General features: G+C 42.7%; 3 protein-coding genes across 5 annotated transcripts; 2 read left to right on the forward strand and 1 right to left on the reverse strand.

Annotated features, from left to right (window-relative positions):
- Positions 1 to 645: 645 nt before the first annotated feature.
- LNX2 (ligand of numb-protein X 2) lies at positions 646 to 60,141 on the reverse strand. 2 transcript variants are annotated; one of them, XM_066544865.1, is made up of 10 exons: positions 60,031 to 60,141; positions 27,157 to 27,681; positions 19,170 to 19,408; positions 17,625 to 17,824; positions 13,740 to 14,111; positions 12,085 to 12,231; positions 9,712 to 9,889; positions 7,785 to 8,016; positions 5,868 to 6,026; positions 646 to 3,043 (listed from the first exon to the last, which is right to left on the reverse strand). In XM_066544865.1, the coding sequence occupies exons 2-10, from the start codon at positions 27,555 to 27,557 to the stop codon at positions 2,908 to 2,910; spliced, it is 2,064 nt and encodes a 687-aa protein (XP_066400962.1). In that variant the 5' UTR covers positions 27,558 to 27,681; positions 60,031 to 60,141; the 3' UTR covers positions 646 to 2,907. The 2 variants fall into 2 exon arrangements, with proteins under 2 accessions (XP_066400962.1, XP_066400963.1); XM_066544866.1 differs by lacking the exon at positions 60,031 to 60,141 and adding an exon at positions 41,662 to 41,914.
- Positions 60,142 to 60,702: 561 nt separating this feature from the next.
- POLR1D (RNA polymerase I and III subunit D) lies at positions 60,703 to 76,121 on the forward strand. Of its 2 annotated transcripts, none has more exons than XM_066570962.1 (3): positions 60,703 to 60,832; positions 67,411 to 67,485; positions 75,394 to 76,121. In XM_066570962.1, exons 1-3 carry the CDS (start codon positions 60,807 to 60,809, stop codon positions 75,677 to 75,679), a joined length of 387 nt encoding a protein of 128 aa, XP_066427059.1. In that variant the 5' UTR covers positions 60,703 to 60,806; the 3' UTR covers positions 75,680 to 76,121. The 2 variants fall into 2 exon arrangements, with proteins under 2 accessions (XP_066427059.1, XP_066427067.1); XM_066570970.1 differs by having other exon boundaries at positions 60,712 to 60,832; positions 67,415 to 67,485.
- Positions 76,122 to 114,156: 38,035 nt separating this feature from the next.
- GSX1 (GS homeobox 1) lies at positions 114,157 to 115,618 on the forward strand. The gene is made up of 2 exons (XM_066570981.1): positions 114,157 to 114,544; positions 114,983 to 115,618. The coding sequence occupies exons 1-2, from the start codon at positions 114,157 to 114,159 to the stop codon at positions 115,336 to 115,338; spliced, it is 744 nt and encodes a 247-aa protein (XP_066427078.1). The 3' UTR covers positions 115,339 to 115,618.
- Positions 115,619 to 127,652: the final 12,034 nt, after the last annotated feature.

Raw genomic sequence — 127,652 nt, forward strand, 5'->3', positions numbered from 1 at the left:
TGATGGTATGGCTCCTACCTTACAAGAAACACCAGACCTCATAATCTACTGGCAGATGTGGCAGGTTTCTTCTGTATTTCTGTACACAGGCATGGTTCTCTTTTAAAGGAACTCAGCTCAAGTTCTTAACTACTGCAAGGAGCAGCAATACAGAGTCTGGGCATCTTTACTGCAAATCACTGAGAAATTGTTTTTAGACTCATTCTAGCATTGTAGACATCTAAGGATAGAGCATCCTTGCCTGCAGGAGATGGAGATGGGAACTGATAACCAGGAGGCTCAAGTTGCAGCTGTAGAACTGATGTTTCCAGCAAGACTGTCTCCTTGCATCAAGTCTCTGCTGTGAAAACATCCTCCAGCTGATCAGTACCAGCTGCCTTGGAGGGGGAAAGAGGAAACGCTACTTGTGGCAAAGTACCATAAAGCACAGATCTTACCTCCACTTTAGAAACACTTTTCAGTGCTGGGATTAATGGTTAAACAGCTGGTGTGTCACCCTGGCAGGATGAGCATACCCTCAGACCCTTATGGTACATTCACTAACTGTAATTTGTGATAAATCACAGGAGAGAAAAAATTATCTTTAAACCAAGTCTGCACCGAGCTCCCCATATCTTTTGCAAAGAGTGAGACGACACTTCTGAGTTATTACAATGTGTAGAATGAACTTTTATTTTCATTCATCCTTCATTAATACCATACAATTAGATAGCAATATTTGGAAAAAAATAATATTGAAATAATTTAAAACAGAAGGCACAGAAAACCAAACCCAACTATGCTGCTACAAGAGAAAAGGGAAAGATGATTCAGGAAGTGAATTTATTCTGAAGTTTTATCGCTTAGATATTCTGATCAAAAGCTACAGCACACAGAAACAAAACTGCACAGCTTAAGCTAACCCATGCTTTTGCTACATTTAACATATAAAAGGAAAAAAAAAATTCTAAAAATATTTTTTCAGTATTTTGAATGAAAAGTGTAAGTTTTAAAATAAAAACCACTAAATCTAGTACATATGTCAAAAACTTCCCTAAAGCCTACACACTAAGATGTACTTCACAAAAAAGTCTGCATAAGGGCAAAGCATACAGTTAAACACCATCTGGGAATGGGAGAAAACTGGTTCTTAATCAGAGTATCAAATAAATTTGGTGTTTGCTTCAGAAACAAGGATTCTCACTACAGTAATATACTGGAGAGGACATTCTTTTGTATTTTAATATTATGAAATTAAACCAATAGTATACATTACAGAGAGGAATAAAACCATATGAGATTTTAAACTTTTTTCTTTTTTTTTTCCTTTTTTTTTTTTTTTTTTTTGCAAAACAGTAACTTTATTTCTTTTGAAAACAAAGCTACTGGAATTGATGACATGCGATAATATGCCCTGATATTACACCAGCTAAGTTTGAAAATAAAGTTCATGCTTCACAATTGAAATATGCTGTGACTCTCAAATACATTCTCTGGTAATTAATAATACAATACAGAGGTCATTCATAAAATCAGTTCAGGTTGGGAACCTGGTTTATAAATGAAGCTCTTTTCAAATATTGAGAACACTGACAACACACAGGGTTAGCTCCAGGTCAGCACATTTCTTTCTGTGCTCCACCCCTCTTTTCTTAAACAAGTGGGTGCTTAGCCTGCAAAAATCATGGAAAGGCAAAGTCTAGAAGTTACAGGTTGGTTTGCAAAAATATTAAATACAATCCAAGTCAAACTGTATTACTGACAACTTAATAGCAGGTGCTCTCTAAAGGGAAAAAAAAATATCCTGAAATGCAAAAGAGCTCTTTTCAGCATTTGATATCAAGGCATTTGCACATTTGTCAAGAGGTGACAGTAAGAGTGAACTTTGCAGCTTACTTTGCAGTTGGACTTGAAATCAAAGAGCTTTCCTTCTAGCCTGCTCACCTGTAAACCATAACATATGGTTTCTTAATAGCTTGCTTTTTTCCCTGGAAATAATTCTCTCATTTAGAAAGTACTAGTCAAAGTATTGTTTCCACACTTGAATAAAGAGAGCTGACAACTACAATAGAAACGGTAAAAATGATTCCATAAAAATGTTCATCAAAATTCTCTGACATAGCAAAACATTCATTTGTAAAGTAAAGTCTAACATTGCAAGCCATTCACTCAAAGGAAACCTTGGGCACATGAATCCTTGCCAGCATTGCAACGGGAATTACTTCCGTATTTCTTGTGTAGGGTACAAACTCTGTAATATATTAAAGTTTCCTAACAAAGAGTCCAATTATTGCACTTTATAAAAATTCTAGTGATATCAGGCTTTTTTCCTACTTTTCTATGAACATTGATGCCTAGTAAGAAAAATTTGGGGGACCAAGTAATTTGTGATGAGTAAGATGGAATACTTGAATCAGTCCAAAATATGGGGGATCAAACCAGAAAGGTTTACAAAATGAAGAGATGTAACCTTTGGAAACAGGTTTTGGTTCACAGCAGCAGACAGATGTGTCATTCTGGTACTGACACATGTTCTCTTTGCCAGGAAGAGAGGGCACGTGAATGTTACATTTATATATCACAACACAACTTGAGGACTTTGCAGAGAAACCCAAGGAACAGCTAAGTTCTTCTGCAGACCCTACAAGCCTGATGGGAAAAGCTCAATGACAGCCAGAGTGGAGTGGGGGTTTCTCTGTGAGCTCGAATATATCTACATTTGTGTCAGCAATAGACATAGCAAACAGGAATAGCTATTTCAGGATGGCAGAACAGGTAGAGTAAGTCTGAGAGGCCTGTAAAAAAAGAATACAGCAGTTTTGGCCCAGCTTTAAACCAGCTGTATCAATAGGGGAAAAAAAGATAGAGGATATTTTTGTGCCAGCTATCTAGAAAAAGATGCTGCTTGAACCAAAGTGATTCACAACTCTATATGAGGCTTCCAGGCCAGCAAATCACAGTTAAAGTCACTTTGTTCCTCTGCTCCTTCAGCATGGGAACGAGTGCAGAATGACTCATTCCAACCGTGGATAGTCCGTTTACAGCAACAATCATATCACCACACCTAAAAAACACAAGAAGAAAGAAGAACACATTACGAGACCTGCTCTGCAGTAATTAGCACACACCAACAAACAGCACTTCACTGCTGGGGTGGTAGGAGGTACATACTTTCCCCCTTTGCATCAGGCTGGAAAATGTAACTGGAATTCCCAAAGCAGTTCAATTTGAAGTCTGTCCTACCACTGAAAGACGCCCTGGCTCATTGCAGGAGTGTTGGACAAGATAACTTTTAAAAGGTCCCTTTCAACTTCCAACTATTCTAGGATTAATCTGAAACTCATCTAGGAAATTCCCAAATCATTCTATTTCCATGCTAATACCAAGATAGTTCTGCATTAAGAGCTGACTTGTACAGAAGCATGAGAAGAGATATTTGGGAAGACCTAATGGAGTCAAGAGAAGATGAGATAGCATGTGCATGACAGAAGCATTTCTGTTTGTTTGTGTGGATTATAACACATTTACACCAAACATGCCTTTGCTGTAGGAGGTGTAAGTAAAGATATTATGGTTACCAACCAACCACATTCCAACTAAGAACCTTGTTTTCAGTGGCTTATGATTTTGTCAAATATAACCATTTGGCTTGAAATGTCCCTCAGCAGATGGTTCAATTGCAGCATCTCTGCGTTTTGGATTGGGTAACAGAACTTGTGAGGGTGCCATTTGCTGGCCCTGAGAAAAATTACCTCAAAGGGTTAAGTTCTGGTTTTTAGAACCTCAATAAAAACTTCAAAAATGCACCAAATTTATTTCTGTATTGAGCATGTTCCTTCTCTAGACACCTCTGCTTTGCAACTTGAGTGTGTGACATTCCCCAGACTAGTCAAATGTGACTTGGAGATCAAACAGGACTTGTCCTGAAACTGATCCTCTCAAGTATTGGAGGCACCAAAATGGGTTGCAAAAAGATGCTCTCCTGAGCTTTCCCTAGGTCAGAGCAGAGGAAGAGGGAGCAGAGTTACCAACACCAGTCAAATGTGCACTCAAAAGTCCTCTCCTGAACCAAGGAACCCCATCGCCCAAACCAAAGTGCTACAGTTCACTGAATGACATCTCACTCCCACAACCTTTCCAAGGAAGCCATTTTGCCTTCTATAAAATCACACCAGACAGATCATGTAAGCAGAAAACTGTCTAAACTATTCAACTGTGAAGTTATTTATTCCCTTCCTCTCCAGCCTAACATTTAGATAATTTAAACAGAACAGAACAGCTTTAGAAGAGACCTGTCCCACGGTAACTCCAGGTGCAGGTTCGAAGGGGCTCTCCCTTGTAGATGGCCCATTTTTAAGTCTGTATTTTCAGTAGAACAGACATTTGAAAAGAGAGCACTACGTCACATTATCACACAAGAGCATATTTTCCAGAGGTTACAAGGGGGTAAATGTGACCATGATGATTCTTCCACTCTTCTTAGGAATGATGCTTGAACTTCCATTTGTGTAAAGACTTCTAGTTATTAAGTCCCTAATCTGAAATTATTTGAGTTGAACTGAGATCTTTAATTTAATCCAAACTGTTCCACAGTTTAAAAAAAAAAAGTAATTTTATGTTCAGCCAAGTTATTTTTTCATTTATTTATTTAGTCACTGAACTGAAAAATCAATTACTGTCAAGGCTCTAGGCATAAGTACATTCTTTTCTTAAGTCGCTTTGTAAGAAAATCTGCATGTAAAAACCATGCCACGAAACTTCAAGTTGTATATTCTTGACTACCACCTTCACAAAAAATCAAGTTTATGAACAAGAGAACAATCCTTAATGGGAATTTTAACTCCTAGTTCTGAACTAATCCTACATGAGGCTAAGATATATATCTGGATACTAAACCTGGGAGCTGCATCCAAATGTAACGTGTAAGTAAAATCATACAATCTTTAAGGTCAGAAGGGACCTCAGGAGCTCTACAGCCCAACCTTCTACTGCAAGCAAGGTCAGCTGTAAGCTCTGACCAGGACTCTCAGGGCTTTACCCAGTAGTCACAGAAACCTCCAAGGGCAGAGACCATGCAACTTACACCATTGCCTGACCATACTCATGGGGAAATAGTTTCTCCTCATACCCAACCTCAAGCTTTTTAGTTCAAGTTGCTCCTGTTGTCACTCATCCTCTCACCCTGCACCACTGGGCCCTGTCTCCTTGACAATGTGCAGGTAAGTACTGGAAAGGGCTGCTGGCTGCCCCTGAAGCCTTCTCCTTGTGGGGCAAGCGCTCCAGCTCCACCATCTCAGGGGCTTCTGCTAAACTTGCTTCATTTATCAGTGAGTTTCCTGCCAACTAATGACAGGGTAATGCCATGGGGACTTGGGTCCTTAACAATCTTTTCAGAAGTCTTTATCATCTGCTTTCTTGCCCTTCTATTAAAGCAGCAGCACCCATCTTCAGTATCAGTTTCCAGTGGCTTCAGAAGGCTATGTGAAAGCAGAAAGCAGTTTTGCCCACTTTGCAGAAATGAAGCTCTAAATTTTAGCTGTTTTATAGGAAGACAAAAACTAGCTAGTTCTGCACATATATTACAGTGCACATTCTCTTGGCCTAAAGCGGAGTTCAACAGGGAGATGGCAGGTGACATCAGCAGCACAGCTAGGGAAGATCACAGGAGATGCCATCTCCTCTGAGATGCCCCTTCCCCAACAGAAACACCCTGTTACCTCCCTGCATCCCACTCATCAGGGAGGGAAATGCACTACTGGGCTGCATGGTCCAGCAGCCCAAGATGCATTTCTTTAAGCAATTAGTTGCACATAACTATTTAAAAGTGGTTCATTATTGTTGATTTTATTACTATTTTTATTATTTCTCCCATTGCTACTTTGGCTTACTTTAATCTCCCATCGAAGTAGGCAGGAGTTCCCAGAACAATGGTTTTAATGAAGAAAGGCTGGTTAGTGTGGTTCTCCTCGTAGCCCCCGACGATGCTGAAGCCCCAGCTCCCCAGATTGCTCCGCCGCAGCACCACGTCATGGCAGCTGTGCAGGCAGCTGCGGAATGGAAGCACAGGACAACAAGAGAAAAATCCATGTATGGTTCTACAGTAGGCACAACATCTGCTATCTCATCATTACCACTGAGCTGAGTGTGGCAGAGAAGGGGAGGGATGGTGATTAGACCTCTGTTCCCAAAGTAATTTTGCAATATTCAAACCAATTACCAAAAAAAACCCCACAATCTTGAGACAGAAAAGTGCTTTAAAAGAAGTAATGCAATGCTAGAATAATTACTTAAACACAGTCAACTCTTCAAACTGACAGTAACAGAACTGCATTTTATGGATTCCACAGGTGGCAACAATGTGGGTGGAAAATCAATATCTGATGTGTTCAGTCTGGAAGTCAAAAATGCAAAGCATTTGTCTTCCACCCCTAGCCAATTTAAGCTTTTACTACTTTAAGTAAAAATTAAAAACCCATGCACAATCTTCATTACCTCTGTACTGATTCATCATGAGCAATGAAAGTATAAATGACTAACCATTTTATTACACAGAATGTAAATAATTCAGATCACACTTCACTAACTATATGTTAGAATCAGCCCTAGTGAAAATTAATTCTCACCAGTGAAGATGGCAATGACTGTAACTTAAAAAATAAACAGACATAGAAATTAACTTTTCAGTAAGAAGATACCAAGTTCTTTACAGTTGTTTGTCACTGCTTTAAAGCACAATGCATAGCATAATGTTAGGAGCACACATGGCATCTGTTGCATGAAAGAAATAAACCACTACATAGGAAATAAACTGCTGCTAAAGCATGAAAAAGAAGTATATTTACCAAAACTGAGAGCCATTTATTGAGACTACTCATTAATACTTAATTAGAAGATAAATTAATTGACAGTTAAACTCAGAAAAAGTGAAACCTCTGGAGGGCCAATGCATGGCTGTGTTATCTTCAGCTGCATTCTGCTCCCAGTCTGTCTGGTTCGTGTTGTGATTTTACACTTGAAGTACAGATCTGGTAAATCCATCACAGGGAAAGGAATAAACCTGCATGCCCTGGCTAAAGTTAACAACTCTACTAGCTGCAGAAGGAACTCTTCTTGGTAACAAGTGATGCCAGAATGAGATTATAGCTGCAGCCTCAAGAGAGTGAGGAGTACAAATGAAGTGATGTCCAGCAGATTGCAGAGTAGTTAAGGGGAGGGAGCTTGCTGCAAATCTCTAAGAGTTTTTATGTTTGACAGAGATGGTAGTGGATTCTTGAAAAAAAAAAAACAAACCCCAATGTGAGCCTATAGTTACACAGCTACAATCTTGCAGTCTTGGCACAGGACATGTCAAGAGTCTGTCAGAATGGCCAAAATCTGATGCAATACTCTGAAGTTAAGTATTTGGCCTCATGAACTTAGGTAGCAGATTAGCAAAGAGACAGATGGATATATACTTGGTGGTTTTATTAGTAATTTCTCTGATTTTAGATACTCTACAGAAAGTCACAGTACAATAAAACAATAAAAAAAATATTAATTCTCTCTGAACAGAAGACTCCACCATTGGTAGTTACTATGGTTTGTGAAGGGATAAAACCAGTCTATTCATCTTTGAGTTTCCTAAGGAAACATTGCTCCTGTTCACAGCCCACTTTCTAAGCACACTGCCAACTGAATACAGTTGAGATGGCGAGGTAGAAATAAGAGCAGATGTGCTGCAACTATGCAGGTCTCTGCTTCTTTATGTCTCTTGCAGGACTTAGCTTGAAGCACCTAAATAAGTACTTAATCAATTAATTCTGTACCTTGGAAGTCCCAGCCACATGACCCAGGATGGTGACCAGCTGGCATCGTATTCATTTTCACTGATGGTACTCAATTGTTCCTCATCAGCCTGGGGCTGTTCCTCTACAATCTGGACTTCCAGGGCTTTCAGGGCAACTACTGAAGAGGCAGCACTAGCCTTCAGCATGGCCACGGCCTCGCTGTGACTCAGGTTGGTGAGATCAATCCCGTTAATGTTCAGCAGCACATCACCTGTACAAAGCCGCGAGAGAGAGCACATCAGTCTGACAGTCCTGCCCACCTACAGCACCTCCCAGGCCAGGGTCTCATTCCATAGTTTCAGTCCATCTTTGGACCTGAGACAGTCTGAACTAACAGACTGGGAGCTCTGAAGCCTTTATATTGTCAGTTTGAAACTTTATATCAAATTGGATCAGTGTAATTTATTTCCACATACACACCAAATACTGTGGCCTCTATGTATAATGCCCTGAAAATCTGAAATAGAAATTACTTAAGTACCTCATCAGCTTGGCTGCAACTGCTACTGCAGATGCCATGACACAACTGTTTCCAGATGAGGATTTTGAATTCACCCTAACTTTAAAAGTGAAGGAAGAATGATGGCAGGAACAATGCAGGCACCTCAAAGTTCCCAATTATTGTAGACTGGTGAGGTTCCACAGAGTGCTTTAATTCATCTGTTTTTAATAACTCGTTACTTGGGAGAAGAAAATGGAATTCAAAAACTACTGGAAAGTCTGGTACAAAACTCAGTTAATTCAAAGAAAGAAAAGAAGTACCTCTACAAAGCTAATCTGGAAAATATCAAAGCCAGAAAAAGATTTCCACAATTTTAGTTTTACGTTTTTTAAGAAGGCCCAGGATGTAAACAACAATGTTATTAACTATCCAGTGGCAGACTCCTTTTCCACACAATGTCTCGCCAATGAAAGCCAGAAAAAACAGATCAAAAGTGCAAACACCTGGGTCACATTTGGTATGAGACTCAGTTTTTGAAAGGTTTTTCCTCCCAGTAGTTCTGTGGCTACTTTAATGTTACACAATGAAAGAACAATAGTGATTGTTCTATCAAGTGTGTTTTTCATAGTAGTACAGAAAAAGAAAGCATACCTGCTGGTGTGTGGGTGTAAATCTCCCTTTCTCAGAAACATAGAAGGATGCTCCCACACTGTTCTTTTAAATGTACAATCTGTGAAGTTTTTTCCCTAAATTTCTTTCCTGAAACATTCTGTAATTCTGTGAACTGTGAATCACAGAGATCCCAAAGGCAGTCTCTGATTCACATATGACATAATACATTTTAATCATCAAATGCTTTGCTATCCATTATGCAGGACTGCCTTCATCTATGCTGAGCCTAACCTCTGCCTCCTCATTCTCTTTTATAAAGCCAGGGAACAAGGACAGGTGTTGCAGCGCCCCCAAAGACCAGCACACTCATGATGTCCCAGAGGATAAGAAAGCTTTTGGGAACCAGGATTAACACTGATGAAGCTTCTGGGCAAATTTCATGTGGGTCAGCTGTAGTCTGTCATCAGAGCTTCTCTGCTGTTCAGGTGTTATACCAGGGAGCAGAAATTCCTTGGACAGAGATGTAGTACAACCCACTAAATCACACATGAAAACAGGATGTGTCTGCATCAAGCAGACCCTCAGCTCAGGGGAATACCATCAGCTTTAAAGAATTTAACCATTCATTTCCTGCTATCAAGCTGTAAACATCCCCTGCTATCAAGCTGTAAACATCCCCTTCCCATGAAAGGTGAAAGTGCAACACTAAATACTGTATTCCATTATTAAATCATGAAGAAAAGCATCCATAAGCATTTTCCTACATCTGTGAGAAGATTTTTTGAAACCACCTGATTTCAGAGATCAAAAGCAACCAGAGGCAGCCCTGCCACCAGGGAAGGCCAACCCCACCTCGTTTAATCCTGCCGTCTCTCGCCAAGCACCCGTGAGGCTGCACACTTGTCACAAAGATGGGCAGTTCACCACTTTTGCTGCCTCTGCCTCCTGCCACTGTCATTCCCAGAGATTCATGTGGCTCTTTTTTCACAGTAATGTGCTTTTCTTGGCATGTAACACACTGGGAGAGATCCTGTTCAATAAGGATAAATAACATTGTTAAAACTAAGGAAGAAAAACCAAGCAAACCAAAACTGAAAACCAGAACAAATCAACTAAATAACAACACCCCAAAGCCACACTTTGGCACTTTAATGGAACAGTTTAAAATGACTAAGTAGCAGAAAGCAGCTTTGGCTGGATTTCTTCTGGGTCAAATCCCTGACTCCGCCAAAAAAGACCCCAATTCACCAACAAAAACCCCCTGGATGTAGATACTTGAACACAGATAGAAAGCTTATAAAGGCCTATCTTGAAATCCCACTCTAGTTTTTCTTTATATCCTACCCTGAAGAGGCTAAATTTTAGGACTGCACTACAAAACCATATGGTCAAAAGTCTGGAGACAAGCCAGATAAACATCTTTTAAAGTCTTGGTGAACATCAGCATTACTTCAGTTGTCAGTACAATATGCCACAGAACTACAAAGAAGCTCTTAAGAAATGAAAACATGTGTTTTCATGATGACAGTAAGAGACTCTTTAAAGCCCTTATACATCATGTTCTCTTTTGCAGCTGGTATGTAGAACCTCCCAGAGCACAAACTAAGGCCAATTGATGCTAATGGCTTGTAATGGGTACCTTGGGCAGCCTCCCTAATGATTATAATGAAGACTCAAGCTTGAAACAAGAAGAGATCCTATATTAAATTTTCCAACAACTGAATGATGAAGTTCAGCCTGTATTCAGTTCTGCTCAATAAAAAAAAGATCTAAATCTAAATCAAAGTAAATTTTATTTGCCAAAGCCTTTCCCTCAGGTTATTAAGTAAAAGATTCAAACCACTGCACATACACCTGTAGTAGCATCTTAAATTGACAGAATACTTGCAAGGAATCCAAAATAATGAAAGAAATAACCTGGGATATTCTTCAAAATGGATATATGTATATACTCTCCTGCCTTCTCTTGGAAAATGACAACATTGTCTTTGACCTCCAATGCCACGTGCTCCTGACTGGCTCTGCTCCTCACATACACATTAATGATGGAAGTAGCTATATGTAAACACACCACAGCTTATAAAGACAGTTCATTTCTCTGGCTTCAGGACTGGCTGCTGCCACACAATCATACAAACATATTTAAAGCCACAAGGCTTCAAAGCCAACTGCAGAGAGAAAGATAAATGATACAAAATACGAGAAACATTCACTTACTGTTACATGGGACTTCCAGTTTTAGAAGAGCCCACAAATGGCAGTGATCTGTGGGGGAAATCCACTCATCCAACTTTGGATCAACTGTGGTAAGAGCACAGCTCATGCTGGCACATGCAAACTTGCCTCAAGCTCTGACACCAACAAACTAATCACTGTGTGGGTATGGCCCAGTGCTGTAGCCATGGTATTCAGGAGCCTCACCTTTATCCCTCAGGAGGAAAACAACCTTCCTAGAGCCTCATTTGTTCTCTTCTGAAATGATCCCCACTTTTAAAAGAAAATCCTATCAACACATGTTAGTTATCTCAACAGAAGTATATGATGCTACATAGTAAAGCAAATAGAGTGGACAGGTGGAAAGGTGGATTTGTTGACATGGTCAATATCTATCACCATTATTTCACAAAGTCAACTTCTTAAGAGTGAGAAGTTGCATTTTTCTAATTACAAGGACATCTCGAGCACAGGCTCTATTTTAGCATTTCTTCCAAAGAGTACTAGCTTCATGAAAGTCTCTTCATTTTGCCTTTCTCTCCCTACTTGAGACTCAGCAGCCTTGCAGCCAGGACTGGTGACTCATGAAGGAGATGACACATCCCTGCAACATGCTCTTTATAAGCTGGATGGTGGGCACCTCACATCTTTCCTGGCTGCAGCCAGCACAGAGCAACAAAAAGTACAACAGTCTTGAATGACAGCCCTTCCCATGCAGGAGTACCAGCCACTGTCTTAGACAAGGTCTAACAACTACAGCTGTATGAACTCACGGAACTTGCTTCTTTCACTGTAGTCAGCAAATCCAAAAACATACTGAAAACCTGTTGTGTATCTTTTGTTCCTACACCACACATGATGCAGGACTTGAGAACTTGGAAGTTATCATCATTTTTTTATTAATTCGATAAAAAAAAAATAATATAACCCTTTTTTCTAGCTTTGCCTTGCTACCCACACCAGCACATGAGTAAACCAGTATTTTTTCCTTTTAGAAGGAGAAGCACCAACCTTATGTGAGTTAGGTCTGCTGTGAAACAGCTGCTGGGACTGGTGTTGGTGTGAGCTGCTGTTGTGAGTCCCGGTGTCTCGGATAATGCTGACTGTCTGTGACTTCAGGGGTCTAGAGATGATCAAGTTCACTCTCTCCCCGCTTGCCTGTTGAATACATTAGGTCATCAAATGTCATCAAGTTTGAGAGGATACTGATTATTAGAAAGGGAGAAAAACATATGACAGAATGTGAAACAAGACAACAGCAGACCTTGTTTTCCAGTTCCTTTTTAGACTGCACACTACTTTACTTGCTTCATATTGCAATTCCGCCCAAAATGGAGGGAAAATTAACATTCCTCCTTCACCTCAGATGTTGTCTTTACATCAGCTAAAAATCCTTTGTCAAAAGGACCATTTCTCACTCTGTGTTACAAAGCTCTGAACATTAAAATTCACCCCATTCCAGTTGCAGCCTCCGTGAACTCCAGCAACACACAGCAATAAATGGATTAAATGCCTATGTGATAGCTCCAAGATGTGCAGCTTTTGATCAAAAGCTCTGAACGTCCATGGTACTTCCCAAAGATAACTGCAAGAAAGATGTTATCCATGAGCATAACCATAGTATTCTGGATTTTGGGGAATACTGGGAGACCCATTTATTAGATGTTAATAAAACATCAGCTCTTTTTATTGCTGCAAAGCCACACCTCAAAAGGTAAAAGTTACCTAGTGCTAAATTCCAATCACTGTATACAAAAGTTGGGGAACTGAAAATACAATTCCCAAGATCATTGTTATTTTAATTTCACTGCAAGGAAAACACTTGAAATGATTCCTGAAACAAGTATTTACTACTCCTTTGTATCAGAGTTGTCTGTGTGGTGCTTTAAGCAAAGGTGACTGCACTAGACTGCAGGAACATACTACTGGTATATTCCAACTTTCCTAAAAACAAAGCTATTTTCACCAACCTCCCATCAGCAGGAAATAGCAAAGTGCTGCATCTGTTTCCTTACAGACTGGGAGAAAGGCATGGAGTAAAGGTTTTCCTGTGGCAAGACAGATGGGTCATATGTCACACTGCAACAAGCTTTGGGTAGTATTTGTGTCCAGGACATAACCAGACATTGGAAATAGCCCTTTTCTGAACACTCAGAAAATTATTTATACCATGTAGAACTCATGAAAAACCTCTATTTGACTTTCCAGCTGCTACCTGTTGACTCTAACGTCTGACAAATTACTTTCTTGTTTTAACTCAATTCCATGCACAGGCAAATCAATAAAAAAACAAAGCCCACTTCTATAGAGCTTACTGAGAGATTAAAATACAATACATACATAAATAGAATAATAATAATCCTCTTTTTTTTTCTTCTTCCCTGCTAAGCAGTATGCTACAATAGGCTATTCTCCTTGCTACACAAGCTGTCTTCTAACCTTCAGGCTGCATTCCAGGGAAGACTAATGCATTTTTCACTTCTGAGGAGGTGAAGTTCATCTGGTAGGTGCCAAAGCAGGTGCTGTTCTTCACTCTTATTTTCAAAACATAAATCACTGTAAATTACATTGACACAGGCTTTTAGGCCTCACACAAGCTGTTCTGCCTGGGAACAGACTCTAGAAATACAGCCAAGCTAAGGGCTCAGGCAGGGAAAGTGAGTTACCTGTATGACCTGAGCAGCGAGCTCCGGCGTGCCGTGCTTCAGGTCGTGCCCGTTAATGGCCAGCACGCGGTCATTGCTGCAGAGCCTGCCGTCCTGAGCAGCCAAGCCCCCTTCCAGGAGGTCGAGGATGAACACCCCCGGCTCGTCGGTCCTGCGCACCAGCTTGATGCCGAGCTGCTCGCTGGAGTCGCGCTTGTGCAGGGTCACCTGGAAGCTGTCCTCGCGCGCGGAGCCCGGCCCGTCGGCGTGGCCGTGCGCGCGGCTGCCGAACCGCCGCTCCCGCAGCACCGTCAGCTGCAGCACCGAGCACGGCTGCGACAGCACGGCCCGCGCGTGGTTGTGGGACACGTTGCTTATGTCAAAGCTGTTCACCTGCCAACGACAGCAAAAGAAGTCACAATGATGTTTTTGCACGTTTAGTTAAGTCCTTTCCAAAGTAAATTCACTCACTGCAAAACCAGCCTTGGAGCAACATACATGTCTGACTTCACTAGGCTTCCTCTCTTATCTTCCAGTCTTTCCTGCAAACTCACATTGGATGTTCAATCTACAAACTTCTTTTTAGGTTGGGAAAGATCCTCAACATCATCAAGCCCAAGTGTTAACCCAGCACTGCCAACTCCACCACTAAACCGTGTCTCCAAGTTCCACATCTACATGCCTTTTAAACATCTCCAGGGATGGTGACTCCACCACTTCCCTGGGCAGCCTGCTCCAGTGCTTAACAACCCTTTTGTGAAGAGATCTTTCCTAATACCCTATCTAAGCTTCCCCTAGCAGTATTTTAGGCCTTCTCCCAAAAAGGTGACAACATGTCCCCAGTAGTGAATGCCCTCTGCCATCACAGGCCATGGTTTTTGCTCTCCTCGTCTCCTACACTTGTCTTCTTTACATTGTTTGTTTTCCCGGACAAGAACATGGTATGTGCTTTCAATGTCAATCCCAGCATCACTTAAAACTGCAAAATAATAGCTATAAAAAGAATGGATCCAAATCTCTGAATGAAGCTTGTGTCTTACAATATGCAGTACTTTCATAATGTGAAAAAACATTTTAAAAAAACTGAAGTCAAGAATAATGAATTTGGTTCATTAACACAGTAAAAAAAATGTAGTTGTACTAATTCTCAAGTCTTAGCATGAACTTAGATTTTCCACAGATTTCAAGTAGGCCAGAGCTTCAGACTTATAACCTGTATCACCCAAAATTCAGTTGTAAATGAAAAACAGATTAAACTTTCTCTACCTAAAACTAAGAATTGTGTTTGTTATACAGCCCACTCATACAGAGATCAGTAAGCTTCAGTCATTTCTTGCACTGTAAAAATAAGAACTGACAGTACAATGAGATTTGGTAGATAAGAGGAGTATGACAAAAATTCAGCATGAAAGCTGTGTTTGTCTTCTTTTGTAAGAAAGAATTCCAAGTTAACAATAGAATTTCATCCTTAGCCTTGGTGGAGGAACCCCTGCCCCAGACAGAAGCTACCACCAAATGGTCTATACTGATTGATGTGCCTTACCTAAGCCTTTTAATAGTCCCCACTGCAACCTAAGGAAGTAAAACCAAACATGCAGCTTCTCACCATCTAATAGTAATATTAAAATTACAAAAATATACAAAGCAATCTATGTACAGCAGCTGCCACATTTACATCACACATCTGAGCTGAGGGGCTCCCAGAAGCCTGTGCTGAACCACTTGGCTGTGGTAGTTTCTGATGGTGAAGGAGGACTGCACCCTCCCTGAGACACCTCCAGCCCAAAATCCAGCACAAAGCCACTGCTGCTGGCAGCACCATGAGCTCAGAACCACGGTGGTGTCCTGCTCTGCTACTGCCCTGAGACAGGCTGTAACCTTGGGCAGAGGGAAAAGAATCATAACTAGGAGAAATAACACTTAGAGCTGCCTCCCACAAAAACCACTAGGGCCCATCCATCAGAGCCCTTAAATTAAATCCATTTTTATTTTTAACTGTAGCTAGCTAAAGTAAATACATAAAATATGTGAGCACTCAAAGGGCACAGAAGAATATATGCAATAAAATGTAATTCTTCTTTCTATAAGGCAGTTTAAAATTTCAGAACAAAACAGCCTTGGCACTTCTTGGGGAAAGAGATTCTCATTAGGACATGCATCACATGAATTACAGTCACAGTCCAGCACAAAAAAGACACAATTTGTAGAGCACTTTGAAATTGTTAGGCACCTATCTGCACCTTGCAGACAACACAAGCTTTTATGTAGCTGTTACTAAATGCTGCTCCCACAGCTCTTAAAAGGGTAATACTTCTTGTTTGACTGGGCAAGAAAATGCTGAGTTTCATCTCACAGTCCTTTCTGGCTCTTTCTTTTAGACCTTTACAGCTCATAAAAGCCCTGGAAGACATTTTCAGAAATATCCCACCGAAGTGTACATGCTGAGCTGCACCTAAGTGCACCTAATTACAGATGGCAGAGATTGGACCTGATCATTTTAATACAACAACTCAGCACCTGCACAGGCAAATTCAAATAAATAAAGATATTCTATCTCCCCTCAAAATTTAGGTTTTACTCTCTGTATCTCTCCCTTGGCATGAGAGAAGGACTCTCATGGACACCCACTTAGCATCTGACAGCCCCACTGCCAGGCTGTTGATAGGGGAAGACTCACTGCAGCTAGTAAATTCCTATTTACAGTCAATTCACTGCCATTTATGGCTTTGGAAACTGTAACTGACACCTGCCCAAACAGCAGGAATTTCCAAAGCTTCATTGGAACTCAAGTTCCCTATTCTGTCAAACAAGTAGAGCCCTTAGTATAAAAATAAATGAGGCAGCATTCAATCAGTGTCTGCAATTACTTGTTGAAAAGGAAACATCTTGGAAAGCTCTTAGGTTGTTTTCTTGGCCAGCCACTATGCTTACACTCCAAGAGCGGAAAAAGGCACATTTCTCAAAAGGGACTTTATTTTCTGAAGTGCAAACTAATTTTATTCCAAGGGTAACTACTGTATTTAAGCTACTTCTATCAGCTTGATTTCAAAACAGTGAAATGAAGGCTTACAATTACATTTGGGCTGATCTTAGGCTGCCAGATCAAAAGCAAACATTTCTACTGAAGTAACTTTGAATTGATGATAATATATTTATTTCAGGTGGAAGGATTAAAAATAGAAGCTGGGTGACTGTTCTGTTTATGTAGCACTCAGTTACTTTAGTGTCGTATAAACAACCCCTTCCCCTAATATAAAAACTAAAACTTCAAAATTAATAGAACTTGATTTTTTTCTGTTGTCTGTGGTTAATTACTTAAAACCAAAACAAAAATACACAATCAAAACAAACTTACATTTTGTTCATTTTTTTCTTTAAATGCTTAGAGCATCTTGCTTAAATCCTTCCATTAAAGCCGAACACTGAGTCTTTTATACATACTGAAAGATGCTGGTCAACTGCCTCAGCTTTTGGAAGGCAATGTTAAAATAACAGTTTAGATGAAATCCACAAATTGCTTCTTACATAGGACAAGTTATGCCAACTTGCTAGCCAGAAATAACCTTGAGCTCCTTTGGAATGCATGAGTAAAGTTGAAATAAAGACCAAGTCCCACAACATTTAAAAACAGAAAAATAAACTTGTATTTTAAATGTTGACAACAGATGCCAGAGAAGAAAGATAATTCCAAGGACTGGTCCGACAAACAACATAAAGCATGACAGCCAAAAGTGCTAGAACAACAGGCTCTGCTCTGAATATTAATTTTCTTTCCAACTGATAATTGCAAAGCTAACATTGACACAACATAGTCTGACAAGGAAAATCTTCCATCTCATTTTAACAACAATTCTGCAAGGAGTGAACAGAAAGCAAGCAGACAGAATATGTAATTAGGTTCCATACTTGAAGTATTTGGTCTCCAGCAAGAAGTCTTCCATCTCTGGCAATGATCCCATCTCGATAAACCTCTTGAATGACAATGTTGATCAAAGGTGTTTCATTGCCACCCACTATGCTAATTCCTAATTCAATATAAGGATTGGACCGATGAATTTCAATAGTAGTGATCTCTCCTTCAGGCAAGGTAGGTGGCTGTTGATTTGCTGCCAATTATTTTTAAAAAGAAAGACAATTAATATCTTTTCTACTTCATTCACTTCCAATAAAACAAATCATCAAAATATAATGTAGACAGGCCGCAAAGCAGCAGTTTAACAAAAAAAAACTAAACCAGTGCAAATGGATCAGTTCCACTACTTGTTGAAACCCCTAGCTTGTTAAAAAGCAGCTGGTGACTTAGTAGCATCCATGCTTCCTGAAATGGGGTCATTTGGATTGGAATAGGATACTCTCAACCCTTTGGGTCCCATCCTTTATAATCAACTTCATGTCCTTCACTGGGTCACCTGGGGATTTGCATTTGGTGATGATGATAAAAATGTGTCACTATAGGGCACAAAAGAACACAAGCACACACTGCTGCTCTCCAGGTGAAGAAAAAAGGGAAGTTTATTTTCTGACTCCAACATTTATAGTTTTCCAAAAGTGACAGTGGATTGGAGGGTGACAGTGCCACCTCTCCAATGACACTGGACAAACCAACAGCCCATCAAATTTCTCCTCCTCCATAAAAGAATGCAAAACAGTGAGTTATTTACAGAAAGTGTGTGAGAAAGTTTGTTACAAGAATGTCAACATCAGAAGGCTTAGAAAATCTTAAAAAATCAGGGTGACAATAAAAACGTATTTTACGGGTTAGTCCATAATAACCTCCTTGTCTTGCAATTGCATGAGGAGCTACTATTGAGTCACTGGGTCAACTGAAGGAGCCCATTTCTGAAGCAAACATGGAGACAACTAAAGAGGAAAAAGGAGAATGCTAAAGGATGGCAAATATGGAGGAGAAGAAAGGGGACAGGACCACCTTTCTCTGTGGTAAGGCTCAGCACTTCCTCTATAAAATCCCAGATGCTAAAGGTGTTACTGCTCATTCAGTGCAGACAAATGCAGGAGTAACTCAGCTGCCTTTTTGCTTGAGCATGACAGCACTCTGTGTGGGAGAAGGCTGCTGATCCAGTTGGGGGGAAAAACAAATCTCATCTTAGAAAATAACTTTTATAATTTTACAGAAACTACACTCCTTCGATCTCACTTGTGAGGCCAGACCCAATAGCAGATTAACACAAACTACTGCACCCTGACACAATAAATGATGATACAGCACCATGGTAGCTGGCACACAATCGGAGATATTTCTTTCCTTCCTGTGACTTTATCCCAGTTGTAAACTTGCACATAATCAAAATACACTAATATTTCTCCAGAAATTGCAAAAGAAAAGAGCCAAAAATGAAGATGCACATGCACAGTTGGTAAGAGACAAGCTCTGACACCACAAATGTTTCCACATCTGATAAAAGAGACTTGAGAAGATAAGTGACAACATACTGTCTGCTGCTGTGTTCTCCTCAAAAGGCGGATTGTCGATGCCGGGCTCGTCTGTCCAGGCGGGCAGGGCGGGCGAGGTAAAGCTTGGCTCAGCTGGCACTATTCCCTGATCAGCGTCTGGAGATAAACTGCTGGGCTGCTCCGGCCCACCCACACCACTCTCACCCTCTGCTTCTGCTTGCACCTTGCTCGATTTCCTTCTCTCCAGAGCAAGTCTCCGATGAGAAGCCCCAGGACACCTGTAAAGACAACACTGATATCATGCTTCAAGCCTGCAGCCCTGTTTGTAGCACAAAATGCCCAAGTATTTCATTGGGTTAAATCAGTCATCTTCAAAGCCATAGCTTTAAATGCAGCATTAAAAAAAGATTAAACACGCTGAATTTTAAGGCCAAAATACGTTTTAGTAGACAAAACCCCAATACCGCTTTCTTCACAAAACTTCTACTAGGTAGTTTTTTGGCCATGAACTCAATGTGCAGTAACACCTTCTGGATGTGGCCTTATTTTGTTATCACAGAATGGTTTGTGTTGGAAAGGGCCTTAAAGATCATCTAGTTCCAAGCCCTCTGCCATGGACAAGGACAACTTCCACTAAAAGGTGGATTCTGTACATTTTAGTTTCTGGAAAATAACTTGCTGGAAAGATGGTCAAAAAAATCTACATAAGAGAGGCCCTGTTCCAAGACATAACTGGAGACCTACTGAAACCATCTTCTTTCCCCTTAGTAAGCCAAAAGAAGTAAGCATCATATTTTCCTGGGCTTATTCAAAGGAGGAAAGAGATGAAAATTTTCCCTAAATTGCAATCTAAGTGCTATAATACCGAAATAATATTCTGCTTCTCTAGGAGTCTGTATGAGAGGTTTAGCAAAAGTAACAGCTCTGTTCATCACTTGTCTCTTGGGCCAATAGAAGGTGTTCTCATCTCCATCCTGTCTCCTGTTTTTTCTTTCTGACTTCTGACATAGGAGGTGCAATTTTTGTTCCCCTTATGCAACAGTATTTGATGCTTTTCACTACACACTCAGTTTTTTAAGTTTCCATTACTGTTAATGCAGTATTTTTTTTGCTTATGTTTAAAAGCCTACAATAGTTCATTGCAAAAAAAAGGGCTGCAATGTTGCAAAATTATGGAAAGCCTTCATTTATTGAATCATCTTGCATTTATGTGCACATAATTAGACGTGGACACCAATCTTACATCTGCCCCTGTGACAGTTTTGCCAGTGTCTGATAAATCACGTCTTATAGTATTTGATGTCCTTAAAGTTCCTGCTTCTGAAGATGCTGATCACCCAAAAATGCTCATACTGTAGCAGTGTCAGAAAAAAATGAACCTTCTTAGAAGGATTCAGCATTTGGGAACTTTGCAGGTTGTTATAACAAAAGAAGAAATTATTCATTCTTGCAAGAGAAGAAATAACAGAGTAAAAGACAGCAGAAGCCTAATGACATCCTAACTTATTAAAGAAGAATGTTTTGAGAATCACAATTCCGTTCTGACATTCTGTAAAAGTAATTTGGTAATTATATGGTTAGACTGCTTCAGCATGGATTTTTAAGTTTTCAGATCCAAAGAACATTGATAAAGCTTTTGTGACCCCCAGCCATGTTATACATACATAACATTAGATATATATATATGAAAAAAAACATATTTTTTAAAGTGATATACATAGAATGATAGAGTGGCAGTGGTTGGAAGGGATCTTAGAGATCATCTAGTTTAAACCCCATGCCATGGGCAGGGAACACCTTCTACTAGACCAGGTTGCTCAGGGCCCCATCCTGCCTGGCCTTGAACACTTTTAGTGATGGGGCATCCACAGCTTTTTCAGGAAACTTCTTCCAGTGCCTCACCACCTTTATGGTACAGAATTTTATCCTATTATTTAACCTAAATCTACCCTTTTTCTGTTTAAAGCTATTTCCCTTAACCTATCACTACATGCCCTTACAAAAAAAAAAAAAATCCCTCTCCAGCTCTCATATCCCTTTTAGATACTGAAAGGTATCTAAAGGCTATAAGGCCTCCCCCAGAGGAGTTCTCCATGTGTCCTCCCTTGTCTCATGTCCCCCTTTGTGTTCTCCATGTTTAGAAGAGTAGAAAAAGGTAACCCAAATATGCTCTGAAATATGCACAAAAACATACATTAGAGACAGTTCATATTATGACATGATGCATTTCAGAAATAATTCCTTGGAGCTTTTCCCAAAGCAACTGCTGGCCATTTTCTTCTTCAAAGTTAAGAAAGTGTAAGCACGAAAGATGAAAATTTTTTTAAAGGTTTCGCTTTGTGAAAACATTTCTCTTATTTTAATGATGGAACACAACCCTATTTCTTGGCTTTGCCCAGACAGTATTTACTACAGAAAACCACTGGTATAGTGGGACAGATCAGCCAATATATCTGTTTGGTGGCCAGAGACACACAATTACATGTGAAAATCGGCAGGAAATTTCTATCATTTATCATTTCGCAATGCAAACCTCAAAACAACGGCCCCAAGAGATCAAGAAAAGGAAAGATGCTATCACTTCCCTCAGTATTTCTAATATGCTTTAACTTGATGGGTTAGCCTCATGGTCCCTCAAATCTTAACGCTGGCAATAGGGGAAAAAAAGGAACAATCTCCAACATCACTCACTTCTGCAGCAACACAGTAAAGGGTAAATGCTCTTGCAGAGAAAACCTTTTGTCTGCTGGGAGCTCTAAAAGACATGCTCTCCCACAGTGATTCTCCAGAATTTAGGACACAACCACCCCAAGCTGTGTGTCCTTGCTGTCCCTGAACTGCTGTGCTATAAAAGTGGTGATTTCTCAGCAAAGAGGTAAATGAACAGCTGAAAACCAGCACTGTCACAGAACCATGCTCCAATCCCTCTGAGCCTGACAGCAGAGTCCAGCCTTACTGGACTACTTCTGTGAGCCAGACACTTCCTTAGGTATCTCCTACAAACCACTGCACTGTTGCTGACTCTGACTCAGCCATCTCACGAGGCCTGAGAAGCCCAAAGGACCTGCATGAGGTGGCAAAGCACACCTTAAGAGTTTGGGGCTTTTTTAAGCTGTGTCAAACCAGGACAGCACAAAACTCATCCCTGGAAGTGTCCTATTTCTGTCAAAGCCTCCTAAACCACAGCCAGGTCCTCCTCCACCCTCCCTCACAAAGCACATTCTCCCATCATTACCTGGCAGCTGATGAAAGTCATCACACAAAATACAAATAGATTTGAGGTTTATTTTGGCCAATGATGTTTAATTATCATTTCAAAAGCTAGTACCAAGAAATCTAAACAGCACACCTACTCAATTCAGTGGAATCCCTTTTGTGCAGCAATGTATGAAGCGAAAAAAGGCAAAACCCCACAGATTTCCACCAAATTAACCAGTAATTGTTAATTACTGAACTCTGAATTTCAGTCTAGTACAGTGCAACTGCATTGCCAGGAAAGTAGCAGTCTAGTGGAGACATAAATTCATGGGATGCCAGCTCCTAGGTCATGCCACCTACCAAACAGCATAGCCTTGTATTGGTACTCAAGCACATCTATACGGAGATTTTTTCTTTCCACTTGCAACATAAGATTTTTGTTGGCAGTAAGAATGTATTACTCCCAAACAGCAAAACCATACAGCAGTTGTAACAGTTAAGTGCCAGTAAATCTCCAGAGGTGCACAATTTCACTAACACCAAATATGTGGTATAAAGAGCATTTTGGATTAAACCTTGTAACACCTTATGGACAAAGATGAGCATCTCGTGATCGAAACTAACTTTAAAGATAGGATTCCTTTACTCATAAAAACAATCTCATAAAACAAATTGCATAAATAAGAGCTGAACAAATTGCATAAATAAAGCCAGAACATCTTGTCTAGGAGCAAAAACAAAGGGAGGATTGTTTTAAGAATTTTTAGAAATTCTTTAATTTCTTTCATGAATCAAGATGCTCAAGAGTAAGATTCAAACTCAAACAACTCTGTGATAGTACAACTACCCAGCTGAAGCAACACAGTGATATTACTTAATGGGAAGACTGAAGGGCAGTTATTCTAGCGATGTGAAATCAGCTTCTGCTTATATTCAGCTTCTTCCTCTACCCTCTTCAGTACCAGCTTCTGCTCAGTTCTGGACGGTGACAAAGCATAGCTTTTACCTTCAATTTTTCTTAATTCATATCAGAGAGAGAAGAAAAATGGATCTTTCTGTTTGGTGGGTTTTTGTTGTGTTTTTTTTACAGCCAAGTCTGCTGGATTTCTCATTTAAAAGCTGACTTCTTGGAGCACTAGCAGCAATCCCTCTCTGCTGATAAAAAGAGCTTTCATACAAAATTAAGATGTAGTTTACAGGGTATTTCTGCAAAATAACAGTAGGAGCTTGAAAAACACATTTGCTCACTGACTACTGAAAAGAAAGAATTCATTGTAACCTACGCAATCAGCTTCTGCCCAGTCTAATGGTTTGATAAAAGCAAACACACTAAATAACCTCAAACCAGCTGCACTAAATCATTTCCCAAGCAGGAGCTGTATTTAAGCAAAGAAGCAATCCAAGTGCCTTTGCTATTGCTCATAAAACTTTGCCAGCAAAGTGACCTTAAGCAGTAATTCTGGTAAGATTTACAGCTGCAATTCGAAGTAAAACCCGGTGTGGCTTTGGAAAGTCAGGTGTCTGGGTCTTAGTTTCTCTTTTGACAGGAAAAAAAAAAGAAAGGAAAAAAAATAAAGTGGGGAAAGTGAGGCACCAGGAGTTATCTAGGTTTGGGAATCAGAGAAGACTAAGCCAAAGTAAGAGTGGTTTTGTTGCATAATTCTCTCTCCCGCCCAACAATGTGAGAAGCTTACAAGGAGTCAAGCGGCTTCAGAGCACAGAACAGCCAGAGAGAGATTGTTTACCTTTCCAGCAACGGCTAGAGTCCATATGGCATGTAAAGACTATGAATTTGTTGCCTATTCACTTATTCAAAAGAGGGTTAAATCCCATAGATTCTCTTCACTTCTGGTGCTCTGAAGTGCCAGGCAGGGACAGTGCCTGCAGCTAACATGGGAGAGGGTGGGAAGAACAGGGCTCACCAGCACTGTCATAAACACCAAAATAACTGGGATTGCCACGATTTTGAATGATGAAGCTCTGTATATTTACAACTTGTCTTCCCATGGATTTTGTTACTCTAAATCCATATATTAAGCATGCTGAGCGACACCCAGTGAATAGCTCAATTGTTTCTTCAATTCCAAAAAAATGCAATCCTATATAAAAGGTCAAAATTAATTTGACATAAAATTATCTGCAATGTTACCCAGTTGGAAAAATGTCTTCATCCAAATTGGTAACTTAAGCTACCATAGGGAAATACTGGAGGCAACAGATAAAGCCCAACTAAAAAGCAATAAATACAATACTCAACCCTCTCATTATAATACAATAGACTTCTTTCACCTCTGAATAACCCAAAAGAATTAACTCAATTAAAATCATAATTAACTCAATTAAAATCATACACAGAAAATCTCATTAACTTTTTGTCAGATTTTCTTCTCATAAATGTACCTTTGATATTTAGAAATCACAGAAACACAGCATTAACTAGGTTGGAAGAAACTTTTGAGACCATAGAGTCTAAACCATGACAAAACATCACCATGTCAACTAGACCATGGCATTGAGTGCCACATGCCATTTCCTTAAACAACTCCAGGGAATGAAACTGACACTTACTCTACCAAACATTAGCAAATTTTCTATACCAAGTGACTGAAAAACATGACTCATGGTTCTTCCCTTTAAATCATATTACATGCACTGTGCTTAACTTTAAAAACCAAGTTTGCAAGGGAATGTAATGAAACTCAAGAGTTTGAGAAATCAAGAATATTTTCTTTGTGCAATGAGGTATCCTGGAGTGCAATTAGTGACTGTGAAGTAATCAGGTTTGTGTCTGATGCCTCTCATCTCCTTGTGGGAGCATCTTACAGTAATTCTCCTTACACTCTGAGGCACCTGGTGGATACAACGACATTTTCTTCCAGCTTTTATGCTCAAATGAAGCTAATAAAAAACCACTGGAAAACCCAAGTGTGAAGGTTTTTAGACAGTGAAAATTAACCAACCATACTGCTTTCTTCAGAAACACAAACCATCTCATGTAAAGGCTTTTTGAGACTAGTTTATATTAATCAAAGCCAACAATTAAAACAATACTGAATTTTGTATTTCTTTCCTAAATGTAATGATCAGTAGTAGAAGTTTACTGGATTCACTGATCCATATAGAATTAAATTCAAACTATGCAGTTGCTGCCATCATTTATGCCAGCAATGGTAATTTATAGGTGGTTCAGATGTTTGCAAATAAACTTAATTGAAAACTGTAAATCACCATATATTCAAAATGTGTATCAGCCAAGATAACCAAGACAACAGAAGGAATTGAAAATGAGCAGCCTTCTGCAACTGAAAGCTTTTTCCAGCCGACAAACAGAAAAAGCTTGTGACTCAGCTCACTTGAATTCCATAATAACCTTGTGCATGAAGTAAATGGATATTTTTTGTATACTTTGAAAGTACATACATAGTGTTCTATGTACAAATAAATTGCATAACCCCATTCTAAACAGCTCTAATATCATTCAAAACTATGTCAGCTAAGGAAAAAGGACTGAAGAGGTGAGGGATATGACAGTGGGAAAGCAGAAGATGAATCAGATACTTAGCAGTAGTCTTGACAGCATTTTGCCTTTTATTAAAATTGAATCAGTTAAACTTTGCCTTTTATTAAAACAATCATAAAACATTTAGGCCTCCTCAACACCCTCAAGTCATCGTATAGATCAGAAACTACTTGCCACAAGCAAACAAGCAAGTGCTTAAACTAACATGGAAGCTATGTGGAGAATTAAAAAAAAAAAAAAAAGAAGATAAAAACCTAGAGAGAAAGGCTCCTAATTAGCCCCTGTACCTCCCTGACATGGACACCATACTACCACAACCAAACACAGCCAGGAAGCTCCATGCTCACCACAGTCCACAGGGCTGCGGCACGTTCTGCATGTCCTCCCAGCCTCTGAATCCCCAGAAGCCTTCAGGATGTGTGGAAAAAGGAAGAGGGCACACTGGAAATATGAGTGTGAACAAATAGTTGCCAAGGCAGGTGGTCTCTGTCCTTTTCCCCTTCTTGGCAGAGCACTTGCCGGCAGGCACATCTGCACCACACACACGCTCCCAATCTCCTCTGCAACACCACTCTCCCTGCAAAGATGGTCTGCAAGAGTCTCCAAAGGTACAAAGACCAAGACTTGGAAACAAGCCCATGGAGCAGGTCCATGCACCTCTCAAATGAACCTGTCTGGGTGGTCACCAGTGTCCCTGGACTGGACTGAGGGCAGGCAGAGAAGGTCTGTAAGTCCTGAGAGATACCATGTCCATCTGCCTACCTCAAAGCAGAATCAATTCTGATGTAACTATTCCTGATGAAAGTTTGTTTAACGTGTTCATAAACACTTCTAAAAATGGGGACTGGACAACTGCTCCCTAACCAAGCCATGCCAGTGCCTGACCATTATAAAGCTTTTTCCCCTAAAATCTGAACTCGATCTTCTTTGTTCCTACTGCAGACAGTTTGCACATTTCTAATTTTCCCACTCCCTCAGCCTTTTTCCCCCTACTGTAATCAACCGCCACAGTATTTTATTTTTTTGATAAATAATTTTCTTCAGACCTCTAATGATCCACATCATTGTCCCCATGGCTGCCACCAAACAGTCTTCACTATTTTCTGGTGTGATGCACAAAAAAGGGGTAATCCAGTGCATTGCCTGTGCACAGCTACAGACTGACCATTTTCTAGGGTCTTCTGCTGTGAATTTAAAAGCCACCACCAACTCTCTCCCCCTCTTCCTGCCCACAATTTCTACTGCTACACAAACTGACCACAAACAAGCATGCAGGGAAAATGCAGCACAAGCACCTGCAGCGCTCACCTGTTTTTAAGATGTGCCGCCAGGTCACATCGCTGCATCACTTCCTGACACACAGAAGAGAAGGGGCACAAAACAGAAAGCTTGTCTAACAGTTTATGAACAAGGATGCTGGACTTCTTGCAGAGTTTAAAATGGAGTCTTTTTCGATCCAGTGGGCAGAAATCCTTCTCCTGCAGAAAGTTCCTTAGGCACTTGTAGCAGAAAGTGTGTCCACAGGGAGTGTCCAACGGCTGCAACAAGGGCTGAAGGCAAATGTGGCAGACCAAGTCATCATCCACTTCGTTCTGGTAGTTGTAGAGATGGTTCTCCCTTGTCCAGTGCTGCTGGCCACACTCAAAGCACAGAGGGTTCAAAGAGGCATTCTGCTCCACTGCAGCCATGTCGTCACCTGCAGTCCCCATTTTACAGCTAAGAAGGCTGACGGATCCTTCTCCTATTCCTTCTCATAGGATGGGGATGCTCATGTAAAGCTCACAGAGCAGCAACTTCTTCCAGGGTTACTTATATATGCTCTTCAGTCATTTTCTGCAACAAATAAAGAAATAGAAATTATTCATTTTGCAGGAAATATGGAAGTTCTCTTCAAAACATTTGACTTCTGGATTTACCAAAATACAACATCAAGATAGATCAGGGGAATATTCCTGTTTTCTGTAAGTTTGTCAAAGAAAAGAACAACGAAAAATCTACAAATATGAATCCTTTTATAACACAAACATTTTATAGCTTCATAAGAGCTGGTGCAGTGCAGTGTCTTCACCTGCAAGATGACCATTTTGTGACAGCAAGGACACCACATAATGCATTGTTACACTAGAAGCGTGCAATTAGCATTTGGCACAAAAATACCCTATTGTGAAATGATGGTTATATGATCAAATAATCGTGTTCTTTAGTATGAGATAACATTTTTAATCTGGTCCTACTCTGTTTTCTGGATTTTGACTATACAGATTATTAGGTTATTAGTAATGTTCTAAATACACAGCACTGAAAATAACAGCAAACAGCTTAGCCCAGTTCATTCCATTAGTAGTATTGCAAATATTGCAAACCTTATTTCAAGGTTTCCTCTGTGGATTGCTACACAGTAAGAAGGACAGATTCTATCCAGTATGCCCCATCTGATTTAGTACAGAGGCCAGTAATAAAAATATGGAATAAACTAATCATATGAAACTACTGGTTTCAAACAACTTACTTGTTTTGCTTTTTACTTAACAAAGTTATAGCACACTCAGTGTAGCAAGAAAAGACTCTAGGTCTGTCACCACGGGATTTATTTTCTAAACTTTTTATGTTATTAAACTTTGCCCCTCTTAAAATAGCTGCTTGGGCAGGAAGTTGTGCAGCCATCAGTCTGCAATTTCAAACACTAAATCCTTATCCCTCCCAACCTTATTTACCCTTCTCTCCCTTACAGAATCACACTGCTTGACGCACATAGCATGATGATTTAGAAAATAAAACAGATTTTCTCACAGTCTTAGGGCACCTCCATATTTGTTAGTTTTGCTAAATGTTCTTACTTGTGGGAGGATAAAAAAAATCAAATTAGAACAATGCTTACTTTGTACCTAAATTCTTTACTGCAATTCAGCAAGCAACGCTCACGACAGAGACTGTTTTGTAGCAAAGTAGTAGAAAAGATAGAGAAAAATGAAAACCAGCAGTCTAGGTATCAGCCCATCATCTTTATTTCTGACTGCTGAAATGTACTTCTAACCACATTCTGAAATTCATGTCGAACACACACATTTCCTCATGTCTTACTTTTTACGAGATTCCCTATTTTGATTTTTGCTCCTTAACCTCACACAGTCAAGCACAAGACTTAGAGCACATTTTACAAGGATTATTATATCCTTTGACGTAAAAAGGATTAAATAGTAATTTGTAATCCAGGCTTCTATTCTGCCATGGAAATTGATGCTCATCGTTGCCCTGTCTTGTAGTAGATAATGTGCACCTTCTGGAAAGGATTTCACGAGGGAAGAGCATAGCAGCTCTTTGTTGCTGGAGACTAAGAATGCAAAATGAGACCCCAAAAGAGATTAGTCAAAAAACAGTTGTAAATATATTATGTAAGAGCTCAAAGATTGGAGAGCAGATAAGGAGAGCAGCGCACGGGGCCCTCGTGCTCAAACCAGAGCGCTCTCTCACTGCATTCGTGCTGCTGGATTAACACAGAAGGGATGAGACCCATCTAATGGCTGGTCTTTATGTAATGCAAAATAAACCAGATAAATGTTCTAGAAAAACACAGCACTGAATTGTGACTTTACCAAATTATTTTGTCAGTCAAGGCAGGGGAGGAATACATAGCACGAGTTGTATTGAACTTGGGGGTACCTGCAACACCAACAGGTCCTGCAGAGCAAAGTGACACGCAGAACAGGCAGCAAAAACCACTGTACGTGTGCTGCCCAAACTGTAGACCTGTACCTACTACTGACTACAACCAGGACTCTTCCTCCTTCTCCAACCAACCAAAAACCCAAGAAAGAACCAAGTCCTGATATGCAGAATCACAAAATATTCTGAGTTGGAAGGGATCCATCAGGATCATCAAGTTCAACTCCTGGCCCTGCACAGGACACCCCAAGAGTCACACCATGTGCCTGAGAGCATTTGCCCAAAGCCTTCTTGAACTCTGTAAGCCTTGGTGCTGTGATCATTTCCCTGAGGATACCATTGTAGTGCTCAACCATCCTCTGGGTGAGAAACCTTTTCCTGATATCCAACCTAAACATCCCCTGTCTCCGCTTCATGCTGTTTCCTTGAGTCCTGTCACTGGTCATGAGGACTGTGGATATTGGTACTTGCCCCTCCACTTCCCACCATGAGCATGTTGAAGACCATCATTGAGGCTATGGAAAAACCCAGCATCATTCTGTGCACTACTGTAATTGAGATCCAGTCAGGAATCCTGAGTGTGACCATCCCAAATTGACCTCCTTGAAGGCTTCTAGAATTTCTATCCCTTGAAGTCCATGTAACTCACATGGCAGTCTGTGACAGAGCATGAGTCAGTGCCATACAGTAAATATACCCATGAGATAGTTTGACATCTATAACTGGCTATGGTCAAAGAAGTCTGCACCTCTCTTTCAGGAGGTTGTAATTAATCCTTTTTTGTGTTAAAAATTTTAACAAGTTCCTTTAGATTTTGAATAAAATGTAAAACCGAGAAGAGTAACCAGGCATTCACTGCCATGTAAAAAATTACAATCACAAGCCTTCTCTCTTAGGAAAGGTATACCCAGAGACAGGCTCTGTTTACTGTAATCACAAGAGCTTGACACAGGCAGTCACTCTATTGCCACCACTGCAGGAGGTGAGCAGACACACCTGTTCCTATGGCTCACCCAGCCCAGGGTCTGAATGCTGCTGGTGCAGAGACAAACCCGGGGCTGGGCTTTGCTTTGCAGAGGGCCAGAGACAGGCTCTTCCTGGTGGCAGCTGACATTGCCTCAGTGCTGCCACTGCCCTGGTAACTCATCAATAAATGCCATATAAACTATGCCCACCACCTCTTCTGCAGCTAATGTGACCACCCTTCCACACCTCTCTGCCAGCAGAGCTGTGGAAGAAAGAGATAGTGCATTACAGAATGAAGATTCAGAAGAAATCATGCCACCACAATGAAAACCCTAAACCAACAAAAATAAATACTTAAATCCACCTGAAAAAAAAAAAAGAAATTTAAAAAAATCAAGATTTCTTTACTTTCACACTGCTGTGCTGTACTTGGGGCAAGCCCATTCCATGACTGAGGAAACAATCATCACAATTTTTATTGATCATAATTATGATCTCAAGACATTTTACCATCTGTTCCCAGTGCAAAATGTCAGTTTATTTACAAAGTTCACAAACACAGAGTTTGTGGTCTGAGCAACAGCTGGGATGACAGGTCAGGTCTAAATTTCCCTGATGTAAGGTACTATATCCCTGAAATCCACAATACCAGAGCACTGCCTTTTATAATACCCTACTTCAGCCCTCTTTCTGCATCCCTTATATTATTTTCTTTGTCTCCTATCACAGCAGATCACCAGCTCCACAGGATGATAACAGCCCAGGAAAGCTGCAAACAGGAAAAATAACCAGAATTATAAAAACTATGAAGTGGGTAAAAGAGTCAGCCAGGCCTGTTATTCAAGTCATATAATTCACTAGAAAATAATTTTCCCAGGACTTCATTAAAACAGTCAAATAGTGCAGGTGGTGCCCTGCTTTCAGTTTTAAATTACAATCCACTTGGGAACTGGGCAAGACTGGACACCAAACTGCAAATTTTATGTGCAAATTTTTATTTTAGTTTTTTTAGTGGAGTCGGCACAAAAGTGATTTTAGACTGAAAAAGACGGCCTTATCCTTAGGTCTCCTCTAGTTCTGATTTATTGATGAAATGAACATTCTCTGGAGAAGCTCAACACATTTTTACAAAAGCATTAGATGTCAGGCTTTATACCTACATCAGATTTCATAATATTTATTCCTTCTGTCTGAATGGGTGCTATTAAAAAAAAAAGAAAACCACAAGCAAACTGGAACTGTAGCAGTAAGTTAACCTTTTAACTGTACTTGTCTTTACGTGAGTCACAAATAGTTAACACTAGTTCCAGTTTGAAGTTAATGGTAACATGTATTTTGCAATTAATGCTCTCAGATTTAAGCAATCTATTTCTAAATTATCTTATTAAAATCCTAGAGATTTACAGCCCATTAACTGACTCTTCAAAATTTTACCAAAAACCCAAGTATACCCCAGAAGTAAGCAACTATGCAAAATATCCATCTTAACAATTAATATCTTTTAAAATCAACTTTAATACATCCCATTTTTTTATTTTGTTTACTACTGTCTATGCAATTTTCTCAAGCAAAAGCAAATGTCAAAAGAACACCCCTGAGATGAATGACACCCCTGTTCCTTTGGAGGACTCTATTGTCTCTGTATCCCAAAATGGCTGGGATGCAAATCTCAGTTCTGCACCTAAGAACTCTCTAACCAGGGGGATGCATTTGCACTGAGATCTATCTAACCACTGAATCAATGATTAATTTCTTCTGTGTAATTTAAACCAGCTGCAAGTGAAAAACTGTCCACCTGTATTTTCCCTTTGATTAAAGGCCACTGGGCATTAGTTGCTTCTTCTCTTCATCTCAGAGGAGATGAGATCCCAAAATTTTGCTGCCAGCTGGCATCACAGGAACACCTCAGTATATAACCCTTCATTATTCCTCTCCAGTGTGGCAAGGGAGCATATGGAAAAAATTGTAACAGCTATTCAGAAGATTTGATGAGGCCCTAAATTTAGGCAGTCCTGGCCCGGCCTGGCCGATTTGACCTTGAGGGATAATATGTAACACACACTAATCAATAACTCTGAACAACAGCACAGTCATCCATCTTGGATTTCAGGAAAGGTTGGCTTAATTTTAAAATGTCACAGGATTTCCACAATCTGTTCTCCATGGACAATAGTCCCTGATTGCCTAAGCTAGCTAAGAAGGGTCTCATAATTTTCAAATTCCCCTGCTTTATTCAAATGCCATGGCTGTGAACAGGATCTCTGAGCAGTTAGGAGTGTTTGACATAAGCCCCAGGAAAGAAAAACTAGACAGTGGTTAAACCCATTGCTTAAAACCACATAATAACATTAATTAAACATTAGTTCTTAGTTCCCAGTGCAGTATTCTTCACAGGAATTACAGCATCAGGCTGATGACTTGTAACTGTTCTCAAAGCAGACCCTAGCTTAAGTGAAAGTATAAGAGACAGAAGAAATTAATAAAAAAACATAATGAGAATAAATAGCTAGCAAACATCACCATAGGGGAAATTGTTATTTCCCATCTCCCAATAAGCATGACCTAGCTCATTAGATACAATCTCTGCTTTAATATAAAAGCCATATAATAAACAAGTGCAGCAGTACTAGCAACATGTATTGACTTTACAATATCTACGTAAATTATACTGATATCCAAAGGCTGCACTGCCTTCAAACACCAAACCCCGATTCAATCCCTGTCCAAGTTTATGAGGCAATAATCCTGTTAGACTCCTCCTCTTTTGGAAATGCAAACAAATTAAAGTTTTGACAAAACATAGTACCTGGCAGCTCCGAGTCAAAAATCTACAAGAGATGGACAGGGCACAGCAATTTCCGCTATCACTGCAGCCCCACATGCCAATTACCCAACACACCTATTTTTTGTGCTGATGAGCAACCTCTTCCATGTTTTCAAGTTGTTCAGCAGAATGACTGGAATTTTTATAGTCAAACTAAATAATATTGCACCTGAATGGTGACTTTGTTCCACTAAACCACAACCAGGCAACGCTGGGCTTGCAATAAAACCATCTCTCCAGAGATTATTTTTTGCCTCTGTGTTAGTCTTTTTGTTCCATCAAAGGAATGCCCTCCCAGACAAGGAGTCATCCTTACACCAGGTCTGATGTGGCACCATCGCTGCAAAGGCAACAGGTCACAGGTGATGATTGTCCTTCCTTGCCCCAAGGGTGAGGGTTTTTATATGCAATTCCTCAAAAAAAAAGTGCACACGCACTCCCTTGCTGGGTATTTTCACAGTCCAGCATTTTTCAAGGACGTGACATGAAACCCTGCTTAAATCTGACAAATAAGGAGCATTTAGGAAAATTAACAGGACCGCAAGTTGTGTTTTGTATTTGTGGAGTGCTGCGTTTCCGTGGCAACTGGGGGCTACAGGCTTTAATTACCATCACAGCGTTAAGGGTCCCTGCTGCACAGGGGGGTGAGACGCTGCCAGGCAGGGGCACCACAGAAGCACCGCCCGCCCTCCCCTCTCTGCCCCACAGCCGCCTGCAGAGGTCCAGGGGATCTGAGCTACCAAAGGGATGTCTGGAATGGGGAAACCGAGGGGCAGCACAAGACTGACCATCCTTAGGAGAGATGATGGATGTCACCCATCTCCCAAAACCACCACCAAAAAGCCAGGGCTGCTCGACATCAGGGGATGACAGGATGAAAGAAGGACTCGGTGCCCAGAGATAAAACAAGTGGGCAAAAGGTTTTGCTCGAACAGGCAAAAATCCTGCTGCAGCCATCTTCTATGGCACAAATGGAACGGCTTCTATTTTGGGACCAGGAGATTAAAATAGCTTTACTTTCGTCAAATTGGTCTCAAATGAGACAGGAAAGATAAAGACTGTGACTCTACGGAGGTTCCTACAATGAAATACCCATTCTTTACAGAAAATACAGAGCTATATCCAATAAATCATCTCAGCATAAAAGAAAAGGAGACAAGTATGAATCTCTAACAAAGATACAGCTACACATCTACAGACTAAATTTTGCATAGTCCTACTGAACAAGAGCAACGCAGAAAAAGGAGGAAATATGACACACAAGCCAAGCTAGATCAGAGCCACCCAGGTTTGGATGGCTAGTCAGATGTCCTGGTCGGCAGGGAGCACAAACCCCATCAAAGAACTTGAACTTGCACTGTCTCTTCAGCAGGCACTGCTACCCACCCTATAAAAGTGTTGCTCAAGTACTTGCCTTTCCCTGCCATCATGTTTCGTAAGACAAAAGGCAGGAGCTCCCTTTACAATTTGCAAGATCTATTTTCTGTACATACACTAAATGTTCTGTTAAGTGGAAAGTGAAGTGCCTGTTTTTGGGGGCTAACCCCACTTTGTGTCAGAAATCGCCCCATGCTAGGAACAACACAGGACAAGCACTTGGGGAGTTTAAGATGCTCCCAGGACTCTCAACAACAGAGCAGGTTTTAGGCCTAAGTGTATTAAAAAAACCTAGAAGAAACTTACAAGTACCTAAACTTGTTTCTGGATTTTTTCAGCAGTGAAAAAGTAAATAGAAAGAAACATAATTAAATAGAAGTGAAAAAACACAGACTTACCTGCCAGGAGACCCGAAGACAAATTTCCTTCCTAGCACAAAAAGAATAAGGAAAGCAGTATTTAATTACTGCTGCTGTAACAGGTGGGCTTTTATATTCAGTGGAAGTGAAAAAAGTACCCCAACGGTCAAAAAGACAAGGGGACAATTAGTGAGGCTTTCTTCTCACTGATGGAGCAGAGGAGAAGAGCAAGAAAGAGTAAAACATTTGCTTATCCGCCATGGATATTTTCTGCCGCGCAATCTGTCCACCAGCCCTTGCCATATGTGCCACCCTTTCTGCTGGGAGAGATGAAGGCAGCAGAAAGCTGTCCATCAAGATGCTAAACCTTCTGGAAAGCCCTCCCCTATGCACTTTGCCCTGAAACAGGGACTTTTGTGGATGAACAGAATACACTTAACTAGATTAAACGTAGCTCATTCCTGGATATGTACAGAGAGAATTTGATTTGATTAATTCAAATTTTAAGGAGCAGTAGTGATTCAAAGGAAATAAAGGAATCCAAGAGCTATGTTCCATTTTCCCGCACTTCTTTATAACCAGCCCCCATCCCTACGGGTGTGCATGGAGGAAATTCAGGGAGACAGCACTGGGATTAATCGTGAAATGGCTTTGATGACAGAGAGAAGCTGGAGGTGGAGGGGTGGAAAGGATAACAGAACTTTCTGAATAGTTAAATTGTAGGACTTAACTATTTTCAGAGAGAAACACCATCCCATCTCTTCCTTCAGGCATATGCCACCTTGCGTAACTGGTTACAGCTGGTTTCCCCCATCAATCACAACTTGAGTGATGGGGAAAGCTATTTTCAAAGGTAAACTATGCTGTTACTAAGCAGTTTTTTAGCTTAGACATAGGGTGAAAAAAATGAAGCTACCTCCTAAGCTAACAAAAACCTCCGATCTCTTTGAAACCAAGCATTTCTAAGATCTGTGCTAGAAAGAGCCAAGAGGACATGGTTTAGAGACAGCTCAGATAAATGATAAGCTACACAATGTCCTCCTCCTGGAGAAAAGGAGGCAGAGTCCTCTGCAGGAGTGAGTGACCATGGCCTGCAAGGAACCCATGACAACCCATGGCCAGAGAAAGAAACTTAAAAGTACAGCAGAAAGAGCACAGATAATGGTCTAGGACTTGGTCTGGAGCTTTCAGCTTCAATTTTCAGCCTCAACCTGCCAAACCCCAGCAGCTAAGGAACATCACTTGGTGAGCTAAGGCAACCCCTTAAACCGGTCTGCCCTGCCTAGAGACTGCTTATTTTCTCCCTAATGAAATAAAGCAAGTATCATCACATCAGAACTCTCAAAGGAAAGAGGAAAATAAGAGCCTTCTTGAGCCCATAGTCAGAGTATTTAACTCAGGCTACCTACACACAGGCCTAATTACAACTTGCCCATGAGCAGGGGTATTGCCTGCAGAGCGACTGACTCACCACCACAACTGCCCCACTTGGTCTGCAGCCCAGCACAACCAGGATCAGGGAAAGCTGGACTGGCACTGGCCACCCCTTAGCAAGCAGGTGACTCATTCACTGCCCTGGCGGAGCAGTCTCTACTGGTGCCTGGGAATTATGTTAGGATGCCATGCACTAGCCGACACTTGAATTAACTGCACAATAAAGACAATTTGATTCTTAACACTTCAGGATGATGGCTGTGCCTCTCCCTATTAAGTCTGCTGAAGACATTTCACTTTGCTGCTGTACATAACTTGATTTCCAGTTAATTTCCAGGAGAAACTTTCTTTCTGATACGCGTAAAAAGATTTTTTTCAGAGCCAGCTGCCTGACCCAGCTTTGGGGACATAAAAAGGGCAAAACATGACTTGTGCAAAATACCCTCATATTATTTTTAGGATGCTTTTCATAAATTAAAACCTTTACACTGAGACCTTCCAATTAGGCTACCTGTCATACTGCAACAGATGTACTCTGTACAGATACTGAAAATAAATGGCTCCACACATCAGCAAAATTTACATAATGAGAACATGTTAGATCTAGAAGTTGAAGCCTTAATATATACAAATATTATCTTAAATAAAGCCCATTTAAATACTTTGTATGTAAACAGGTCTTTACATACAGAGTAGACTACTGCTTGATCTGAGGCCTCCAGACAGGATTCAGAAAAGGAAGTGGACATTGAGTTGACTATGTAAAATCCAGTCTGGTTATACATATTTGACAGATACAAGTAATACAGAAGCAAAGACTGCATTTGTTTTTAGTCCTGCTGTAGGAATCATATATTCTCCACTTCAGCCCTTGTAATTACACAGCCACCAAGAAAGAGTAGAGACAACAGTTATTGAATGAAAAAAACAGACATTTTTTCTAAAAACACTTCTCTACTCCTTAACCATGTTTGCCAGCTTTTTGTTTCACATTCCCTATTAGCTTGCCTGATTGCATGTTATATATATATATACACACATGTAAAAAAATAGAATTTCACTAGCTATTACATAGGAAAGCTTCTATGGTGCATCTCTTTACCTGCCTGAGATGCAAAGTTTGGCTGCTTTAGCACATTCTCTGACTGCTGTTAGTGCCCTCAGAAAGAAACTACCTCAGTGGTAACACTATTGAAAAACCGTTCTTTAAGATTCAAATGAGAAATCTTAGCAAAGCTGCATAGCAGTGCACACACAGCAGGCCAGCAGGCCCTGCCATGTACTCATACAAGTGACAGGGGCTAACTGTTAAACAGCAATCTCCTAACTCCCCTCTGCAGAATGAATAATGTGGAAGAGGGAAAGCTGAGTTGCTGTAACAGCATTTCTGTCTGTTTTCCTCAGTAGTCTTGTTCTCTTTAAGAAAAGGTAATATTCCTAAAGAAAGGCAAAAACTTGTAATCATTATCTTCTAAATGAGTAGCAAAAATTAAAACTAAAGAAAAAAAAAATGACACTAAAACCAGGTAATTGGCAGCATCTATGTAAAACATCAAACTGATAACTATATGCAGAGATTAGACAGAAGAGATACATTAATAGAAGTATAAATCAAGAAATAAACTAGAATAAAATTGCTCAATAAAAGAGAGTTAAGTCCTCACAGAAGGCTACAAGCAAAAAGGGGCAAAGCTCAGAAGTCTGCTAGGGTGGGGAGGCATCAGGATTCCAACTGCTATGCTCATCTGGCAAACAAACCCCAAGCTGTTAAAAAAAACAAAGACATGAAATTATGAAAGAAAAATGCATTTCACTTCTTAAGATAGTTAACAATGAATTTGTACAATACGTACAGGACATTTACTCACATCAGCAAGGAATTCCAAGTCACGCGTTTTGGGAAGACAGTGGTAAAGGAGCGGTGTGCTGAAGAGTTCCGATTCCTAACTTCAGGCACCACTTTTCTGTACCCACAGTCAAAATGGATGCAGCAACAGAGACTGACAAAAACATGCTACATCGGGAAGGAGCCAACCTTCTCCTCCTCCTCCCTGTCCAATCTCTTCTCAGCAGGCTGAAATTTTGCATCTGTGGGGGATGATACAATTTTTGCTTCCTCATTTATTCTATGTATTCAACCCTTAAGAGCTAGCTTTTAAAATACCAGTCTTGCTTTGAAGGATATTACTTCATTAGCAGTGCTTTTGGAAAAAGGTCTTTAAAAGGCAGACGACTCACCCTCTGGAGTATCCATCTTCTTTGCACTCCCTAACCACAATGCTCATTTTCCCAAACCAAGCACTTCTCAACAAGTTAGGCTAGGTTCACAGACATAAAAAATTCAAACCACCTTTTATTTCCATACTTTTTTTAAACTCCCAACTCATACTAAACACTTTCACATGTTTTATGCCAGATACTTACATGAAACATTTTTTTAAACTTTTAACTTTTTTTTTCATTGCTACATTGTCCAAAAGCTAGAAACCACCCCAGATAACACTCCTACTCCACTGGGAGCTGTGCAATTGATCCCAAAGTATTACGGTGTCTCCAAGATAAGGATGCACATTCCCATGGGACATATTTCGTTTCCTCAAAAAGGGAGAAGTGCTTGCACAAAGACTGTAGGATGCCAGAAATGCAACACAAGGACCAGAGGGGCTGTAGACACCTGCCTACCCTTCGTACAGAGGCAGGAGCAGTAGCTGCTGTGTTCATAAGGCCACGCTATCTTCACACAACAGACCTAGCATGCAACTGGTTATTTGGAAATAGCAGACTTCCAAGCTTTTTTGCTCCTATCAGCAGCAACAAAGATTCAATGAGTTACTCAGAAGTTCACCTGCAAACTTCCTGTTTGTAAAATCCAGAGCTTTTAACAAGTAACTCAAACTTACCATCAAGCTCAGACTGGTGCAGTGACTCAGAGGAACAGGGTCTAGTGTAAAGCAAACAATAGCTTGCTCCACAGTTACCAGTTTCCACCATTTCTGTGTGGAAATGTCTGTTTTCCACACAGACATTTGGGTCAGAAACCCAACTTTTCACACATCAGTGAAGAACTGTTTAACACTGCAGTAAGAGAACAGCCTTGATTTCCACTGATTTTCAGAGTGAAAAAGCTAGTAATTTCAATTTAATGAACAAAGAGGAGGCCAAACACAGTAATTAAAAGCCTTTACCCTGTCCTTTCTGTGTGCAATGTGAAAAGCAGAAGTCCAGGCAAGAACATGATGAGAGTTTCATTCAAATGAGACAACTTGCTTTAAGAGCAGGAGACTCAACTATAAGCAGCACTGCCTTTTAATATCAGTCATATGGGATAAGAACACAGAAACAATAGATAATATCCCAGGCAACATGACACTGTAAATAAAAGATATAGGGATGACAGAGTTGTGAAAAGGCCATGCTAGCTGAAGAATTTTAAGATGGAAAAGATAAAACTGCTCATGGAACCAAGAAGTTACACTGGAAAGCTACTACAATAATATACCATACTTTGGCTGAAGGGAGTAATTTGCATACATTCTCCTTCGTAAACTTCAGGACTAGAAATGTATGAACTCAGATTTAGTGCTTGTCCACACAGACCAGTTTAACTGAATATTAAGTTTCAATAAAGTTAAATTGTGAACTGATACTTTGCTGTTAAAGCATGTTCTGTTGCTTTAGCTTTAGCCAAACCTTATTACTAAATGGAATCTAAACCATAAAGGGTTTACAAAGACTCTCTTGTTTCCACTGAGTACATGAAAATAAATCACTGCAGCTTTCCTATATATAATAAAAGGTGTGGTTTTTTTCTAGATGAGAGATTTGGAGAACAGCACATCTGCTGAGGGTCTGGCTGGCTGGTGACCCCTGTTTTCCACTGGCCTCCTGACTCCCTTCAAACTTTCAAATGCAACCAAGGGGGTGCTTTGGCTTAGAGATTCCTAGTTAGTGGAAAACTGGGGGCCAAAGTGTGCAATGAAGTTGCTATAAAATCTTATCCCAAATAATTAGGTTTAACATTGATACACAGTATGCTTGGGGTAAGAAAAATCACCAACAAAATGACTGAACCTCTCCAACAATTTCCCATCTTCAATTAAAAAAAACAATGCTTGACAGCCAGACCTGACACCCTAATTGCTCCCCCCTTTTTCTCTTCCCTTCCTTCCCCTCCTCAAATCCTAGAAAAACAGCAAAATGGGAGTTATTCTTTCAGACAAACATTTCCACTTGAAAACATTAAGTGAAGTTTTTTCAAAATTCGTATACATCAACAAACCCTGAAGGCAAACAGATTTAGTGAAAATAGAAGGAGCAAATGCCTGAATGATCTTTACTTTCTCATCCTGTTTTTCAGAAGCATGTCATCACTTCCTAATTTTTAAAAAAGTCTTAATCAAAGGACTTGTGTTACTTAAAGTTTGCATGTTCTGCACGGTGCCTAGCAAAATGAGCAACCTTTTTTTTGCAAGGTGGTTAATAAAGGCTACCTGGAAGTTTAGAGGGTTTCTAGGATGCCCAATGGAAAACCTTATGGATAACTGTACAACTATTACTACATAGGTATCCTAGGAGACCAAAGAGCTTTTACATTTAAGAGCTTATTTCCCAGCCACCCTCTCAATACACATCTCATGCAATTATAAATAATACAAATAGCCATGAGAAAGGAGGACATTGGTTTAATTTCAGGCAGAAGGTACACAGACCTCTGCTTGTATTTGCATAAATGTTTCATTTTATTTCACTTCTTCTCACATTCTGACTACAAAGATACTCTTTATCTTTGTATTATCTCACATAATGCATGAAATGTGTTTTTAAAATTGAATTTTACTGCGCATAGCTAAAATTTTTTTAATCTTTACAAATTCACATACATACAAATCACCAGAAAGAGCCTTTGTATTTAGTCAAGTGAAATCTAGATTCCTGACCACAGCATTTTGCAAAGCACCAGCCTGTTAAAAAAAAAACAAAAAACAAAAAAACAAAAAACAGAGAACCACATAATTTAGGAAAAAGCCAAGGAAAAAGAAATTAAAAAAAAATAAACAAAAAGCACAAACCAGCTAATTTAAAAGAGACTCACTTTCCACTTCATGTATGAATAGCCTATGCACTTGAAACAAGCCGAATCAAAAGCATCCCCCTCATTTCTTGTTTGTAATTCCCATCACAGGGTCTAACCTGCAGTTAAGGACTTGGCACCCAGCCTCTGAAGAGGAGCATCCTTAAAATGCCGAGCAGAGCCCTGGAAACACCCCGGTACAATTCCTTGGCAGCCGGAACCCAGGATCTGTTACAAAACCTGCAACACAGAGCACAACAGCCCCTTCCCTTCAGAATCACCTTTTTAGTCTACATTTCTTAGCCTTCCATGCCAGCGGAGGCAACACAGAACACCTGCCAACAGGAAAAGAAGAATATACTGTTCATCTCTTGGAGGAGGGGATATCACATGGTAACAGGGAACTCCAAGGAAAAAGGCTGTCGGCATGCTGGTATACACAAATTAATTCACCAATGGGTAATTAAAACAGGACCAGTTCCTCCTAAAGCCACTAAGCAGCTCTCAGGGTTTGATTTCCTTAAAGCAGTAAATTAATCACCTAACCTCACACGAATATGAGTGAAGCCCTAACAGCCGTGGCTCAGCAAATACTAACCGGAGCAGGAGCCAGTGTAGAAGATCTGCAGAAACTCTCTTACACCGTGTCCTTTTCAAAACCTAAACTTAACATTAAAATTAACTGCAGGCTAAAATGTCGCCAGCCATTTCTTGTGCATGCATAATGAAACCTTGCTACTCCCCGTAGCACCTCACAACTCACAGTTTTGTAAGCACACCCCACAGAACACAGGGATGACCTGTGCAGGAATCCTTACAGTAACTCTGCGTGTACAGTGGCTTTACAACACAGATGGGACATTTCGAGTCCCTGTCGTTCTCTATGCTATAAATATTATGTAAAGCAACAAAATGTTTGCAAGAAAAACAACCAAGTGGATTATGTAACATCCTTCTTCTTTCTTCCACTCTTCTATTTCAGAAAATTTTGCTTTTTTAAAGAAAAAATTTAAAGTGGAATACTGAGACTGTTTTCAAAACTGCACATACTTTCTGACAAAGTCTCAATTTCCATATATAATTCAGTATCTCAATACTAGAGGTGTACTCAACACAGAAAGTCCATTTTACACCCTGAAATCACTTTACTTTTGTTGATTAAAAAAAGAGGGAAAATATTATTATGGTTTTCTTTCAAATTAACTTTCTGGCTTTTAGAATACTATAAAATCATGCTTATTTGCAGAGTCACAAACTACAACTATCTTCCACAGAAGCTTTTATAAAGTCTAGTAACCCCACTTACAAATTGAATACTTTAGTATTATTTTTCCCTTATACCAGACAAACTACACACAGGAGAGTCAACGACCGGCTAAATGTGATAACCACCATTATCCCTCAAGACTGTCCTCTTCCTTCACTTAGTTCCATGAAGTGGATGAAAAAAACCTCCAAATCTACAAACACCATGATAAATGAGCAGTAGAAGAGCATTCTCCAGCAGCACAGGGTTCAGTTCGAGGTCTCAGGGAATACTTCAGAAGACTTCAGGGTGGCCTTTATAATATCCTCCACTTGAGAAAATATCACTGCAAAGTAAATCATCCCTATGAAAAAGCAACAAATCTGTTTTTCCTGCCTCTTCTTGGCTTGGTGTGGCTTTAAACAAACAGGCTTAGATAAACAGCATAATGAAGAGGACTGATGTCCTGTTCTGCTTCATAGAAGAGCTGCATGGCCTAGATGAGACATCACCCCTGGTGAGACCATCAGACCAGTTAAATAAATTGTCCAGTCAGAAGTGAGGCCCACTCTGCTCCTTCCCATGAGATAAAACCTGTGATGGTATTTCAAAGACATAGCACTAAGAAAACTTTTGACCTCTGCTAGAGACATTTCCAACAGCCTTAAAATGACAATGTCAATGATAGTTATGCTAGGCTAGCGGCATTTTCTTTGGGTTTTTACACCTACTTGTAATGCTCCATTTCAGCTGAAGAACCAACACAAACACAAACACAAACACAGTAGAACCCAGCTACTGTGTTCCTCTGTGAGCACACCAGCACTACACCTACATGGGCTTCCTTCAGCACATGTGTCATTGATTAAAGTCATAGCTGGAAATGGCATTTGCTAAGACAGCACGATTTTCCTCACGAAGATCTCAGCTGTATGGAACAGCATGGTGAAACACCACACAGCAAAGGAAGGGGGTGTAAGCACAGCCTTTACCCTGCCACACAACAGCTGCTCCCCAACCCAGCACTGCCACCACAAGCCTCCCTCTGAACTCACAAGCATCAGTGCTGCTCCTTCTACGGAGGAAAGGAGGAGGACAGCCGAAATCTGCCTGCTCAGCCAACAGGCTGAACAAGAATTCTGGGTGTGAGCCCCAGAACTGCTTTCAAAAGACCTGAGTGGCTGAAGGGAGCCTGCTCTCCTGAGTGTTGAACCTGTTCCCTCCAACAACGTGGAGTTCAACACGCAGACTCCGCAGCTTTAGCAGTACTTTGCAACATGAAATTTAACATTTTAAGATTTCATTTAAACTAAGGCATGCCACATGATTGCAAAGAGCAGCTGAATAATGAGATTTATGGGAAAGAAAGAAAAACCTATCACAAAACCCCATATTATACCTACCTAAAAAAAAAAAAGCATTCACAAAGGAAGAGGTAAACAACTTTTGCCCTCATTAAAAAGTTGAGAAATGTGCACACCACCACTAAAATATAATTAATACACAGCCTTCAGGAGAGTCCAAAGGAGCAATTTAATTAACCACCCACTGATTTCATAAATGACAAGAACACACAAAGGTAATGGCACCTTATAATTGAAAATGTCCTGTTTGTTTAGCTGAGCAATTGTGCTGGTCTATGTTGTGCATAAATATGAGGAAACACATTTTTAACTCATGACATTTTAACTTTGTAAGGTGCAACAGAACAACATAATGCCCCCAAAACAGTCACTGTATACCTCACTTATTTAATGCCTTTACCCAATAATCTCTAAGTCGCTGACAATCATAGGTTTTAACCTTTATGAACTTTTCTGATGGGCTTTTTCTACGCCCTATTCAGAAATGTGGAAGAGGTGAGACGAAAAAAAAAAAAGAATTTTACTGGTATGCCATTTCAAAGAAACTATTGCCTCATTCAGGGACTTAGTTTGTATCTGTAGTTCTCCCATTTTTGTACAAAGAGACCCTCTGTGAACCCCATGAAATATTTCTGCTGACAATCTTCTAGACTCATTTTCTCATTTTCTTTCTTTTCTTTCACATGAAGAAAGTTTCTTTTCAGCTACTACATTCTTTGTAAATGAAAAAGAGAAGCAGCTCTTACCAAGGTAGGAAAAGAACACAGTGAAACATGTGAAAGGCTCTTCCCTGGTTTTTTCATTGAACTTTTCAGAGATAAAGCTGGAATTAATATTCCTTTTCGCATTCACAAAACTCAAAATGCCTTTGTGCTGCTACATTAAAACCATCAAAGTCTATTTGACTGAACATGAAATAGAGCAACATCTGAATTTATGAGCTGTTCATCTCCCTATCTAATGGACACACTTAGAAGCGCTTGAAAGAGATATGGAGAAACTGGAGAAGGCCCAGAGAGGGGAAAGATGATCAAAGGACTGGAAAGTCTGCCATATGAGGAGAGGCTGAGAGAACTGGGTTTGTTCAGCCTTGAGGAAAGGCTTAGGGGAGACTTTATCAACATGTTCCAGTGTTTAGAGGGTGGCTACAAAGAAGCTGGAGACTCCTATTCTACAAGGAGACATGGAAAATATGAGGGCTTATGGGTACAAGTTATCTCTGTGAAGACTCTGATTGGACAAAAAAGGAATGTTTTTCACAATGAGAACAATCAGCTCTTGGAATAATGTCCCCAGGGAAATGATGGATTCCCAAATGCTGGACACTTTCAAAATGCATCTGGAGAAGGTGCTGCACCACCTTGTCTAGCCTGTGCTTCTGTCAGGAAAGGTTGGACAAGATGATCCTTGAGGTGCCTTCCACCCTGGTATTTTCTGATTTTAAGACTTACACTTGCTTTGGGGCATGCATAACTTAAAATAACAGACTGAAAAGATTCTTCAGGCATAGAAGTGTCCGTGGCAAAGCTGACTTGCCAGATTTTTAAAAGGCTATCCCTAAAGCATTTAATAACACACCTACAATGATCCTGAGCAGTCCAACACCACCCCAGCAGCAGGGTGTACAAGGATGGATATCTTGCACATCAGTCTCAGATTTCTCATCCCACCTGTCCGCTTTATCAGCCACCATGCAATGACATCAATGACTTTACATAACATTGTCTCCCTGCCTACCTAATACAGAAAAAGCATTCCTCAACAGAGATTGCAGCATTAAATGTTGATCCCAACAGCATCACTGCACAGTGGAACTACCTGAAGTGATTAGGTCACGTGTACACATTAAATACACACTTCTGCAATTCTGGATCCAAGAGTGAAATCTTTACTTAGTGGTATTAGCTGGTCATGTTGACAGTTCTTGAGTTTCCCATCATTAGGTATTTATGGTATTTACTCAGTCTGTAGCAAACTGTCACCAGCCACACCTAACTGGATTAGCTGCCCATCAGTGATGCCACCAGATATATAAACATCTTTTTTAAATTATGAAAGCTTCCATTACATTTATGCACTGTGGTTTACTTACCAATCAGATGAGGAAAGAAGAGTTCTTAAATAAAGCATCCTCTAATATTTTTTTCTAAACTTTTTTCTTTTCCAAGTCCTTCCAGCTTTCACATGTTACCTGAAAGCATTCACATCAGAAACTGGCAAGTCCCAGGTACTGCCTGTGGCCCATGCCCCAGCAACAGCACCTTTGGGTTCCTTGTTACTACTCTTTTTGGTTCTCAAAGGACCTTTGGTCACATTACTACAAGATTGAGCACAACAGTGTTTTCCAATGGTTAATCATGGTAACTGCTGCATGTTTCCAGGATGCATTCACCCTCTGAAAGTGGTTTAGATTTTCTGCTTCTAAATGTTACAAAAATATACTGCTTGAATTCTAATACATCATTCAACTGCCTACAGCTTCCAAAACAATCTGGACTGCTCAAACTGAGTTGTTTCTAATATTTACTACTGAAATGAACTTTATCAGAAATAATGACTTTATTCCATGCCACCAGCATATTTTGAAAGAAAATCATGCTCCACAAGTCTCTGAAAGAACTCCATTTACCTATCATATTTCTCCCTAACAACTGCACTCAAAGTTTCTCCAGTGGTCTTACCTACACTAAGAGCTCACCCATAGCACACAGATTCCGTGTGCTAAGTTAACAAAGTAAGAAGCATTAGGAAAGGGACTGAGCACAGCCAGAAAAAACCTTAATCAGACAACACTTGTTACAAGTGTTCCACTGGGGAAAGCTCTCAAAGATAAGCAGTGTTTTATTAACTCATGAAAAGTCACCTGGGATGTTAGGACTCCCTGTTACTTTCCACCTGGCAAGTAACAGGGAGTCCTAACACAAAAGAGCTCTTAATTTTTCACAAAATAGCAGAACTTCCCATTGCAGCAAGCAGAAATACCAGATCTTGAAGGCTACCTTCCTCAAAACCTTCCTGTAGGAATTCCTGTACTGCCTGTTTCTTTTTAAGTGGGTTAAATGCTGCCGATTTCCCCCCTACTGTTAGGAAGATTATTTTTTCCTTTATAACAGCATTCTCCCAAGTTCTCTCCTACACAAGTTTGAAGAGAGAGCCAAGGTTGTTGGCAGCTTGTTTATGAAACTGGCCCTAACTATTTCCCCAGTCAGCCCAAAAGGACAGACAGTAGCTGTCCATGCTCCCTCCTGGGGTGATCCCTCGGCCTACTTCTATGGGACATGGGATGGATGCAAGGAAATAACTTATTAAGTGATCAAAACACACACAGAAAAATAATTAAGTTTAAGTATTACATGAGAGATGTATGTAGTGTATTAATTGTATCTTCTAGATTAATTTCTAATTCCATCAGGTCATGGCACAGTGAAGTAATTTAAATCAAGGGATTTAACAACGTTTTGAATTAGTTTAATAATGCTAAACCTTACTGTATATATTCAAGTATTTAGCTCACAAGTGCTGCTTTTTTTTTACCATTCTGTAGTATTAGTTTAAAAATCAAATTGATTTCATTACCATTCCTGGTAGAGAACCTTATTTAAATTTTACAAGAATAATGAAAATAAAAATACCATTTCACATTTAAACACAACTTAACCCTTTAAACTTAGAAGAGCTCAATTAAACAAATCACACTGTTTATAATTACAAAATTAATTATTTTGGGGCAGTAATATTGCTTTTTTCCCCATCTGTCCCCACTTCCACCAAAGGCTTGTAGGCTTGTTCAATTTCTACCACTGAACAGCCCTTCTATTTGCTGGTATTCCATCACAGCACACAATTGTGAAAGCAGATGAGTCTTGCCTTGAGCTTGGATCATTGCTCCCAAAAATCTCATCCTTGCAAAATTTCTTTTGCGTTCTCAAAGTAAGAATAAATAGAAAATAAAGTATTGTCCAGCGTGGTTTTTCAGTTTCTCTGCACACCAGCAGTTTGACTACCTCAACATCAACAGGCCTGCTCAGCAGAGCGCTGGCTCGCGCACAACCCACGCAGATTCCTCAAACCAGCAGCTCAGACAGCACTTGCTATGTTTTAGCAAGTACCTGCTGCTGACTGCTTCCATTTGCACAGGCTTTCCCATGGCTTCTGGCTGTACAAGCAACCCTCAGGGTGCCTTTCACTAGCTCTATCTCATTTCACATTTCAAGAGAACAGAAGAACACAGGGCTCAGCTCAGATAACTCGTAGCTTACAAATCCAGATCTTATGCCATCTCTCTATGCCTCTACCAGCATCACAGCTGAAGGGTTATTTTTAAAATGTCTTATGTATGTACATTACCTGGTTTAGTGAAATAGAAAATAGTCTGTGTATTTTTCTTTGAGTAGAATTTTCTATCTGCTGTAAAACTGTCTGGGCAAACAACTTTAAAATTCCTTAAGGACATCAAATGTCCTTAAACTCAATTTTCAGAACTGAGAGGAGGAATCCACTCTACTGCTACATTTCCTAAGTAGTTTCTTACAGAAGAATTACATTAAGAGTTGGGGAAAAAAATTAGTTATTTCCATGCCAAGGCCTGTATTCCCTTTTTATAAAGTCAGTGATTTCTAAATACACATAAACATCTTAAATAAATAAATAAAACACAGGAAAATCTTTCTTCCAGAATCACTTTGCAGTGTAAGGAGAACAGTACTTTTCCTTTACTGCATTGTTATGTTCTGGTACTAACCCAAAAGTTCACACCGTTTTCATTTCTTTATTGCCAATAGCCATCTAGGAAATGCTGCCATCAATAGTAAATCTACATGAAGTCACACTCCTCTGGTGCATTTTGTGAATAGCAATCAGTTCATAACACAATCCTGTTCGGTTTAAATTCAGTTTATTCTTCAATTACTCTGCTAGCCCAACTCTAATTTATTATATTTTCTGGTACATTTGATTTTGAATATTATGACATCCTGGCTCATGCCATTAGAGAGGAAACATAAAATGGTGAGGCTGTCTAGGGACTGCTTAGAGTAAGATAGCAACAGCCTGGAAAATTAACAAGACTGCTGTCTGTGCTCAGCTAGACCGCTCCTGCATTAGCACTAAAAAAATATTTCTCTAATACAGATTTGTCATCCAGAAATAGCCTCAGTGGCACCATAAAACCCCAGCCAGCACAACAGGCAGCTGGAATGGATGGGTGGGCAGACAGCAACCTCTGAGCCCACTGGGGCAGCTCAGCTGCAGAAGAAAGGAAACGCTGGCCCTGCTGCTGCTTGGAGCTCACCAAAGAAAGAAATGAACACTGTTCTAAATGCCATCAATACTATATACATTGATTTTTGGGTGGGCTTTTTTTAGCCTTGCACTGTCTCGGTCCTAACTACCATTTCTTTCTCCCAGCACTCAAGGGGAAGAAATGGGAGGCAGCAGCAGAAGCCTGCTCAGAGGACCTTTCTTGAGAAGCTGGGCAGAAGTGAGGGCTTCACCTTCCCCTCCAGCTTGGTGACTGACTGCATTAACCTCCAGGGCACGCTGCCAGCCCCACCTGCTTACTCAGGCTTTTGCCAACAAGGGAAGCTCTCTCACTGCACTGCTTTGTCCTTCGAAGATGCATCCTTTTTCGCTTACTTCTGATTCCTGCCGAACATTTGGAGTTGGAACTCCTGAATCCAAAAATGGAGGTGTAGTCCTGATGGGGAAATATCAGACTCTTGTATTGATATCTGACCTTTTTTCCTACAACAGATTCTGACAACCTCAAATATGGAAAATGCTTATGTTTCTGCACAGCTTGCTCTGTCCCAAGAAATTCCGTGCTGGGTTTTGAAAACAATGTGTATTTCCCTTCTTTTGTCTCTTGTTCTGAAAGCCTGAAAACAGCTTACCACAACAACATGCAAGAGTGAATGATTTACAGGGGAACCCAGGCAGGCCCATTGGAAAGAAGTTGCAATGGGGGAAATCTGGCTGGACCCAAATCCTCACTCATTACTTTGTCCTCCAGGAAACAAATCAATCAGACTTATTTTCCCCTAAAGCATAATACAGTTTTCAGCTGTCTCTAAGCTGTCTTGTAGCTCAGGCAGTATTTCCAGCTCCTTCTAAACCTCACAAGCAATAAGGATTTTACTAATGATGTAATTGCTGCAAATGTTCCATTAAAAAGATGCCTACAATTACACGGAGGTAATTTATAAAACTAAGAAATGCCATGCTTTAGCTTATCCACTGCCTTTCAATTTTCCCTCACTTCTCCTGAACCTATGCTGTAACTCAGCTGCTGGTTTCTATTCTGAAGCTTTTTTCCCCCTGCAACTTAATCCCATACAAAGGACAGACACAAAAGGAGTGGCATAAAGGATGCTTAAGTATACTTTCATTGTTAAGTTACTTGATTTCACACATAGGAAACCCCACTGAAAGACAGTTATTGGTGCATGAGAAATAGGGAGTACAGTTACAGCTTTTGAAGCCTGATGGAGTCAGAGCAAATCCAATCAGGCCATATTTAGGTGGGATGAAGAGGGACAGAGGGGCTCTCCCCTCCTGTTAAGTGCTATCGCATGCTCCAGTGTAATGCAACATGACCACCATGATGAGAAAGAAAAGCTCCTCTCATTCTGGTGTGTTGGTACTAGGAAAACACACCACCCAAGTTCTTCAGAAGCAATGACAACTCTGGCTGTAACCATTTCCCCTTCCCAATCCCATGTACTCATAAGTCACCTGCCTATGCTTACACTGCAAATCAATGCACACGCTCCAGTGTCTCCCGGCACCTGCTCTCATTGCCCTGTGTTTGAAACAAATCCTGAATTGAGACTTGATTTCACTTCCCAGCAGGCAGAGTAATCAATCATCATCAATAATTGATGTCAGTTGGTTTCATTTGGGGCATTGCCTTGGGCATGCAACAGAGAGTTACACTATGCACCAAGGAAAGGAGGATTTGTATATAAAATGATTTGATAATCTGAAAAAATCCCTCAGTAAACAATGGAAATTTACAGATAATCGTATTAAAGATTAGAGTTGTTTTAAAACAATGCAGAATGTATTTGAGAACATCTGGGGAAAAAGATGGTAGTACTAAAAGCAGAATCTTTGGGGAACTTATATTCCCCCTCAAACAGGAAACAGTAATTAATTCATTATTAAATCCTAATCCTTGTCAATTCGTGTTAAATCAGAGCACTTTTTCTAATAAAGACTGTTATCACTATACTTAAATGCAATTTTATAAATAAATATGTAAATATATTTACACACAGTTTTAACTCTGATTAAATGACTGCTTGATTATTTCACTTATTAATTGCTTCCAATTTATGTCAAATTTGAGAAGCAGGATAATTTTATGTCAAAAAACTAAGTTTAATATTAAAAAAGGACAGAACAACCTGTGCACTAAGAAAAATATATCATGAGAGCAAAAGCAATTTGGTGCCTTTCCTTTCATGTTTACTCATCAGCTGGAAAATTAAGAAAATAACTCCTTTTATCTTACAAAGGTTACTCTTTTTCCATCACTCATTTACTGTGTTCTGAAGTTTTGGTGTGGCAATTTATATGAAAATCCCCACAATGAAACCCATAAACTGTTCCTGACATTTTCTACAATCAGTGCTGACAATTAACAGTACTGCTCTCCTATTTAAACAGTACATGACTGAAGTTCCTCACTGCTGTAACTGCTGACAGCATCAGAAGACTATATACTTCACAACTAAAGAGTAAAAACTACAGAACTGAACAATAATTAAATTGGTAAAAACATCCTAGATCATATTCCTATAATGTCTTTCGCTAATGTCATGGCTTTGCATGCATCAATAATTTGTATTTCTTTTCCATTCTTCCATAAAAATAATTAATGTTATAGCTAAATCTGGCAGGATTTCTAAGATCTGAAAAGAAAGAAAAAAGAGAAAGCACAGTTCTTTCCCTTGTTTTTTCCCTTTTTGTGCTGTTTTACTTCTTCACATACAGAAATTTTATATATACACATGCACGTGAAGTTCAATGACAAGCAAAATGTTAACCAGATCTGCACAAGCAGCTATTAGATTGAGCCTTAGCAAAGAAAGCCCATCAGAGATGCTCTGTTGTAACATCATCATAACTGTGCTGAATTCAGTGACTTCCTTGGGAGCAGAAGCAGGCAAAAGGACTCTCATGCCCATAAAGAGCCCTATGGAGTCACTGCTGTGGATTCAATTGTACGGTCAAGCTACAGGGATGGCAAAATAGGACTCTACATGTGATACATCACCTGAAAAATTATATATGCAGGATAGCAATTGCTCCTAACACATATGGGTGCATTGTAGTGAAGTCCCTTCTCTCCTGCCTATCAACTTAAACTGCTTTGCAGGTTTTCGGGTATAGGCAGACTCGCCTATAAGAACACTTTAGAACAAACCATGCTCTTTATCCTCAAAGTCAGTATCAGCTAAAACATAACTCTCTCCTCTTTGACAATCTGAGGCAAAAATAAAAATCTCAGCACAATGGTGACATCACTGTGTGAAATAAGTTGCCTTCACTGAACTTGAAGCTTACTTAAAGGCTTCACCTGTTGTGAAGCTCACATGTGATTGTTTGTAGAAGGCAAAGAAGCAAGTCAAGCTGTACTCAAAATTTCCTAGTCAAGTATCTTCAACTTCGTAACAGCACAACACTTCAGAACATTTCCTGGCTTCACAGCTTTCCAAACTTTTCAAAATATGAGTTAACAAAGCATTACACTTCTACAGCATTTCTCTGGTCAATGGCACACATCCCTTACTGCAGAAGAAAGGACTGTTAACAGTTTTCATTTCACACTCCAGTAACCCAAAATCTTGTGTTACCACTCACTTTAGTGTTAATTTTCCCACAGATTCTCTTTTTCTGCTTACACGGCAAGACAGCTCAGGTCAAGTGCTCAGACAAGCTGTGCTGCTGATTCTCCTTTTTACCACCACTGAATCACCTTCACTTTTGCCTCACCGCAAAGTTATTTTCCCTGCAAAAAAGCAGTAGAGCCACATTCAATAGAAAGTCAGCAGCTACAGTCAAAATGGATTTCAAAGTGGGGAAAAAAGCCCTCCTCACAACTAAATCCTTATAGATTTTTTATGCAGGATCATTCCAACACTGTATAAATACACTACGATAGATGTATTTGCTGCTGTGCATGTGGTCAAGTCCAATTCAGTTAATGTCCCTTCCAGCTACAGAATATAAAAGTATCAGTGCTGAACAGACATGCTGAGCAAACCCCCTGATAGCAGGAATGAAGAGTAGTTACTTTGCCAGACAAAGTAGAAAGATACCTTTTTTATTGGTGATTTCAAAAAAAAGAAATATTTGGGAGCTGTCACTGAATTCTTATGAAGCTTTCTTATGTGTATGTACAGACCTAACTTATACACAGTTTTAAGACATTTGCAAGAAATGCATGGCAGATCCACAAGTATTTTTAGCCTAATCCAATCTGAATGAGTCTAGCCTTACCTTTAATGTCTAAAAGGGATTAAAATAGTTAGGAAGCAAACCCAAAATCTGAAGGCATTCAATGCTGGTTTAATACTAGGCAGGAAACCCTGTGAATTTTAAACCTTCAAGCTTCATTTGAAGCAGTAATGACAGTTTAGCGACGGACTAATTGTAAAAATAGACCAGGAATTGACTGGTACTAATTTTTAATTAACATAAAGGCAGGAACTGGGTGAGCCTTCATTAGCTTCTGTCAATAACAATAAAAGGCTGAGAAAACTGCTCTAGAACAAACAAGACATAAAAACAGGAAAAAAAGGCCAGACAGAAGGAAACCCTCATCAACCTGCTCCGGAAAAAGCTTGACTGAAAATGTTTTTCGAGAAGTTTAAAAAACAAGTTACTTCAGTTCAGAGTTGGGGCAGCCCCTGGGGTGCACATGCACTGTGCCAAGGGTACTCAGAGCTGTTCGATCAGGACAGGGTTCATGGCAAACTCTCCAACATGATCAGAATGCTTACACAACACATCAGAATCTATATGGTCTTGTGATGCATTGACCAGCTTTCACTCACAGTTAATTCATTCTGGTTATAAACAAGTGTTAAACAACACGATTTAAAAAAAAGCAACGCAAGAGAAAATGACATGGGCCAGGGCAATAGATCAAGTAAGAAGAGGGAAGAAGACAAAGAAGGGTGGGCCATTGGTAAATAAATGCATGAACTTGGAATTAACAATAAAGAATCCTCCTCTGCATGAAACGGCAATAGTGGTAACTGGTTTGGGTATTTTCTGTAACTTTTAATCTCCAAACATGCAGAGGCAACTTAATAAGATGCATACTTAAGTATTTAATCTATCACAGATATTCAGTGCACTCTCCATGAGGCACATCCAGACATTAAGGTCTCCAGCTTGCTCCCTGATATGTGACTTGCTCTAGATGGAGGCTACTTGGCCCTAAGATGGACTTTGAACGTGCTGTTCTATGCAGGCTGTTACTGATGGCAGTGGAAGAACCAGCTGTGTTGAAGTCAGAACGTGGTCAGTTTAAGAGCCTTGTAGGAGTTATTGGCTTTCTTCTTGGCGTTTTGGTTTTGCTGGTCAATTAGAGGAATTATTTGGATGACAAGGCCACAGCCACAGAAACCCCCACCACAGGCTCAATTCTACTGCCACTATGACACAGCTCATTTCATCTAGGGACTATGAGGTATGTAGACAAAAGTGCTTTCACTTCATGACAAAGTAAAATCCACCAACAAAGGTGGCTCACTGATACCAGCCAAGCTTTTTTTTTAAATTAAGATCTCGTTTGGGAATTCCAACCAAAACTCAATGTCCAGAAAAATCACAACACCTGGATTCTGAAACATTGCTTTGTATCATAATAAAAGCCTCCTGGGTTGGTCCTTTCAAAGCCTTTCAGAGCAAACATAACATTTCTGAGGCAGAACACAACAGTTTGTCCTAGCACAAGAGAGCAATCACAGAAAATCACTTTCCACAAACTGATTTTGGAAGTACAGCACACAAGTCAGCCTCCATCAGCTTTGGTTGAATTTCAATTTTCTTCTGTTGTGCCAAAAAACCCCTGCTGTATCAGCTTTCTTCTTCCTATCTATGAACTCTGAAACAAGGATTAGCACCAATTTGAAGAACAAAGAAGGCCACAGGAAGGTAAGAGCTTAAAATCCTCCATCACAGGTATTCTTTCGTCTTTTGAGGTCACAGTTTTTGACAATGATACTGCAGTAAGAGAGGGTTGTCTGCGGCAGAGAGCTCAGATTCAAGCAAAAATTGCATGTGAAGAACGTAACAAAAATCTACACAAGAGTACAACTGCAAGAGTCAATAAAAACGTCAGCATTTAAGAACACTGACTTGAACCCAATAATAAACTGTGCCTTCTCTCAAATGTCTTCTAAAGAGCCAGCCCCTGGGAACATACAACACAGGCATCCTGACATGTTCCACTGGGCTTGTGCAACCTCTTTGGAGAAGGTCATGGGAACACGCAGCGGTAGTGTGATCTTGGGGGCTGGGGAACACAGCCTGTATCGCACTTCAAAATCACTCCCACTGCAAGGAATGTACAAAGCCAAAGCAGGAAGCATGTAGCTCATTTTTCCCCACTGTGCAGAATAATATCTGACAGCACTACACCACTCCAGGCAACACAACCCAAAGGTCCTGGTTTGCCGTTCTGCAACTACTGGGTGCCTCCCTTTGCCCAGACACTTATGGGTTCTCCTTTAACATGGATCACTTTTCATTGTGCTCTATTACTAGAAAAAGGCTGAATAAGTCATAGTTCCTTCTGTTTCATTATCTAGAACTACTTATTACTACCATTTAAATAATTTTAAAACTGGATTAGTTCATATATTGGATATACTACTTAAGCAAATTGCACTTTGTTCTACAAACAAGGGTTCTTCTGAAAAACTTTGTATAGTCCATCAAAAGTGGTTAAATGTGTCAAATCTCTCCAATTAAATACAAAAACACTTCCTCTTCCAAATGACAGAAGAGCCAACAAGAAGAGGTGTTATGCTGAACCTTGTTCTCACCAACAAAGAGGGTCTGGTACAGAATGTGAAACTAGTGGGAAGCCTCGGCTGCAGTGACACTGGAATGGTGGCATTTGAGGACCTTAAGGCAGTGAGCACAGCAGGCTCAGCACCCTGGGCTCCAGAAAAGCAGACTGGCCTCTCCAGGGATCTGTTTGGTTGAGAATCATGGGATAATGTCCTCAAGGGAAGAGGAGCCCAAAAAAGCTGGTTAATATTCAAAGATCAAAACGAGGCTTTGAGGAACCTGGTCTAGTGGCAGGTGTTCCTTCCTAGGGAGATTGAAACTACATGATCTGTAAGGTCCTTTCCTACTCAAACCATTCTGTGATGACTCAATGATTCCTCTCTGTGGAACAAAAGAAAAACAGCCAGGTAAAATAGAACATCTATCACTCCAGCCCAAAGTGAACCAACTCCTCCTTGGCAAAATTACCTTCCATATAACATTGATCTGACTCATTTATAATCTAATAATTACTTTCCTACCCTATTTAATCTGGTTTATTGTTATGACAATAAGAAAATTCTAGACATTCTTAACAACATGCCACAACTCCAGAGCAATATCAACTTGCTTACTTGAAGCAAAAATGAGACTGCAAATAATGAGCTATGTTACCCCATGTTTCCATGTCAAAAATAGTTCCCACTATTTGAATGGAAAAAACGCAAAACGATTTGAAATCTTTATGCTCACAAGTTATCTGACTTTATATGAAACAGCTGCACACTTTGGCTTTTGTGTTCACCACCTAACACAGAGCTCAGCAGGAGAGACTCTGCAAGAGATTCCACTCCTGTTCTAGCCCGCAAATTACTTGCTAAACTGACATCCGCTGAAATAACTCTCTATGGGAACATAAAGGACTGACATCTCTGGTACCACCAAAGTGCTTCAGAAATAAAAGATACGTCTGTAGTACTGCAGAGCACATTGCAAGGATGAAGCCAGCTCGGGTACAGCACTGATATGCCCTGTAACACAACAGCAGGGCTGGGGGCATCTCCACACATGCCAAGGTGCAGAGCAGTCCCCTCAGGCACCTACACTATCTCATGCAGGATACAGAGCAGGCAGTATGAAAACACACGACAGCATCAGCCCATGAATTTTGCAAACATAAATCTCAACCTCAAAAACATTTACATGTAGGCTTATCATTAGGCCTAAGAGCAGACCCTGTCATTCCAAAAGAAATACCTGGAAGTTTAAAATTAAGCATATGCAAGCACAAATATCTACAGAATTAGAACAAAAAAAACCACTCCACAATATTATTAATTTTTATTGCTCCATAGAAACCTAGACCTATCAATTATACAACTTAATACTAACATTTAAAAGCATTTTCTTCTTCAAAAGGCACTACAATTTCTAAAGGACAAACTCTACTGACCTAATAAAGCAATTAAATAGCATGTAATTCAATGGTGTCACATTAAAAATGCTTTTGCCAACGAAATCAACAAAGAATTTTCAAATATCAGAGACAAGCCACTGGCATGTCAAATAGGCAACCAGTTTCCCCTGTTGCCTTTTACACCAGGGAGCATTTTAACACCAAATGAATGATGTTTTCTTATTAGTTACAGCTGTTCGTGTCTAGTAGCTCTTTAAACAAGCAACATTTTGCTGATGCAAGGCAATAATTTATATTAATTATCTAGTACACATTACGTCTTTATACATTTCACTTCGATATTGTTGGTATAACTTCTTCCCAGTTGCTTTCAAATATGTTAACGTTTTTTAGAAGTACAGAAAAAGGAGGTGAAAGAAGAGGAGGATATTTTGGCATATTTGCAGATATACAGTTTTAACTAGTAGCTAACAAACTTCTGCTCTTTTTTAGTAATGTAGGCCCATAAATATATACAAAGATTGAGACCACTCAGTATGGGTAAAGGCTTACAAAAAAAAAACTTTCACTGAGGTAATCAGTGCTTCCGTGGGAGCGCACAACAAACAAATGCCAAATGTTGCAATGTCAAAGCCGCCGTTTATGGCAGGACAGGTTTTAGTAAACTTATTTTTTAACCCATCTCAAGAGAACAGTATTTTTCCACCCAATCACCGGCTTACATTCCTCTTGCAAAGTTTTGTCCCTAAACTGTCACATTTTTTGTTGTTTTGGTAACAGAAAATTCAGGTGCAGTGTTAGGAAAAGATACTACCTTTGCAAATCTCAGACCCGAGTCCAAGGCCCTGGGCTCCCTCTTGCTGAAGTCACCAAGGAAAGTAAAGGGTGAGTACAGTCAGAAATTCATTACTGAAAACTCATGGCAAAATTATGAGTTTGAATATCCATACATTTTAGAATTGTAATAGTACAAGCACTTTAAAACATAATATTACAAACTTTTTTATTTAAAAAAATCTACTTGGGCACAATAGTGTTCTTCGCAGCCTGCTGACTCTGGAGTTAGTAATTTTATATTGTACTGTGTTCAGGGGAGAGGATTTCTTACTCAGTGATCTGATAATTAGAAAAAAAAAAGAGTAATTATAAAGGACTCCTATTAGGTCTTACAGTTCTAGCAAGTACACTGGTACAACTTGTTTCCATTTTGAGGAAATTTGTTTTAATAAAGTCGGGGCAGCATATGGTACTAACATGTTTATTTTCCAAGTGGTAGGGACACTAACCAAAACCATCTGATGTTTCTTCCTAAGCCTCCTTGATCTGCTGCTGGATTGCAGCTTAGAATAAAGCATTACAAAGCCAGAAGAAGTGGGTAGAGGAATAAAAAAATAAAATCAGGAATTCAAAGCGTTTATTTAATGTGAGTGCAGCTCAGACCAGTTCCTATTTTGAACAGATGTCCAAAAGTATTTATGATTGGAAATTTATTTCCAGAGACTATCAAATGTAGTCCAAAACTAATCCTTCACAGACATTTTTTACTCTGCACACAAACAAAACCCAAACCCCTAAATCATGTAATTAAAAGAGGAATTAAAGGAAGCTCAGAAGTACTTAATAGATTTCTAGAGAAGTAAGCAATCAGCACTATGCATTATGAACACGGTAAGAAAAGTCACCAGAGACTGTCAGATTGAGCCCTACCAGAGCCCCAGGAACGGTTTTCTCCGTTAGCTGACCAAGTACGATTCCGTCAAGTGCAATGATAATTTGAAAGTACGCCTTGTTAGGAGTATAAAAGGCTAAAAGTTTTCTAACCACATTTCAGTGCTAAGAGCGAACAATTGATGGGAGAAACCAGAGAGCGTGGCTCAGAGCTCCGAGGGCTAGACTGAACGTTTGGAAATAGCTGCGAACCACACGGGCTCCAGCGGCATTTCGCAGCCAGCCCCGAGTTCCTCTGGCGCAGCTGTAAAACACACAACCTGAAACCCGCTCCTGCAGCAGGGGTTCGCTCGCAGCTGTTCCTCTGCCTCCCCCGCACGCAGTAATCTGACTCCTTTCCAGAAAAGAGCGTCTTTAATGAAGCCACACGAGAGCAGCATAGGTGCATCGGGGGACCCAGAACCAGGCGCTTTCCGAGTGGGTCTCCGGCAGCCGAGCCCACAGCTCAGCCTCGCAGAGCCGCGCTGCAGGGGCAGGCGCCGCCGAGCTCAGCCCCGCCGCCGAGCCGGGGGCTCCAGGGCGGGGACGCTGCTCCCAGGCTCCCACCTCAGCCCCGCACGGCGGCTCCGGGGCCCGGCCCCGCTCCCGTACTTGTTGCCCGCGCAGAGCGGCTCAGCCCGGCGCCGGCGCCGCCGCCCCCGCGGGGACCCCCGCGCCGCTGCCACCGAGGGAGGCTGAGCGGGGCTGAGCCGCCCGCACCGCGCGGGGCAGGGAAGTTACTCACCGCGCCGGCTCCGCGCAGCGCTCTCCTCCTCAGCCGCGCCGGCTGCGCCCGCCCCACCTTAAGGGAAGCAAACTCCGGGCAGCAGCACTTGCAGAACGTGTCTCGCCGGGCCGGGCCGGGCCGGTGCTCCCGCCTCCGCCCTGGGCAGCGGCGCGGCCCAAGTGACAGCGGCGCTCCGCCACTCCGGCGGCGGCCCCAGGCGCGGGGCCGGGCGAACCGCAGCCTATGGCAGAGGGGCCGGGGCGGGACGCAGCGGAGCCCCGGGCCGGGGTGTCCCCGCCGCTCGCCTGATCGGCTGTGCGGAGCCCGGAGCGGTGGGGAGCGCGGGCGGGGCTGGCGCGGAGGAGGGGCCGGGTGGGCCCGGGGCTGCTCGCCCGGGACTGCCCGCGAACGTGTCCCCGCCTGCCCGAGCCCTGCGGCCGTGCCCGAGGAACAAACCCCAGGCGGTTCCGTGACTAAGAGCCCCAGCGGCGCTCCCGCCCTCCCGACACTCAGTCACCGCCCCGCGCCTGCTTCCCCCGCCCCGTTTAGGTACACGGGGACCCTGCCCGCTAGGGAGCCCCCCGCCCCCCTCTCCTTTTGGCGGGGGCGCGACCACCGGTGCCGCAGGTGCCCCGCGGGGTGTGGCGAGGCCCGGCTCGCACCGCCCCGGCTCCTCCCGCCGGGGTCCTCGCCGGCCCCTACGCCCGCCCCGCTGCCCCGCCCCGCCCGGCCGACAGCGGATGATGGCGCCGGCCTGCCCCTGAGGAGCCGCAGTGGGGAACGGTGGGGCAGCCATGGAGGAGGACCCGGAGCTGGAGAGGTGAGGGATGAGCGACAGCGGGGGGAGCGGTCCCGAGAGCGTGCGGCCTCTGCGGGGCTGCTGCGCTGCTCAGGCCCGGGCAGCGCCCCCCGCGCCGCGAGGCCCGGGCAGCGCTGGGCTGGGGCTCCTCCGGCCTGACCGCGCCGCAGAGCGGGCCCCGAGCTCCGCCGGCCTCTCCCCGCTGTCCCCAGCCAGCCCCTGCTGTGCGTGTGCGGTCACGGTGCGCGGCCTGGAGCTGCTTCTGCCGTGTCTTCCGCACTGAACTTCGGCTGCGTGCTGATGTCGCTTAGAATCAAGATTGGAAGGTCTTGGGTGTATCACTCCTTATTACAATTTGATCTTGTTGTGTACTTGGTAAAATAAATTATAAAAATCTCAGAACACCTTATGTTGTTAGGAATTTCATTTTTCAGTGCTGCATATGTGCCCGTTGACCAGTTGTTAGAATTGTATTTTTGTATCAGAAAATACAAAATGCTTGGCAGTTATTTTGTCAAAAAATAAAATTGTTTTCTGCTTGGCATTTTGCTGGGACCAGTGGATTCGTCTTGCTGCATGTTTTGAGTTGCCGTGCTCCCAAGCAAACACTGAGGGATAAAACATTGATTTCTATATTTGGATACTCAAAGTAGGCCTCTCTTGCTTTTGTTTTAGGAATAGACTTTTGGTGTTTATGTCACAAATGTTTTGCAAAATAGTCCTATTTGTGTGATGGGTTGTTTTTGTTTTTGGGGTTTTTTTTGCAAGCTTATTTCTGGGTTGTTCACTTTCCTTATGTCTGTTTAAAACAACTGTTAGAGTGAAGTGATGACCAGAGGCTTACTGAACTGTTCTCCTCATGGTTCTCTCCTTTAACTTTTAGGAAACCATATCTGGGAATGCTTACTGAAAATAACTTTTTTCTGTTTAAATCTAGCAGGTATTTGAAATGTGCCAAAAGCAATAGTACTGAGACAGTGGAAGGGCTAGAGAGCTTAATGCTTTCTAAGAGGCTTTTAATTCTTGCTGAGCTACTTCTGCTCTCAGATCATCAGTTTAATAATTAAAGCTTCTTTCTGTATATGCATGAATGTTATTTGTACTGGTGCCATTCCAAACTTAAACCTTTTTCATTCATGGTGAGTTGAAACTATGCCACTGTTCTTCCATGCTGACTTCTGGTTGCTGTTGCCATGCTGGGGACCTGGCGTTCTCTGGGCAGTTCAGGGCATAGCTGACCTCACCAGCTGTAGCTGACTCCTCCACAGTCACCTCCTGACTGATGCTCTTTTTCCCGGGAGCTACATTCCAAGTTTTACCCTTCTTTGAAGGCTCAGTCCAAGTTGGGATTTGCTACTCCTGTTCTGTGGCCCCGTGGTAGATAATGAGGATGAAGCTCAGTGTCACTTAACAAAGTGACACAGTAGGGTTTAGCTGTTTGGTGTCACCAGTCCGTGTCACTGTGCACCTCAGAGGGTGTTTAGTTGGCCCCAAACACATTACAACTACAATGTAGTGCACTTGACAATTAGCTCTTCCTGTCCTGGATCCACCTATCATTAGTTACTTTTTCATACATTAAATTTTCATACCAGCTCAATTTGGTAGTAGCACCCTGAATTGAGCTTGTGCTCTGTGCATTTAGAGGGTGTGCTTTGGCATTACTCACTCCAAGCAGTGCTTCCCTGTGCAGTCTTCAGTACAGAGCCCTTCCAGTCTAACACAGACCTTTCTTTGTCCTTTGGGTTGCAGACATTATGCCTTAGATTCATATTCAATAACTTACTGATCATATTCTCCTGTGAGTAGTGTAGCAATGGTAGTTTAGGCTTATAAATTTTAAGGGTTTTATAATATGAGTTTATAATATGAGTTAACATACAAATAATAGCGTTTCTGTTCTGTAGCCACAGTGTTAACTACTTTAGGTGGATTTTTAGCATTTAAAAATGGGTTTATGTGGAATATTTTTAGTAGTCTGTCTCTGAATTCAGGCTTGTCTTGCAATGCACAGGTCTTAAATAAAAACTTAAGGTTTTTATACATGTGGTTTTTAGTTACTTTACCATGAGGGAAAAAGAAGTGTAGTATTTTTGTGCACTTTTCAGGTCAGAAATGAATTTTGTGTCCCAGTATTCCAAAAAGTGATCCGTTAAGTCAGTCGCCCTATATTTTTGTTACTATCTAGGGAGAAGTCTCTTCATCTAGCTTCTTTTATTTTATCCTTACTGCCACGTTGCCTGATATTATTTTTCAATTTTACTGCGTCTGACTCTCACTTGATCTTGCTTTTGATGTTTTCCTCACTTTAATATGAAGTGAGGTTTTCCTAGGAGCTGAATGCTAACTTTTAAGTTCCCGTGTGACTGTTGCATTCTGTGGATTTTAAAACTCTAAAAGCTGTAAATACCACAGATGTGTAAAACAGTAATATTTGCTACATTCTACTGAACTACTTCTTCTGCTCCATCTTACCCCATAACCTTTGATGGAAGTATGAACTGAGATTTTCGCCTGTGAACTTGCTGGTACATCAGTGAAGACCCTGAGCCTTAAGGTTCCATGTGATTCTTAAGAAAATTCTAAATTATGTTAACATATGATTAATGGTATTTGAAGTTATCAGCCAAGAAGGAGGTGGGAAAAGTTGTGAATAAGCTAATAGGAGCTGTTCAGTTTGTTTCCTCTGCAAGCACCTGTAAGTGACTTTCCTAGTGTATTTCAACTAAATATATACTCAGATATTATGGAGATCACCATTTTCATTCCTATCTAAAAAATGAAATATTTCTTCCCCCTCTGCTTCCTAAAATATTGTCATTGTGGTTCGGTGTGTTTGAAGCACAGAAGATGCATCATTTCTCTTCAAATACAGAGGAAGTGGCTTTGTTATACTCTGTGTCCATATCCTTCCATAATCCATTCTGTCTTTCAATAGCTAAAAATATTTCACAGCCTTGGATATCATACTTTATTAGAAGTACCTGCCAAGCTTATTTAGAGCATCATTTACTTGGGATTGTTTCCTAAGGAGATGCTGCTCTGAATCACAAAGAATGCTATAATTCTGTAATAAGAGGCCTGTAGTTGAGTTGAGAATCAATAATCTAATATTTTGCTGCATGGGCAGCCCAGCTACACTTTTTAACAAGCAAGCTTTGTGCCTTGGAGAAAATTAATGGTTCTTACTATTGATTTTTACAGTTAAAGTCAAGTGTCAGGATTCAGTATTCCTTACCCCCGGTGAAAAAAAAAAAAAAAGTGGTCTGCAAGCTAAGATTGATGTTTGAAATGGAGTGCTACGTTCACTACTCAGGCTGGTGAGAATATCAGCACAGAAATGTGCTGCAAATAGCACTCACAAGACTTGGCAAGTAGAATACTTAAATAGGTACAAAACCTGATCAGCAAAGAATGAGAGCATTCACATCCCCAATGTGGGATGTCTTTGACTTTGAGCAAATGTCAGGAAGCTTGTGGCATATTGTGCTTCTTTTCATTCTTCCTCTTGTAGTTGTGCCCTAGGTTTTATTCCTGACTTTCATTTTCATCAGTTTTCTTAGTAAGGGTGAGCAGATAGGACCAGCTCCTGAGATTTAATTTTAAATAATACTGTCAGTGTCTTCAGTCACTTGTTTGTGATGTGGGATGTGTAGGGGAGAAACCAAAGACAGGGAAAGCAGGAAGTTCTAGTGATGTGGGGAGAAGTGAGAGTGGGAAAATAAAGGAACAAGGGAATAAAAAGTTCTGGTCATGTGTGTATAGGCTGCTGGTTGGTACTCTTGTCTGGCCATGCCCTGTGCCTAATCATTGCAGTCTGTCCTGTCTTCCTGTTAAATTCCTTTCTAACTCTGTCTTGGGTGAAGGACTGTTTGAAGGAAGAGGGTGTACATCCTAGTGCTAGCAGCTACAGTCAGACTGTGGGTTGGAGGGACCATATGTCCATGATGCCAGCTACTGGAACATGTGAAGGTTTGGATGCCAGCAGCTGGGCTTGGGCCTGGGCTGGAGGCCTGAGTGCTGGCAACTGGGGACATTCCATGGAGTGAGTAAACCAAATGTTAGCCCCTGAAATGGGATTGGGGACCATGTGTTTATCTGTGCTGTAGTACTGGAGCAAGTATGGATGTATGAGGGACTGTGTGGCTGTTGGTGGAGATCAAGCTGGAAGAGCTGGTAAGTGGATGAGTAAGGAGAGAGCTGGAGCCTGAGCTTGTATCTCCAAGAGGCAGGAGGAGCTAGCTGTTGGGACACCAGGGAGTCCTGCCCAGCTGCTGAAGAGACTGTAGGGTTAGGAGTGAGATGTGTATGTGTGCTGGTGTGTCTCTACAGGCAAGACTGAAGTGGGGTTGGGTACTGGGGACCAGGGTGCCCCAGTGAGCCCTGTGTGATGGTCTGTACGGGCAGTGCAGTTGGGCTGAAGATTTGGGGCCTCCCACATCCAGCTGGAGAGAGAAGCAGGATGAAGCTGTGGGTCTGAGCAAACTGTGTGTCTGTCTGTGATGGATGTGGCCAGCAGTGTATGTGCCTAGTGTGTACATCTGCTCCTGGGAGCTGGTTTTCAGCCTTGCTGATGGTTGGACCTGCACATGGAGCTGTGGCTCTCTGGCCTCTCGGCTGTCAGATCCAGCATCATCTGTCTTCTCCTGACAGTCATCTGTAATCACAAACCATGGGTGGTCTCTGTAATAACATGGTGTTTTCATTGCCTGTAACTATCAGACATACCTCTTTATTCCCAGTTATTCATTTTTTCAGTCTATCCATTTGACCTTTTGGAAAAAAAATTATGAAGCTCTTCCCCTGAGTGAGGAATAGGAAATACTTCTCATTTTGCCTGACTAGGAATTATTCTATTATTTGGACAGCATTAACGGTGCATTTACGGTGCTGGTTATTAAGATATATGCAATGGGAGCTTTGCCTGTAACCTTGGAATACAGAGAGAGGAAAAACTCTAATCCCTCAGAAATGTAAATAGGTCTTGTATCATACTCTTGAAGATAAAAATATCACTGCTTGTACCTTCATGTTACTGCAATTCTGCAACTTGATTGCCCAAAAATAGTTACCACAGCAAGTTTTAAGTGGTGCTTGCTATAAAACATGTCAGAATGATAACAGAGTTCTTTAAATGTGCCCCTGTCCCTAATTTTCTCTCCTATCAGTCTCCCAGTGTTTGGATGGTTCTCATGTGAAAGTTACATGCTGCATTCCCTTTGCTCATGCTGCTGCCTTTAGAATTGAAGCTGGCAGCCATGGAACTGTTTGTATTGTAACCAAGCTGTAAAAATGAAGAGAGTGAGGAATGCGGAGTCCCACGAGGCCTATAAAAGCAAATTTTAAAAACTTGTTTGCGTAGCTTTTGGCTTACTTGTGTAGAGGATATAAGTTCAGTGAGTGGAAACATTATTTCATAGAGGACATGGGCATTGTGTTTCATTTGTCTGTGCAAGCTGAAAGGGCTTTGTAAAGCTGCAGTGAATAAGGGCAATGTTGAAAGAACAGTATTAGGAAACAAAGGTTGATAATGAAGGTGTGGAACTAGAAGGCTGCTAAGGTGGATGCCAAGTCAGTCTGAGCTTTGATAGAACAAAAAAAAGTCTCAAATACTTAAAGGCATGTAATTCCTGCCTAAGTTAATAGAATTGGTCTCACCATATTAATTTTTTATGATGTTTTCCCTAAAACTGAATCATAGCTGTTTAAAATACCTATGTGTGGGCTTTATTAGTGCTTAGTAGCTCAGATTATTTGGTTTCTCATTTCAATTAGAAATTGTTACAGATTTTATAGTACAATAATAATGACAGGCTTTTAATCTTTCAGTCAGGTTTCTTAAAAAGAGAATCACCAAGTTTGGTAACTGGTAATTAAAAGTCAGACACTTACTTCCCCTCCTTCCTCACCTTTGTCTGACATTGCTGTTTGAAGGCTCAGGACAAGCTTCTATAAAAGCCTTGTGTTCCTGCCATGATCGCTGTAACCTAGTTCAGGATGCTCAGATAGCAAATTCTGGGTCTGGAGAAAAAACAAAATTTGCTGTAATTTCATGAAGACCTATGTATGCAACATCTCTCATATTCCAGTGCTACAGCCGGTGTTTTGCACCCATATTTTGGTGTTCTTGCAAGCAGCCATCCCACACCCGTTGCTTCTCTTACCTGGGAAGGCACCGGTAGCTGGTGAGGTTGCTGATGCTGAACTTGGCTTTTTGGAGAAGGTGTCTCCAACAGAATGGCTTACCTGGGAGATGCTCCTTTTCCATGAGTGCCTGTGGTATGATAGGACCCAGTTTGTCCTCACAGGCAGAAGTATGCTTAAAAGTGATCTGAAGTGCCCCAAGCCCTGTTTTTCATTGAGTGTTACAGTTTTGTATTTGCAACACCTTTAGTTGGTTTTAATATTTCAGAATGTTTCTTTTAATCTTGGTGCATAGGAATTCGAAATTATCTTAAAAGTCAAGGTGATTTTGGTAGCTTCTTTATTGCTTAATTCACTACAGTGAATAAAGCTATCTGTTTTATTTGCTTAAGTGCATAAAGTGGCAAGTTCTTGTGTTCCACAAGTGGTGACCTTTTCATTTTTCTCTTACTTAGGAAGGCTGTGGAAGAGTTACTTAAAGAGGCAAAACGTGGGAGAACCAGAGCTGAAACAATGGGAGCTATGGGTTGGTAAGTTATACCAGGAGGAGATGAATTCTGATGCCAAAAAATAAATCTTGTCTTTAATGTGTGACAGAAGTCGCTACCTTTTTATGTATTTCATGTTTAAATAATTTGTCCTCATCTACATATTTGGGCAAAAATTCCAATCTAAATAAGAAAGAAGTTCAGGTAAATTCTGTCTGCGGGAAATTGTTTGTCAGAATGTGTTGAAGACAAAACAATTGGAAAATTTGGAATATGTTCTTATAGTAGATGAATTGCAAAGTTTGGGTTGGAATCTCAAGAGTCTTTGTGCATGTACTTACTCTGTTTTAAGTGAAAAGAATTCACAATCTGACAAAGAAAGCTAAAGCCTTATATTAATAAAACAATAAACTATAATTTACTAGACAATTAATATGTAAATTGTAGTCAAAAATGAACTCAATGAACTCAAAAGTATAATCCAGTTTTGGAAGAGGGTTACTTTTTAATACTAAAAAAACCTAAAACCCAGGGGCTAATTTGTATGGTAACTGGGAAAAAATCACAGTATTTAAATCTTAATTGAAATACAACATTAATTCTTCAATGCAGTATTCCAGATTTTACAGCTAGATTGACACAGAATGTAATGCATGTAATTGTAGTTAGAGAAGTAATAAGATGTTGAGGAGGGTCATTCATCATAAAATAATGCATATTACTTTAATAAGAACCATTGGATCTAGGGACGTTCACACAAGTAGTGCACCAGTTGAGTGCACTAAATGCACTTGTAGATAAGGTTTGTGTTCCTCCATCAACAGTACAAAGAGATAAGCCTGCACTGTTCATTAAGGTCTCAGCTCAGTTGTCTGTTTGTTTTAATAGCCCTGAAGAGATTGATATAGTGTCTTGCTGAAAAAAAAAATAGTTACTCCTTTATGTTTTCAAACAGATTTGGGATTTTCTGTATATTTTACTCAGTATTTCTTCTAGGGATGCAGTTTATACCTTTTCTGTTAAAATAGCTTAATTGGTTTAATCCCCCAGAGTGGCTGTAGCTGTACTGATCCACCGTGCTTTGACCCTGTCAGCCTAGCCATGTGGCCAGGTAACCCAGTGCACACAGTTAGCACCATGAAGTGATGTATGCATCCAGTTAACTCTGAATTTGCAAGTTGATTCCAGATATGGAAACTAAAGATTTCTGCAGGGAGATACTCAGGTGCCCCTGTACAATTTTGCTGCCACTTGTGCAGTCTGGAATACCTGCCAGGCAAGTGTATGGGCATCTGCTCCTGAATGTGGCTCCTTCTTATTCCTTGTTTGTAAGAGGATAGTGGTCCTGTTCAGCTGGCTGTGATGATCAGCTCAGAATGCAGTTTGCTAAAATCTGATGTCCAAGGCCTGCCAGGGAATGGGATAGGCAAGGGTGACCTGTTGTTCAGAGCAGGTTCAGATTAATGGTGTCTGGCTAGGTCAGGGTTCTGCTAAAGTTGTAGGAGGAAAGGACTGTCAAGACAGCTTCAGGCATAATCAGACTCTTGACATAGGGATTGGCATGGTGATACCCTGAACTGAAGCTGTTGAAGTACTTTCCACTGCAGAGGTACATGTGAGCAGCTGTACTGGGTCAAACCAAGGATCCATCCCTGCAGTGCCCTGTGTCCATCCGGGGCCCATACCCAGTGCCTAGGAAATTATTTGCTGAATATCTTTGTTTCTGAATATGCTCAGTAGTACCTTCTTCAAGGTACTTCTTCTGCATCTCAGGAGATCATATTCTTAGAGATGATTTCTTTGTATGTAATGCATCTTCAGGGATTTTTATCTCACTGAATCTGTCCTTAGAGAGATTGGTAGTAATCCCTTTTGTGACAAATCTACTGCTGTAGGGTTTGGCATAAGCTAGTGTGTGGCTGTAAGGAAAGTATAAAGCCCCTCTAAGGCAATAAGTCTTTGCTGTCCAGTTCTGCAGGCACAACAGACAGAACAGAAGCTGCCACTGCTGTCACCTCTTCAATATTTTTTATGCCCTGTTATGCAGTTCTGGTGCTTCTGAACTGGCCCAACAGCTAGGTATTGCATAAACATATGGGAGATATAATGGGTAAGACATTTGGAAGAAAACTTAACTCTGCTCAGTTGAATATCACACTCCAGCAAAATGCAGTCAAGTGTTACTGATCGTGAAGGGCTTCAGAGATTATACCCAGGACTGACATGTAACCTTGCAAGGTGTAAACTACTGAGAAGAAAGTAACTTCTGCTCAGAGCTCTGGGAATGAAATGAGCAGAACAGTTAGTTCATGAAAATATGTTACTAGTAGACCAGATCGAGGAAATCATAACTGATGGAAGCAAAGACAAGGTCATCACCGACTTGTCTAAAAGCACAGTGCTAACAGGTGAAACACAAAACCTTCCTTCCTTGCCAAACTCAAAATGCTTACAGGTGTGTTTCATGAGGACTTCTGGGATTCCTCATCCCTTTGTCAGAGGAGTCCTGGAGAAGAGATGCACACACCCTGGAGACATCTAGTGTAAGGCCATCAGTCCTGCATTGGCACTGGAAAGTTGAAGCAGCTCAACCTATGAAGAAAAGATTTGTTCTGCCATCTGTCTTTGGGTAAGGAGAAGCAGAGGCTACTACTGCTTATACTTCACTGATTCCAGTTTATGTTGCTCTCCAGCAGCTGTTGAATACTGGGAAATACATTTCTGGAGTCAGTGGCATTTACAGAAGTTGGTCAAAGGGAGGTATGTGGAGAAGTGGCATTTCTGGGTGGGGTGACTATGTTGTGTATACCATTACAAAGGCGTAGTGTCTCCTGGTGAATATTGATGGCAGCAAAACCTTCAGCAAGCCAGCAAGCCTCTCAGCACTGTTTGGGACTGCTCTCGGGTTCAAGCCATTGCTCTGTTACTGTCTAGAGTGATTAGTTCTCCATAGCTCAGGTACACTGTGTGAAAAAGTTCCCCAAGAACCCCTCCCTAACCTTTTGCTGTCTCATAATTTGAGATAGATGATGGTTGCTGGAGCCTAAAATACAAGTATCCAAACCAGCTTAGCTGACAGGTACAAAAAAATGCACAAAGCCATCAACCTGCAGCCTAGTCTCTCGTACAAAGACTGAGCCTTGAAATACAGGGCAGTAACATTAGTATTTCTTCTAGCTTGGGAATGTGTTGCTGGTTTTACATTGTCTTACAAGTTTAATGTGGATGACATGAGCAGGTGCTGCAACCTTAGAGGCTAGTGGAAGAAAGGCTTGTCCCTGTTTGGCACAAGTAAACAGCAGGGAGGTTGGCAGCGATATTGGCCAAGAGTTTGTTCGGGAAGGGAAATTATTTGAGGCTCTCTGGACATGGAGCAACTGTGAGTATTGCTGGAGGGCTGCATGATCTCTTAGTTGGTTAAGAATCTCAGCTCACTGGCCTCCATATTCTCAGGACTGCTCAGATAGGCAGTATGTAGGTCCATGGTGAATGAATCCAAGAAATGCTGGATGTTCTTATTTGTAGATTTCCTTCAGCAATGCGGTATTTCTAGTTCCTGCAGTGTTCCTTTTGTATGTACTCTGTGGCTATGGTGATTCTTGTTGGGGGGCGGGAGGTCTCCTGGATCCTTATGATAACCCATGATGTAGATCCTACTGCTAATGTGTCTGGCTCAAGCATTAGTACAGCTAATCACAAAGAAGGAAATATGTGAGAGAAGGGTAAGGAAGAACCCTCTTCTGAAGGTGTCTTAATCCTGGAAATGTTAATCAGAACAGAGCAGAATCTGTGGTTGAATCCTAGTGATGATGCTGGAACTTCTGAGATGAGAAAAGACAGCAGAGCGGTTGTCTGGAAGCTAACATTTGAAGGATCAGTTGGATCCAGGGTGAGGAGTTTTGGACAAATAATCTAAGAACATTTGAAATGCTTAGATAAATTTGTTTCATCAGAGGCTATTGGACATAGACGAAATAGGGTATTTGGGAGTTTCCATTGTTTCTAGTTAAAATAAAGCCAAACATTCAGCTTCTTTGAAGTGTTTCTCTTGGTTCTATGTACATAATTCATGACTTTCTTTATAGCAGTGAAGTTAGGTCCCATTTTAAGCAGTTGTTCTGCTTTAACTAAGAAAGGCAGTTAAAATGCCACAAAAGTTACTGTGTGAAAAAATTTCTAGATGCCTTATTTTCCAATGTATAGGTCTGATCTTCGAAGATGCTGATAACATGAGCCAAAGCTAAATTGAATGTAGCTTCTCATCTTATTTGAAAAGCTTATGTAAAGTAAGAACTGGAAAACATGATATTTTTGGATGGTTTGTTCAGCTCTGCATTGTAAGAGCAGATGAAATTACAATTAAAAAAATTTGGAAGCATTACATTATTTTAAAGTCTATTTTTTGCAAAGCAATCCTAAAATTGCTTTCATTCCTGTAGATAGCTTTCTGTTCAATACCAAATCTGTTAGAAGTACAGCAGAATACAAAATGATGATTCTACTGAAACTGTGAAGTGCTGTGTTGCATCTTGTCTTTGAATGGGTGTTGTGTGCAGGAACACTGCAATAGATTCCCCTCAGCTTTCATTTAAATATGAGGAGGAGGAGGAGAAACAGGGTACAGATAGAGATTGAAAAAAATATGTTTAAATCTTGTAATCAGGGCACATCCTAACTCAAGCTGTCACTGGAACAGATTGCCCAGAGAAGCTCTGGATGCCTCATCTCTGGAAGTGTTTTAAGACCAGGTTGGATGGACCTCTGAGCAACCTGGTCTAGAGAAAGGGGTTGGAGCTTGATAATCTTTAAGGTCCCTTCCAAACCAGATTCTATGATCCTACAAAGTCCTGCCAGCTGTACCTGGCTGCCAAGACCATATTTCAAAACTTTCAGTATCCTCTGAGGCATTCTCTTTTGTAAGGTCCGCCCATAACAGGGTAACAACATAGATTACTTGGTTTGGCAAAACAACCTCTAGCTGTTTCCCCTCCCCCTTTAGTCACTCTTCTATTGAAATACTATATTTTCCATGGCAGTTTGGATATGGTAGCAATGACCTTGTCAGTTCATCCATAGTGAACTTTTTTTCTTGGAAAGATGGTCTTTACTCTGTGTGATTAGGCTGACTGTGCCAATCCTGTTTGGTGTGTCCAGTTACTCAGCAGAGACAAGACTGGCACATGGCATTGTACTCATGTGTCTTAAAGGGTGTCAGCATGTTTTTACTGTTAAGAACTTGTATAGTATATTTCTGTGCTGAACTGCACTGCTGCACTGGATGACAGCACTGGTTGGAAATTTTGTGTTACTGCACAGAAGTTGACTTAAAGGGTCAAAAATAGGGTTAATATTTGACCTACATTAACAATGAGAGATTTAATTTTTTCTCAAAAGGCAATATCATTGTGTTGCATTGTCTTGGTTATTACATAGCGGAGAGATTTTGAGTGGTGTGAGATTTATTTGTGGAGGGAGGCAAGATTCTGTCTGAGAGAATAGCTTGGTCTAGCTTTTGGAGCATGCGGAGCAAAAAGTGAACCTCACAATGGGTGAAGACTGCTACAGAACTGGAGTGTGATAGACAGGAAGGCTCTAGCACTGCAATTTGTGTCCTTGTCTCACACATGCCTGCAGCCCTGCTTGGGGCATATTTCACTTCAGAACTTTAATGTTCTTTTAACTTGTTTGGTTTTTGCTGGTTGGTTGGTTTGTTTAGAAGCAAAGTTTCTCAAATCAGTTCTGTGGCACTGTTTGCTGGTCACAGCAGTATTGTGTTCCACCATGCCCAGGCTGAGATTGCCTCCCAGCCCTTCAGAACTCACCTGAGGGCAAACCTGTTTGCGAATTGAGCATTGCAGGATCAGGCCCTACAGCAAACCCAAGCATGGTCTTCAGAGATGGCAATTTCCTCACCATTAGAGATGATCTCAAAGATATCAAAGTTAACTTTTAATCTTCAGAGTTCCATATGTACCATGGCTATTTGTGAACATGTGCTCTGTGTGTGTGTGTAATAGAGCACACACCATACATCTTGTTTGCTTTAAGATTTAAAGGCAGCATTTGCTTTGTTGAAGTCTGAAGTCAATAAAACTAAGAACTAATGCTTTTCTTCAGTGCCATGACTTACTGCTGCTCCATGAAAGCCTGGTGACTCACTTTAATCACAGTATGATGGTAAACTAATGGCATCTCTTAGCTGACTCTCAAGTCCTGCATTTCTCATCAATTTTCATTCTTAGTATAGCTCAGGCAGCACTCTTAGCGTCAAAAAGAAATAAATGCTTCAGCCAGATGGATTTATTTAGGGCAAATTGACTGTCTCATTCTAGCACTATATATTAGTGCTTAAATCAGTGCATTAGCTCTTAAGAAAAAGCAAGAGGAAGAACAAATGTGATATAGATTTTGCCTGGATGCAGCCTAGAGAAGGCTGCCCTCCTTGGTAGGAAATGTTGAGGTACAATAGCTTAATGCCCTCATAATACATAGAAAGGACTTGAATGTTGGCTGGTTTCTGTTATGTCTTGAGTGTAACCTGTGCCATGACTTGTTCAGCACCATGTTCATCATTTGGTGTAGATTCAAATAGAAACCCTGTTCTACTGACATTTATTTACCTAATTTACAAAAGAGATATACTAGATTAAAGATCTTATTTATTTAATACCAGGATTTGAGAAAAACAATGTAGATTTATATGAAGAAATTCTAAAATTCTATGCAGTAGAATTTTCTATCAGAAAATGCCTAGTTGAAATAAAACTGTGGCTGTAGACTTCTAAAATTGCTCTCGTAAGTTCTTGAAGGATTTAGCACAAGAACAATTATCAGGAACACTAAGTATGTAGACCTGAAGCAGAACACCATGGTAAATTCCATGCCCAGTTAAGTCATGAAGTATGCTAAATGATCATACGTGATCTTTGTTGTAGTTTGCTTGTTGTTCTGATAGTTCTGATGGTTTAGAGGTGTCAAAGATTTTTGAGTTAGGGTATCATTTCTACACTTACACAAAATATTCAAGTAGAATAGATGATCTTAACATTGTGGTGTTAGGATTCCATGACTCTGTGGCTGATTCAGTAAGTTGCTGTGATCTCTAACAGCTCTGATTTTTTAAAAGGAATCCTGTAACTTGTCTCAAAACTGTAAAGACAAACACCACAGTCAGTCCAACTATAAACAAAGTCTTCAGAGTGATTTCTGCTTTCTGTAGGAACATATTCAAATTTTTTTTCCTTATTCCATTCCTTAAGAGATGATGAATTGGGAATAAGTAGAGTACAATTGATACCAACAAGATAAATGAAATTTACAATACTTGTTTCCTAAAACTAGTTGATAAATTATGTGCAAAAGTGTTAAGCTGCGAGAGGAGAAAGTAAAAAAAAAGCAGAAAATAGTTGAACAAGTATCTTTACTGTTTAAGAAAAAGAAATAAAACACTTTGGTGGTTGCTAAGTATAAGTTTAAATTGTTATGTCTCGTGTATATGTTTATGGTACAGCTATTTGGGTTCTTCACGCATGTGTATCTTACTTTCTGAATGTTGCAGTTCACTAGATAATGCTGACTTTAGAAGATCATGGTCTCTGTAAGCCATTCTGATTTGACTTAGAGTATGTTACTAAATGTTTGATTTCTGAATTCCTAAGTTAGGAACCATCAACCTTAAAATACATTGGCATCCTTTGCTTCCCCCCTACACACACTACCTTGAGAAAATCGTGTGGATTTTGAAGTAAAACTATTTTCTTCCCATGAAGAGTAAGACAAAAGAATGGTGATGATCTGGAACTTATTTTTCTGTACTGAGAGTTTACACTAGGTGGCATGCAAGGAAAGCCAAAATCACAAACCTGTCTTAAAATCACTGAAGTTAAAATCGCAGACTTGTTTTGGGATGTTTTTACCTTTTCTTTTGATCACTTTTACATGTCTTTACAGGTTGAAATGTCCTCTTGCTGGTACAAATAAAAGATTTCTTATTAATACCATCAAAAACACGTTGCCATCTCAAAAAGAGCAAGACCAAGAGCGAGAGCAAAAGGAAGATGATAAGGAGTCTGAGCCAAACAAAAGCAGGAAAGAAGAAAAACCAAAGAAGCGCAGAATCCACCCGTATACACCCAGCTTTCAATCCAGAAGGAGGGTCAGCTACTCTCCTCCAAGGCACCAAAGCAGGAACCAGCACACCAAGGATAAACATGAAAAGAGATCAAGCAAGCGATGAGGAGACGAGAGTGACAAGTACGTGTTGTTACAAGTCAGGAATGTCATTGACTATAGGAAAGCAGAGGTGTCTCAGTTTTTCAAGAAGAGTTGATGTTCAAACTTGAGTTTTGAACCAAGTTGCCTGTGTGAGAAGTAACCTTGAGGTAGCTTTAGAAACTTTTCTTTGGGACCTTTAAGAGAAAAGCAAAGTACAACATGAAATTTTCAGTTGTTTTAGAACAGACATTCCCTTTATTCCTCTCTCCCCTTCTGACTAAGCCTAGGGTCTTGGTGATGGAGTGTGATACATATGTCACTGTCTAATACAAATCATTTAGTCATGTCACCCTTTTGGAAATAAATTTAAATCAAGCAGAATTCTATTTATTGTGTGAAGTTTGCAGAACTTCTTTGCTGCTAACCAATAAAGAAGTTTTGCTTATTTGGGTTAGAATCTAGAAGAAGAGTCAGTGCCTGGCCAAGCATATGCATTTTGTATAGACTATAAGAGATTGCTGTCTTTAATATAAAAAGAACAAATTAAAATTGGGCAATGCTGGTTTTGCTTTCCAGGAGAGACTGCTGGGAAATACTGATTTTGCTTGTTAATGTATATTCACAAACCTATCATAGATAACAATAAACATTACCCCTAAAAAGCTGCAACTGCAATAATTGTTTCTGTTTAGACTTCCCTCTGTAAGGAAGTAGTTGGAACAGTCTGTTGTCATGGTGCTTTCAAAACAAACCCTGAAGACAAAATTTTCATCTTTTCTGTCTACTGCTAGAAAGTTTCCAAGTGAATATGTAATACTAGAAATACAGAGGTGATGCTTAAACTGTCAAATGCTCACTTTCCAAGCCTATGTGACAATTCTGTAGTGGTACAGTTCTTAAACTTGTGACCATGAGCACACATGATACCCATTGGCATCTTCTATGTCTCACTTCTGCTTGTGTTACATTAACAAACTTCTACGTGAAATATTTTGTATTTTACTGTTCTCAGAAGTAATTGTTTTCAACATAGATTTGTTTTTGAGTGTGTTGACAATAAAATCGAGAACGTTCATTGAGAGTGCCCTGCGGAATTAATGCATTTAATGGGTTTCTTACCCGAGAAGCGCCTCTGTGCAGGACGGGGGCTCCGCGGCCCGTCCGCGGTGAGTCAGGGCAAGAGCGCCACCTATAGGCGAGTGCGCGCCTCGCCGCGGCACCGGCCTGCCTCTCCAGGGCTCCCGAGGGACAAAGCGGGGGCTGCTCTGCTGGATTCTGCTGCATGAACTGGGAATTGCTCTTCTGAGTCGCGGGAAGGTAGAAACACTGGCGCTGAGCCCGCTGGAGACTGGCACGGTCAGCATATCCAATGAAGTGCGATACTTCGACATTTCCCCTGGGGAGTTATGTACAGGTCCTCTATTTCCCTGCAAGACCCACAGCACTAAATTAGAACTCTTAGCCTTTCACAAAATTTACAGTTATTTAAGTGGGATCAATGAAAAGGTAGTACCTTTGGAGAATACAAGGACTGTCTTCAGTGTAAATAAGCAGATGGTGTTTGCAGTCCTTATTTTGCTGAGTACAATCACTCTTGTGCACTCCTTAATAATCCATTTTGGAAGGACAGCAGCTATAACACTGGCTGAGTTCTGCTGCAGTGACACTGCTGGATGGATGTGACTTTGAAGCAGAGAATTCATCTCACCATTGGTCAGAATTCGGACTGGAGATATTCCACAGAACAAATTTTTGTGAATTCTTGCTGGTCTGGCTTGTGCTGGTATATACTGTCCTGAGAGATTTCAACTCTCAGGCCTTCAAACACCACTTTGGGGTAAGGGCTGATGTTGATGCTGTATTAATTTATGTCAGGCTTTCAGGTAAGGAAACTGATTAAAGCATGCTCTCAAAATTAGTCTGGATTGCTGATAATGCTTGGATACTGCTCAGCTAAAGGATCTGACATGACCTGCACTGATAACTGGAGAAAGCTTTTCATCAGTGGTGGTGGTGGTAGGTTCAGATTAAATTCCACATTTTTCTGACTTACAGAATACACACAAATTATTCATCTTGCATTGGTTAATTCCATCTTTTAATGCTTTTGTAAGTGTACTTAATAAAAACAAAATCCTCCACTGCTCATTAACTGTTCTTAAGGCAACTCTTTATAGAATCACAGAATGGGTAAACTTGGAAGGGAGCACAGTGATTTTTTAATAAGAATTTGGGTGCACAAAGCCAATTTTGTATTTTGTCTGCAGTTGCTCATATTGTGCAGCCCCAGAATCAGGTTTATAAGGCTACCTAAGATAGGATTTAACCCTGAAAATTAAGAGTTGTACATGAGTTTTTCAAATGTGTTGCTAACTGCTATGCACTTGTTACTTGTAAAAGTGCCTTGTCCTTAAATAAATATGTAAATAAATAGTATGTTCTTGGTCTCAGCTTGCCTAGCTACTCCCATGGGAAGGGAGAGCACCTTACCTTGGTGTTGCTGCAGCAGTACTTCACAGGTGTTCCTTGTTAATTGTGAGCTACCAGTGTTGTCTATGTTTAGTTTCAGTGCACCTTATGTGGATAAAGTTTGTTCAGGTGAGACTATTCTCTTGCCATAGCCAGAACAGTTTGTTCTTTAGACTTTATTATTATGTTAGATAGAAATCCTCCAAATGTTGATTCTCGACAATCTGGTACTGAATGTAGATCACAAAACAATGTGAAAGAGGAGAAAACACTTTATGTAGCCTTCATGAAATGCTTTTGTTAGTTTTGACTGTCAGAGAGATAGTAACATGCAGTACTTGCATTCATTGTACAGCCTCCTCTCTTTTGTAAATCCAATTTGAATTATTTACATTGAATCTTGAACGTCCAAGAAAAGCCTGAGAGATTTCATGTATAACACAACTTAAGGGCAAAAACACAGCCTCTTTTTTAGACTGCATCACTCTAAACCAGAAGTTTCTTGAGGTGCAGTTGAAAGACTGTTCCTTAGTGATCATGAAATTTCTACAGAAAACTAGTTAACAAAGGAGATGTAAATGTTTGTAGATCAATGGAATAATGTAGCAGGAGGGGGTTGCTTTTCCTGCACAGAGCTGGTTTGGGTTCTTTTTTGTTGTGGCTGCAAGTTGGTCACCAAGAAGCATGTTTCCTCTCCTGTCCTGTCGAAGCGCTCACTAATAATTATGTGCCTTTACTTAATTAAGCTGGAACAACACAAAAGCAGACTTGTTTGGATAAGTAGCAAGAAAACATATCTGGATTGTGTTTGAAGAAGGATTTTAGTTATTTTACCAGTGGAGTCACCGATCCACCAAATCTTTATTCATGTGAGTGATCTTTGCACTTACAAATAATCCTGTTGTAGCTCACCATTTATGAATGAAACTCCTGTCTGCATTAATATACACTTTGCTTTAGTGACTGTCAATAGGAAATAATCAAGAGTAAATGTTAAAGAGCACATAGCTTCGATTAAAAGAAAGCCTTAAATTTTTTGCCTGCAGAAGGTGCTGCAGCAGCAATATGACCACTCATCTCAATATCAATTGTGTAACTACAACCAAAGTCTGGGTTTGGGAAACTTGAGTGGGCATTCTGCTCTGCTTGAGACTCTGTCTTCTGAATTTTCCAGCTTTTCCTGGTAAAGAATTGCCCGTGTCTCTTAAAGGACCACATGAGGGATGAAAGTTTGCCTAATGCTTGTCATTTAAAAATTCTCAAAGAAAAATGCCATCAAGCAACTAATCCATCAAGACAAGCAACAACTGATAGTTGCTGGTAATGAACTGTTTTTTAAGTCAAATAATAATAGTATTAAGAAAGGAGTATAACACATGAAGGAAAACCAAGGCCCTACATGAGCTGTTACCTTGTCTTGATTCTGTATATTATATTCAAATGGGGTTTTCTCTACCTGCCATTGCTCCTCCAGGCAGTGCTGCATGGTCAGTACCTCTCTGAACCCCTCCATGCAGATCAGGCACTTGCCGAGTCCCTGGAGAACAGAATATGCTTTGTCTGGAACAGTTTGAGTGTTACCCCCTTCTTCCTCTCCTAGTGTCCATTTACTAAGCTGGGGGATACCCCACGGAGAGGAAGGTGAAGTTTCCCATGTTCTGGCTCTCCACCTCCCTCTCTGAGGACTCCAGCAAGATGCTGTGTGGGGCATGGCTACTGGAAAGACCTCTTTCATGGCAAGCACCTGAGTCAGTCTAGTTAAATAAATGTCTGTGAGAAAGCACAGGCTCCTAGGGAAGTGGCTGGTGCTGTGTCAATGAGTAAGCCCACAGCTGGTGTGAATCAGGGAAGTTCTGCACACGTCCTGCCTGCCAGAAGTGCTGCAGACCTGCAGGTAGATGCACAGCTCCTTGCAGTGTCTGCCTGGCAAAAGGATTGAGGATCAGCCCCACTGTGGGGGAATCCCTGAGGGTGCCTCTGCATCTGCCTCATCAACAGGTCTCATTTAGACTCGGATCTCTGCAGGAAATTTCTTGTGACAAGAAAGGGACCAGGAAGGCACAGCTCTACCTTTCTGTAGCAGGAGTAAGCTCCCAGCGAAGAACTGAGTTAAACTAGCAATAAAAGTCAACTGGAATGAATTTTATCTAAACTTTATTTTTCTTTGCCCATTGAAAATATTTTCCCAGGCATCTATGCCCTTGGGAAGGAATGGTAAGCCCCCACCACACTCCCATTACTTGAGATTCACCTCCAGCCGTTGCTGCTAACATTTTTTTTCCTTTTTTTTATCCTTTCTAGGTTGAGTTCTTTAATAATTTCATTTCTCTTTCAGTCTAGGCTCAGCCTGGGAAAAACAAACCTGCTAGCCTGGCGAAAGCCAAACACACATGGCCCAATTACCAGCTTCCCCACTGTTCCTTTGGACTGGCTGGTATTCTCCCTGCCTTTGTTTTGCTGCCTGCTCCCTGCCTCCGAGCAGCTTCCTTTGACTCCGCTCCATGCAGCCAGGCAGAACAAGATCCAGCAGGTAAACTGAGGAAGGGCTATTGTCTGTCTGCCCCTCGCCTGTGGATCGCTGCAGTTTATCTGCCAGTAGAGCTTCCTGCAGACATACACCTCTGTGAAGAGCTGCTTTGCTGTGGAATTAGGGAAAGCACCTTGTTCTTTGCATTTGGAATGCTTGTGTGTGTGTAGGGAAGCGTTGGTGTGTCTCAGCAGGCCAGGTATTGCAGGTGGGGTTCTGGACACAAGGTCACGTCACTGCAGCTCTGTGTGATGCTTGTCTGTCCTCCAGCTGGTGCCTGGGCTGGCACTTGTCCTGAATGCCCTGGGAAGAACCAGGAGGATGGATGGCATTGTGTTCACAGCCGTGTGCTCCCATAGCTCTCCTGGAGGAGGGAATGTGTGGGAGCAGCACGGTGAGGACGGGGCCTGGCTGCCGGGGGAAGGATGGTGCCCACTGTTACCTGTTGGTACCATCTGGGAGGTGGGCAATGGCAGGCCCTAGGGGTAGGTGCTCCCCGTGGCAGGGTCTCAGCTCATGCCTCTGCCAAGCTTCCCTGCTGTGGATGTAGGGGTGTCCACTTGGAGGGGATATAGGAGAGTAAACTGTTCTCCAAATGTGTTGTGCCAACTGGGATCCCCAGGAGAGCTTTTGGGGTGACAAGGAGTGCCAGTCCATTTTCCATTTGTCAGGCTTGTCCCCCTGCCCAGCTACCCAGTCTTGCTGTGATGTGAGCACCCCTGAAGCCCAGGCTGTCCCAGTGATGAGGACATGTGCTGAGGACCAACTCTCTGCAGTGACATCAGTTCATCCTTCAGCCCCTGGAATGCCGCCTCACATCTGCCTAACTACAGCACCCTAAATGGGGCTGCCCCAGGCAAGCTGCCCCTGCTGAGCAGGGCACCCTCTGTGGTGGGGCTTTGGTGCACCCAAAGCTGTGCCAGGGTCACAAGCCTGGGATTAGGTGGGTTTCTCCTACTGACTCAGCCCAGTAGCGTAAGGGTGCAAGGTGCCAGCCATGCAGCTGGCTGCTGGTACCTGTCCTGGAGAGCAGGATGCTTCGGGAGCTACAGTGAATGCCCCAAGGCAGAGCACCCCAAATGCACAGCAGCCCCGAGGCTGCTCTATGAGTTAACAACCAAAAATCAACTTTCAAGGGTGAGAAGTGACCAGAAACAAAATATCCTCTCTATCTTTTTATTAGCACAACTAATTAAATAGACTTGCCCTACTCAGAGGGTTTACAGTTCATGAAGGATTTGTGTGTGGGGAGGGAGCCAGCAAGGGGAGCACTGGACAGAAGCTTAGAATTGTTAGAATGTATCTCCATCTCAGTGCTCAGTTTGTAAAACAAATTCTTCAGACAGGTGCTTGAATTCACAGGCTCTTCAGAGGGAATTTATCAGCCTTCAGGAATATACTGGCTAAGAAAAAAACGTATCGCCATCAGCTGCAAGGAGGGAAAAGCTAATCATCTAAACTTTAAGGCGGGAGAGGTGCAGCTGTCAAAGCTATAAGGTAAATGAGCCTGAGGCTGAAATGGTTTTTGCAGCAGAACTCTGCTCCCTGTTAAATAGGGGAGATTGAACTATAGCACTATTCCACTATTCCCTGGTAATGCACCATTTTGGGGCTGACTGGGTGGTCTTAAGTCCATTGCCACAGTGGTTATATCGCTGATACCAATCAAGGCCCCGCAGCTGAGACCCTGAGTGACCTGCTTCAGCAGCTTTTTTCAAACCCCAATTCACTCATTTGTGTGGGATGCTTTTCTGCTACTTTATTTATGGGATTACATAAATGAGCCATTAAAAATGTAAATCTTCAGAACAGTTGAATAATACAGATTTAAACAATAAGCTCAGGGCGGTACAGTACAGAAACTTCCCCGAACCAGCAGTACTGCACCATCGTGGCTATGGCAACAATAGTGGGCTAAGGGAAAGAGAGAGCAAGGAGGAAAATAAAACGTCCCGGCATTGTTACAGTCACTGGCACCACAGAAAGATTAGGGATTTTTTTTTTCAGAGTATTAGAACAATAATGAAGATGTGTCATTATGCACCACAAAGGAGACCATGCCATCCCTCACATAGTGCAGGTGTCAAAACAATCGGACTGGCCACAGAATTGAGTTTAAGTGAAGTTTGTCGTACCTCACCACAAAGCATTTAACCCTTCCAGGGCCAGAGCCAACTACAGCTGTGCCATGGCTAGCACAGGCTCTCTTCCTCTCTCCTGTGCCATTAGGCATCTGCTCTGTGCATCCTTTTCCATCAGCAGCAGCAATGGAGCTGTACACTTTGTACCTTGCTGAGGATGAATTGGCTGCAGGTTTTATTTGGCTTTCATTGTGCTTATATCATGTTAAAGTACTTGGTGAAGCAATAACACAGAGAAGAATTGTACTGAGGTTTAGTTAAATCCCTCAGCAAGCTTCTCTCTGCAAAGGATAAAAACATGGAAGTAGCTTCTAAGCTCTGCTAAGTTCAAAATATCTGAGCTACTATAGCAGTCTACTGATTTTCCCAGTTCAGAGGTGTATTTTAGCTGTTATATAACAATCTTAATGTGACAACTGTAGTGAGAAAGATGTGCACACCTTGCAAACAAACTCTGAGACACATCAGTGTTCTTCCTAGAACCAGATTACACCATGTGTTGTGCTATTTCAGTAAGCTTTTCCTATCATTAAGTTCTGGAATTGAGTAGGTATTTTATGTAGGTAAATTTGGGAGAGTAAATCTGGGAATTCATATAAAAGGCATATAACCTCTCTATTTCAGAGAAGTTTAGTCTTTCTAACCTTTCTAACCACTCCCTGAAGTTTAGTCTTTCTAACCTAAAGGCAAATGTGTACCTCTACCATCCTAATTCCTACGCTGTAAGAAGGGCAAAGTTGCTGCCTAGTGAGTCACAACTCCCTTGCAAGAACGACCATGATCCCACCAAACCAAAGCTGTGTTTATAGGTCTGACCATGATGGAAACAGCTGAATAAAGATACAATATTCTGAGTTGCTTGGGCTTGTAAAGCTTATAAATTAAGCATCTTGTGGGGGGAAAAAAAAGCAGTTAAATTCTTCTGCAAATAATGTAACTAGGCAAGGTGTGAAATGGCTTCCAAGTGAAGTTTTCCACAACAATGGTTTTTCATGTATTGCTGTACTTGACTTACCTTTAAGACACCCTAAGAACTATGGGACTTGGTTTGGATTTCTTTTTTTTATCTGTGCAAATCCATAAACCAAAGAGTTACTGTGAATTTATGCTGGTGCAAGTTTGAAGTGAAGCTGTTTTGTAGTCTATTTTATCCTTAAAGTTCAATATTCTTTGCTTATTTTTGCTACCTTTCCTTTCTGAAGGCTGTTTACATTAGTTCATCAATATCATAAAGAGTTTTTAGCATTATTATGACACTCAGCATTCAACCTAGCATCACAGAGGTGGTGAAGTTGGAAGGCATCTCTAGAAGTCACTTGGTCCAAACCACCTCCTCAAGCAGGGCCACCTAAAGCTCATTGACCAGGACCATGTCAAGAAGACTTGTAAATATCTCCAAGGAGTTATGAGTATCTCCAAGCATCACACTGTGATGATTTGTTACTGGTTCAACTGCTTACTGGCAACAGTGTGACTGATTTCACTGTTGTAGGTAATGGACACCATAAAAGCATGCCAACTCCTAATATTTTGTACTGTAATGGGACCAGAAGAATTCCTGGTAGTGGAAATGGGAAAACATTTAAAGAATACAATGATCATCAATTATGCTAGCATAAAGATTTTTTACTAATGGTGGCTCTCTCAGTGGGATTGTTTTTTAGGCTTGGAGGAAGAAAAAGATTAAATGGGAAATTTGATTTATTGGCAAAATAGAGAGGCCACAAGAGCACAGAATGCAGACAGCTTTATGCTAATGAAGAAAGTCTTCCTCTGGGAAGGAAGATATGCATATGAGCCTTTTTGAGATCACTGGATTGGTCTCAGGGCAGAATTGGGGTTGTAGTATAGATGGGTCTTGCTCTCAGTCCAAGAGGTGGTATTTCCAGATGTTCTGCCTTGTTGTGTGTGATTAGTTACAGGTAGTTACAGTATTGGTTTATGAGCCGTGGGCACTCAGAGGGCAGGTCATGGACTCCAGCCCCATCCATGGACTGCAGCCCCATAGGTGGGCAGCACATCAGCAGGGGTGCACGTGTTGGGCAGCCTCTTCAGGAATCCCCATGTTAGCTTTGCCACCTCAGTGCAGAAAGTGGAGCAGACTGATGCAGAGGAAAGCTGGCCTTGAGGAAGATCTTCCATGGGTTAATGGGTAATGTCCATGGCCAGGCTTCTAAGGTACTGTGGACTGAGTGATCTGGATCCAGGTTTTTAAGCATATTTAAAGAAGTAGCAATGAGCTACAATCCTGTTTGCTTCAGGGGAATAGCTGAATATTAATCTTCAACTTTTCAATCTGAAAGCAGGTAGTTCATGGAAAATAGAGGCGTAAGAAGATCAGCCACTCCATCATCTTAATGTACACTCTTTCCTTTGTTATTCATTCTACATCAGCTCAAGCAAGTGCTTAATCTGTCTAAGTCAGACTGTAGCCCCTCTGGTGTCATCAAAGTGGTTTTCCTCTTTGTTCCCTCAGTCACCAGCACTGACGGAAACTTTGTGGTCCTACCTAGTTTGGAACCTCTCTTATGATTCAGGAATAAAAAAATTGAAGCTCACTATGGGGAGGGAGGGAGAGGGGGAGAGAGAGAAAAGGGGAGGGAGGGAAGGGAGGTGAGTAAGAGGGAGGGGAGGGAGGGAAGGGAGGAGGGGAGGAGGGCGAGAGCTTTTTTAATGGTCTAATATGGTGTAAAGAGTGGCATGGGCAGGTGCATGCAAAGCACAGCATGCAAGGAGTAGTAGTGTCTGTCACAGTCTGGAAACTTGGGAAGTTCTTGGAGCAACAAGTCCTTCTGAGGACCCGGAAAAGAGACAGAAACCTTTTCTGCCTGCAGTCTGCGGTTCCTGTACAGATCTGAAGAATATCTACATCTGAAGGTTTCTTTCTCCATCTGTATCATTGGTTTAATAGAATGCTTGCACTATACTGACATAAAATGCTTTCTTCACTTCTTCTTTCTTTTTTAACCTGTTTCCCCCAGATGAAAGTGATGGTTTGACACCCTGAATAAGGCTAGATTTTGCCCTCTCATAAACCACAAATGTAATTGCAGGAACAATGTTGACTATGACCACATGGCTAAGGAAAGGAAGAATCAAAAAAACCAAAAATAACCAGTGTGAATCCAAAGTGAAAATGAATGGACTCTGTCTCATTCATAAATGTCATACGAGACTCCGGTTAAAAAGGCAAGCCTGTCATCTCAAGGCCAGCAGCTGTTGTTATGTTGAACAAAATGGATACAAATGGGTATTATTTTAAAGTGAAATGCTTAATCCCAGGCCTAACAAGCCCACTGTCCTCTCTGTAACCCTGTGTCATACAAGCCATGATCTCCAGTAGAGGGCTTGATTGCACAGGAAATAAAATTCCCTGGCTGTGCCCTACCAAACCGACAAACGCCCTGGCAATGTTTGAGTTACTATGGCAATCACAAAATAGGAAGGCCTTTTCTTCTTTTCCCCATCTCTGCATGCAGCCGCAGGCTGCTCCTGAATAGCTCACATCTGCAAAAAGTTTTAACACGGTACTCAGATAAAGAAAAGGATCCCAAAAATGGGCATTGACCCGTCTCAAAAAATGTTGCAAATTTTATATACAAGAATTGGGGAGCTGTGCCACTTTGTGCAGGTTATGTCATAATGTGAACAAAAAGGGATAAAAGCTGATGAAGGCTTTTGCTGCCAAATATGGAGAGAGGGGAAAAAGCATAAGTAAATGACAGCTTTAATGCAGATGTAAGAAGAAAAGTCAAAGATGGGTGACAGAAAGTTGCTGGTCAATGAATAAGGGAAAAATTTCTAACACAAAAACCAGACAAAAGAGTAAAATACAATAAAAATCTCACTATAGAGAATACTGAGAAAAGTCCCAAAAGCACAGTGAGCAAAATCTTGGAGCTATCAAACCATGTGAAACGGACATGTGGTTCTTTAGAGTGGCCCATTTCAGGCATTAATAGCTCCTATTATAAAGGGGGAACCTGATCTCTGGCCTGGAAAGCTTTCAAGAAGCAGACTTTTTACAACAAAATTGAAAAGCAAAACAAAACTGAACCTTTCTGCCTTGCACAAATTAACTAGGATTTTGGTCTTTCTAGACAAATTTGGTCCTGCATAATGAACTGTTACACATTTTACCAGTTTTCTTTGGACAAATGCTTTCTGGTAATGAAGAATAATTACATATTTAAATGGAGATTTCCTTTCTGGCAGATCTGGCAGATCCAGTGCTTTCTGTCAGTACACTTTCTACCATTGAAATATACTTATTTTTGATGATGGAAACTTAACTTTACCAACAAGCTGATTTCAAACACCTAACTTAGATGCTGGCACGGAGTGTGTGAACGTGTGTTAAGTGCCTGATAGTCTCACCAATTGTTTAATCCCAACAAAAAGGGGAAAGGTATGGATCCAGAATTTAACATACAGGTCTGCTGCTCTGAACTAGCTGTGCCTCAGATGTCGGGATCTGAGAGGTAAGAGCTGGAAAGTGCCACCACTATCTTCCCACAGGGTAGCTCCATCCCTCAAGAAGGTTCACTGAGAGTAAATTTATTCCTAATTTGTTCTTAATCTTAGATTCGATTGACATGTTATAGCTTCTGAAAGTATCATTGCACTTTAAAAGCTCTTACTGACATGTCACATTAATCACTGGCCTCTGAGAAAGGCTTAATGTGAGGAAATGAATGAAAATGGCATAAACCGTTCACAAAAAAAGTCCAAAGGGCCCAAAGAAGCCCCAAATCCAGTAAAAGTGGGACTGCATTATACATTCATTGACTCTTGTTCTTTTGGGGGTGTTTTGGTATGAAAAGAAAGAGACAATGGAAGACAATAGCGGTACCTTATCAAAGTTCATTCAAGCAGCTATTTCAAATACTTTTAACGGCTTGTCACTGGGTCTTGCAAGTCTCTGAGAGTCTAAACACTCTGTCACATTTGTGTACTAACCACTTAAAGTGCTGCTAAAGCCTTTTGACCTGGACTGACTCTCCTTTATCTAGGTCAAAATGCAAGGCAAAGCCTTTGTGTTCCACGGCCTTCATTAAATTCATTGATTTGACCTGTATTTTAAAGACCAAAAGTCAAATGGAATGGGAAGTTAAAGTTCCCATACAAAATCTTCCACTGAGCACTTCACTGCCTCCTTGAACTATGTAACATACAGAAAAGGCCATCTCACGGCCATTTGAAGTGTGGGCTATAGCTGGAGTGGCAGTTTTGTCCAGTTTTTTCAAGAGCTTTGATGGAATTCATCAGTGGTTTCCCTCTCTTAAATGAAGACAAAAAAAGTTGAAGCTTGCAGACAGTCCCACTGGCCATTTTTTCTCACCCCCAGTCATCTGTTCAACAGGGCATAGCAAAGTTCAGGGGTAGATAAATAATATTTAAATCTCTTTAGCAGGGGGATGAGATTTGTTGCTTTATGTTAGACTCTTGACATGCTCAGGGTCAACCACATTATTGCGGAAAAAGAAGTGATCAGCTTTTACTCTACCAGGAAATAAACCTTCTACATTTGGAGATCAAATTTTGCAACTAGTGTTTAGTCTGCCTGGAAACACAGCATAAAACCTAAGGCCTTTAGAGAACAAGCATAGGTTTAAGTCTCAGTTTAGGCTTCAACATGGACTCAGACATCAAACAAAAACCTGGAGGTTCACTCAGCCCTAGTAAGAAAGACCCAGAGATGTTTCTGCATGTGGCTGACCCAGTTGGTGTTGTGGGTTTGAGAAGGGGGAGACTGACTGTAAACTGGCAGGGGCAGTCCATAGGCAGGGGATGGGGTCAAGAGCAGAAGCCAAGGTCCCTGTCTTTCCCCTGGAATGCCATTGTGAATCTGGATTGGACCGGTCACCTTGCTTGCCTGGCAGAGATTCATGGTTTATTTACAAAGGGAAGAGTGGAGTGAAATAAAAATAAATTACAAACATGAGTGAACTTTAGTCAAATGACAGGCCACACAGATCTTCAAAAACAACTTGCCTTAAGAAGATCTGCAGTTTTATAATGTCAATAAAAGTTATCACGCAAGATCCAAGTGTTTGGTGGCACAACCTTCCAGAAACAAATTGTTTTCATGACTGGCATTAGGAGGGAGATTCAGCTGCCTAGAGGTATTAGGTTATGTGACTGAAGGCTGAGCCCTGTGAACACAAAGTAGAACAGAGGAGCAGCCATGGCAGGGCAGGAGTCCCCATAATCCAATCAGAGTAAACCAAGATAACCTAGTGGAGAAACCTGGCTTTTCCAGGGCTCTCACAGACAGGGCACCAGACCCATGGACTGGGGAAAACAGCTCCTCACCAAGAGGGTCTCCACTCACCTTAAAGGCTGAGGGGGTTAGTGCCTTTGGAGATGAGGGACATATCTTCTGAGTATAAAAAGAGGGGGAAGAGGAGGAAGGCAGCCAGAGGAAAGAGCAGAGATGTTAGCCTGTGCTGTGTTTGGATTCCTGCTCAGCCAAAGTTTGGCCATCCCAACTCCCACCATTTTTCCTCTTTCCCTCTGAACAGCTAGAGGTCTTCATGGTCCCATGGAGTAGCAATGCTCTCAGGAGCTTTGAAGAAGTTAAAATGCTTTCTCAGGAACTTCCAGCAGAATGCATCCAGCTCTGAGCTGATGCAAAACCAGTGCTCTAGTTCATAAAATGAAAGAACTCAGTAAACACAGCAGATCATATGGTATCTCTGATGAGTTTAAGTGTTCAAAAGAAAGTCCAGGAGCAGGTTAAATCCCCTTCCTGTAGCTGTAGGTCTGTAAGTGTAGGCTCTGCTTCTATTTCTAAGTTCACAGAATTATGATTTTATGTATCTCATCACCACAAAGATGAAAGGAAGAAGCAGAAACAAGAAATGGAAAGTCTTTTGAATTAGCTAATGGCTGGACATCATCTTACAGATAGGCTAGCTGGAAAATTGGAGGTATGAAGGAAGGTTTCTATAGCTTTTGATTGAATTCTGTAGTTCCCAGAAATCTTCCAAGGGCATAATGTTCATTCAAAAGAACCAATTGCAAACTTAAGGGAAAAACCCACCAAACCAAATCTAAAACAGCCCTTTGAGCCATTATTTTCTATTATTTTGATTTTGTACAAAATGAAGATTCCAAAATCTAGAACAGGAGTCCTGAACAAAGCTGGTTTATTTAACATTTTCTTGTTGCAAAATTATCTGTAGAAGGATTTTGTTTGCCTTAATTATTCCCCCATAGCGTTCTGCTCAGCACTGGGCAGTCTCTGGATTGTCTGCAGATTCCTTGTCTATTGCTTTGCACATTTCCAAGATTTTTTTTTTTATTTTGTGACTGGGTCATAGCTGGTAACTTAGAGACACTATTTTCTCATGTCCAATTGGGCAATTCCTGGAGCTTTGAAGATTTACCAGATGATCCCTCCTACTGTGCCTCTTCATGGAGGAACATGTTTGCCAGACTCTGTGTCCATGAATATCCTAAGAAACCATATTGTCCTCACATTTTTGGAAAGGAATGAAATGAAGAAGGAATTGAATGCCACCAAAGAAGTCTGATTATTTTGTATTTGGGAAAACATTTGCAAAAAGCTGTTTGGAGTTGACTGTAAACAGGGTCACTCTAAAACAATGTTTCTATTAAAGGAATATAGTTTCTGACCACCAGAGCAGAATAAAAGTAGCTCCAGGACCACATTGAGAGATATGAGAACCTTCTAGTCCATGGCATGCTCCCCTTTCCTGCCAGTCCAAGGTGGTCCTCTTTGCAGTGAGCTCTGGGGAGAGCAAGAACCCCTTAGGGAAGAAAACTGACGAAGGTGAACTTGATGCACACCCTAGTGGGTCAGGGCAGAGTCATCTGGTCAGGGTCAGGGTCATCCCTATCCACCCATCTACTCCTCCTTTGTTGTAGGCAGTAGGAGCTCCTGTGAGGGAGAGCACAGGGTTTTTGTCACTTGCTGTGAAACCTCCAGCCCCAGAGGTGATGGGATGTTAGTGGGAGGTATCTGCACAGATCCTGAATCCCAGCTGAAGAGCTTGCTATTCCCAGGTGTGTCTAATCCGGTTGGGAACCTGTTGGTACTACTCAGCTTTGCAGCCTCCCATGGACACAATTTCCAAATATTTGCTACCAGCCATGCACTGATCTCTGTTTTAAACTGATCTCCCCAAGTTTCCCTGAGCACTCTCTGGGATTAAGGGATTGACTGAACAGCAGTTCCCCAACTACATTTGTGGTTTGGTGAACTTTGTACATAACCCCTCAGCCCTCTCCCCTCTAAACCAAGGACCCTCTTTAGTGTCTCCACCTAAATTGGCTGCTTCACCCCAGAGTCATTTTCATTGTCTCTTTTGGTCTTCTGACTTTACCACACCCTTCTTGTGATGCAGAGATCTGAGCTGCACCCAATAGCCAATGCACAAGAGAAATAAGGTTTTCAATCTCTCTTCTTCCTAAAAAGAAAATAAAAAAGGATACAAAATGAGATCAATGGAAACTACGTTATGCACTGTGTAGAGGGTTGTTTTATGTCTTGAACACCATAGTAATCTCACTAGTAGTAGTCCTAGTCTCACTAGTCCTGTGGGTAGCTTTGGCTCAAACAAGGTTCACAGAGGGAGAGATTTTGTCCATGTGACACCTACTGGATGCTCCGGTGCCTGCAGCACACATAGGCTGCCTCCTGAGTCAGACTGCTTAAAAATATGAGCCCTGGTAACAACCCCTGAGCACAGGCTGCACGTCTCTGAAGAACAGAAACGTGGGCAAGCCTCACACACGTCCCAGGTAGAATGTGCAACTGATAGGCTACGTTTTTTTATCAATTTAAGTAACAATTTTGATGTGTCCTCTTTATTTTAATACTTGCTGTCTTTACTTGGAAGTTTGAAGCCTCTGAACTGTGAAGATTGCAGCTAATTCAAACTATGGCAGTTTGAGGAGCAGAAAGGAAAAAATAAAGCATTTAAAGCTCATTTTATTCTGATTAACTGCAGTCAGCACTGGAGGCATGTTATGCTGATTCAGATATGTTGCAAGAAACTTTTGCTGCTTGAAGAACTTGCAATCAAAATGGGTAAGGGATGAACAGGACCAGTGAGTGAAGGGTGATGCTACACGTGGGACCAGAGAGGTGTAAAGCCTGGCTCTTTTATTGCAAGATTTATAGTCTTAGGAGAAAGATTTTTCACAAAATAAAAGTATCCTCAAACACTCCTCCTGCCCCCCTAATCTCCTTGTCAAGACATCCCACATCTCCACAGAAATTTGCTCTCAGAAGTCACCTGGTGAGTGTACCACAGTTACTCTTGCTTTGTAGGAAGACACAGCAAAACAACTTACTTGAGCTGAAATCATAGCTCAGACTGAAAACTCTTCATGCAGAAGTGCAGTGCTGGCAGGCCAGACTCCCAGCTCAGTCCCAGTCCCAGTCCCAGTCCCAGTCCCAATGCCAGTCCTAGCACAGGGGTGTGGCAGGGAGGTTATTCTTGACCATGGCAGCCAACTTCTGCTCTGCCTGCAGGAATGTCAGGGTCACCTCTGGAACCACGCCGAGCTTCCTGGGGAATCCAGCATGGCACAAAGCACCTGGGGGCACAGGGACAGCCACCAGTACCTCTGTGCTTGCTGGGGGCTTGTACCAGTGTTTGCACTTCAGGCTTTTTGTCCTTACAGACCTCTAGAGCTTTCTCTTTCTCCTTGTTCTCCCTTCTCTGTTCAGCTCTTCTCTGCAGGTGTATGGCTGTACTTTCACCAGCAGCATCAGCTGTGCACAAGCACAGCCATCCTCTGCAGGGCACCAGCACACCTGGGAGCAGCTCACATTTCCAGCACAACTACACATTTCCAGAGCAACAAATAAACACCCGAAATGGTTGGGTTTGTCTCCGCTGCCATTGTGGGAGTTCCTGCAGCTCCCACTCTGCCGTGCGCATCCTCCCAGGTAGCAGCTGGGATGACGCCCAGTTGATACCACAGGAGCACAAAGCCTTGGTATTTTACCTTGTCACCTTAACATTCACGGGGGAAGGACACTCCCTGCAAAATGCTCTGCCTGAGCCCCATCAGGTGGGAGCCTGTGACCTTCTGCACTGAAGAGCTGAGGAGAGTTGTGTTAATCCTGCACGGCCTCGTCATCTGACAGCCTTGTTTGCCGAGCTGGGATCCAGTACCAAACCCTAACGATGTGCTACCAACACACATGGCAAAGACAAGGCCATTTAGAGCAGAGAGACAAGCTGAGTTAGCATAAAAGCAGAGGCATCAATCACCATTCCCCCAAGACAATGGCGATAATTTAATGGCTGTTTTTTAAGAAGAACTGACACTATACAAAGATTGAGGAGGAAGGTCTGGTAGGCTTCACCTGCAGCTGAGAGCTATTTGTTCCCTTTGTGCCAACCCAGAGCGAGGTTTGAAATGGCAATTTCTGCAGCTGGCATCATATGCATCGAGTTATGCAAGCAGCTAAGGGTTTACTTTAAATCACTAGGTTTCCTGGCTCAGACTGTTATTAGTCAAGCTTGAGTGGCTTTACTAATGAATTAACTTCCTGTTGAATTTTAAGTGTAACTGCAGAGCTGTTTAGCGTGATTTTTCTTCCGTTAAAATAATTTAGCTTTTTTGAAATTATTTCTCTTTATAAATTCTATAACAACTTTTCTATTGAATTCACAAAAATCAAATTCAGACTTGGGGCAAGACATTGCAAACCTAATGCATTTAGCTGAGTTGTTCCCACATACCAGAGACCTATGCTTGACACTGTTTTGTTTTTAGAGGAATGAATCCTTGCAGATACCCTTACATAGGGTGTGAGGTGACTCTACAGAATAAAACCAAAGATATCCAGAGAGCTGAAGTCACCAAAGCAGATTCATTCTGAAAGGTTACAAAAATAAGGCTGGAAGGGTTTTCAAGGAGTCTTCTAGTACAAACCATCACCATAAGACAAGATCACCCTTATCTGTCACATGGAGTATTCCACAAGATGTTGGACAGCACACACCTCTCCAGGGCAGCTCCAGTCCCTCACTGTTCACACTGCTAGCAAGTGTTCCAAGTGTCTCATGGGAACCCCTACACTGCACCTCAGTTGGTTATTTCTTGTCCTGTATGGGCAGCAAGAGCATTCTGCTCCTTTGCTGCAGCTCTTGATAGGTTTGAAAAATATTATCAGAAAATCATACAACACAGCAACATACAATAGAGCAACTCCAGTTCTTTCATTGTCTATTATCTTTCTGGGCTTGCTGTCATTATTGTTGTCTAAAGTGGGCTCTCTATTTTGCCTGCACCTTCACAGGTGCACAGGCCCCAGGCTGAGCCCTGGTGCAGCATGAATGGCTGCTGAGCAGGGAGGGAGAGTTAGTCAGAGCCCAGCTCAGTCTGTAGCTCTCCTTGCTAGATATTTGAGTAAACATTCCCTGTTTTGCCAGAGACCTTCTTAGGATTCCAGCAGAAACAACAAATTTGCTTTTGCAATCTTTAAGGAAAGTGTGGTAAGGATACTGAAATGCCTTGAAACATCCTTAGAAACCAGCAGGGTTCAGAGTCTTGCAGTGAGAGACAACTGGACTCATCAATCCCAGAATTGTGTTTAGTTTATCTGATATCTATTAGTTCTATTTTAGCTTAATTGAAATTAATATTTCCATTTTCTCCAGCAGCAATGGCTTCTGTTCTGGTAACCCTTTTTAGTGATAGCTGCTGAAACATGTGCCAAGGTGAGATAGCAAGGCTCTTTAACTATAATGAATGATTTCTAAAGAAATTGTAGTTTTTCACAGATGGTTTTTTTTTCTTTATCAAATTTTAGCTTCAATTTCTACATTTCTTCATCCAAACTCCTTCAACATGAGCTTCATGAGCAAGATGGGGCAGAGAACAAGCTCAGTCAACACTGCCCTGTAGGCATCCTTCAGGGCTCATGAGTGTGGCTCCTGACGCCCAGCCTGCCATTGCCCTCACGTGTGGTGCAGTGAGCTCAGTCCATGTGCACCCACAGCTACTCCAGACAGTGAGTGATGGTTTCCTGCAACACTGAAACCTGGAACAGGCAGCTCGGTGGTGAGCATGTCACACACACTGCAGATGGGACAGCTCTGGGTCACCAGTGGTTTTAGTTGCAATTTAAAAGCTCTGCCTTTACCTTGGACTTTTTTTCTCCCTCCTTGCTGCTATGAAAAGAAGGCAATTTTGGTTTTACATCTGGATTTCAGGCACCAGTCAAAATGTAGCTTGTGCACCAGGACCTGCCCCACTCAGTTCTAGCACTGACTCCCTATTCACTTGCAAAGTTGGATTTCTGCACTGAGAAGGCTCCTGAGGAGGCAGAAGCAGCAATATCTGTGAGTCAGTTTGTCCAAGTGGTGTTGAATGTCTGACCTGATCTTCCTAAGTCTTTCACTTTGCTGAGCCCGCTGCTACTTCCAGGGGAGCATCCTGTGGTGAAGCCACTGCCCCCCTCATTGGGAAGAGCTGTTTTAAGTGTTTTTAAGAAGCTTCTCATGTGATTCAAGGTTTAGTGTGCATCATCTGAATACTTCAGGCCTTCACATTTTCTCCTATTACCTCCCAGCTCCTAAGTACATAGGAGGATGTGTGCAAATAAAAGTGTTAACTTGCTTGTCAACACGACTCCTATGCAGTGTGCTCAGCCCCTGAGACACTTCCCTTCTACAGTGGAGGGCAAGATGTGGTGTTGGAAGCCACATGGAAAGTACTGATCTCTTCAGAGATAATTTAAGGACTTACACTGAAACTCTTTCAGTGTGGACAGTGGCTGTGCATGCTGCCTTATGGTTCTTAGGTATGATTTCAGGGTGTTCCATCTTGGTTATTTGGCCCTCAGAACCACATCTCCCTTATAAATATTTGTCCTATAAATTGCCCTAGGTTACTAGAGGGACCACTACCAGATCAAGAAAAGGAGCTAATGACCTCCTATCATTCTTCCATTGTTTCTTAGCTACTGAAATGTTAACAGGGACATTAGGAGCAGTTTGGGACTATTAATTGTGCTGGAAATGGAAATTATCCCAATCTGCTTTGCATAGAGGACCAGCGACAAGTTCTTTGTGTGAGCTTTATAAAATCAAAGCTGAAGTGTGACTGTCTTAAACATGGGAAGGAGCAATCCTCAAGACAGCTCATGGCTGAGTCACTGATTCCTTGGACGACAAAGGCCAGGTCTCTGTCTCAGTGTAGCAGGAAGCAGGCGGTATGTTTGGGTCACCTTGGGGGTGTACCCCAGGACTTGCACTGGGAAAACTTGTTTAGTCATATTCAATAAATATCCAGACAACAGGGGCTAGCATGCTGCAGACTGGGGCCACCAAACTATCCACAAAGAGAGAAGCTTCACCTGGACTGGAGTAATGCTGGTAGAAATGGAAGATTGGTCAGTTCCCCCCTTCCAGGGAAGGGTGGAGGTGAAGGGCAGAACCTTCACTGGTACAGTGGTAGAAGATAAAGGATCCCCAGACATTTCTTCCAGCTTCATGCACTCCTGGGGTGTCATGACAATTTCCCTCTGAAGGTTTGCCCTTAGGAAATGCTTTATATAATACGATTACAGTTGTGCTTCATATCTTCCAATTAAATGGATATGCCATCAGGTCCATGAGGTTGCTGCACTTGCTCTGAAATGTTGCAATCTCTAAAAATTCAGTGAAAAACGAGGTGGAATCTGAAGTGTCCTTATTTTTGTCAGAGCTTTACCTAAGCTTTCAAGGCAAAATAGGTGAAACCATGAGCAGATGGTGTAGAATCAAACAACACTTGTGCAAATATATAAGTTTTGGCCAAAGGAATAATCAATACACTTCATTTGAGCAAGCACATGGAAATACTCAGCTTGCACAAATGCGTAGCAAATTATTTTAGGTTTTTCTAAGGAAGTTTATCAGATTTGGCAATCAATCATCAGAACTGACCAAGAATACAGTGTCTTTGCAATAAATGTTCATGCTTGTCGTCATTAACATCATTTAGATTTTAGACTTTTTCTAATTAAGAAAGGTTCCCACCAGCAACAGCAAAAATCCCCACCACCTCTTTCATTATCTCAGTTTTTCTTCCCTTTAATTACTATTGAGCTCCTGGCTGATTAAATTAGGTTTTTTAGGTCTTTTCTGAAATCTTAGGGAAATTATCTAAAAATCATGAAATCAATTCCCTTACGCTGTTTTAATCTTTTATGTTTTGGGCTCCAAGAGGGACGGGCGGACAAGTGCAGCCCCTCGGAAAAGTGTGCAGCACTAGACTGCTTGCCAGCCTTCTATTGCCTTTGTGGACCATCTGGGTCAATTTCCTTCCAACTAAATGAAATGCAAATAAAAATTCCAGCAGTTTTTCAGCTGCAGGCTGCCCAGCTGATTAGCATGACAGAGGCCGGGAGATGAGGCCTGACCCTGTGCACTTCCCCTCATCTCATTAAGTTGTAACTCTACCGTGGCTGCATTCATGGTGTTTATTGACGCTGAAAGGCGTCTTTATCCAAAACTAGCTAAATTCACATTCAGAGTTTTTCCATGAAGGCTTGCCTGCTACAGCATCCACATGAAAGTGAACCTATTGTAGCTTGGTGATGTGTCCTGCTGATTCCTTAACAATCTGAGCTTTCTCCAAAAATGCTAGATTCACAAGTTTAAGTTCCAATAAAAAAACCCCAAAAAATGAGCCCCAAACATTTTAACACTTCCATAGTTAAAAATGTAGAGAGTATAGACAAGTCTCATTCTGGTGGTGGCAATGTGTATAATACACTCACACACAAGGAGACAAACCAGCCAAAGTACAGTAGAGACCAAGTGCCTGTATCATGTAGGATGGCGGACAATGGGGTATTATACATATCCTCACATCCATCAGCAAGGGGAAGAATGTAAGATTCACGAAGGCAACGTCTTCAGCAATTTATAGTGGTCTGATAGTCACAGCTGGACAATGGAGAGAAATACACCTTCCCTCTGTCTAGTATTTCGTGTCTTTCCACGACTCTACGCTAAAGAAAACGGAACCAAAGTCTGGTGGAAATGAGTGTAGTGATGGCTATGATCCTTTCACCTTTCCCTTTCGTGCCATAACTAGCATCCCTGCTGAAGGACAGCAGTCACAGAGACCAGACACTGCTGCTAAAGCTCCAGGGTGGACAGCTCTGGTGGGCAGCGCATCTTCTCTGCTGTAAAGTTTGAGGGCCAGGCTGTAACTAAGGTGGATAGACTGTTTCTAGGAGGCATGGAAAGAAGTAGAAGCTACTTCTTCAGATTTTTGGAAAGGAATAGCCAAATTTTCATGCTCTCCCTACAGTTTGAGTCTACAGGCACTGCACAGTAAAGACTAAAAAATGTCTTACAGGGCTACCAGAGTATGAACAGCAGTCAGGGAGGGTCCAGCCCTGACACCAGTGCACCCCTAGAGTGAAAGTCTCAGTTTTAATCATTTCTGCTTGTGGTAGCTGGACTGGAAAAAGTAAACAGTGGAATTTTCACAAGAGTGCCAAGTCTCATGAGATATTTTATGATTGCTGTGGAAAGGAGAGGATATAGGGGTATTTTTGTTATTGTGACCAGCTTTTTCAGCTTCCTCTGTGCCAAGGCAGAGACAGGTGAGCAAATGTAGAGAGAGTCAGTCAGAGATCAACACTCTGAATTAAATCAGAAGAAGAGGTTACAGATCTGTGAGTGTCTCATCAAATGATTTATACCTGTGCAGGGCTAAAAGGTGAAGTCAGTGAATAAGGCATCACTGCTGTGAGGAAAATAAAAGGGAAAATCTTGTATCATCTCTACTCCAAAAACCACATGGAACAGAGAATATTGAAAGGTGATCTCTGTTTGATTATCCTATGAAGAAGAAATTCAACAGCAGTTTACCTATGGCTCCTCCCTAGACTTTCCATCTCAACAGCTAATGAGTTCACTTTGCTTTACACAGTCAGACTTGTACAAATGTTGTCTTGATCTGAGAAGCAATACACAATGCTTCACAATGGACAGGGAAATTAGTTTTTTAAAGTTCAGAGTACATTGATGCCTTCCCACTGAGCTCCAAACTGTTATGAACACCAAAATAACATTTTGGATCTTTCTCACAACCCTACTGAAGTCAGAAATGTTCTATTATTTTCCACAGAGTTTTGATTCTATTCTTTGATAATCTGGCTTAGTTAATTGTTGCCACTATTCCACCACTCCATGTGAGGTGGTAGACACCAATCCAACAAATACCTCAGTGCTTGGCTTTCCTGTCGGTCCAGGTAAATGTTTGCAGGATTAATGGAAAACACTGAAATGTATTCTCCCTCAGATGTGTTGTACAAGCAGGCTCTTTGTTTAGGGGCATGTAAACAAGGATTTTACTATACAGACTTCTACTTGAAAGCCAAGAAGAGGAACATGTGGCAGAGCAGAGGGAGAATGATGTGTTTCAGCCACTCGTGTCTCAGCTTTGCACGATCCTGGAAACATCTCCTTTCTACATATCAGTTCAGCCTCATCAGTGACAGAACACAGCTAAGGCTTGCCTGAAATCAGGAGTTTAAACACATTTAGTCATGAACACCCTTGTTCGCTTTAAATGTACATCCCATTTCATTCCATTACATTCCCAAAATTAAATGAGGAATTATTATCAATAAATCAAAACCAACACCTTGAGCTGTAGTGAGTGTGTCACCAGTACACAAGGCCCTGTTGAAAGCAGATGAGTTCAAACATTTTAGTGTTTTATTAGGAAAGTTTCATCATAAAGATTTTGCTTTGTAGTTCAGTACCTTTTTGTATAACAATTCATTTAACTTTAATAAAGAGAAAGCATTGAAATAAAAAGTTAGGTAATGATAAAACATGTGTGCTACAGTAACATCATAATGAATAAAAGTGTCAAACCATTATGTTTTAACCTTATCAAAATGGAATATTTTACAATACCCATTATTCCATACTAAGGAATAATAAAAACATGATAGCACACTGGAAGTTCTAAATGAAAATTTTTCTTGCTTGTTATCTTCCTTGGACACATTTTGGTTTTGATAAAGATGTCTATATGACAGAAAATTGTCTTCAAGAGTTTCCATCCAGATTCAATAACCAACAGAATATTGGAGTTGGGGGCTGGTTCACTTGAAAAGGTGAAAGTCGTAATAGTTGTGCTTTTTTTCTTTTGTGTGTCATTTATTTGTTTATGTAACAAAAGCCAAATATAATTTTTAAATTTTTTTAGACTAGAGCAGGGAAGAGAAAGTAAAGAGTAAAGACGGGAAGTGGAGAAAAAAGTAAGCTTAATTCAGAGGCTGAATGATAGTTGGAGATTGGACTTTCCCTGCAGCTGAAGATCAGAGTAGCTACAAACACACACCTTGTGTCTAAGGTGACAGAAAGGAGGGACCACATGAAAAGGAGCAGGCAGGGAAAAGACTTGGGGACACAGAGTTGGGAAAACAGTTCTGTGTAAGGAGTCCGCAGTGTGACAGAAAGTCCTCACCTGGGTTACTTTTTGCCAGATCAGTACAGCAAATGGGAAAATGGGACAGCGGCAAAAAAAACAGTGAGCTTTATCATTTACCATGTTTGGTAGATATGGTGCCCTATATCTCTTGCTTTCCATTTTTTCTCAGTCCTGATTGTACAGTTCTGGGTTATATGAAGTTTTCAGCTTGAGCTAAGAAGCAGACATAACATCATATTGCATGTTGTCCAAATTGCAGAGGAGAGTTTGAAAAGGTGGCTGCTGTTGGGTAGAAAGCACCAGAAACAAGTTGAGGTTTACTATTACAATCACATTATTCTCTGAGATATGGAGCTGTCCACATTGTTTATCTTTGAGATGAGATGCAGAAGTGATGTCTATCCTTATTCTGAACCTGAACGGGATCCTCAACCTGCAAAGACACTGTCTTGTCAGGAAAACTGAACTAACACAAAGAAAGGAGTTTGCAGGTACAGACTTGACTGCAGCAGCACAGATCAAAAGGCATCATACAACAAAAGACCATAATGCCTCTCCAAACACAAGTTAAAAAGAAAGGAAAACCTCAAAGCCAAATCCTCTTTGAGGATTCGGGGGGGAAAACATCCAGCTTGATGTGGGACACTGCAGAGTTAGGCAGAGGAGCAGGTCAAGAGGCCTGCAGCAGGATGGGTGCAGAGCAGGGGGCAGGCAGTGGCCCACAGCTGTACCTCTGAGGTCCCATAGCCTTGCAAAGCTGCCACTGTAAATGCCCCATTGACATTTCTTACATCTTGGTCTGAATCATGTGGGATGAAAGTCCCCTCGTGCCTAGGGACTGGTTTTGTTTCCTGCTGTGTTTTGAGGTCCACATCAATACAAACATGTTTGTTTGCATCAGACCAAACATGCCTTGCCTGGGATTGAATCCAAGTTTCTTATTCCTCTGCATTCAGCTTTGGCAGCCGCAGGGCAACATTTGAACTGAATTGCAATTTAGCAGTTCATGGGTCTGAAGTGCTCCTTTCTCCTTTGCTTTGCACAGAGAATGCTCTGCAGGATGTGCATGAGACCCCAGGGTATCAGGCCAAGCTCAGAGCTTGTGGCATCTTTAGCCATCTATGTGCTCCTAGGCAGAATGAAGGAGCAGAAATTCCATTCTGTGGTGTGATGTTAATAGTCTCCTGCCCCTATCTGATTCCTTCTGACCATCCTCATCCCATTATCTCCTTAGCACCACAATTTCTACTTCACCCATTTTCTCAGCATTTTTTCTCTTTTTGTGCCTCTTTTCAGCTATTCTGACATGCCAGTGATGAGGTTTCTGTGACAGGCTTCTTCACAGTCCCATTCCCTGACCCAGACTCTTGAGGTGCCTCTTGCTATCTCCTGTTCCAGGCCACAGTTCTCACATCTCCATCACATGTCCAGTCCTGCCCAGGCTACACTGCTGGCTCAGTGCACTTCTCCCAGCCATCCCCTCCTGCCTGACCCTAGCCCAGACCATTCTCCAGCTGCTTCTCCTCCCCAAATGCATCAGAGTGAGTCCACAGACATGGCTGGGTCATGTGTGCTCTCAACAGCAGGTGTTCACCTGTGGATAGTGAGGCACGTGCAGGACAGTTTCAGCCTTGGGGTAATGAAACTGCAGGGTGGTTCAGTCACTGCTCAGGGGCAGGGTGTGACTCTGACATGTGGCAGAGTTTTGGGATGGGGTCCCAGAGAAATGAGGCTGGCTGGAGCTCTTGCAGAGCTGCAGGTCACAGAGACAGGTCCCCTACAAGTGTAGGTGCATAAGCTGGCCATTCTCTTCTCTCCCAGGCCTGAGGGCATCTATCTTCAGTGAGGAAAGTCCACTCAAAGGACTGATGAAATCATGAACTCACTCAGTTAACCTCTGAAATTTCACCACCAAGTTTTGGCATCTGTCTCTTTCCAAAATCCAGGAGCAAGGTCCCAAATGTCCCACCATACCTATGTATCTGAGACCAAGGCTCAAAATAACTCAGAGGTTTTGCCTCCTGTGTTGCTCAGCAATCTTGACCTACAGCCCCTCTAAGGATGGCAATCCACAGAGAAAATGAACTGTCTTTTCCTGCAGAATGGCTGCTCTGGCTCTCCCAGGAGAAACACCATCAAAGGTGCTCTTGTTTGCATTCGGTTGCCAGCCAGACCTTCCCAGCTTGTCACAGACAGCTGATATTTCCTCTCCAGTCTCCATGAGTTTTGTCCATCAAAGCAGCAGCCAGTGTTGTTTTATGATGTGTTGTAAAACTACCCTGCTACCCTGAGTGTGCTCAGCGTGGCTGCCTCATTTATCATTGCTCAGCCTTCACACTGGGCCATCATCCATCACTGCCTCCTCAGAGCCGAGAGTCAGAACCTGGGCTCCAGTGCTGCCACAGCCTGCAGTTGTGTGAACACTCATCAGCAGGTCCCTTTGTCCTCAGGCTTTTTTTTTTTTCCAGGAAATGTGACTTCTTCTTATATTTAGCTCCCAACCAAGACTCCAGAATAAAAAACCCAACTTCAAAATTCAATTGACTGTGCCTAATGGAGGGGATTTTAATGTGTAGCCTTTGACCCTTATCTATTATTGAAGGAAATAAAGCCTTTTTTTGTCCCATATTAGAAGTTAATGGCAAAAGAAAAATTTGGAGGTTTTAATTTTTTGATTCCAATAGTGACCTCCATGTCCATTGTGAAACCATGAATAGTCACTGCTTGAGAAAGGCATTTCTGTGAGCAATCTAGAAAGTGGACAAAGGGACCTTTGAGACATACGCAGAAAAGAAGTTCAAGAATATGTTTGTGTCTGGTTTTCATCTTCTGCCATAGAAAGACAAATATCCTTTTATTAATTATATTAATAATTTGTATTGCACTTATGTCCTTATCTGCCACAAGTTTATTCTATTCTAATGATACTAAGAAAAAAGTCTGTAAAATATCAGCCAATGTAAAACCTGTAAATTCAGAGCCTTGTCCTACTCCTAGGGCTACCAAAGGTTAAAAATATCACTGTTTTCATCACCAGGTCTATGTAGTAATGTGGCAGTATTGTACTGCATAAGGTGAAAATGAGACTGTGCTGGTTTCTGGGCTCTAACACCTTTGTTCTTTAGGGCTTTCCTGCTTCTGGGGACACAGTTCTCTAATGCATGAGGAGTTAACAAACATGACTCAGGCACCTTATTATTCTCTCTTTGGGTCTCAGCCTCCTGTGCTGGCAGAAATGCTGCATTGTGCAGGGCATTTATCCTCCCAGAGAAGCCAAAGCATGTAGCAATGAGCTAGGTGTACTCTGCTTTACATTATTTTTTTGGACATGAATCTTCATAAAAGTGAGCTACTAGGAGATAAACACAACTGTGCAAGTAGATGGGGACAGGCCATACACCTATTGTGGCTTCCTCTGTTCCAGAACTGAAATGAGCATTGTGCAAGTCTCATCCACGGCTGTCAGTGATGTCCTAGCAGAGAAAGATGGGTTTAGAGACCCAGATCCTTGTCATCTTTACAGCAAAGTGGTCAAAGCACAGACAGTTATTAAGATTAGAATAAACAGTATTTAGGTTTTAGATGTGTTGCTTTTCCATTGCAGCTCAGCTTTCCATCCACTCAGTAATTTAGAAACAGCCACAAGCTCAGCATGGTGAATTTGGAAGGTGTGGCTATGGAAAGAATGTGCTTGTCCCCATGGATGAGTGACATTTGTCTTCTGGGGCTGCACCCACCCCAGCAGCATTGCAGCATAGCAGGGGCAGGTGTGTAGCCTGAAGTCTCTGCAACACCTTCTTCTATGTTAATTTTCAGATAAGAGGCCATCCTCTGAACATGATTTGGAGCCAATGCATCCACTGTGCCTCTGCTTTGCTGTTTCTTGAGAACCCAGTAGCTGGTTCAGGTCCTCATGGCCACATTTAACAGGTTGTACTCACTTCACGTCCCTCTTGGGCAAAGCTTCCCTTTTTGTTCTTTTCCAGAAGGCTCCCTACTCATATGTACTTAAACTATTCAGTCAACCAAGCCTGAGGAGATGACCAGGGGGTTGTTCCAAGATAATTGAAATAGTGCTCCCTATAAAAACACTAATACAAACACAAAAATAAGCAAGATGTATTACCTGACATTAGCTCCTACCTTGGATTTAATCACACAGAATGTATCTAGTCTTGAAGGCCCCCCTGAAGTTTGAGCACAGCTCAGTAACTTCTGCTGCTGCTGTTGGCACTTGTGGGATGTGGAGAGGGTGGCTGGACTGTGCTCCCTGGTGTCAGAATGGGAAATAGAGGTTTGTCAAGATGCACCATGAAGTGGAAGGAGGATCAGAGACTGCTGAATGTTTTTATTCAGCTGGTGTGAAGAACAGCACAAAGCAAGTTCCTAGAAGAGGGAACAACAACAAACCCCTGGAAAGTATTGCAAGGTGATAGGTATTCATTGGAGGCAATGGCAGTTCTTCCACTGACTTCAAAACATATCTGACCAGGAACCTGAAGATATAATAATACTTAAGAAGTAAAGTTTAATTTGAGGCAAGGAAGCACAGATGTAGTAGTTTTTCACTTGTAAGGGCCCACAGTCTCTCAGCACTGGTCCTGTTAGGATGCTGAGAGGTGGCTAAAGGTCAGGAGCCATCCACCATGCCCTGCTGCCCAGGAGAGGATGTGAAACAACAGAGGGGAAGAGTGACAGAGCAGGTACGGATATGTTGATCCAAGAAATAAAAAGCAAATGGGATATGCATCATAAATGGCAACATTTTAAGAAGATGTTAAATGAAAGGGCTGGTTTCTTTGGTTGTTGTCCTTTGTTAGTTTTTAATTCTAATAAATTATGTTCCTCTCTCTCCTGAGCTATTCTGTGAGAGTCTGCTGGGGACTCTCATTTTTCCACAACCAAGGGAAAATTTTTCTTGATTATTCCCTCATTTTTATCATAACATTTTATATATTTTTATTTAATTCTTGATTATTCCCTCATGTTTACCATAAAATTTTAAACAGTAAAAATAATATTTGTTGGAGCTGGAGGAGGTAGAGCTCTTCCCCTTGTGCACTTCCACATCTTGGCTGCCTTCCCCCCATCTCATGGGAGCTGCAGCAGAGATGATTTCCCCCATTTCTCACTTCCAAGCATAACTGAAGGGGCCACCAAAGGGACATGTACAAGGAATGCTGGACATGTACAAGGAATGTTGGACTTGTACTGCTTTGTCCACACTGCCTGGGTTGAACAAGCCCAGGTTGATACAACCAGGTGAAATATGAGCCAAACATACAAGAAAGTGTTCTTTAACCCTCACACAGCATTTCCAAGCTCTGACAGAGATGTGACAGGACCTGTGATGAGTCACACTGGAGTGACCCAGGGTCTGCAGGATGAGCTGGTCTCAGAAGTGCATTACAGTGTTGTTTTGATTCCTGACAAATAACCTGTCCTAACAAACAGCTGAATCAAATTCTGCATGCTGGAAGGCTTCATGGAGGCCACAGTGGTGATTTTCAGACTCGAGATTGCATTTATGTGTGTGTATTTGTGGTTTGGATAATAATTTTTTAGAGGTTTTACTGGCATCATTGTGATTTCTTTGGTTTTCAGAGAGTGGAAAACACTTGTCGTGATTTTGACTCTGTAGTAGAACCCTTCACTGGATGTTCAGCTTAGTTCTGGGCAGGTTTTACATGGGATTTTTTGTCATGCCTGCAAAGTACTTTTGGCATCTAACTTAGGTTGCAAACACATGTCTCAAAGGGGCATGTCAGCCACAGACAGGTCCTGAACAGACAGGCACAACCCACATGTACTCTCGTGCTCTTTTTGCCTATCCCATGACACCACTGCAGTAATTCCCGCTGAAGGTCTCTTCCCTCAAAAGGGAGATTTTTATCATTGATCTAAATCATATTGCTCTATGAAGAAGCAGAGAAGCCTTGCTGATGCAGGCAGCAACACAGAAGTAGGAGCCTTCCTTCTCTGCCTCAGCTCCAGAAAGGAAGATGTAGTTTTGAAACCACCAGTGATAAAAAAGAACCTTCCTTTCTGAAGGGTGAAGGAGTTTCCCTGATGTGAGGTTGGTTATACTACTGGAAGGGATTTGATGAATTAAAAGACAGAGAGTGTCCATAGGACAAGTGAGAAAATCATGGCAGGCACACTTCAGTCTGTTTTTTATTGGTGCAGAACATCTTATCTCTCAAAAGAGAACAAGAGGAAGTTTGATTAAAATCTCTTGAGAAGAATGGACAATTTGTGCAATTGCTGAGCTTTTCCAGTTGGTGCTGAAGATTGGATCTAAATATTTTTTTACCTCTGAAAACAATTAGTCTCCTGATATCTACTGAAATTTCTGAATTTATCTCCTTCTCTTTCCTGATTGCCACGTTCCTTTTCCCACAGCCTGTTCTTTCTGGCAAGCTTAACCTACTGCTTTTTTAATGTGCCTGTGACCAAGACAGCAGAGTTTCCTCATCTGTTTGGGGTTTTGTTGGTCTAGGTTTTTTTGGTTTTTTGGGTTTTTTTCCTAGCCCTGCATCTGGGCAATGTGAAAAATTTGGAGAAGACTCTATCAACTCTTCTAGTTTTATCTTTTGGAGGAGATAATTGGAAGACCTCATACTCAAAACTTTTCTCGCACACTTCTGGATGAAAAGCTATTAGATGGTGTGTTCCATTTACTGAGAGACTGATCTGGCTGAAGAGAAGGAAAGAGAGACAACAAGGGAAGATGGTGATGGAAAAAATTACAGACACTCTGAAGAAGAGAAGGAAAAATAAGGACAGCATCCAAGAAAGGAGCGGAGCTGAAAAACTGGAGGGAAAAGTTAGAAGATACAGAGTAAAGGGGAATGCCTGCCTAAAATCTAATGGATCAATCTGGTCTCCTGGGACAGGAACACCAAACCCACACAGGGTTCTAATTAGTTTCCATACTCTGGGACAGAAGTAGAGTTAAAAGGCTCTGACCTCGTCTATACAAGCTGCAAGAGGTGTCAGAAAAACAATGATTCATTGTCAGATTCAGTGATTCAAAAGTGGGAGTAGAGGGGCTCCACACAGCTCACGCTGTGCTGCTCCGTGGCTTCTGGAGAGTTCAGTGCTCCAAAGAGTCACAGCCTGCATCCATGAGAGAAGGCAACAGCTGAGGCAGAGCAGGACAGAGACACAGCACCCATAACCCTCCCCTTACACATGCATTTGGGGCATTATAGCACCAGGTAATTTAGGCATTTAGGGACCCTTTATAGCACCAGGTAAGATTTCTGATGGGATATTTGTATTTTTTTAACTCTGAGGGTTTCTGCAATAAGTCAAATGAATCCCTCTGTGCAGGTACCTGTTTCTTCCCGCTGAGTACAAAGGGAGCCAACAATGACCAGCTCTTCTGTGGATTCCCTCTTCTTAAAACAATGCATTCCCTGTATTTCTGTAATAGGTGCAGTGGCAGGTAACACGCTGAGGAGAGTTTATGTAGCCACAGCACAACTACACGAAGAATAAAATTTGGCTAAGATTCTTTTGTTTCTCATAGTGGAGAAAGAATAATTTCAATGGCTGGGGATCAGCATTTATACAGACATGAATTTATCCTTTCATGATTAAGTATTTCTCACAAACTTCAAGAGTTGAAGTTCTAGGGTCTGACAAGCCTGAGGGATTCCAGAAGTCCAAGAAATCCAACTGGTATTTTGGAGTATGCTGCCTTCCTATTGAACTTCACTGGCGTAAGGCCCATACTTTGGGATCATCTTTTTTATATCAAAGCATGCAGCTTTGGGCTATTTTCCCAAAATATAAGACTGCTCTGCTTGGGATGATGTGGTGGACAGTATTGCTGGACCACAATGGAAGGAACCACCTTAGCCCATGGTGGGAGGGACTAAAGATAAAAATTGAGCTCTTTCAACAGAAACCTTGAGCCTGTTTGCTCATGCACATCCCCAGCAGTAGCTCAGCTGGGATTCTACACACCAGGTACACGGGCACATAGGACAGGAGAGTCTTTGACATCCCTCTCCAAATATGAAGATGAAGATCTAACAGCAAAAGGGCCTGAAGTCAGATTTGTGACATTCACATTTTGATCAGGAAACTTCCCAGGTCTGTTACTAATCCAGGACAGCCTGTAACAACTACAAACCCAAACTTTGTTAAGTGTTAGGTCACTATGCTTACCAAAACAAACAAGCAGAAGGAAGAAAATCACAGGCTTTACAAGAAATACAAAAAAAAGGCAGTGCCATCAAAATGTTTGTCATGTACTGGCTTAGATATCCCTGATGCTATTTTTGTTAACCAGTGTTAACCAGTAGTTTTGTGTCTCTAAGAAACAATCTGCTGTAAACTAGAAGATTAGCATGCAAATATTAGGAGGTCAACAAATGGCTCTGTTTCCAGGAAATTATTTCTCATATAATTGCCACAGTATGGTTGTAGGGCTATCAACATCCACCATACACACTTGATATGTCTGTATATAAATATATGTAAATATAAACATAAACATATATAATATAAATAAATATAAATATAAACATATATAATTCGATTCATGTCCAGATATGCAGACACAAACACAAGTAACCTAATATGTTCTGGATACTCTACTGTGTTCAAAAGGGGTGTTAAAGTCCTCAAAAATGTAATGAAAATAAGAAAATTACTTTGTCAGTGTAGTGTGCTCATTTTCTCAGCCTACTGTGAGGACTGGCAAGTTAAAGGAATTAACATACCTTGGTGAGGTCTGCTTTACACAAGCTGAGCAAACATTTAGGATAATCATTTCATGTTCATGCATGATAAACACTTGAGGAGCATGTATTGGTCAGCATCAGAGAAGGAACCAGGCTACACAGTTCTGCAACTTTCAGGCTCTGTCACCATGTCACTAGCACACAGAAAACCCTGGAGCAGGTAAGCAAACCTCCCTCTTTGCTCACAACCCTTGCACTCACCAGGTTCAACCTCCCAGCACCTGATCCAGAGCAGCACACCCTGTCCCATTTTCCATACTCCTCCTTTGGCAGCACCAGTGATGCATTTCTGCACATGGCTGTGCAGCAGCATTGCAAAAGCATCCAGGAAATGCCTTCTATGTGTTGGGGAACTCCACCTGGGAGCTTGTTCTTCAGTGGCTTTATTGGCTCTGTATCCTCAGCTCTCTGATATTCTCTTTTAAATTATAGAAAAAACCTGCTTTTTGATGATGCCATCCACGTTAATGTGATTTAAAAGAAGTGTATCAGCTACAGGAAACTGTTCAAATGCTTCATGTAAACAACAGATGTGATACAGCTTCTTACCGTACAAGATGACGGAATTTCCCCTTGGATGTTCTCAAAGAGCAGTCTGACAACCTCTAAAGCTTTCAGTTTGTAGAGGACTTGAAATACATAAAGGTGAGAAGTTTGGAGAAAGGACGAGATGGCAATAAAAAAGGGTTGGGAAATAGGGTGGATTCTGAGGTTGAAGGATGGTATTTCTAACAATTTTGTATTTTAACAGCATCTGCAAAACTAATATCCAACTCCTCTTTTGCAATTCCTTGTCTTCATTACTCTCAGGCACTTCCCCATCCTTTGAGTACTTTTGTCCTACAAGGTCACCAGCGATTTAAACTGTGGTCTCACTATAAAAGCAAAAGGTTATTTTAAATCGTTTGGTTTTGCATATTCACACTTTTCTTGTTACTTTGTTATTATTTATGTCCAGCTACATCTTTGGAATGGCCTCCTCAGTGAAAGGTCAAATCAACAAATTGTCTTCTTAGGAGATGAGTACAAGATTTCCTTATAAACCAATCCTGTTAGGAACCAATGGGACTGAAGAAGATCTAAATGGCAAATCTCTACCCTAGGTATCTGCTGTGGAAAGAGAAAATAAATGTTACAGAAACAAGCAGCTTTGATTTGGTCCTGTGGCACAGGTTTTACTGGCAAGATAAACTATCATCTTGATTAATTGTGATGGAAAACAGATGAAACTGGATGAAACACATGGAAATGTGGCAGGGCTGGGTCACAGAAACATGGAATGAGACGCAGGTTCTCAGGGTCCCATTACAGCCTGGCCTAGAGCACTTCCAGGGACAGGACATCCACAACTTTTCTGGACAACCTGTTCCAATGTCTCACTCACTACCTTCTGAATTTCTTCCTAACAAATATTCTAAATCTCTCCACTTCCAGTTTAAACTCATTCTCCTTCATGCTAGCAATATTTGTCCTTGTAAATAGACTCTCCTTTTTTTAAGCCCCCTTTAAAACCATTGCTGACAGGCTACATAAATTATACAATTATAAATTTGAGAGGAGTTGATTGAACAGACAAGAGATAAAGAAAAACTCACATGACAAAACCCCCTGTGGTTTTGCCTTTATTTTGGAAAAACTGAAATGAAACACAAACATAGCTTATGTTTCTGGAATCCCTGTTATTTTGGATCACTGGCAGCAGACATAAACCAAGCAAACCAAAACCAGGTTACTCAAACTCACAATCATTCAGTGATCAGGTTAATTGAAGAGATTCACAGGTACCTCACAGGTTTGCTCCTGGGTGTGTTTGTCCAGTGTATAAGCACATTCCTTGGACAATCCTTCCCATGGCGTGTGCCTTGTGGCTCAGTATTGGCTTTGATTTACATTTTGCTAAATATTGGAAAATTGGAAAATAATTACATTGGAAAATGATTACTCGGGACAGGCTGGAGAATATTACAGTCACTCACAAATCGTCAGCCCTGCTCAGCTACCAAGGACGTGGTCTCCTTGGAAATAGCAATTCCTTCCCATTCCAGCGGGATTTCATCCTTCCGTCCCCACAGCTCCCAAACTAACGCACCTCTCCACGTCGTACCTAGGGATTGATGGTGCGTGGCACCTCCTACCCTGGGAGAGAAGCGGCGAGCACCGCGGACGGTCAGGGCCTCATCACAAAAGGCGATGATGGCTGGTCCCTCAAAACGAAGAGGGAGCTCCTTTCACCGACGGGCACAGCCGCCCCCAGGCAGCGGCAGTGTGACACCTTGTCCCCTCGGCGGCAGCCGTGTCGCAGGTCACCCATCCCCAGGGGGACAGGCACGGCTCAGTCAGTGCCAGCGCTGTTGCCCTCTCTCTCCTGCATCCCCCTCAGCGATCCCTGACGTTCCCCTCTCTAAGGATCCCCCAGCTGATGCTCACCCTGACGCTTCCCTGTCCCCATGCCCTTCCCGGGGGTGTGGTGCGGGGGTAGCAGCTACCCCCGGCCATTCTCTCCGTGCGGAGCCCAAGCGCCGGCTCTTCCCGCTGCCGCCGGGGACCCTGTCCCGGCAGGACCCCCCCGGGGCCGGGGCCCCCCGCCCCAGGAGCAGCGGCAGCTCCGGGAGGGGCTCCCCCGCGGCCCCCGAGCCGCCTGCAGCGCGGACCCCGCCGGCGGGTCTCTTTCCCCCTCTCTCGGAGCCCTTTTCGTTCAGCGGCGATCGTTCCGAGAGAGCAAATATACGAGGAGAATTTCCTCTATTAAAAAAAACCAAAAAAACAACAAAACCCCCAAAAAGAGGGGGGCGCAAAAAGACGGGGAGGGGAGCTAGTTTAAAGTGCTGGGATTAAAGGTCTGTGCTAGTTTCAAGCCCTCATAAAACGGCCTGAAGGATGCTATTTTGCTTCAGTCTAGGTTATTTCAGCCCACAGTTGCACAACAAACCATTTAAACATTTCAGCACAAAACAGATTCCATTGTTGAGCTGCACATTAAAAAGTGTTATTCGCTTTGAAGTTTTTGTCTAATGGCTCTAAACTGAAAGAAAATGTTTTCCTATTACTTAATTCAATCATAGCGAAGAGGCTTGGTAAAAAGCCCACGGATTTTGCCCAAAGTGTGACAGAGTTCTCTTTGTGTTTGCTTATCCTCTGCTGTCACACACTTTAATTCGCCTCTCTTTATCTGGCATTCAAAACTTTCTTCAATGACATTCAATAAGGTCCAGCGGCTGGAAAAAAAAACTGGTTATTTTTTTGGATATTCTTTCCCAGTAGCTTTGGGCTTGGTGTGCATTCAGAAGCTGTTAACCCTTTGCCTTCCTGCGGCTCGGAGCCCCGGGGTTCAGCCCCTGGGCAGCGGGAATCCCTCGGAATAAGGCTGAATCCTCCACCCCCGGTGGCGAGCCACTTCTCAGCGGGGAAAAATGCCCCTTCCCGGGACCCGGCTCCGGCGGAAAATGTTTTAAAATACCTTTTCCTCAAAAATCGAAAAGAAAAATCCAAACCCTATTAACACTTTATGGGAAAGGACACTTAGGAATCCTTTCTATATCATCGCAGGACTGAGTTTTTATTAACATTCGTTTTTCTTCGCTCTGTAATTTTTCGCCGTTCATTTGTGCACATCAGTACACTTTTAGGCTCGGGCATCAATAGTCTCTCACGGCAAAACACCCGTGGATCTCAATAAGAATTGTAACTACGGGCAAAACAACCTCTGCACAGCCCTGAGACACGGAGTACACCACTTTCAAGTCTTTTTCTTCCTTTCCCCCTTTTTTCCCCTCCTTTCAAAAACTCCGTTTGGTTTCGAGGCGGGGAGGTTACTGTAGGGACCAATCTCCCCACGTTTTGACAGGGGTCGGAGGGTGCGTTTGTCTTTTTATTGCCCGTATATTAAACGGGAAAACCGGGGTAGAACACGTATCCCCACGAATTATTTCTTTTTCTTATTTGTTAGCATTCCTTATTCACCTACTAAACCAACGAGCTCCGAGGAGCGCGGCTCGGGAGCGGCTGCACGGGGCAGCGCCGGTGCGCCTGAGCTCCGAGGGACGCGCGCTCCGTTTGGGGACGGCTGTGAACTCAGCAGGTCCCTGTGCTGCGACACCCAGACACCGCCGCGGCGCTCAAGTTAAATCTCATCGTTCGGGAAAAAACAAGCCGTTTGCCTGTGGCCCCCGCAGCCCCGGGGACTCCGCGGCGCGCTTGTGCGCGGCGATGCGGGGTCGGGCTGGCGCGGTTTGCTGGTGGCCGGGGTCGGGGCGGCCGCACGTGGGTGCCACGGTGCCACGGAGCGATGGCAGGTGTTACCGCTGGGACCGGGCACGGGGGCCAGGGGTAAAGACACGCGGAATGTGCCGAGCGCCTCTTCTGCCTCCGCGGGTGCCGCCGGCACGGAGCGCTATGTGCGGATTGGGTTTTCTGTACCCGCACCAGCGCAGCCGGGATGCGTGTGGCTCTCCGCACCCGTGAGCTATGCCCGGGCGCCCACGCCCACGCAGAGGCCCGGCAGATGTCCTTGCCGGTGGAGCACCGGCTGGCACATCTCTGCGGCCGGGGGCTTCGCCCGACGGCGGCCACAGTGATAAGTGGCGGGTCCCGGACCCAGGCTGGGAACAAAGACGCGGGGCTGGGGAAGGCGGCGGGCGAGGCAGTGGGGACGGGACATCCCGGAGGCGAGGGGAGAGAGAGAGGCCGTCGGCACCGAGGGGCAGACCTGGTGCCACAGGTGGGAAAGGCACCGGGGGCTGGCAGGAAAGCTGCGCCGGCGGAGACCGCGGCTGCAGCCGGCAAAATAAACAAGTGGGAGCGGGCTGAAAGCTGGGCTGAAAGCGAAGGAGAGCGATAAAGAGAAAGAAAAGAATATTAAATCGCGAGAGAATGAGAAAATAACCCCGCCAAAGGGAGAGGAGGGGAGAGGCCGCCTGCTACGGCGTGGGTGGGGTCGACAAGAATAGAGTACATTATGCAGTTCATTTAGTTAACAAGGGAAATAATGAGGGAGCGTGCGGCGTGAATGCCAAGAGAAGAGCCACAGAAAGCCCATTGAGCGCCCGGCGCCGCCATCACATGGCGCGGGCGCTATTTAAAGCGGGCGGCGGGCGCCGTTCAGCACCACTCGGGCTGGCCAGCGGCGCCGGGCGGGCGCTGCGCGGGGCGCTGCGCGGGGCTGCGCGGGGCAATGCCGCGCTCCTTCCTGGTGGACTCGCTGGTGCTGCGGGAGGCGGGCGAGAAGAAGGGGGAGGGCAGTCCTCCGCCGCCGCTCTTCCCCTACGCCGTGCACCCCTCGCACCCGCTGCCCGGGCTGCCGGCCGGAGCCTGCCACGCTCGCAAGGCCGGGCTGCTCTGCGTCTGCCCGCTCTGTGTCACCGCCTCCCAGCTGCACCCGCCGCCGCCCGCTATCCCCCTCATCAAGGCTTCCTTCCCTCCCTTCGGCTCCCAGTACTGCCACTCGCCCCTGGCCCGCCAGCAGCACTCCGTCTCCGCCGTCAGCGTCGGGCACGCACCGGCGCTCTACCAGGGCGCCTACCCGCTGCCCGACCCGCGGCAGTTCCACTGCATCTCCGTGGGTAAGGCGGGCAGGGGCGGCGAGCGGGGGTGCATGCCTGCATGGCAGCGGTGGGCACTGCGGGGAGGCGATGGGGATCCCGGGGGACCCCGCCGGAGACACCTGGGGAGGGGGATGCCTGCCCGGACGGGGAGTGCCGGCACCTCTCTCTGTCGGTGCCCCGGGCTCTGCGCTGGGGAAGGCCCCTGCTGCCCGCCGAGCCTCCGAGCCAGGCTGCGCGGACGGGGAAGGAGAGGCGGCCGCGGAGCCCTTGTGGGCTCGGACTGCAGCCTGGCAGTCTTTTGCTGGGTCTCAGGCCCCCCGGGGACGAGGAGGGGGCTGCGGCCCCGCAGGGTGGGCGGCAAGGAGGGCTCAGCGGGGAGCGGCGAGTGCCCGGCGGTGCGGGGCGGGCGGCGGAGGGTCCGGGCGGTCCTGACGGTGCGCTCCTCTCCATTCCCAGACAGCACGTCCAGCCAGCTGCCCAGTAGCAAGCGGATGCGCACCGCATTCACCAGCACGCAGCTCCTGGAGCTGGAGAGGGAGTTCGCCTCCAACATGTACCTCTCCCGACTGCGGCGAATCGAGATCGCCACCTACCTGAACCTCTCCGAGAAGCAGGTGAAGATCTGGTTCCAGAACCGACGGGTCAAGCACAAGAAAGAAGGCAAAAGTAGCTCCCACCGGGGCGGGGGGGGCGGCCACAGCTGCAAATGCTCGTCCCTTTCCACCACTAAGTGCTCGGAGGACGACGAGGACTTGCGCATGTCTCCGTCCTCCTCGGGGAAGGATGACAGAGGTCTCGCAGTCACCCCCTAACCACCCGCACACCCACCCCGGCTCCGCAGGAACTGTGGCGAAAGCAGGGGAGGGAGTCCTGCCTGCCCCGGTGCTGACATGCAGCCGAAGGATTTTATACTGTTTTGTATAATTTGTGTAATTTACGAAGGACTTTCTCGCCTTTCTAGACCCCCGGCCCACGGGGACGGGTGTCCCGGCACCCTGGTGTAAATAAACTCTCCCTAGGACCCCAGGCGTCCCCCTATAGTGCTCTCTCACTTGTCTCCCCGCAGGCGCATCCCCGGGCCCGGGAAGCTCCTCGCAGACCTCCCCGCGCTCCCAGACGGGCGCGGAGTGCGCGGATGCTGCGAGGCACGGGCGCTGCGCCCGCCTGGAGGGATGCTGTCCCGGGCTCCCTCCAGTAACTCGGCGGTGCCCAAAAGCGGGCGGACGGACGGGGAGGGTTGAAGGCTGTTTGGGTTACTATCTTCCCTCCCTTTTTTTTTTTTTCCCTATTTTTTTTTCCGTTACAAAATTGTTTTGCTTTGATTTCGTTGCTGCCGAGCGCACAACTGTGGTTGTACCGTTCCGTCCCACTCCCTCCCCGCGGGAGATATTTATTTATTTATTTATGTGCAGAGAAACGATGATGGCGATGATAATAATGATTATGATAAAAATAAAAGCTCGTTGGTGGTTTATTTCCTTCTCTCCGCGTAGAAAGCAGCCCCTCGGCGTCCGCGGGCGTGCGCTGGGAGCACCATGGCTCTCCAACCCTCTCCGCCGCGGCTCGGTACCGGGACCCGCCCGCTCCGGCGAGCGCAGATGACAGGGAGTCCTCCTTTCTCCGTGTCGAGCTGAAGGTACGGGGTGCTTGGGACCCCCGCCTTCTGAGAGAACCCCGGGGGCTCTCTCGGTCCTCCCCCGCGGAGCTAAAGACCGGGCCGGGGAGAGGCTGCGCTGAGCACCTTTCGTCGCCATCCCAACCACAAGCCTGCCCGGGGCTGTAGGGCCATATGAACACCTGGCTGCCACCGGCACTCGGCTCCTCTGTCCCAGTGTCCACGGCTGCCAGATAGGAAGGGCTGTCCCAGCCTCCCGCTAACCCTCCAGGGCTGCGGCCGGGGCCGGGACCGACCCTGCTGGGGCTCCCTCCATCACGGCTACCGGGTCCCGGCAGCGCTTTGCCGCTGTTTCCCGTTACGCGGTGACTCGTCCCGCTGGCTAGCGGGGAGCCCCGTCGGAAGCAGCCGAGAGGTCCCGCGGCCCCGGGGATGCCACAAACGGTGGCGCAGGGCTGGACTGGCATCAACCTCCTCGGGTGCGGGACCCCCAGAGCCCGGCACTCCGGCCGCCGCTCCGTTGGTGCAGAGAAAAGCCCCTTGTGCCGGGACTCTCGCTCCGTTCGGGCTCACGGGGACAAATTCAGTGAGTGCAGCGGCCGTCCCTGCACCCGCAGCCGATGCCTCGACTCTCCCCGCAAGTCTGCAGAGCTGCACCGCCTGGCACGGAGGGATTCATGCCCTGCGATCCACGGAATGCGCTTGGGTCCCTAGGCTACCGTAGGTTCCTGCCCGCACCAGGATGGGACCCAGTTTTCATCCCAGAGCATGTACAAAACATGCACCAGGAAGAGGCAGGGGGATGTTGTCCCTCATGGGAAATCCCTGTGGAGAAGGTCAATGCTGCTCCGCACACAGGCTGAAGTTGGTGTGGGAAGCTGTGGGTTTGGGATCCCTGGGCACCAGGGTAAAGGCAGAGCAGGTAAAAGTCCCACTGCTGGGACAACATCAAGGTCTGTCCATAAAACAAACCTGCCACCCTCCATCCTTCCCAAGACACCTTGTAGAGCTGTGGGTCTGGGAGATCTATGGTTCCTGCAGCTCCACCCCACGGATGAGTGGAAAGTGTGACCCTGCAGCCCATGGCACTCTGTGGACCTCTCAGGACACTCAGGATGATGTGAAGTGCAAGGGAACCACTAGACATGACAGTGCAGGACAGGCACAAAGCAGTACTCTCACCCTGCTGGTCTGGGCTGATTTGTGTTCCCCTGTCTGGAAGTTGCAAGGATTTGGTGACATTAGGTAGCTGCATTATCAAGATTGAGGCAAATGGACAAAATGTTCAGGCTCCTTGGTGGCCTTCCTTCATCTACTTACTCCTGGGACCCTTAGACCTCTTACCTCTCCGTCTTGGCTTCCTCCTCTGCTGGCTTCTCACATTACCCAGCTGAGATGGGAGAGCAGGGCAAGCTTGTAGTTACAACAACCCATGGGCAGCATCTTTCTTGTTCCTTTTCCCTTGACTCTTGGGGATGAATTTGGCAGGTTTGAGACTAAAATCTGGCCTTGATACAAGAGTCAGTCACAGTCTTGCCTGGTGCTTAGCCCCATAACGTTCCCTGCGTGCCTGTTTTTCCCCAGTGGACCAGTTTCAACAGAAAAGACCCCTCAGAGGACCTTAATTTGCACAGCAGGGCCCTGTAGATTTTCCAGCACTCACCTCCCATCCTGCTCATGTTTACCAGGCTTGTTTTGAAAAGTCATTGCAAAATAGAGGCAGAAACAGCCTAATGTAGGTTTAGCAAGGGGTCTGGCATCCTCTTACAGAGCACTGGCACTGAAGTCAGTGGCACCCATAGCGGCGCGTGTGTGTGCCCCTTGTGCCTGTTCAGCAGCAGGGGATTGAGCCAGCTGGCTGACAGTGACATGCAAGGAACACCAGCACTGAGTGTGTGAGTGTTGCTGCTGGAGTGGTACTGTGGTAGCACTGCTGAAGCTCTCAACATCCTTGTCTGCCAGCACATTCCCACCATGTCTCCGTTCCTCCATGGCACAAGTTCTGATGTACAAAATGTGCCTCTTCACACCCCTGTTTTGAGGCAGGCAGGGAGAGTTTCTCACCACTGTGATAGGGATGATGAGGCAGTGGCATTGCCCACACAGCTTGCTCCTTGCTCACTGTGAAACCTGGGCAGCAGGGTGCCTGGCAGACGAACAGTACCTTGTGGACAAACACATTTTGTCCTGAGGAACCAGAGCTGGTGAGAGCAGCTGGAAAACTTTATGGGTGTGCAGAATCAAGTTCACTATCACACCCTCACTGCAGGCACAGCAGATGTGGGCTGCAAGGAAGAATTTTGTAGTGATGCTACCCCAGCCAGTGCACACATTACAGTGAGTGTAGGCACACATGTGACTGCATCCTTTATGGACTGAGTTTGTCAGCCAGACAATTTGGAACAATCCTCAGCTCTAAAATGTACCTCATATATGTAAAGTAGCAAAGAGAATTCCCTCATATGGTATAATTTTGTCTGAACAGCAGTGGAGTATCACAATGGATGGCCCCAACAAGACAGTATTAATATTCTCCGATGCATGCTGGCCTCTGCTGCAGACCCTGTGTACCTTGCAAAGCCCAGTGGGGCTCTCAGTGCACTTGACAGTCATTATGCCACATCCACATGCAGAGATAATCCCTCCTTAGTTGGGCATTTTTCTAATTTAGTGAGAAATCATTACAGCAAATGCTCAGAGTGTCATTTTCAAGGACTCTGAGGTTGGGCAAATTAAAGTCATTTTGCTGTGGGAAGAGCGCGGGCACCTCTGCTAAAGCGAATGTCATAACATGCCAATTTTCAACTTTCTATCTCTAGCCATTTTGACAGCAGGTTTCTGAAAGTTACTTACGCATTTTAGCATCTAAAATGCCCAGTCTCACCTGATTCCAACAGGAATCAGATTTATAAGTGCACAAAGTGGGTTTGAATATTTTCCAGCATATACTTTTTTGATCATATTTCTGTCTTAAAATTGAATTACTTCTGCCCTAGCATGCAGAGAGGACACTCTTTGGATGCTATGAAGGCTGTAAGGACTGTATCCCCAAGCAAAAGTGACTCTCCTGGCAGGGGAAGGAGGACAAAAGATTATGCTGGGCTCTCTTTTCCACACACTGGCATTGCTGAATTTTGGTGTCCTACACCCCATCCCATCACATATGCAACCACTCTCTTTTCACAGGCACAAAATGTGAACCTGATATGGATACCTGGGAAAAAAACCAAAGGTTTGGAATGAAGAACCTTTTCAACATTAATTACCTGTGTACTTACATCTACTTAATATTAATTTTGCTTTTTTATTATTTGGCTTTTACATTAATGTGATTTTTATTTTTATCTCTCAACCTCATTTGGTTCCACATAAAGGCTGCATCAAATAGGTTTACAGTTGAAAACATGCATTGGTATTTTAAATGTTGTTACTCTTAACCACATTATTAATTCAGGAATTACACAATTTGGTTTATCTGCAGTTAATGTATTTACACAGTGTCAGCCTTGAGCTGGCCCCATGGGTTTGGAATAGTGTTTGGGGTAAATGGACTTGCTGCTTTGGAATTGCATTATGCTGTGGGTAACTGGGTGTTTTTCTATCACTCTTGTTTACTTAGAATGAACCTTACCTATTAATTTACTGGGATAACAAGGATTAATTTTTAATCTTTAGGTTCCTGAGGGCAGCTCTGAAATTTGATTCTCTAAGGACAATATAATTTGGTCTATGAATGTGATTACGTTAAAATACAGGCGGGTATTAAAAAAAGATCCTAAATAAAACAGTTTTGCATGATATTCCAAATGATTTGGAGACAGGTACATCAACAGTAGCTCTCTCTCAATTACATTAATTTTGAAAGTGTTTTTGCTATGAGCACAAAGTACTCATTTATCAGGATGTAATTATGCAAGATCAGGACATCTCCTAGGATACTGACACTGATGATGACAGCAAATGGCTGGGCCTGATGCTTAATATGGCTGTAGCTCTACAGGAATGGCTGCCTGGTGCTGGACAGCTGATTGCTCTGGAACTACTATATACTCTATTTTATATAACCCATATGTACCCAGCATATATAAATAAAACCAAATTAAATAGCTAATTAAAAAAAGGAAGCAGCAATTATCATAACCAGGAAAAAGTCTTCGTTGTTAAGTTTGCTATATCCCCTTTCTTATTCTGCTACAACTTGCCCTTTCCTCCTTGGCATTTTCTGTTGGGCTTGTTCCCAAGAAAGAACACCAGGAAAAGAGTACATTTTTGTCACAGATTTGCCATCAGTCTATAAAGACCAAATTGGAGAAAACACATCAATAGGATGTTAGCATGAACCCAAAATGTGCCTTGGAGACAGTAACTCCTGTCAGATCTTTGTCTGTTCTTTTCCTCAGCCTCGGGTTTCCAAATATGAAAGCTGTTAGCATCAGCCATGGACTACAAATACATTATTTTATGCACTTTGCAGCTGGATGGGCAGTGGCTCCCATGCTTGAACATAGGTGTGTACTAGTATGTTAGATCTTGGGTGGGAGTATCTGGTCTGGATGGCTTCAGTCACTGCTCCAGAGGGGCCTGCAGCTGAAAGGTCACTTCTGCCAGTCTGATGAGGATGTCAGGTACCCTGGTACATCTGAAATAGGACTAGGCATGCATCTAGGCGTCTAGGCACCTCAAATGGTTCTCCACAAGTGAATTTACACCAGAAAGCATAAACACAGAAGACAGATACAGCCAGATTATTGGAGAGAATACACGGTAGCTGTGGCTGCAAATACATCTGGATTTAGTTTTATTTTAAAATATTTAAATATCCTGTGTGGGGGGCTAAATGCCTGTACTTGACTGATCCTGCTCAGGGTAGATTACAAAAGTGTGCAGCGCCTTGGATTACACCTTTTCTTTTTTTTTTTTTTTTAAGAACCCCCTTTTCAAGCAAGCCTCAGCTAAGTACCAAATAATACTAGATAATCCATACAGACCTGAAAAATGTGCAGGTGTTTGGGTGGCTTGTAGTGTGCAAGGCAGAGCAGAAGGATTAAGCATAATATGGTAAAACATGAAGCATAGAATGGTAAAATACATGTACATATGTTAAGTTTTCTTTAAAGTCACAGTCTTTTTGCACTTGGTGATATAAACCCAGAGGAAGTCATGGGGATCAGTAACTCTGGGGAGAAAAGGTCTCTGCAAGGCAGGTGATGCAAAGGAGATACATGGACTGAATGAGGCAGAGGCTGCTACCTGAGGAGTGACACAAATACACTCCTGGGAGCTGTCTTACTCAGACCTTCACACTAGGCAAGGCTCCTTCAGAGCAGATTTGTCTCTTTGCTGGTGTTCTACTGGAGGTAGCAGGGAGATACCTGATCTGTAAAGGCTATCCTGCTGAGCAAGCTGTCCACATCTGGTGTGGGCTGCCTCCTGAGTCTATCCCCACGGTCTCAGCTAGGAACAGTGTACAGGATTGCAGATCATTCATTACAGCAGACACAGAAATGTGTAACATGCCTCTCCATCAATTCTCTCCTCTAGAGAAAACCAGCTTTGATCTCTGAGTTGACCAGACTCTGAGAGATTCACTGAATCCACAAGAGATACTTATCTTTGATGCCACCGTGTCAACTGATTTTTCTTTGGTTCCTGAACTGGAAGGACACCACACTGTACTAGGGGGAAGGTAAATGAAGGCTGGTGATGCGGGAAACTCCTGTCCTCAGCTCCTGGCCATCAAAATGCTCTTTTGAGAATGACCAGTGCTAGAGCCTAGATGTGCAATGGGCACAGAGTGAAGACAAGACAGCTGGAGTATTGCCATTGTCAAACCTGCTGGACCTCATGCCTTCTACCTAGATGCCTGTGACTGCAGTGAAACAGTTCTGAGCCCTACCCTGGCCCCTTGCAGAGCTGACTTACCCTGTCACAACCCAGATACAAGCTGCTCCAGCACATCAAAAACCTGTTCTGCTGTTCCATCACCTCCTAGGCTTTCAGCCTCCCCACCACTACCCCCTCATACTCCTGCCTGCACTAACTGGTAAGAGTTCCATCTCCCTGGCTGACTCCAGCTCTAGCTCTGCATACTTTTGGCCATTCACTACCATTGATCACAATTCTTGCCTCAGTTTCTCTCTTGTCCCCAGGCCTCATCCTTTCAGAGACATTTTGGGGCTCTGTTTCACTCCCAGCCCTGCTTGCACAACTGTTGAAGCCAACCCCCAGGTTGTCAGCAGTGGTGAGCAAGCAGAGGAACCACATCAGTTTATGCCAGGTGATACCTGGGTGCCTCATTCACCACCACACAGGCTTCCCTGTACATGGTGTCCTGGCACAGCTCTCCATGCACCCTTCCAACCCACCAGCTATTCCCAGCCAACACACCCACCCTGGCCCTTCTGCAGTGCTGCCAGCTCACACAGCCGAGCTGGCTCCCTGACATTATTCCCTTTTCTTCTACTAATCTAAGTTTTCTCACTTCCCTGCATCTTTTTATTTTTTCTCCCTGCATTTCATTCAATCACCTGTTTAAAGTTAAGCACATGCTTAAATACTCTGCCAAAATGAGTCCTAGATATTCTCAGTTGTTTTCCACCCCTCTGCTGAATAATTACCCCCTCCCTCTTTCCCCAGAACATATGGGGGTCATGTGTCCAGCTCTTATGTTTAATTTTGCACACAGTTTAGATTACACTTTGTATGAAACATGCTACCAAAAGTAAAGCTCCCTTCTCCTTTCTCTTCCTTTCTTTCTCTTTAGTTAAGCATACATGTAAAGAAACCTTTCAATGCATTTGCAGAGCCCTAATACAGTAGAGTGACACAAAGCATTCTGGATATTGCTATGCAAATGACATGCCAAGAATGTTTAGACTGTACCTTGAAGCAGTAAACAAGTTGATTGTCATGGTGTCATGGTAACTAGAGCTGGATCCGCTTCATACGAATGAGGTCCCAACCTTTGTTTTTATTTGGATTGCTAAAGCAACTCAGTGGTCCAAAGCTCATCACCCCCTCCGTCCTCTGGAGAGTCAGAGATACAAGAAATGGACTCATATATCAGGAGACCATTTAAAAATAAACAATGAGCGACTCCGACACACAACTTCAGGTCACTGAGGATATTCAAGCGTACACCAATCTGAGTTGGGAGATGCTGTCAACACCACTGGAATTTACCATGTACTCTGGGCAGAGCTGCTGTCCCACCAATGCAGTTATAACATGCAGAACTTATATTTGGAGGTGATGAAAATTGTGCTTTTAAACTGGTGAACTGCTGCCCTCTCACAGAAGTATGGATACTGGAAAGGCAGCAGGGCTGTTCTGTGTGCACTCTCTGTGGGACTGTAGGATCAAGAACTCAGGCTGCTGGTCAGCACATTGTATTGTCTACTCAATACATGATTTCTTGCCAAGCAAAGCAAGAAAGCATTTCCCTGGTTTTAACTCAGCCATCCTTCCCTGGGTAGCAGGAAAGCTCTCTATCACTACAAAAGAATCACACTAATGACTTAGAGGTTACAGAGTTTTTTTCCTAACCCAAAAACTCAGGGCTGAAACACTCCAGGCTCTGATGAGCCACCTCATTTACCAAAATACACTCCTAGAAATTGTTTATCCAAGCTGAGCCACCAGACTTGACTCCAAACCTCCTCTTTTACCTCTGCAAACAGAAAATGCTTTCCCAGACAAAGCCAACAACACAAGGCAATGCTGTCCTACCACACAAAATAAACTAATTAATTTCCTAGATGGCTGTGGTGTTGTAACTTTGAGACTAAAAATTCTCTTTACTCCACATACTCAAAAATGAACTTTTTTTGAAGAGTTGTGTGGCCAATTGTAAGGGCCAGCTGATCTTACAGCATTAGTCAGAGGAGCTCCCCTTTTTGCACTATTTATCACTGCTGATCTGGGCTTTAAGGAGAATCACAGGGCAGCTGAGTCAAACTGGTTCCAGCCACGGGGACCAACACAAAACCCAGCTTGCTGTCTGTCTCTCTTGGTTCTTCAATCCCACAGTTTCAAAGCACAGGGCACAGAAGGATAACCCTTCATATGACATGAAGTGTGTGAGCTCTTTGGCGCAGCACCAAACCTATCTGACATAGCCTGAGGCCTTCCCTGCTGTAAATTGGGATCTTCTCTGTGCTTATGTGGACTTGAGATGTCACATCCTAATGTCCTGCTTCATCTCTTGTTACTTGAGGTGATCTGCAAAGACCTGTCTGAACCACTCACGTGGTGCAAGTCCTTAATTTATGGTATCAATATAAGGATGGGAATTCTCCCACCAGCTGCAGGACATGCACAGAAGATGTACTGCAGCTGCTTGAGCAGAATCCCTCTTCAGAGTTGGAGCAGAGGAGCAAGCTCTGAATGATAAGAGTTATCTCCTGCTGTAGGACTAATCCTGGTGAGACTGGCTGAATCAGGCTCTGGAAACCATCACAACTGAGGCAGTCTAGAAAGATCAGCCCCAGTGCAGCTGGAGGCATTCTCAATACCAGGAGGGAGCCAGGGAAACCCCTGGAGAACAGCTGCTCACTGAACTAAGTTACTTAGATGTAACAACTTAATTTATGCAATTGCACCTAAATAACTCTAAATAACTAAAGGAAATCAGAGGCAGTGGCACCAAAGAGCCACTGGACAGGGTGTAGCGGTGAAAGATTCTCAGCAAAAGTGGTAATTGAGTATTCATCCCTGTTTCTCATCAGCCACCATAAGGTATCCTTGGAAGTAGCTCATGGGAAATATGAGGAACAAAGCAAACCCTGACCTAAGAAAAGAGGGGAAAGGATCTACCCCACACATATAAACCCATTCCTGAAGATACTTTAAGTGCTGTCAGGGACCAGATGCTAACATGTGATTTACTAACTACAAAATAACTTCTCTGGTGTCTTTGATTCTGAAGTGTAGCCAAGTCTTTTACAGTCTCTGCAAACTCATCAGTGGGAAAGTTCTCATTCCTTGCTGAACCACTTCTTTTCCTGAAGCAGAATTTGTACAGTGCTTTATCTCACAAGTTCTGGATGGTTCAGTAAATGCAGTAGAATGATTGATGGGGCTGAGATAGGCACTAGAGCCTCAATCAGCTGGAGAGAGAGCTGAAGAGCTGTATGGCCCCTCTACTGCAAGCTCACGGCTGCTCAGAGCTGCTGTGGAGCAATCCCCTGGGACAGCTGATCCAGGCAGAAACTCTGTTCACATGGTAGCATCACAAGTGTGTGGAACTGAAGTCAGCAGCTGATCCTAAAAAATGCTTTTGTGTTGCTCATCTATAATCTGAGCAATCTGGAAAGCAGAGTGGTGTTTGCAGGCATATACTTTCAGGTGGATATGTCACACTTTTCCACTGAGATTTGAAGATCCCCTTGGTCAGCTCCCTCTCTAAATCTACAATCGGTGCACCTGCAGGGAGGAAGAATAACATCTTAGCTTCCAGTGAAAAGATGCCCTTACAGCACATTCTGGGTAGTAGAATTTCCCATTTATGAGCACGCTCCTACCTGCCCAAGTGCCACTAAAGACACAGCAGTTCTCAGTGTTCCAGCTGCCACTTCTGAGATTTCCTCACACATTTCATTTCATCAACAGCTCCACTAAGATTTGAGCATAAAGCAGGGAGCAGCTGGTATTTAAATATAAAGATATTTATATATGGGCCTGTATAAGGACTTGGCCCAAGAGAGTCTCTTCAAGTAGAGATTCATTTATTTTTTCAGTTGTATCAAGTAGTCCAGACTAACTCACAATGACTGGCAAGCCCTCTTCACCAGTGAATTAATGAACTTTAATTGTTTTATCTCTGCGTGGTGCTGCATTGTTGGTCCAGTTGTAGATTGTTCCATGGGTTGGTGTCATCATCCATAATCCTATCTGGACACATGTATGTGCCATGGCTGGGCTCAGATCCCTTTGAAGACTTCCTGGGCTGTGCACTGTCCCTTGGGAATCCATCCTTTCTTTGGTGCAGTGTATTTGTGTGGGCATGTGTCAGCCTACATGGACAACTTGCCACTTTGTGAACCCCAAGGAGATGCTCCAAGTGCCTTCAAAGCTCACAGTGCAAACTGGCCAGACCAGGCAGACTGGATGTTCTCCCTCCTTGACTTGCCCAAAGTGCTGGTGTCCTTTATCCCTGGTTGCATTTCCAGCAATACCTCCATACTTTCGCTGGCTGCTCCCAAGCCATGAGAAGCTTACAGAAATACACCACCAGTATCGTGTCCACCTTCAGAGCTCTGTTTTCCTGACTGATGTAACACATTGATCTTGGTGGCTCCATCCCTCCCCTACTGCTGCCTCACAGCCACTTGCACCTTTCCTGTCCCAGCTGCCTGTACCCATCCCTGGGCTCTTCTATTCACCCTGAAGGCAGAGAGCCCTGTTGTGTGCTCTGTACAGAACCTAGCGCAACGTGTGGCCCGTGCTTTGTGCTCTCTGTGTGCTTACAGAGACATCCAGGCTCACATCCACACGCAGAGCCCATCCATGGCACGTCACACATGCCACGGCTCGCTGGCTGCACTCACCATGTTTCCTGAGGTCCCTTTGTTAAATAAACAGCAACAGAGATTGCTGCGCCTGCCTGGGTTATTGTATTCCTAACACAGAGCTTCTGCTTTGAATAACAGTATGTACAAAATTAACAGTCATGTCTTTGTCCTCCAAAATGTAAAAAATGCCCAAAAATGGGAGGATACTTTGTTGTAAGATGGAGCCGGTCCAAGTGGGACTGCAATTTTATCCCAAAAGTGCAACAGAACCTCTAAAGACCTGCTGAATTTGGTATCTGCAAAGGAAAAAAATCACTGATGCTTCTGGATAAAGGAAGAAGAAAGCAGTGGCAGGATGCTCCACCAGAACAGCTCAGGGGCAACAGGGCTGTAGGGAAGACAGGCTCCGGGTGTCTTGCTCAGTCCTCTGTTCTGGCCTGGTTGGCTGCAACCCAGGAGAAAATTATTTTAGATACCAGTATTTAAGGTGAGCACCTACCATTAGGCAGCTAAATGTTGGCTTGGCACTAGCAGGATATTAATAGCAGTATTTATCATCACAAGCATCATTAATAACTGTGGCAATAACTGTTCAGGACCTGGCTGTTATGAAGGCTGGTGGACCAAAAAGCAAAGCAAGTCTTTCAACCCCAAACCCCCAGGAGATGAATGCTACCTGTGAGGCTTTGAAGTTCAAACGTGGATCAGCCTCAATTTACATATTTGCTGGGAACGTACCCCCTGCCTGGCTCTTGTGACTGGAGCAGGACTTCCCAGCACCGGGCCCTTGGCTCCGGGGAGCTGCACAAGGAGCTCCCCAAAGCCGTGCCAGGCGCTCCAGGAGCAGGGACAGGCATTCGCTCCCTGCCTGTCTCCGAGCGCTTTCCGTGGGACAGCCAGGACAGCTCGCTGTGCCGGCAAGGGCAGGGGCACGGGCCAGCCGCTGCCCAAGAGCGGGGTGGTGCTGGGAGCCAGCAGGAAACTGGGGAAGGGAGTGCTG

This window comes from Molothrus aeneus, chromosome 2, assembly GCF_037042795.1.
Source record: "Molothrus aeneus isolate 106 chromosome 2, BPBGC_Maene_1.0, whole genome shotgun sequence".
In the NCBI taxonomy this organism is placed as follows: domain Eukaryota; kingdom Metazoa; phylum Chordata; class Aves; order Passeriformes; family Icteridae; genus Molothrus; species Molothrus aeneus.

Bases quoted from the DNA above. Each gene is read 5' to 3' on its own strand.
- LNX2 (XM_066544865.1), bottom strand. From the start codon at position 27,557: ATGGGGACTGCAGGTGACGACATGGCTGCAGTGGAGCAGAATGCCTCT. The intron at 14,112-17,624 runs GTATGGAACCTA...TGTCGTTGGCAG, and splicing joins CTGGAGACCAAATACTTCAA to GTGAACAGCTTTGACATAAG. The intron at 6,027-7,784 runs GTACAGAATTAA...TCCATTCCGCAG, and splicing joins ATGTGGCTGGGACTTCCAAG to CTGCCTGCACAGCTGCCATG.
- POLR1D (XM_066570962.1), top strand. From the start codon at position 60,807: ATGGAGGAGGACCCGGAGCTGGAGAG. The intron at 60,833-67,410 runs GTGAGGGATGAG...TCTCTTACTTAG, and splicing joins GAGGACCCGGAGCTGGAGAG to GAAGGCTGTGGAAGAGTTAC. The intron at 67,486-75,393 runs GTAAGTTATACC...ATGTCTTTACAG, and splicing joins ACAATGGGAGCTATGGGTTG to GTTGAAATGTCCTCTTGCTG.
- GSX1 (XM_066570981.1), top strand. From the start codon at position 114,157: ATGCCGCGCTCCTTCCTGGTGGACTCGCTGGTGCTGCGGGAGGCGGGC. The intron at 114,545-114,982 runs GTAAGGCGGGCA...CTCCATTCCCAG, and splicing joins GTTCCACTGCATCTCCGTGG to ACAGCACGTCCAGCCAGCTG.